General features: G+C 44.5%; 4 protein-coding genes across 7 annotated transcripts in view; 3 read left to right on the top strand and 1 right to left on the bottom strand.

Annotated features, from left to right (window-relative positions):
- Nucleotides 1-9156: 9156 nt before the first annotated feature.
- Nucleotides 9157-104067, bottom strand: LOC306968205 (glutamate receptor ionotropic, NMDA 1-like). Of its 4 annotated transcripts, XM_079563527.1 has the most exons (22): nt 103572-104067; nt 93990-94246; nt 87517-87651; nt 86777-86953; nt 72618-72680; nt 70459-70556; nt 69015-69136; nt 61452-61626; nt 59453-59600; nt 58651-58737; nt 57276-57411; nt 56322-56449; nt 41656-41820; nt 41459-41577; nt 40141-40253; nt 38949-39097; nt 36194-36351; nt 34878-35039; nt 34235-34344; nt 32539-32684; nt 18491-18598; nt 9157-9652 (listed from the first exon to the last, which is right to left on the bottom strand). In XM_079563527.1, coding segments are annotated over exons 1-22 (2823 nt in total). In that variant the 5' UTR covers nt 103573-104067; the 3' UTR covers nt 9157-9586. The 4 variants fall into 4 exon arrangements, with proteins under 4 accessions (XP_079419653.1, XP_079419655.1, XP_079419654.1 ...); XM_079563529.1 differs by lacking the exon at nt 18491-18598; XM_079563528.1 differs by lacking the exon at nt 72618-72680.
- Nucleotides 50631-51728, top strand: LOC306972996 (hydroxycarboxylic acid receptor 2-like; the record flags this gene model as incomplete). Its single annotated transcript, XM_079569774.1, has 1 exon — nt 50631-51728. Exon 1 carries the CDS (start codon nt 50700-50702, stop codon nt 51726-51728), a length of 1029 nt encoding a protein of 342 aa, XP_079425900.1. The 5' UTR covers nt 50631-50699.
- On the top strand, nt 52168-53484 carry LOC306969562 (hydroxycarboxylic acid receptor 2-like). The gene has a single exon (XM_079565218.1). It carries the CDS (start codon nt 52237-52239, stop codon nt 53263-53265), a length of 1029 nt encoding a protein of 342 aa, XP_079421344.1. The 5' UTR covers nt 52168-52236; the 3' UTR covers nt 53266-53484.
- A 2979-nt stretch (nt 104068-107046) lies between the features above and the next one.
- Nucleotides 107047-127808, top strand: part of LOC306968779 (docking protein 2-like) — a gene marked incomplete at its 3' end in the record, with an annotated part of 43422 nt that continues 22660 nt past the window's right edge. Inside the window, exons 1-4 of the mRNA XM_079564267.1 lie at nt 107047-107207; nt 112909-113028; nt 114570-114737; nt 117044-117176. Of these exons, the coding sequence (XP_079420393.1) occupies nt 107148-107207; nt 112909-113028; nt 114570-114737; nt 117044-117176 (481 nt within the window). The 5' untranslated portion in view covers nt 107047-107147. The remainder of the gene's footprint in view (nt 107208-112908; nt 113029-114569; nt 114738-117043; nt 117177-127808) is intronic.

Here is a 127808-nt window from a genome sequence, read left to right as displayed (position 1 = left end):
AAAAGGGAAAGGTTTCTCCTCCCCTGCGCTTCATACAGCCTTGAAACAAACTGTTTTTCGCCTTTAGCTCAGCATTCAACACTATAATCCCACAGCAGCGAATACACAAACTGCTCCACCTGGGGGTCAACACATCACTGTGCAACTGGCTGCTGGACCTTCTGACGGGGAGACCACAGGCTGTACGTGTCGGCGGAAAGTCCTCCAGAACCATCACACTGAACACAGGCCCCCTCTTGTTCACTCTTTTAAGGAGACTTTTAATCTCAATGAGTTTTATCCTGGACAAATAAAGGACAAATAATAAAACAAAACAAAAAATAATCTTTTAATTGTTTTGACTCTTCTGTTTTGAGTTGTTGGGTCTCAATATTTAGTGCTCACCATATCATTTATACAAAATATGTTTTACTTATTTGTGTGTCACTGATTTGGCAAAATTAGTGTAATAATCCCCTGTATACGATTCTATCTATCTTGTATACAGGCTTATATAAAAGTCTTTACAAAGTTGTTAGCAGCAAATCAGAAATAACAAAGTGTATTTTAAATAGACAAATACTTCTTTAGCTCAAGTGTAAAAGTTGAATACTGTACAACGTTGACATTAGCAATCGGTCTGTACTTTCATTAATGACTCTGACCTCACCTAAAAGTGGTGAATGGTGAAAACATGTGGATCGTTTATAATTGGGGATGTTTCATACCTAAATGCTAACAGCTATAGGAAAAATACATTGTGCAAAACGAACCCATATTGTTGGATAAAAAAGACAGAGACAAAGCTAGATTTGACCAAAAAATACACAGAATATTTATTAAACTCTGGTTATGGTTTTTACAGTTTGAAGTTCACACGACGTTAGCTGCTAACAGCAGAAGCTACATGTGTTTCCACCAAAATCAACAAAAATCCACTGCTTTTTTTCTCAGTTTCAAACAAATGACATTTAAAAAAAGCTACATACAGCGTCGTTTACCAGAAAATACAGGAATCTACAGCAGAGAATAGCTCTTATATTTATGTACAACAGTAAATACACTGAATGACATCAACAGAGCGGAGGAGAGAGCTGCACCGCGCGACACGCAACCAAACTCCATCACATCAACTCAAAACCCACGGAAACCATCTGTGGATCGTACAAGAAAATGACTGCTACTTTTAGAAACGTATTACAAACATACATCGTGGAGAGTGAGGTAAATGGAGCTAACGTAGACTAAAGCTAGCGTTAGCCTTCAGTGCTCAATGTGATCTGTCGACGATATAGTTACTGACAAAGAAAGCTGAGTGGATGCAATGTTAGTGCAACTGTTTTCATGTTGTACAATAAATGGAATAAAAGGTTTAAGTTTGGATCATTAATACAGAACTGTACAATGTTTTCATAGTCATTTTTAAATACTTCTTTATATCATATGATAACATTATCCATAGAAAACGAGCTGGACTTTGAAAAGAAGCTCATAGCAAGATAAATAGAAACTTGGTTGTTAAATTAAACTTCAAAAATATAGATTTTATGATGTATTTGGCAATATATAGGCTATTGCAGATTAGTGGCTCATGTGGTTTCGGTTTGGCACATTGATAAAGCAACCTCGATAAATAATGTTTGGTTAGCATTAGCAATATCTTATAGGCCTATGCTCTGTCATTGTGCATGTTTGTGACTGGTATTTATTAATTGTGCATTATTGAATACGAGGCTAATGTGCGTTTGACAAAAAAGCTATTCTTGGCTGTCTTAGAGCAAAGATCTCCAACCAGTGGCTCTCCAGTCCATTCTCGGTCGCTCGTCAAATACGCAAAACACAAACTGCAAACATTTGGATCAATACAGTCAGATACAAGGACAGAACCCGAGTCACTTTCTGTAATAAATCATCTAGTTAAACGAGTATCTTGAGTAGCAGAATGAGTAGCTCTCTGGCGTTTTGTTGCGTAAAAGTAGCTTGCCGGATGGATTTGTCTATGTTTGTGAATTGTGCATTATTGCGCCTAGTTTTGTGTCAACATAAGCCTACATATAATATATGTAGCAAAATGAAATGATCAGTTAGGCCCTTTTTAGCATAATGCATTCAGGTTTTGGGTCTAGAAATATAGTCCTCAGCATATTATTTATACAAAATATGTTTTACGGTCACTGATTTGGCACAAATAGAGTAATATTTACCTGCAAATGGTTCTATATTGTAGTAAAAGTCATTACAAAGCTGTTAGCAGCAAATCAGAAATAAACAATATAATAATATAGACAATGCTTTATCTCAAGGATTAATCCCAGAAATACATGAATAAAATACAGTTCCATTAAAAATAATCAAGTGCTTTCACACAGAATGAAATGTAAAAGTTGAATACTGTACAACGTTAGCATGTGTTTCAGTGAAACGGGATCCACTGCAGACATCAATGTGACGTTATTTGTACAGTTTTATACAGTATCAGGATAATGCTCGCAGATGCAGCTCTCAATGAAAATGTTTGTAAAGTGATTGTGAAGTGAAAAAGATATAAAGGCGAGCGTCGCTGAGAACAACTCTGTCCGTGTGACCAGAACGGCTTTAAAGGCTGAGAGGCTAAAGGTGCTACGAGCTAACAGCGACGAAACCGGCTCGGAATTCTACATGAACTTTTCCTCAAGTGGATTGATTGGACATACATTTGGACATATATTTCTCATATATTTTGTGTCAGGCACATTGAGTTGCCTTGTGTACGAAATGCGCGGTATAAATAAACATGCCTTGCATTGCCTGTTTCTTTCGCAAAAGGGCGTTGGCGCAAGAGTTTTTCCTGCCAAAATATTCAGAAAAAAATGTTCCTTCTACAAAATGACCACGACTAGTTTATTCAGGAACTTGCCGACTGTGCTAAGAACAATATCTAATCCTATAATTGTGCGTTACATTTATGGCTAAAGGATATCTAAAAAGCAGACATCTTTTGGCGACCTTTTTTGTCGCTAATGTCTGCAGCGTTGATGCTAACTCTGGCAGTTTTAAAGCTCCACAGTGACATCACTCAAAACAGGCGAAGAAAATTACAATAATAGATATATGTTGTAAAAAATAGCTCAGAATTCAGTCATGCTTCGAAGACACAATGGTTAAAAGCTCACTATTGCTATAAAATACTTCACAGATTGGCAGTTTTTAAATATTGGTGAAAACGTGACATTTACGCGGTGCCGCTGACGAAGAAAGTTGTGCCATAGACCGATGTGCAAACTGACGCCAAAGTATTGATACTTTACAGGTAATAATAGGTGTACCAATATAAAAGTATTAGCACTTTGGTAAAAAACAAAGAAGGGAAAGGTATGTTTCCAGGGCTCCAGATGAACATTTTGGGTTTGTTTCGTTTAGGTGAAGGATATGCCCAACATAGAGTTCAATGTCAATACCTCAACAAAACACTCACCATCTATTCTGCAATTTCAATTCATGTTCACTTATAACCTACATGACACATATCTTACATCTTTCCACATTGTGACGGGAACTAAATAGCAACTTTTCCCGTATGTTAAAAAGTAAAATGGTGATAGTCTAATGCAGTGGTTCCCAAAGTGGGGTCCGGGCCCTCCAAAGCTTATCTGCTAATCAAGTACGTTTAAAAAAAACACTGATTTTGAAAGGAAATGTACATTTATTTGCTAAAATGTACTTTTAATCAGTGTTTAGCTACAATCATTGTAGATAATGTTTTTTTTAATGTAATTTTAGCAGTAAAATAAATACAAATTCCTTTGAATAATAGAGTACATTATAATAATTGAGGGGCCCCAGGAGAGTTTTGTATAACACTGGGACAAATAAGATATCGGACAGAGTCAGTGGTCACCTAAACTTAGCAAACATATAAATATTTTCAGACTGTTACGCTCTCATTGATATTAAAAGACTATTATGATAACTAGACTTAGCTCTGGACAGTGTATTTGACCACCATCTGACCGCTCGCTTCGGTGCAACCAAGGTCAATATTTCGTCCACATTTGCTACATTTGGCGGTGTCAAAAGACCTAAGTGGTCTCTCTCTGGAGTCCTGCAAGACATGATTAAATGAAGTAATAAGAAAAAACAAGCAACATAATCTAAATGAATACATGTGAGCCAAAAATACAAAAGGAGAACTTAAAGAACTTGGTTTTGCACATCGTTCGTCCATGGAGCATCAACCCATTCCCTTTCACCGGCTCCAAATAAATGTTGGCATCTACGGCAGCAGTCAGCGTTCTGGTACATCGGGCTTCAGTCTGGCTGCTGTTGGATTAATGTAGCACTTGGACTAGCTTGGGCTGCTGTTTTACTGATTCAGACTGGTTTGTCCGTAGCTACGTTTTGGCTGCTGGTACATTGACCTACAGCAGGACTAGGCTCAAAGCTCGGCTAACTTCGCTTCGGCTTCAGGCAGTTTTCAGTCATGGCAAGCTCCGGCGTTTTGACTTTCAAGAAGCTAACACGATGGAATGATAAGCTGCGATTAGCATTTGCAACAATACACACTTGCAGCAAAGGTCTGGCGTAAGATTTCACAGTTTGAAACGGCTAAATGATTCCGAAACTGAAAAAGACGTTTTGTTCTCAGTGAGGCTTGCGTTAGCTACGGTTCCGCGCCCGTTCGGCACAAGCCCCACCCCCTTCCTTTAGATGAACATCGACAGTGCGGGGGGGGCGGGATTGTGGTGCCGAACGTCGCCATGTGATTCGCTCGCGGAGGTAGACAGAGAATGACATCATCACGCAGATCTTACGACATCATCAGCTGGGGACACATTGAACGTGAACCAGTAACGTAATGTTTTTATCCCAAAAAGATGTTCTTTTTTTTCTATTTTCCCGTCGTCGTCTTCTTTTGGGCCAAAAACGGAAAAGGGGCGGAGTCTCTGGGGGTGACGTAAAGTCATTTGTACAGGCTTAGGAGGATGTTTGGAAAAAATATAAGGGAAATAAAATGGATGAATGGAAAAATAAAGGGTAAATACACTTGAAAATTACGTAAAAAATAAATAAATAATAAAACACAAAAATAATAATATAAAAAAACTAAATTGAAAAAAAAAAAAAATCCATCTAAAGCCTGTTCAAATCCTTACGTCGTTGAAAATTCCTAAAAACAGAACCAGAAGCGTCTCTGAGCGTTGAACCGCACCGGGATTCGTCGCTCACTGCGACTTTCCGGTGTGAAATTCAACGAGGGACAAACTTCTGCTTCTGCATTTAGCCCCGGAGGCTCCTCCCCTTTTTCCTCTATCAGCCAATCAGCTTTCAGATCAATACGCCGACGCCGTATTGATGGTGGGTCGGTAAGCAGGCTCAGTGTTTCCTGGAGTTTCTTCTCTCAGTCGAGGCGTTTTGGGGTCGAGGAGTGTGACTTTGGGGAAATGCAATGAACCGGCCCTTTCAGCGGACGACGCTCTGAACTCAACAGGAACAGGAAAATGCCTTCAGAAAATAATCTCAATTGTTTCTACAAGGACATTTGGATCACTTTTTGGCAGTTAATTGCCGTGAGAAATGGCATGAAGCATATATTTTTGCAACTACTGCGGCAAACAACAAGTCAACTCTGTGCCAGTCCCAAGCCTGGGTAAATGTAGAGCAAAGCATGAGGAAGGGGAAGCAATCAGTGTGGATGGAAAAGGGGGAAAAAAGATGTTTAGTTTTAACTTGTGATTTGCAAAGGGACAATTGTATCTGGGTATAACATAGTAAAACTGAAGATTGTTGGAGTCAAGCTGGTAAAAACAGGTTCATTGCTACCTTATTCTACAGATACTTTCTTAGGTTTTATTCGCAATCATTTAGTCATGTTGTGAAAAAGGGCTGGCATTATTTGGGTAATGTCCTCTGCAAACAGGAAAATATCCGGTCTCCATGTGTTACGTGTAAAATCTCCACAAACACGTCCTGAAATGCAAATAATTCTGGTATTTTGAAACTGTGCTGCATATAGTTGTAAACACGTCGCAGATAAACAGATTCCTTCTCTCCTCCGCGCTCGTATTTAAACGCCCAAACCGAGTGGCGTGCAAACGGGTGACGCGGCCGGAGAGCGAGGCTGCGTGGGCGCCGGGCGGTTGCGTCAAAGCTCTGATATCTCTGCGGCGTGTGAGCGAAACAAACAGCAGATGGTTCCGAGTCTCACTGTGATCCATATGTCCCCTCGGTTCTGTCATTCTGCTGGGGGGGGAGCAAAGCCAAATAACGGCTTTGCTCGTCAGAGAAGTGCAAGTAGAAAGCAGTGACAGTAAAAGTAATTGTAGTAGTAGTAGATGTGGCAGCAGAGGCGTACATGTACTGCAGTAAGCATGCATCCAAGAGTACTTTTATCATAATGTACTTTACTAAGACTTTGTAGAGAAAACAGAGTTACTTGTTCCGTTGTGAGTAAATCCTGAAGTGGCGAAAGCTTCATGTGACATAGAATAGATGTCACATTTTTATTAGGGATGGGCCGAGACGAGACTTTGACATGATTTGTAACATTAATTGGTGGGTAACTATTAACTGAATACTGCTTTAAGCCGTCCACAATGAGTATATTGGATGCAGCGCAGTAAAATTGAAGGAACATTTTCATATATTCACGGGTATATATCTCACGAGATCCCAGCCCATGGATAACTTTTATTTTTAAAGGCATTTACTTTGATTTCATGTTTTGTTTCTTGCAAATAATGCAACCACTGAAACATAAATCAAACTTTTACACTAAATAGTGCTTTTTAGCTATTCAGTGATTATATTGTTTACCGTATTTTCCGGACTATAAGTCGCACTTTTTTCTTCTTCATTACGCATTTTTTGGCTGGTGCGTCTTATACTCCGGAGCGACTTATAGTCGACGGTACTACTTTTTCCGTCTACTTGAGTAAAATTCTATCAAAGTGACGTTACTTGTATGCGAGAATAGAGCCACTGACAGGGGGACAAACGGATCAGACACCACAGACCCGAGGACCAGGGGCGCCCCATGAAAGAGCCCATTTTCTAAAAAAAAAAAAAAATAGAAATAGGGGCCCATGTGAACCCTTCTTGCCCCGGGCTCCAGAAAGTCTGTCGCCGACCCTGCTCCAATAAACATTCTGGCTACTCTCCCCAGAATTTACACTAATTGAAGCTATTGTGTGGTAGAACCAATGGCCGCTGGCTGCCCTGCTTTTTGACCACAAACGTGGGGGCCGCCATTGCTCCGCCGTTGCTGTAGTACCTCCATATCGCCGCTAGGCCCCCATTGAAAAGCATTGGACTTTAGACACGTTAAAAACTACTTTAAAGCCTGGTTTCAATTGTTTCAACACTAGACTAGGCTAGATATTCCTCCTGAGATAACGCTGGGTTAATCACAATATATGAAACCAGGCTGGTTTTCGTAATATGAATTTTTGAAATCTCGTACTTAATGAGGGTCGGACTGTTAGCATTGGAGCAGCGCGAGCTACACGTCACGCAAGGGCCGAGTCTACAGTGAAAATCCCGCCCGTATGTCCTTTTTAGGAACATGCTTCGTCAGAGCTGGGGAGGGGGAGTCTGTAAATCCGCCATCAATTCCCCCACGGCCGTGGTCATTCTGGTAAACGGGGAGGAGTGAGCAGAAGACGTCCATTTTTGCTACAGTCTATGGGTAGAACTGATAGCAATAGAAGTATAGCCATAATAGTAGTTTTAGTAAAATAGTATTAGTATAATTGTGTAAGAGTACTCGTATAATAGTAGAACACTTTTTTTGGACAGTCATCTGGGTGTATTTCATTCCCACACCTGTATTTAGGCTCGGAACCAGCTGTGGTGCTCAAAAACGCGACATTGGCGATTGACAAACAGACCATGTGCCTGTTGTGTGTCTGAATATGGCGGATTTTCCTCCAGAGGCTAAATTAGCACAGCGTTAGCATCGGCGGACCCGTCTCGTTCACGTCTCAATGCCGTCTCAAATTAGCTGAAGTGAACAATCGGGATGTGCAGGAGGGTCTGCGAGAGCTAGAAACGAGTTCAGGCGACAGCGGAGAGATTTTTACTAAACTACCTCTGACTTTCACGGTTTGACAACGAAGTAATTCACGTACTGCTGCTTTAATTCCAGCTCTGTCTCACAGTCAAATGTCAGTTTTTGTGGTGTTAAACTTGCAGTAAAGAGTACCATTCTGGCAATAAGTGTCAATTCAGAGAAGATTGAAGGGGGTTCATAACTGGTCTGATTGAGCTGGCCTCGTCATAGGCCTCGTCATAGCACTTATTGTAGTAGTAATATTCGCAGCAGCACTAGCTGTGAAAGCATTTTTCTTCACTTCTACTTCAACAGTTGTAGTAGTCATAGTGGCAGTACTACAAGCCATAGTAAATAAGGTTTGTAACACAGATACAGCAGTAGTAGCAAAAATAACAGTGAAATCTGCAGTAGAAGTAGTGTTTGCCATTGTAGTAGTCGTGTTAAATCATGTTGCTGTAGTAGTAATGCATGAATATAACTTTCTAAACTTCTGTTCTTTACTTAAATCTAATTTGGCTTCTCAATACAGGAAAACTCCAGTTGGTGGCGCTACAGAGGACCATGTTAGGTAAAGAAAAGGAGTTTGATAGATGTCTAAAACAGAGCTTTATAAACGTTTGGTCCATAATGTAATGATGGATGGATTTTCTGTCTGTTTTTAAGCTTTGTGTACCGCATTCCCATTGGTTCAGAGGGTCGTCACTCAAACGCTTGCCCATACTAGCTCCTCCCATTTTTTTTATTTTTTTTTCAATCTCCGTCATGTCGCGTTTTCGGTTACTTCCTGATTTGCGTTCATCTTGAGATACTTTCTCTTGGACAAACAACATCGAAAACGCTACTACACGGATGATATTCTTGTTTCTTGGGTCGCCGTAAGTGGCAAATTGTCTGGCAAATCTTTAACGTTGGACGAAAAACCTAAGAGCAGCAAAAACATGAACTCAGCGCTTTAAATGCTATTTCCAAAAACTAGTTTAGCAATAAATATAGCTTAGCAGAAATGTCCGCAGAGTTGCAACATCAAATGAGTTGGTTTGGCTTACTTTAGTTGAATTAAAATCAGCTTGCAACTATTCTTAAGTTGTTTGTCCAAGTAGAAATTGCCTTATCCAAGATGGCTGACATTAGCAACATAAAAATGGTCAGTTGAGAAAACGCTGGGCTAAGATTGGCCAATTGGCCATGTTTTCGCTGACGGAGAGGTTTTGATCGGTCGGCGAAATCGGTGGTTCGAATGGAGGTCTTTAATTGGTCGATTTAGATGTAGTTGGAGGGCTGCGATTGGCTAGTTTGTGAAAAGGGAGGGTTTCTTAGGTAAAAGGCGGTGATTGGTCTGTTCGTTCAAAGGGAGGGCTTTCATTGGCCGGTTCATATGCCGATGGAGGGTTGTGAGTGGCCAGTCCAGGATCTCGATGAAGGGCTGCGATTGGTTGGTTTGTATGCAGACGCAGGGTTGAAATTAGCTACGATGGGCCACTTCTCGATGATTGGTCTGCTCAAATGGACTGGCCGTTTCGCTAGTCAGTCCATGGTCTCGATGGAGGGCTACTACGACGGAGTGTTGCAGTCGTCGCCTTAGACCACGGTGCTGACGGAGGGATCGGAGAGGTTGAGCTGCCCGGTGATGTCGGTTGGATACGGCTGTAAAAGACACAAATGAGCAGCAAACGTCAAAGCAGAAACGAAAAGAAACCCATCAACATCGCCATACCTTTACTTTCTGGTATTAATGCTTAAAAACGGCGTAGTATACTTGTAAATCTAAGAGCTAAAACTATAACGCATCAACAACTGTAAAAATGAATGTGAATGTGAAACTGCCTGCTGTGAAACTTTCCAGGTCATTTAGAATGTCTTTGAAAAGTGCAATATCCTTTCAGCTCTTTATGTATTTTGTCATTAGACGTTGTGTTTTTCACCGGTTTTATTTTTTATGCCATGCCCTTCGCTGATATTGTCCGACTAAACCTCTTTTTTACCCGGAGAGCGACTTTTACATGTAACTAACTGACGAGCAGCCAAGATGATTCTTGACTTGATAATGACTTGTTCTTTGGAAAGGGCAGCTGCTTTCAGCCAATCCCCAACGCTAAGTTTTGTATCGATCCAATCACAAACTTGTAACGCGTCTCTCGAGTTTGATAACTTCCCTCACCTGTAATTAAAATAGTTCAGTAGTTTGCCTGTTGATTTGGCAATATTTCATGTTCAATTTTAAGGTTGGACCGACCATGTGTTTCTCTGATTGGCTAATCCATTTGTCAATCATGGCCTTCAGAACTCACAAAGATAATGCACAATCACAGACTACACGTCTTTGTAAAGAATTGGAAAAGCCTGTCGTCTGACTGGCCAGGCTACGGCAGCGTGTAGGTACTTTTGTGTATTTAGCACATTTTTGACACTTTTTACTTTACTTTGGATTAAGTGTGTTTGATGTAATGTGTGTGTGCTCTCTACTGTACAACCGAGACATTTAAAACTAAAGAAATAAATATAATGGCAAAACATGTTGCCATGTTTTTAGCGAATTAGTATATTTCATGCCTGTTTTTAACATGTCTTTAGCTTGTTTTTAGCGTATCACCATATTTACAGCCTATTGCTATAAATATTATTAGCACTTTAGCATATTTCCAGCATAGTATTATCTTGTTCTTATTTTTAGCATATTATCATATTTCCAGCCTATTGTTGGCTTGTTTTGCCATGTTTTAGCATATTAGCCTATTTCTACCATATTGTTAGCATGTTTTTAGCTTGTTTTAGCGCATTTGCATATTTTGAGCTTAAATTTGTTTTGTTTTGCAGTGATTTAAGTACATGAACATATTTCTAGCATAGTATGATCTTGTTTTGACATGTTTCTAACATATTAACATATTGATAGCTTGTTTGACCATGTTTTTAGCATATTAGCATATTTCTATCTTATTCTTTATCACATTAACATATTTCAAACATAATATTATCTTGTTTTGCCATGTTTCAAGCACATAAGCATATTTCCAGCATATTGTTATCTTGTCTTGTCATATCATTAGCATGTTTTGCTGTGTTTTTAAGCACATATTTTAACATATTTGTAGCATAGTATGATCTTGTTTTGAAATGCTTTTAGCATGTTGGCATATTTCTAGCCTATTCTAAGTGTGTTTTTAGCACATTAGCATAATCCTAGCATATTCGTAGCATGTTTTGCTGTATTTCAAACACAGTATGATCTTGTTTGGAAATGTTTTTTTTAGCATATTAGCATATTTCTAGCCTATTCTAAGTGTGTTTTTAGCACATTAGCATAATCCTAGCATATTCGAAGCATGTTTTGCTGTATTTCAAACATAGTATGATCTTGTTTGGAAATGTTTTTTTTAGCATATTAGCATATTTCTAGCCTATTCTAAGTGTGTTTTTAGCACATTAGCATAATCCTAGCATATTCGAAGCATGTTTTGCTGTATTTCAAACATAGTATGATCTTGTTTCGAAATGTTTTTAGCATGTTAGCATATTTCTAGCCCATTGTTATCCTGTTTTTAGCTGGTTTTCAGCGTGTTAGCAAGTGCTCTGGTGAACCCGGTCGTTCTTGCAGGAGGACAGAGGCAGTGTGTGTATGGGACACCATTCAAATCCACTGAAACACTGATAGAGAAAGTGCAGAAAGAGAGAGAGATGGGCACAAAGAAACATGGTTAGGCCCCTCCCACGCCGCTGGGGGGGCCGGCTTGCTCCGTGGCGCCCGTGACTTTTCAAAACAGATTTTCAGACCAGTCTTTAATGAGGAGGTGGGGATCCTCATTAAAACGGATGGCACAGAAGCACTTCCCTGAGATTCAGCGGGTCCGACAGAAAAACCCGCTTTGGCACAAGGTACACCAGAGAAATTACAGCACAGTTACAAGAAAAGAAAACAGTGTCACAAGATTTCACCAAAACAAAAGTAAAACATGTTCAGAAAGTGACATCATAGACTCATAAAAGCATTATACCAGTGAGACAAAAGCAAATGTTAAGCCTAAAAAGTATGTTCATGTTGAAGTGTCAAATGTGTCAAGTATGAACCTTTTTTAAATGTTTGAGCAGTTTAAACATGTAATACCATTAAATAGTGTAAGCATTTGAACTTTTTACTGATATCTTGCTTTTATGACGTTTCAAACACCTTTGAGCCAACGTTACCGAGGTCAGTGATCCAACAAAGACTGAAAAGCAAGTCCAAGTTACAGCCGTAGTAAAAACCTGTAATAAACGTCCGGTTAAGATGGTTTCTTTCTTCTCCCTGCAAAGGATCATGGGTCTTTGGATGCCGCAGAAGGATGATGGGAGTTTGTGGCATCAGGAGGGAAAATGGACGTAAAGAGACAGGAAGAGACAGGCTGCCTTCAAACCGAGACCAGCGCAAAACCAGGAAATAATATGTTAAGCTACATATATAAGCTACACGATACTGCCCTGAACGCACTAGTGGTCGTTCACGGTATTGCAGCAGGTAATATATATTTCTTTATATTATATACGTAGTTTATATTGTCAATACTTTTGAAACTTTCTAGATTCCAATACTCGACATTTGGTGCTGAAATTGATGATTAAGTTAAAAGAAACTGTGCGTCCTTGTATCTTTGGGCAAGACACCTCCCTCGTCATTCAACTCCCCGACTTTGAGAATGGTGTGTTGGAGGGACGGGATGTGATACCAGGAAACACATCGGAACGATAGTGTTTTTGATATCGATCTGATGCCGTTATCGATGCATTTTACATTAAAATGCAAATGTCGATATCTAGGCATGAGGATCGATACTTTCAAAACTAGCTCTAGTATCGGAATATCGATATTTTGGTATCGATCCACTCTTCCTGAGTTGGGCGTGGTGTTGATGGCACAGTTTGGAGCACAGAGTAGTTTAAAGTGATAGTCCGTAAGTCTAAATGTGTTCCAGATTTAATAGAATCCAGACAATTATAGGCATCCTGCAATTTTATGTCTCGTAAGTAACATTAAATAATTATATTTTTTCTAATCTCAGCAACTAATCCTTGTGCACAAAGAACGAGGAGGGGCTAAAATGTATCTCTCCTCATTTTTTTTCAATCTTGCAGACTTCTACTTATATGAATGCATTAGTCTAATACAGTTGTTAGATGCTCAAAGTCTGGTTATAATTTAGGCATTATTCATACACTCCATACTCATAGGTCTATCACAGTACTGGATGATCTAACATTGTGAGAAGCCACAATTTATCAAAACATCACTGAAGGCTTCCTTCCGACTGAGATTTTTATTTATTTATTTTTTTCAAATTTGAAAGCAACTTGAAATGTTCAAAAGTTTAGTTTTAATCATAATTGTCCTAATTAGTGAAGTTTTAGCCTGGTGTTGTTTCTGATGAAGTGTTTTTGACCCAGTTGGCTGAAAATCAAATTACGTCCAATGTGTGTTTGAAACTGAATCCGTTGAAACAGTTTTGTAAATATCGCAGTAATATATGATCGTTATATTGCAAGTTTGATCAACATCGTGCGTGAACCTTTACCTTCAATAAAAATCTAAGTAACAAACGGTAAACATTTCTTTATCGCACATAATATTTATATTATTATAATATGTTTATAATATATATGATATAATATATATTATAATTATTATTGTAACATGTGTTTTTCATTGTATGGAAATGTTTTTTTGCCATCATCTGTCCTGGGTTGTTTTTTTGCATTGAGGGCCGTGTTGTTTTTCATCCAAAGGTCTATTTAACAGATTGTTTCTAGTTGAGCGCAGGACAGATTTAAGTCATAATGATAATATGATTGTTTCTATTGTGGAAACATATTGCAATTTTATGATCATTCCGAATGATCAAAATTAAAGTGATAGTCTGTAAGTTTAGATGTTTTACAAATGTAATAGATTGTGTATAATTGGCGCCTGGGTCTGATATTTTACGTAACATAAATAGTATTTAATAAAAATGTTTTTTCTAAAGACCCTCCCTTTGCTGATTTCATACACTAACTCGAATCCCCGGGCTGTCACTTTGACCAATGAGGCAAGCTTTCCTGTTAACCCGCCTGTAAGGTCCAACAGCGGTTCATGTTGACATCCTGGAGGTGCCGGCGGTTTGAAGGCAGAGACACAGACAGAGACAAACCACACAGGCTGAACCTCGACCCTTTGCAAGAGGACGACTCCCCCTGACCCTGGACTCAAACCCAGACTCGGACCGGGCTTTAACCTGGACTCAACCGGGACTCCGGCCCGGGACCAGACCTGAGCTGCACCGTGGTGTTTCGGCAGCGCGTCGACCCGGGGGGATTCTCGTGGCGGCCATGATGCTCAGCAAACACATGGCTGTGAGGGAATGAAGATGAGGTTACACCGTAAAGACTCCAAGCTCGTTGTGTTGACCGCTTTATGACATTCACATAATCCTGATGTCCAGCCGGTATGTCAGGCCGGTCTGTCAGACAGGTCTGTCAGACAGGTCAGCAGACAGGTCTGTCAGACAGGTCAGCAGACAGGTCAGCAGACAGGTCAGCAGACAGGTCTGTCAGACAGGTCAGCAGACAGGTCTGTCAGACAGGTCAGCAGACAGGTCTGTCAGACAGGTCTGTCAGACAGGTCAGCAGACAGGTCAGCAGACAGGTCAGCAGACAGGTCTGCAGACAGGTCAGCAGACAGGTCAGCAGACAGGTCAGCAGACAGGTCTCTCAGACAGGTCAGCAGACAGGTCTGTCAGACAGGTCAGCAGACAGGTCTGCAGACAGGTCAGCAGACAGGTCAGCAGACAGGTCTGCAGACAGGTCAGCAGACAGGTCAGCAGACAGGTCTCTCAGACAGGTCAGCAGACAGGTCTGTCAGACAGGTCTGTCAGACAGGTCAGCAGACAGGTCAGCAGACAGGTCAGCAGACAGGTCTGTCAGACAGGTCTGTCAGACAGGTCAGCAGACAGGTTTGTCAGACAGGTCAGCAGACAGGTCAGCAGACAGGTCAGCAGACAGGTCAGCAGACAGGTCTGTCAGACAGGTCTGTCAGACAGGTCAGCAGACAGGTCAGCAGACAGGTCTGTCAGACAGGTCAGCAGACATTAAAGGCACTGTACCGGATTTCTTCCCCTGTGCGGTATTCGTGGTCACAAAGGGTTTCCACGGGGCATTCAAAATGACTAAATGAATAAAGCTAATCTGGGGGAAAATAATGACCTTTTGCAAATACTTTTACTGCATAAGTTTTGGCTATTTTTTTGGTCAAAGCTTCACCTTGTGTCCATTTTCCCCTTATTCCTCTACTCCCCTGGGGTCCTCAGAGGTACTACAGGGGACCCTCTGGGGGTCCTCAGAGGTACTACAGGGGACCCTCTGGGGGTCCTCAGAGGTACTACAGGGGACCCTCTGGGGGTCCTCAGAGGTACTACAGGGGACCCTCTGGGGGTCCTCAGAGGTACTACAGGGGACCCTTTGGTGGTCCTCAGTGGTACTACAGGGGACCCTCTGGGGGTCCTCAGAGGTACTACAGGGGACCCTCTGGGGGTCCTCAGAGGTACTACAGGGGACCCTCTGGGGGTCCTCAGAGGTACTACAGGGGACCCTTTGGTGGTCCTCAGAGGTACTACAGGGGACCCTCTGGGGGTCCTCAGAGGTACTACAGGGGACCCTTTGGTGGTCCTCAGAGGTACTACAGGGGACCCTCTGGGGGTCCTCAGAGGTACTACAGAACTTGAAACAAATAGATGTTGAATATAAATGTACATTTACTAAAATGTCTTACTTTAAATCAGTATTTAGCTGCAGCCGTTGCTACATGTTGTCTTGTAATTTTAGCTGTAATAAAAGCAAATGTGGCTGGAGTAAATGATTATTATTGGGGCCGTGAGACAGTTTTGGATGGATGTTCTAAACTTTGGGAATGGCAGTTCTCTTTGAGGTAAAGTTTGTATATTTTAAGGTGCATTATGTACCTCTAAGGGGTCAAATATGAACTAATATCACGCTGTTTTTTAGCATTCAAAGTTACATAATCACCACTATTATTGTTTATTTATTTTATTATTTGGGCATGAAAATGGCATGAAAAAGCTTGAATTTTGACATTTGTCAGTAACAAAGTCAATTTACTTGAGTGCTTTACTGAAGAGTTTTGGAGGATCTGCACTTTACATTAAAAATGCTTTAGGAAAGTTGGGAACGAGTTTGGACGAGACATTTATGCTTAATGTTTTGAAAAAAAGGAAGATTCTGGTACTGGGCCTTTGTCATCAAATATCACCAATGATATTTTTTGCCTGAACTTCCAGACACTGACTTTGGTTCGGATAGTTCTGTGTAATCGTTTCTTATCCAAGACGTTTTACTTGGTCAACAAACGTGAAAAGCATGGGCTTGGGTTTTACGGCGTATACACAGGTAAAAATGGCGGACAGGTGTTAAAACCAGGTGAGGCGAGGGGGTGTGGCTTATGTCCTTGATGTGACGTACAGAGTGTGGACAGGAAAACAGACAGTTAAAACACTAAAGTAAAAACATTTATCAGACGGTGAGGACAGGTGAAGACAGGTGTGGACAGGAAGAGGGCGTGGCTTCACTGAGAGCGCTGTAAATCCACTTTCATTAGTAGAAACTGCTCGTTCATTTCTTTTTTTCTTATTTTAACATTAACAACAATTTGAAAGGCGTTCAATGGGGTTTGGCATCTTCTTCTTCATTCCTGTTTGGATTTCGCTTTTACACTTTTAAACTTAAAGCCACACTGCGTAACATTTCACCCAATAGAATTTGATTTCACACAGTACCTGCATTTGAATGAGCTTTTTAAATGTAAAGATACACATTTGAAACTTCTGTGGTAGATTACTGACATAAATATTAGGAAACATGGATTGCAAGTTTTTCCACATTTAATGGTTTTGTATTTAAAAAAAAGAAAGGTGTTTTATGCTCGAGTAGTATTTCTACTTTTACTCTGCTCCCTTTGAAAGATAAGTACGACACTTTCTGCTCCACTACATTTCTATAAAGGCTCCAAAGTCCATATATTTTATATTTTATTTTATATTTTTCCATATATTTTATATTTTATATATTTCCATATATTTCACAATATTTAGTGACACTAAATCGACCAAGACTTTTTCGATCGTATTTATTGTGACAGAGCAGCCTTTACTTTGAACAGTATATTTGAAGCGTAGTTTCTGTACTTTGATTTGAATACAGTATGTTAGGTCCTCATCACGTAGTTTCTGTACTTTGATTTGAATACAGTATGTTAGGTCCTCATCACGTAGTTTCTGTACTTTGATTTGAATACAGTATGTTAGGTCCTCATCACGTAGTTTCTGTACTTTGATTTGAATACAGTATGTTAGGTCCTCATCACGTAGTTTCTGTACTTTGATTTGAAAACAGTATGTTAGGTCCTCATCACGTAGTTTCTGTACTTTGATTTGAAAACAGTATGTTAGGTCCTCATCACGTGTCCATCTGCCCATGACACTTATCTGGACGACATTTGCTCGGACATTACACTGATTATGGTTTCATTGTTTTAATGTTTAAGGAAACTGACAGTACAAAACAACTTGATTGATTAATCATTGTAATAATAGTATTTTAGGAGCAGGTTTTGTCGCTGCAGAATCCAAAATGTTACGCTGTGTGTAAGTACATTTGCCCTTTTCTATTCTGACAAAAATCAGGGATGGGTACCATTAAACAATACAGTGTGGTATTGGGAAAACAAATACATGTATGGAAAGCAGGAACCGAAAAAAATATGTCCAGGGACAGCTTTAAAGGAAGTGACTTGTGTTGTTTCAGCTCAAATAAATGAAACTCATTTAAGGTGGGACACTGCAGGCAAAACTACACTTTGGGTGAAATTGGTCTCGAACATATAAACTTTCACCTGGAAACATAAAAATCCCTAATCTTCATAACATTATTAAATATTGCACTGATTCAATGTTTCTCCAGAGATTTATTTGGGAAAGAGTCATTTTTCTTCCACATTGTGTCTGTCGCTCCTACAGACTTCAAACTTTGCACACTTGGACATTTTGAAGTTTTTTGTTATTATCTAATTCATGATTTATTAACTTTTGAAAATCCACTTTTGAAATAGACTTTTCTACAGATGTTTACATAAACAGCTTATTTATTATATAAGATCCAAAATCCCTTTGAAAAATGGTTCTGGACGACCCATAGTAGAGGTTTTCATTATCATAAAAAACTGTAATGGTACCCAGCCCTAAACGTTGTGAATCCCGTTGAAGGATTTGTTGCTTGGGTGGATGGAGGAGGTTTTATTGGGGTTTTGCGGCGCCCCAGTGAAGGACAGACATAACACACACACAGACAGCGACTGCAGACACTTATATCACACGCAGACGCCACGGGAATGGGACGCACAGTGAAAGACAGGCGAGAGACAGGTAAAGCAGGTAAAGCAGGAAGTGGGCGTGGCTTCTGTCTTACCGTGGAGTCGCCGTCCGCCCTACGGTGTTTGAGGTCGCAGCTGCCCGTGATGGACCTAAAAGAGGGTTTCAGTTTGGGCTCGGGCTCTGCTCTACCACTTTTCCTATCCTAAAATAGATCATACGGAGGGGGCAACACAGCGTTAGCACAGCGCTAACCGGCTAACAACACCCCCCACAAGTCCCGCCCACTGACCACACCCGCATGTGCTTGATGTGAGTGATGATGTGGCGGCCCAAAGAGCCCTCCTTCAGTGTGGTGTAGTCTGTGTATGAGGTCTGAGTTTGATCCAAATCTACTGAGGAAGACTGAGGAAGACTGGAGGACTACAACAACGTCTAAAGCTTTTATCTCTGGGTAGGATTCTCTTTAGGGTGGACCAAGATCTCACAAGATCAAATACCACAAGAGTTTCTACAGTCAAATTCAGAGCCTAAAAATGTGGTGAATTTCAACCATCTCGTCTCATATTGTTCTTGTGGAATTTGTGACTCAGCCCACTCCTACAATCTATAGATGGGAGCAACATCTAGGGTGAGAACAGCTCCTCCTTCACTATGACAGTACTGACAAACTCTCGGATCAATAAAGTATTCTGCCCCAGTGTCAGAACCGTCTCACTCACCGACGGAAACAATGGGCCTCATTCAGGAAACGCTCTTACGTACAGATTTGTTCTTAAGGCCATCTCACGTCATTTTTGGCCATCACAAACTTTGCTGAAAGTGTTCTTCTGGAAGAATAAATCCTAAGGACAGTCATGAGGACCCTTAGACACAAAAGGTCTGCGGTTTTAGATTATTATCACGGTCTAAATGGGCCCAAAAATCCCTTTACAAAGGTCATTATTGGGGAACAGCTCCCCCTGGTGGCCGTGTTTCAGCCCTTTGTGATTTCTTGAATTGGAGCCGCTTGAACTGTTAATTACAACGTGTAAACTCGGAGATGATCAGAGTGCTTTCACTTCAGAAATCGACGAAGTCAGCAGTTTACATACAGGGGTGATTGTCCTTGTTAAAAACAGGGACAGAAATGGGAATTTGTGGGAGATCTAAATCGTGACCTTTTTCCTGATGGTGTTTGTAGAAGTCCCATGTAAAATAATAAACTGTTTCGCGTGGAGGTGATGGACACCTGGGACAGATTGCTAGAAACGATGGCTGCATGGTTTTGAATGAATAACAAAGTGAAGAGACAGAGTAAAAGCTGTAGTTGATTACGCCGCTATAAACCGACAAGCGGAATAGTTAGACAAACAAATGTGACGTAATGATCACAGTGGGATCAGCTCCGTTTGAAAGCCTTAACGTCCTCTGTGACTTATCTAAAGCAACAAATCTCTCTTCTTATAATTGACAAATGTTCAGGTTCTGTTTCAGCCACAGGGGGCGCTAACTTGCTCAGTTACTTAGAAGTTGCTCCCATCCATAGCTTCATCCTTGGGTTTTAAAGTACTCAGTCCAACTGCTGCAGAGAAACAAGAACCAGAGGCACGTCTACAGAACTAAATGTCCTGCTTGGAACTGGTGCGTGTGGAGGGTGAAGGTTTTGGACTGAAGTCTGAAGGTCTTGGACTGAAGCGTGAAGGTTTTGGACTGGCTTGTGAGTGGATGTGCGTGACTGTGTGCCGTCAGAGTGAAGAAACACATCCTGGTCCCCTACATCCTTGAACATGGACTACACATGATCTAAAGAACCAGCAGAAACAGTCAGACACTTCAAGTACAACATCTCAGACTCTTCAGGCTGGAACGGCACAGAGCTCGGCTGTTTGCTCACGAAGGTCCTTACTACATCTGCTCTACATCTGCTCATGTGGGTTTCATGAAACTAACAAAGGCTAAAGCAGTTACCACAACACTCACATTAAACACTATTGTACTATCTCAAGTCTTTGACGCAGAGAACTGGACTCTTCCAGGGCTTTGCTTCAGTGAGAAGCTGCTGAGATGTTTATCCTGGTTTATTTGTGCACGGAATAGTCGGTTCTCCAAAAGAGCAGAACAGCTTATAGGAATAGGCCTAAATGCTAACGCCGTCTGCGCTGTGTTTACGTGATTCAAGGAGACCAGACAGGTCCTAAAGAACTCGTCAAAGCATACCTCAGTATGTAAAAACGGTGGCCTATTCCTTTAAGGAAATTTAAGGGTACTTTCAAAACAAATGCGTCTGAAGCGTCAGGTTTACAAACAAAGCATGTAGAGCAGAGGTCACTAAACGATGGACCTCCGTCCGGATCTGGACCCATGCACCAGCCTGTCCAGACCCGAACCTTGGAATCCTAACTTCGGACCCGACCCTGAATCCCTCAGACGAGCTCTCTCTCCCTCCCCTCCCTCTCTGACTGCAGAGCGATAACTACAGCCCAGATGAACAGCTGCTTTAGATACTATTATTTTTTGATACCAGTAGCACCTAAATCTTTTTTTTCAAATTCCATACTGGTATGGTTTAACGGTACCCGGCCCTAGTCAAGAGCCTCTTCCAAAACCATAGACTGTATATTGATGGACAGCTTCTGCTCACTCCTCCCCGTTTACCATAATGACCACGGTCGTGGGGGAATTCATGGAGGATTTACAGACTCCTCCTCCCCAGCTCTGACGAAGCATGTTCCTAAAAAGGGCATAAGGGCGGGATCTTCACTGTAGACTCGGCCCTTGCGTGACGTGTAGCTCACGCTGCTCCAATGCTAACAGTCCGACCCTCATTAAGTACGAGATTTCTAAAATTCTCCTCACAAAAACCAGCCTGGTTTCATAAATTGTGACTAACCCAGCGTTATCTCAGGAGGAAGATCTAGCCTAGTCTAGTGTTGAAAAAATAGAAACCAGGCGTTAAAGTTGTTTTTAAGGTGTCTAAACTCCAATGCTTTTCAATGGGGGACTAGCGGCGATATGGAGGTACTACAGCAATGGCGGCCCCCAGTGTCGTGGACATTAAGCAGAGCAGCCAGCGCCTTTTGTCCAAAACCCATCTCTGCCTCTGAAAGCACTTTGTGGATTCGCACAATGACAGCGATTCTGACACTTCAGACGTGTTCTGAATGTACCATGACATGAAATCAATGATATGTCCATTGTGTCCACTGAATCTGGTCTCCATCCAAAGTAGTTTAAGTGTAAAGCTTCAGAACGAACCCACCGTGATAATGTGAGCTGTGGATGTGACTGGACCTGAACCCAAGACACTGAAAGATTGTTCATGTCTCTCTGCAGCGCTAACCCTATAGTTCTTTATGAACCTTTCCCCTTCTTTGTCTCTCCTCGTGCCGTTCCAGCCTGGTCCTGGCCTCGCTCGTTTTCCAAGATGGAAATGGTTTGGTAAAAACGGAGCGCTCCGTTTTACCGCAGCGATCGGCGTCCACAAACACACCGCCGGAGCGTTAGCGTTTATAGCGTCAGCTCCGAGGGTTTGAAATGCGACACACACGAGGATGAGCCCAAGCAAAGCAGAGGGTCCGCACACTGGGGCCAGGGGGGAGGGAGGGGGCCAGGGTTAATGGATGAAGCCGTGTTTGTTGTCGTCCATTATAGCAGAGCTGCTATAATGCCGGTCCCTGCGGTGATGTGATGTCACTTCCTGCTGAAGGAAAAGGGGAGGAGCTGGAGTGAGGTTAGAGATAAAGGAATGGCAGCGGCGGATGGTCCAGCAGCACAGAGCCAGGTTTACACCGGAGTCTGTCTTCGCTTCTGAGTCAGGCCCAGAGACTTGAGCAGCAGAGGAACAGTATCAATGAACAAAACCTGATCGATCGAGACAGACGGACAACGGCTGACGTTTCCGTAGTGACCTATTCACTCCTGTAGAGCCTAAGATGGAGACTGTGCTCCCCAACTGTAGAGCTCAATTCATACACTAGGCAATAGGTTGTATTAATGTGACCCCACAACAGTATAAACAGCCTGTAGAATAAAGTCGGTGCAGCTCAGAATCTTATTGCGGTAACTATGGTAACAGGACTCATCTTATGGTTAATACCTTTGTAACGGCTGGACCTATCCACATGAAAGAAAAAGAAAAACTGTGCCAAAGTCCAACGTCTTCTCTCTCAGCACAGGTGAACTAAAGTCTCTTGGCTGTCTCATAAAGGCGTCCAAAAGAGGGGACGATATTGCATCAATGTAATCCTTCATCAATGAAGTTAAAAGCAAAGAGGGGTAGATAAAGTACTTTCGGAGTCATATTCAGCTGAAAGAACATGGTCAGAGTCACATCTTCAGGAAGTTTGTTCCAGATTTTAGCTTTAGCCTTGCCGTGTTTAGTCCTGACTCCATCGGCCCCTCCGACCACCTCCAACCACTCACTCACTCACTCACTACATTCACCAGGCATCCTGGTGTTCCCAAACGGTCTCCCAGCCAAGTCCTGACCAGGCCCTTCCTGCTTAGCATCCAAGGTCTGACGTGAGCACAGGTGGTATGGCCTTTGCTCATTCTTTAACGGTGAGAATCTCTAGTGGCTCCCTTTTTAAACTCTAACGCACCCTCAGTCCGTTTGTTCTGGATCTAACATGTCTGAGATGTGCTTTGGTGCAGGACCATGAAGAGACTTGTACCAAGCAGAGCTGTTCATTCATCATCATCATCTATTTTCAGACCGTTTTTGAATAAAATGTCTGAGATATACACTGCGTTCCAAATTATTATGCAAATTGGATTTTTGTGTCAAAAAGGTTAAAAAAAAAGCAATAATAATGAAACTCATGGATGGTATCGTGTCTTGGGGCTCTATGAATCACTGACATTAATCTCAGAGACCTGGGATTATTAGTTGTCAGGTTAAGCCCAGTTAAGGGAAAAACTACTGAAAAAGGGTGTTCCACTTTATTATGCAGATCATCATTTTCAAGCAATATGGTAAAGAAAAAGGATCTTTCTGCTGATGAAAAGCGTGAAATAGTTGAATGCCTTGGTCTAGGTATGAAAACCTTCGATATTTCATGAAAGATTAAGTGTAATCATCATACAGATAAGAGATTTGTGGATGATTCAGAGCACACTCCGTTTTGTGCCGATAAAGGCACAATATGGACGGTTTCTGACAGACAAACACATCAGATTATGGGAACAGATGCTACAAAGCAGCATACAGGTATTTGAAGCTGCTGGTGACTCTGGAGTCCCCCAAACATCAAGGTGTAGGACCCTCCGTCCAGAGGCTACAGTTGTGCATAAACCTTCTATCCGGCCTCCCTTAAACGGTTAATTGAATGCTGATGAACAGAAACGGCTGCAGGAGCTCAGAAATACACGAGGACTCATTTTCAAACAGTCTTGTTCAATGATGAGCACCGTGTAGCCCTGGATGGTTAACTCAATGGAGTGGTGGCTGGTTGGTGAATGACCACAATGTCCCAACAAGGCTGTGACGTCAGTAAAGAGGGGGCGGAGTCATGTTTTGGGCCAGAATCATGGTGAGAGAGCTGGTCGGCCCCTATAGGCCCTTTAAGGCTCCCTGAAGGTGTGAAAATGACAAAAATATGAAATAATATGTGGAGTTTCTGACTGACCACTGTCTTCTATGCTACAAAAAGAAGAGCCGTGCTTTCCTGAACAAAATCCTCTTCATGCATGACAACGCACCATGTCCTACTGCAAAGAATACCTCTACATCACTGGCTGCTATGGGCATAAAAGGAGAGAAACTCATGATGTGGACCCCCTCCTCCCCTGACCTCAACCCTACTGAGAACCTTTGGAGCCTCAACAAAAAAAACTTCTATGAGGGTGGGAGGCCGTTTTCATCAGAACAGCAGCTCTGGGAGGTTATTCTAACATCCTGCAAAGGAATCCAAGCAGAAACTGTCCAAAAACTTACAATTTTAATGGATTTAAGAATTTTGAAGCTGCTATCACACAAGGGCTCCTATGTTAAAATATGACTTGACCTGTTAATATTTTTTTGATTGAAATAGCTTTGGATTTCAGTAAATATGACCTCCTAATGCTACAAATACAACAAATGACCATTTTCAGTTAATTACAAGCTTTAAAATGTATTGAAACGATGAGTTGCATAATAACTTGGAACAGTGGATTTTGAGGTTTTTACTATATTTATTTTTGAAAAAAATACTGTTGTCACTAGGAAATTTTTTCCACCACATTTAAATGATCCTCTACCAGGTAAAGACTTAAAAATTATGCTGACTCTCATTTGAGTTGACAATTTAGAAAATCTTAGAAAAATGTCATTTGCATAATAATTTGGAACGCAGTGTATGAGCACAGATAACATACAGTGACTGTGCAAATGTAACCTTTGCCCAATTGCAACCCAACAGCATGAAGATCTCCGTGAATACTCGACCAATCGAAAGGAGACACAGGGCCAGATCTTGTGACTGGCGCAGTCCGTGCGCAACTCTAAACGCAACGTGGCACACGCGTGATCCTACATGTGGCGCTGGTTTTGCGCTCAAGGCTGCGGCACTAGGAGAGGGGGTTATTTAAGAAAAAGAGGCCGACTGAGGCGTGGTTCATTACAAGCAGATCTCGGAGCTGCTCTTCTGTGTTAACCTTCACATTATGTTCCTCTTTACATCGCGCTGCCTTGTCTTCTTCCTCGACGTCAAAACAAAAGCGAAATTGCCTTGAAAAGTCTGTTTGAGCGTGGGTTACGCACGGGCTTAGTTTGATACAGTAGATCAACGCGCACACCCCTAACACCAAAACAACAACAGTTTTACATAAATAAACCTCCTGATGATGCTCCTTGTATGGCCACAGCTCAGTCCAAAAGAAAGAAGCGCATTTTACAGGGCGCAGAGCAACTTTTTTTCTTTTTTTCTGCTGCTCCTGCTGTCCTGCCCACTTTTTGTGCCAGGTATGACACTGAAGATTGCAAGGAGCGCCATCTGTCTGCGCAGTCGTCTGCTCTACAGCCTGCGCTATGAACCACAAGATCTGGCCCACAAAGTGTTGTGGCACTGACCCTCCTAAAGTCTTAAAGGGACTATAAGGAGTTTAAAAATGGTAAAATTATCAAATTTCCTCCCCCTAAATGTGCCAACAATGTCCTAATGTGTAGAATGAGCTCAGACCTGTTCACCACAACTGCCTCTAAAATCCTGCACTGTCACTCAGAAAGGTGTCACTTCGGGTCGAATTGCCTTCATGCACGCGCTTGATATAGAAGGCGCAGTTACACGTATGACCTGAGGTGGCAGTAGTGAGTATAAAATGGTTAACTTGTATCAAGCCCCTTTAAGTCGGTGAAAGGAGAATATCGCACCAACTTTGGCAACTGGGGGAGTGATTTTGTAAATCGCGAAACACCGCCTGGTCTCTGCCAGGAAATGTACGTCTGTCTCGATCCCTCAGACTGTTTGAACAGCATCAGAGCGTTTGGAGAGGTTCCTCAAAGAACATCCAAAGTGTAGGAGGGTTTACCAGTTTTTACCAGTTTCATTTGATAGCTCAAACATAATGTCTCTTCTGTAATTAAAATAGTTTATAGCGGTTGTGTTTGGAGAATTATGGTCCTTGTTCAGGAACTTCTACCCGGCTCTCTCTCGCCCGCTCTGAAGGTTCAGATTTGGTGAAAGTTGTTCCAGACTCAAAGACAGAATGCCCTTTGTAAACATCACAGAAACTCCAGCTCCGAAAAGTTAAAGAAACGTACAACATTTGGAAGACTTGGATTTTCACATCAGAAAAGACAACGCAGACCTTTGGTGGTCAGACGTGGTACTGCAGATTCGTTTGTTGCATAAATCGCATTATTGTTTAAACAACGCAAATACTTTTAATGAATCCGTCGCACGGCGTGACTTCAGGATTAGTTCAGCCAGTTAAAAGGTCCAAAAGGAGATTTTTTGGTGGACATTTTAGAGCTTTTTACCATCTTACAATGTTGCTCTCTCATCAAAAACAGACCAGCCGCTGTGTTTGAGTGATCTCTGAATCTCCTTTCCTCACCTCTGTATAGCTGAGCTTCATCTTTTCACTGCGGAGTAAAAACACCCAGAAGGGGATCACTTGAATAACCATAGAAATAATAAGGAGAAGTGGCATACGATCCGAACGTTAGCAGACAGTTAGCAAGTCCGGGAAACGGATCAGCGTCCGCTAGCATTAGCCTGCTCAATGTATTTTTCCTATAGCCGTTAGCCTTTAGCCACCAAACATCGCGAATTATGAACGAGATGTTTTCAGCTGTCCACACTAATAAATCATTAATGAATGTAAAGACCTTTAGAGATTTGACTTTAGATACAAATGAGTGTATGAAAGTGTCCTCTGAGATAAACTCATGTTCAGTTTGTGCTTTTTGTGGGAAGGATTCACATCCAGTGGCCCCTAAACATCATCTTATGAGATATTAATGATAGAAAGAAACCACAGAAATGATATGAATGCCATGAAAAGGACAAAAAATACCTCCCCATACTTTAGTATTGCGCCTGGCTTCACTACTCATTTGTATGGGGATAGAACGCTCATTTTAAAGGTGTCCGGGATTTGACAGCTAACAACATGTGTGTGTTTGTTTGTCATTTCTATGATTTGTATGTGAATAACCACAAACTGAACAGTTTTAGATCAATATCACATTTACTAATGAACAAAGTGATAATGATAAAGATGTGTTTGAGATAGTCACCAAATACCTTGAAAGCAGAAAACCTGCTCTTTAAGTGCACATATGTGTAATATATAAGCATTCTTTGGCTTACTTGAGCATTTAAGAGTGAATACAAGCTTTCTCTTTTAGCTAACAGCCTGAAAACAAATCACTTTGGGGGTCATGGACATTCTGGACTTGACATTCTGGATTTCCGGCTTGAACGATCAAGCCGGAAATGCTGGCCAAAAGTAAGTAGTGATATTTTCCTGAATCTGCAGTACCAACACTTTGATTTGAACGCATTACGTCATCTTAGTCCAGCTCATTCTTTATACAAAACCACATTTAGTGCGAACTTCAAAGAGCGTATGACGGGTTCAGCACTGATCCTTTAACAGCCATGCTGTACCCACTGGTACAGCATGGCTGTACGGCACAAGCTTTGGCAATTCTATCTCTTTGTACGTCACGTCCAAAGATCCAAAAATAACATCACAAAAACGCCAAACCAGGGGAAAAGTTTTGAGCAAAATCCTAAACTGTGGAACCTGTCATACGCACTTGAACATTTTTCAGTCGATAAACAAATAACAGAAGAACATTCAGTGGAGTGAAGAACCCATTCTCCGGGTTGTGCACAAAGATCTCTCCTGCTTCTTTAACCCTCCAGGCGTGTTTTCATCGTACGAGCTTTTGTCTCATGAATATTTACCAAAGCATCAGAGAACGGCGAGGAGCGAGCGGCCAAACCCCCGGAGAGGCGGGCGATGTACAAGATCATGTCCAAATAGCTGAAAGGAATGGTGGACAAAATTGAGGGGAAAATTTGAAAAAAAAAAATTGAAAATTGGGGAAAAATTGTAAGTGACTAATGGAGGAAAGGGGAAATGAATGGGGGAAAATTGTAAAAGGTAGAACATTTGCTAAAAAAAAGTGTAAAATAATAATTGGGGGGAGAATGTGTAAAGTGTTTATTTGGCCCTTTTGTGGGCCGGTCTGGACTGAGAAAGTCCCACAAAAACACTGAGATATTCATTTTGGTGGATATCCCTGACGGGTCACGATCACAGCTGCGGGATTCACACGATGCTAATGAAGCGCTAGCTCCCTGTTAGCGGCTGGTGTTTGAAATGCTAACGAGGCTCTAGCGCGAGGCTAATACGGAGCAGCTGCTGCACATCTGGAGCGACGGGCTTTGAAGAGACCAGCTCCGGACACATCTGCAGAGGGAGAACCTCCTGCGCCTCAAGGAATGAATGATGACCCAACGCTAAACGCTCTGAGGCCAATAGGGAAAAAACACATATTTAGAAATATCAATTTGAAAACTTTTGCTGAACATTAGTGACATAAATATGAGGAACAAATGAATTGCAAGTTTCCTGCCATTTTATGTTTTTAAATATAAATAAGACATTTTACACATAAAACAAACTGTAAATAATGTGTGTTTTATTTTGTGACATACTGTATTAGTCCCAAAGATGGGGGGGTAAGAGGCCATGTGGACCTCTGACCCACATTTTGGTTTGACCCAAATCTAAAAGCTTTGCGGAGCTCACAGCCTATACGCCAGTGCAAAGCTTCATTTGAAAGCTAAGACCTACAAAACTGAAAGTAACTTTTTGGTTGCTTTGTCACTGCGATTTTGAAGCATTTTGTCATGTTTTCATACATTATTTTGGTTCACTTTTTTCAATTCACTTTTTTTCTTTGCTTTTCCATCGTGTTATTGTTGCTTTTCTCAGGTGGGGGTTAAGAAGTACATTTTTTAATAAAATAGTTATTAGTGAAAAAATGCCTAACAATTCACACTTGTTGTGTTTCTGGGTTCACACCTCAATAAATCAGTTAGGAATTAGATCTGTGTGAAACTCTTCCAAATACAAACATGGTGAAGAGCTTGTTCAAACGTTGAAGAGAAAAGTGGTGGCTCGGGCTGGTCTGGGGTCAGCGGAGGTGTCCCTGTCACTTTTCCCCACAGCTGAATGAATCTTTTACACAGACAGCGGACCGCCAGATTCCGCTCATGTATTTCACATGAGCCGCTCCACTCACACTCGCATGACTAATTCACATGCGGAGGTCGCGCTCGCTCTGAGGAGACGGCCTGCAGTGGCACAGACCCTCCACCAGGCGTCCCTTTACAACAGCTGTCCTCTGACGTTCTGAGACTCCAACATGGCCTTTCCCACGCGTATTCATTCACAAATACTGACATGTTTGGTATACATGTGTAGCACGAAAGGCTGTGACTGAGATTTCCTGTGTGGGAGACAGCAGCGGCTAAAGACGGGAGAAATACACACAGAAATACACACTAATAACCAGTTTAAAACTAAACAAGATCCAAAATCCCCCCTGTTGCTGCTGACATCATCAGATAGCATTCTCCGTTATTTATGTATTTATGGGCTGCTGAACCACTTTGCTCCTCTCCATGTCTTTGTATCTTTATTTAGTAGAAAATTATATTCATGATTCAGCATTTGTTAAAGTAGTTTTTGAACAATTGGAGAAAGTTTAGATTTTTCTCCAAATTGTTTTCCCCCTTAATTGTTTTCAAACATGACCATATATGGGCGACTCCAGAGATGCCGCCTGTATCAATGGAAATGGATAGAAAACCATCTTCCCGACTTCAGCTAAGCCCGGAGTGTTTACAAAAGGTTCTGTATGTCACAAATAAAAGGACATATTTAAACCTGGCTCTGTCCAATATTTTGATTTTGTCGCAGAAAACATCAGCAATTTTGGCCATTTTTATGCATAAAACGCCTTATCTTGGTATGAAAACATAACATGACAGAAAACTTGCAACACATATTGGTTCTCAGTCATCTCTACAACAACACTATTTTTTCCCTTTCCACCTGCAACGTCTCGCCTCAATAAAGGGAAACAAATCAGGAAACAATAGGGTTAATTTGGGAAAAAAGGGAAACAATGGGGAAATACATTTGGAAAAATTTGGAAAGAATTGCAAAATATGTGGGAAAAAATGTACTTTCTGCCCTTTAATAGTCTGTTCAGGACAATTATGTTTTGGAGCAACAAAGAGATGTAAATGCAGATGTTTACAGCACGTTTTTACATATTTCTGATGTATCATCACCATCGAGAAAGTTCCCACAAATCTGGAGATACTGATTCAGTCCTAGATCAGAACCACATCATAACGTGGTCAAAAGCTGTAAAAGGTGCTGCTGCGGTGAAGCACCAGAGGTTTCCTTTTGTTTACAGTCAGTTAAAGGCCTTGCCTGTGACTGAAATGCTCGTGCAGCTGCTTCTGTGTCCTGATTTTCTTTGTTCAAATGGAGAAAGACAAGCCAAGCCTGTGACGGCTTCGGCGCTCGTCGTTCGGAGCAGATTGTGTCCCGACTCGCCTCTTGAGCTAATGTACCACTTATGCATAAAACATAAAGCCTGTGTTTAAATAATGAGCAGATTCGCAGCAGACGAACCGCGAGTCCGACTCAACCAGGTCACAGCGCCGCTCGAACGGAGTTAACCGCCGTCTCCGAGTGTTTGGACGGACCTCGGGGCTCGCCGTTCTCTGTTTATCGTTATCAAACTTTAAACACACGACTGTGGTCACAAAAAAGCTCCGGTTAAACTGAATCTGAACCTCAACATCGGGGAGTCTGCCGCCCGCAAACCACACCAGCTTCTGAATCTTCACAAGTCTTCACAAGTCTTCACAAATCTTCACAAATCTTCACAAATCTTCACAAATCTTCAGCACTTTGTTTTGACAGCATTAACATAAACGAGTGAACAAACCAGGCTCCGAACACAACATTTAGAGTGTGTTTGAAAAGAAAAAGGTGACTGTGTTTGTGGAAAATAGTGTTTGATCAAGAACAATCTCACATTTTGCACATTTTTAAGGAAAAAATGTGCAAACGGCTATTATCATTTTTTTTTACATTCTAAGTTTTATAATTCTTTACTTTACTTTACTTTACTTTACTTTACTTTACTTTACTTAAGTTTACTTTACTTTACTTTACTTTACTTTACTTTACTTTACTTTACTTTACTTTACTTTACTTTACTTTGTCTCTCTTGGGAGAAATTTGATTCGGACAGGGTCCCGCTACAAATACATACAGTATAACAAAAGACTCCAGTGAGCAGTACATTTGCTTTGTACATTCTCCCCATTACTGTAATGGACAATAATGTCATAATTAAGTACAGTACCAATAGGTTCCATTCAATTGGTTTTGGTGTCAAGTTTATATCTTTGATTTGTACTTTATACTCTTCGCCTGTTGCTGCAGTTTGTACAAATAATAATGTCACACTTCTTTAAACTAGAACGTGGGACTGGACAAGGCTGCCCACTATCTCCTCTATTATTCTCTCTGGTGATTGAACGCCTGGCGGCCGCAGTACACAGTGGTGTTTGCATTAAAGGTGTATAAAGAGAACATGTTGAACATAACCTGTCCCTTTATGCAGATGAGACACTTCAAAGCCTTCCAAGGTTGCTTTACCTTCTGGATGATTTTGGGAAAATATCAGGCTATAAAGTAAACACGTGGAAGAGTGAGCTTATGCCCATACAAGCACGACAAAATATGTTGCGGTCACTCCCATTTAAATTGAGTAAAGATAAATTCAAATATCTCGATGTATGGATAACAAACAATGACAAACTCATGTATAAGACATGTTAGACTCAATAGGTTGCATTCACAACTCTCTAGAAAGTCATGTGACCTGTCATAACTTCAGTTGGAGCAACTCAGCGGGAAGAACACAGTTTTGGAAAGATTTCTACAAATGTCTCAGAGCTGGAGAGCAACATGCATCTTCTGCTGAAAGTCCTTTTGTCTCGACTTTTGGACGCCTATATAAGAACAGTCATGTGACCTTCGTTCATATGTGCAGAGAGAGAAGACGCTGAGCTTTGGGACAGTTTATGTTTCTTGTGGATAGGTCCAACTGAGACTGGAAACACCTTTCTAACACCTGCATCTAAGCCCGAGCAATATGATGACTCCATCACTATCGTTATCACAATGTAGCAAGAGGCCAGAACATTATCACAAATCACTGAAGTCTCCATCTGACTGAGATCTACACATTCTTTGCAAACTCCGCCTAAAATATAAACTCATAGGAATTTGGTAAAATGTGCAAATGTTCACTTGAAGTCATAATTTTACATTTTACATGTGAAACTAGTGTTGGTCCTAATTGTTTTGACATAATTTGATTAAAAACCTAATTTTGTTGAATCGGTAGTGACCCAGAAGCTGAAGAAGTTCCATATTCCATGTTCTCTTTTCTCTACTTTTTATCATGTTTTTAGAATCTTGGCTTGGCTTGATTGATTTACTTGAGCTTCTGCAGCTGGAGCCTGGTTTGTTTTGGACACAGTGGTAAACAACAGTAACGGTACATCTTCATGAACGATCTGACAGCAGGACGTTGTGAAAAAAAAGAAGGCGGTAAAAGCGCGTCACCTGTAGGTTCTTCCTCCACACGTTGACGGCGGCGAAGGCCAGCTGCATCTGTTTCCGCCGCGCGTCTTTGTGACGTTTGTAGGCGATTTCGATGAAAATGAGGAAGATCCCAGCGACGATCCCTCCGGCCACCAGCATGAAGACCCCTGAGGGAGAAAACGGGCTCAAACCAGGACTCAAGATACATTTCATTTTAAGATTAGCAAGCAATCAGGAGAATCTGTGGTAGAATGTACAGTTTCAGCCAAAACTGCAGTTGAATGGGCTTTAGGAGAATCGCCTTTTTTTTATATCACTGTTCTCACTCTGCAGCACTGTAGACATTTATGTACAACTGTAAAGTGCGTTACAAATAAAATGCGTTGTTATTATTATTATTATTAGATTATACTTTTCACAGAGTGCAGTAAAAATACAAAGGCAAAGTCATTATTTTCCAAGTAACCAAGATGTAATGCCAGTTTGAATCCAATTTAATACTTTTCATTTACATGTAAGGTCCTAATTCGGGAGTTCTGCTCTCCCAAAATTTCATCCACTGAGCGGCGCTGTGATCAAAAAATGACAATGTTGCGGGGAGCACTTCCTGTTGCTATTATACTTAAGACCGAACGCGATGGAGACTTTTCTGTTCTGTTTTATTGCCTTAATGGTTGGTGCAGCCCTGTGAGTCGACTCCTGTTGTGATATTGGGCTTCACAAAACCAGTGATTGATTTAGACGTCGGGGCGAGTGATATTTAATGTGTTCTGAAGCGTAGGAAGGAGCTCTTGACTGAAAAATAACTGCTGTTTTGGTTCTAACTAGTCCCTCTTTGTTACTGCCATGTTCTGTGGATCTTCAACTATAGCTACACACGATGTACACAAGGATCTCTCTAGTACTAAAGCACATATCCAGCCCATATGTCTGAATAAAGGACAATTATTTGTGCCAGTGGACAATAGTTATAGTTAGCTTGTTACAATCGCCTACAGCTTATTGTTGATCAGTGATCAGTGTGTGATCGTCTCAAAGGCAGCTTTATAAAGTTACAGCTTTATTGACGTTATTATTGCATAATACTTGTTTTCACCAGATCTATGCGCTGCTAATGAGCTAGTTAGCTCCGGGCGAGCGGTTAGCAGCTCGGCTACGGACTTATTTTTTGACATGGCTGATGTTCTCACGTTGAAAACACAGACTCGATAAAGTTGTATTGGACAGAGAGATAATCAGAGGCTGTCAGTGCTTATGAAATGCTTTTTACTATAGTCTCCCAGGGACAGCTCACAGACACCGGGGGCAACGGCTAGCTATCCCGAGCTTGGTGGGAGAGTGTACAGCGGGGCAGTGTGAAAGCAGGAGGGGAGGCGGCGAGGTACGAGCCCCAAATATAGGGAGTCGGAACAAAGTCTGCATCATAATCATATCATCATATGCTACAGAATTGTATTCCTTTTTTTGAAGATGAAGCAAGCAGAGCGAACGGAAACGCTACGGCAGACAGAACCGGAAGTTGCGAAGTCAAATGTTACTCATAATGCAACGCAAAATTCTGTGGCTCCCCTGCCCATTGGATGAAATTCTGGGAGAGCAGAACGCCGAATTCTGGCACAACTCATTAAAGACATTGAATGCTTTTAAAAAACAGATGTGAAGACCAAACCAGACGTGCACTGGGGGTCTGCACTGCACGTCGCGGGCGGAGACTGACCTGCCATGTTCTCGAAGGTGAGCGTGGCCGGGGCGTTGCTCCTCGAGTCACACTCCTGATACCGGACCCAGGTCTTGTCCAGGTCTTCCATGAAACCGTTCTCATGAGAGCTGTGGGGAGATCATCGCAGTCTTTAACTCATGAGGACCATTTGTCCTGAGCTAAAAGAGAAGGGAACTGTTGGTGTGAGGAGAGTTAATACCCTCATATGGACAAAGACGGGCTTCCTGATCTTAATTTGACCATCTGGCTGCACTCATTTATTTCACTCATTTAGATGCTCTGAGGTCTAGAGCTAGGTACTTTTCAGTTCTTTCTTCATATGCCAGTTTTTTTTTTGATACCATCATGGACTTGGTTAACAGAACCCAGCTTCACTCAGGGCACATGAAACTGTGGCTTGGGTGAGATGCATTAACGGCACAGTGAGGTCTATCAAAGGCTGCTCTTTCTTTCTGAGGCTCCTGGCATCGTCACCTTGGAATAAGGCCGCGATGGAATAACCGGGTCATTCTGGATGTGACCTGCCCGACTGCAGCAGCTCCAGATCAGAACAGTTAGTTACATCCAGGTAAAGGACACTTTTTTTTATGATGGGGCAGCGGAAAATAAAAATCTAATAATTATAGACTTTGTAACGAACCTGAGAATGGCCAGAGATACGTTCTGCTTCCAGGGGCTGTCCTTCCTCATCCCGATCCCGAATCCGGACCTGAAGAACAGCTCCCCCGTGGTCACAAGGTCGCATTTCTGAGACGCCTCGAACTCCAGCACGGCGCTGTCCCAGATGAACGCGTGGAGCTTACTGCGGAGACGGACAGATTCACGTCAGTATCACAGGTTCATCATCTCCCACACATCCTGATGGAGTGCTCCGCTTAAGCAGACAAACACGGTTTCTACAGGCAGCACAACGTCAAACTGAATGCTCTTTAATCCCATTTTAATGCCAAAACACCAGATTTTTAATACCACAAAGGCAAAAGTCTGTGCATATTTATTGTTTAAGGCGAGACATTGCAGGTGAAATGTTGAGATATCAAGATGCCGAACATTATTGATGTACAGTTGGTTGCATTAGCCTTTAACTTTTGGACATTTTGCCATAATATGAACCATAAAAATATCCATCCATCCATTTTCTTCCGTTTTATCCGAGGACGGGTCGCGGAGGCAGCAGTCTCAGACATAGTCCCACCAGCGTGTCCTCGGCCTTCCACGAGGCCTTGTTCCAATGGACATGCCTGGAACACTTCCCCAGGGAGGCGACCAGGAGGCATCTGAAACAGATGCCATTATAACCTAACCCAGCTTTATACTTCTCAGTAACTTGATCCCGGACCTGTCTGGTGTGTTCTTGGACTCTTGCTGTCTGCTCCACAATAGTCTCTTAACAGACTTCTGAGTGCTCACTGTACTGAGAAAAAAAAAGTACTGTGAATGTTTTGTCATTTTATGTGTTCATCTAAAAAATAAGGCATTTATGCATAAAAGTGCCAAAATTGCCCATGTTTTCTCAGACAAAATCTAATTATTGGACAGAGCCAGGTTTAAATGTATGTTTTATTTTGTGACATACCAGTTACAAAAACTGTAATTCACCCTATTTTTTTCAATAAATCTGTCTGGGATTAGACCTGTGGACTCTTATGGAGCGACCAAAGAGCAGATGTTGTTAAAGGTTAGTCTCTTTGTCTGCTCCCTATGTATATTTGTCCCGTCTTTAGCCCCTGCTGTCTCCCACAAAGGAAATGACCATATTTGGATTACAGCGTCATCTCAGTCACAGCCAAACATGTCAGTATTTGTAAATGAATAAGCGTGGGAAAGACCAGGGAGCGACACAGCCATGTTGGAGGCACTTCCTGGATAAATCTCAGACAAAGCGTCAGAGAATAAAGCTGGTAAAGAGAGAGTTTGCTCTGTGGTTGTTAAGGAAGAGAGTATGAACGCTCTTACTTGTCTCTCACGGCCTGGATAGCTTCAGCCGCGCTCTCGTAGTTGTGCTTCTCCATGTGTCGGTACATGGTGCTCAGCTCCACTTGGCGTCTGAAGTAAATGTCCACTGAGCTCTGCTTCACTGTGGCGTAGATGAACTTGTCTGAGGGGTTTCTCAGCTGTGGAGACAGAGGAGCCGGATCAGCCGTTTGGACAGAGCGGCTGGAGAAACCTCTAAACCTCTGCATATTTGTGTACACTTTCCACACCCACTGTCACGACAACAGACCCAAATCAGTGTCTCACAATGTTTCCAAAACCTCTTCCAGGCTTACATTTCAGGCTGGAGGGGCTCAGTGGGTCAAACATTGATTTCAAATGACAAAGTATTCCTGAAGTTTTTAATTTCTTTTTATGAGTTCATAGTTTCACAGTAAAGGTCTGTGTTTCTTACCCTGGGGTCCTTGTTTCACAGTAAAGGTCTGTGTTTCTTACCCTGGGGTCCTTGTTTCACAGTAAAGGTCTGTGTTTCTTACCCTGGGGTCGTAGTTTCACAGTAAAGGTCTGTGTTTCTTACCCTGGGGTCCTTGTTTCACAGTAAAGGTCTGTGTTTCTTACCCTGGGGTCCTTGTTTTACAGTAAAGGTCTGTGTTTCTTACCCTGGGGTCGTTTCAGAGTAAAGGTCTGTGTTTCTTACCCTGGGGTCCTTGTTTCACAGTAAAGGTCTGTGTTTCTTACCCTGGGGTCGTAGTTTCACAGTAAAGATCTCTGTTTCTTACCCTGGGGTCGTTGTTTCACAGTAAAGGTCTGTGTTTCTTACCCTGGGGTCCTTGTTTCACAGTAAAGGTCTGTGTTTCTTACTCTGGGGTCGTTGTTTCACAGTAAAGGTCTGTGTTTCTTACCCTGGGGTCCTTGTTTCACAGTAAAGGTCTGTGTTTCTTACTCTGGGGTCGTTGTTTCACAGTAAAGGTCTGTGTTTCTTACCCTAGGGTCGTTTCACAGTAAAGATCTCTGTTTCTTACCCTGGGGTCGTTGTTTCACAGTAAAGGTATGTGTTTCTTACTCTGGGGTCGTTGTTTCACAGTAAAGGTCTGTGTTTCTTACCCTCGGGTCGTTGTTTTACAGTAAAGGTCTGTGTTTCTTATCCTCGGGTCGTTGTTTTACAGTAAAGGTCTGTGTTTCTTACCCTGGGGTCGTTTCACAGTAAAGGTCTGTGTTTCTTACCCTGGGGTCGTTTCACAGTAAAGGTCTGTGTTTCTTACCCTGGGGTCGTTGTTTCACAGTAAAGGTCTGTGTTTCTTACCCTGGGGTCGTTGTTTCACAGTAAAGGTCTATGTTTCTTACCCTGGGGTCGTAGTTTCACAGTAAAGGTCTGTGTTTCTTACCCTGGGGTCGTAGTTTCACAGTAAAGGTCTGTGTTTCTTACCCTGGGGTCGTTGTTTCACAGTAAAGGTCTGTGTTTCTTACCCTGGGGTCGTTGTTTCACAGTAAAGGTCTGTGTTTCTTACCCTGGGGTCGTTGTTTCACAGTAAAGGTCTGTGTTTCTTACCCTGGGGTCATTTTTTCACAGTAGAGGTCTGTGTTTCTTACCCTGGGGTCGTTGTTTCACAGTAAAGGTCTGTGTTTCTTACCCTGGGGTCGTTGTTTCACAGTAAAGGTCTGTGTTTCTTACCCTGGGGTCGTTTTTTCACAGTAGAGGTCTGTGTTTCTTACCCTGGGGTCGTTGTTTCACAGTAAAGGTCTGTGTTTCTTACCCTGGGGTCCTTGTTTCACAGTAAAGGTCTGTGTTTCTTACCCTGGGGTCCTTGTTTCACAGTAAAGGTCTGTGTTTCTTACCCTGGGGTCGTTGTTTCACAGTAAAGGTCTGTGTTTCTTACCCTGGGGTCCTTGTTTCACAGTAAAGATCTGTGTTTCTTACCCTGGGGTCGTTGTTTCACAGTAAAGGTCTGTGTTTCTTACCCTGGGGTCCTTGTTTCACAGTAAAGATCTGTGTTTCTTACCCTGGGGTCCTTGTTTCACAGTAAAGATCTGTGTTTCTTACCCTGGGGTCGTTGTTTCACAGTAAAGGTCTGTGTTTCTTACCCTGGGGTCGTTGTTTCACAGTAAAGATCTGTGTTTCTTACCCTGGGGTCGTTGTTTCACAGTAAAGGTCTGTGTTTCTTACCCTGGGGTCCTTGTTTCACAGTAAAGATCTGTGTTTCTTACCCTGGGGTCCTTGTTTCACAGTAAAGATCTGTGTTTCTTACCCTGGGGTCATTGTTTCACAGTAAAGGTCTGTGTTTCTTACCCTGGGGTCGTAGTTTCACAGTAAAGGTCTGTGTTTCTTACCCTGGGGTCGTAGTTTCACAGTAAAGGTCTGTGTTTCTTACCCTGGGGTCGTAGTTTCACAGTAAAGGTCTGTGTTTCTTACCCTGGGGTCGTTGTTTCACAGTAAAGGTCTGTGTTTCTTACCCTGGGGTCGTTGTTTCACAGTAAAGGTCTGTGTTTCTTACCCTGGGGTCGTTGTTTCACAGTAAAGGTCTGTGTTTCTTACCCTGGGGTCGTTGTTTCACAGTAAAGGTCTGTGTTTCTTACCCTGGGGTCCTTGTTTCACAGTAAAGGTCTGTGTTTCTTACCCTGGGGTCGTTGTTTCACAGTAAAGGTCTGTGTTTCTTACCCTGGGGTCCTTGTTTCACAGTAAAGGTCTGTGTTTCTTACCCTGGGGTCGTTTCACAGAAAAGGTCTATGTTTCTTACCCTGGGGTCCTTGTTTCACAGTAAAGGCCTGTGTTTCTTACCCTGGGGTCGTTGATGCCAGTGATGCGCTCCTCAGGCCGGTCCAGCACCAGGAAGGCAGCGAGGTTAGCAGTGTATGAGGCAACGATGATCATAGCGAATCCTGCCCACACCATTCCCAGGATACGCGCCGAAAAGCTGCGCGGCGCTCCTGCACAACACAAATGAGGATCAAGTTTATTCCACGCTCTTAACAGGATATGTTTACATCATTTAAAAAGTCACATCAGGCAAAAATCGACTTTTTGAGCTTTTATTCACATCACAACGTTGTTCCTTCCTAATAAACATGTCTGCAGTAGAGCTGGGCAATGTATCGTCTACAAGATGATATGATTGGCTGCTTGGAAAACATGCAAATGTACAATATCTAGCACCAGTGTCGAGAATTTTTTTTAATGAGAGGTAAAAAGGGGTGTGGGGATTGGGAGAAAAATGAGGAAAAAGAGTGGAAAATTGAGGGAAAAGATGTAAATGAAAATGGGGAAAAAATATGGGAAACAGCAGGGGAAAACATCCCATAATCAGTCTGTTCAGGACACATTTTTGCAGATTTTTGATGGTTTGCCAAAAACACCAATTCATCATTGTTATCGACTTCGCCTCCCAAGTTAATGAGATACTATTTATTGCAGTATTTTTGCTTCAGTCCTGTATTTTTGAGTCATCTGTTCACTTTGGTCATTTCTGCTTCTAGAGCTGAAGTGCTGTGATTTGTATTTTCATGATTTCATGATAAAACTGAAGTTTCCTCCGCAGTTGTAAAGCCCTGGATCCATTCTGAGCAGTTCTGTACAGCACCACCGCTTTGTTAGTGTGCCGTTAGCTAAAAACGCCTTCTAAGTCAGGACTAAACCAGGAGCAGTGCATTATACAGTTTGATGCTAATGTTCGCAGACAGTTAGCAAGTCTGTTAGCCTGCTCTAGCATTAGCTTCAATCCAGATGTCTTCAGGTGCTGTCCACATTAGTTTTCTGTCAAAGCCTCGTGATAAATAAAAAAGAATACTACTCCACGCAGAGGCCGATCCAACTTAATCCCATCACATCGTCAACACGGTTAACAGTAATCGTTATTCTAAATTTGAAAGGGTAAACAAACAAAGCTGAAGCAGATTTCTAAGCCTCAAATGTGTCCGATATGCCCCATTATAGTGAGCGACTTTCATCTTTGAGGTCGTAGCGGGACACAGACCTTCTCCAATTCCGGAGTTCAGTAGAACTCCCCAGGAAAACCACATGGCTGAGGACAGGGTCAGAGCGTCCTCCTCTTCTTCCTCGCTGTTCACTTTGAACCTTCCGAACGGGCTGGAAAACAACAACACCACTTTACTACGTTTAATCAAAAACATGATAAGCCCAAACATATACTGAGGAATAACAGTGTAAAGACTGAGAGCACTTTGGAAACCTCTAACAGTACAACATTATATCTATATACTATTATACTATGAGAGGCATTTAACTGTTTGGACCAGACGCTGCAGGTCAATAGGGAAACCTTTTACATTTAAAGATATCAATTTGAAACTTTTGAAACTGTAGATCACTGGCATGTCAATTTAATGCCAGGTTTCCATAATTTCAGGTTTTCTTATTCACCTTATTCCGCCCCGCCCACTTTTGCCTCTTTTTGCGTTGTCTCGGCACTTCCGTTGTCCTGACACACCGGTCGAGCGCGAAGCCCGTTCATTTAAACGGAGAACGAGGGAAAATATTCTCCGCTCAAATCTGATGTTTAGTCGATTGATTTATGTAAAATGTTCGATGTTCATTTGCACCAACATGTCGACGCTGCAGCGTTTCTCAGCACGGCCGAAAAACGGCTTTGTTTTCGTGTAGTGACTGATTTTATGTGGACTTCTCCAGTCCCATGTTAACACATAGGAGAAAAGGGGCGGGCACAATTCATGGCGGCGCCCACGCGAGCCTCCGGAATAAGGTGAATCAGGCGATCTATGCATAATAATGGCCAGCATTGCCCGTGTTTTCGACAAACAAACGTAAATGGATAGAACCAGGTTCAAATTGAAACATGTGTTCTGAGGAATTATGGATCTTGTTTGGCTTTTGCATAAACTAGTTTTTAGTGGGGGAAAAAACTGTAATAATAATTCCCTTGTTTTTTGGGTTCAAAGTTCAATCAAATCAATCAATCAAAATTAGGCAGGAATTAGCGCCAAAATCTAAATAATAGACTCCAGGTTTAAATGAGTGGTTTAATTTTGTAACATATTAGTTACAGAGATTTGCTCAGAGGGATTTGGGATCTTGTTTAGTTTTTGAATAAACTAGTTATTAGTGAAAACATCTGTACAATTTGGATACCAAACATGTCAGCATTTGTGAATGAAGCGTGGGAAAGGCCATGTTGGAGTCACTTCCTGGATGAATCTCCGGCTCAAAGCGACAGAACGTCAGAGAATAAAGATGGTAAAGAGAGAGTCTGGCCTGTTTTTTACTGTGTGGAACCATATGCACCTGAATCGTTTGTAAAGCCGTGTGATGTTTACCTGAATCGGTCTAGTAGGTAAAGCATCACTGCCACCACATGAACCGAGAGCCCCACTAACAGCCACAGCGTGCTCTGGAACGGCTGCATGAACGAGTCCAGCGTGCTGCGGGGGATTTCCTGCAGCCAATCAGAGTCAGGGCGTGGGTTAGTCAGTGTTCAGGCCCCGCCCACGTCTGAGCAGAAGGCGTGTGTTACCTTCTTCACTAGGATGGTGAGTCCCTGGTATTTGAACGGTTTCGAGAACTCGATGTACTGCGCTCGCTCGTTGTTGATGGTCAAAGGCGCCACGATCATGTCCGCCAGTCCCCCCAGCAGCTCGCCCATCATGCCGTTCCACTCCTTCTTATTACTGTTGTTCACCTGCACACAACGAAACATACGGTCAGAAACATCAGCCCCTAAGCAGAAGTTGGTAAAGGAACATAAGATACCCCTATTTACTGTGATTCTCTCTGACTTTTACACTGTTCTTTAGAGCTGATGTAACAAGTGACATCAGCTTGATCTCACAATAAAGATAAGCCTTTATTGTGAGATCAGTAAAGGCTTATCTTATGTCCCCACAAAGTTCAACGACAAACCACCTCCCCCTCTAGAGTGACCTGATCGCAACTGCAAACGGGTCTGAGTCCACTTGTACACACGTCGAGCGTGTTGGGTGACCATACAACATGTGTGTTGGAGTCCAGCACAGTGTCCACTGCAGGGGCGTCCAACCCTTTTCCCTCAGGAGCCACTGAAGTGTATGTTGTGTGGAGGGCCACAGATCAGAGGTCGATGCAGTGAAACTTTCAACCACGTGCGTTAAAGCAGTACTAAGTAACTCATGCCCCTAGAGGCCATAAGCGCCACTGCAGGTGTCATAGCAGGTTGCGTTATTTTACTCATTAATTGTCCGTGAGAGTAAATAAAAATCAATAAAAGATCCCTTTGTCTTTTCTGTCAGTGTAGTATTTACTCTCACGGATGACAGGGATATTGTACACCCAATTACACAATGGAGATACTTTTTTCACTCAAACATGGCTGTAAATACTGTTTAAGTGGGGCTAGCCCGCCGTTAGCATGTTAGCTTCTTCTTCATGATTCCATTAGTGTGTATTGGGGCCTCTGACCAGGAGGCAGTGAAGTTGCAATTGTGGTTTTCTGACCTGAGACACCAGGGGGAGATGAAAGACCCCCCAATCATCCCATTAACACTTGTATTCAGTCCCTCCAGGATTTTTTGTGATTGTTGCGGGCGAAAATGCCTGAGTTCGCGGGCCATTTTTCCAAAAGTTGTGATGAAAAGTTGCCATTTTTTTACAATTTATTTTTACATTAAAAACTTACTTTTCTTTGTATTTTACATCCGTTTTAACCAAAGAGACTCTGGGGAATAACAAAATACTTAAAATATCAGTTCTTTTAGATAATTGTGTCATTTAAATAAAAACAGAATCATGGGCACCCCTCCCCTCTCGTCTCCTCCGCTCAGCTACAGAAAGTGGGCGGGGCTAAAAGGTACCTGCTTGTTTCTGTGAGCGCAGGGTCTGACTCCACTCAAATGTGGTAAGATAGAGCCATGAATGAGAATCCGAGGAGAACAGACCAAAGGACGAATGTCGACATTGAGCTTCAGCTCCGGTTCAACAGCACTGTGAGTCTTAAAGCTCACGCAGGAAAAGCACCAGCCCCTCACACTAAGCACCAGCCCCTCACGCACACGCCACCGCCTCACCGGGAAAGAAGCGTCTAAACGCACACGCAGCGTTTATCTGTCAGATAAAGCCGATATCGCCAAAGAAAGATCCAGCAGCAGAGAAGCAACTTGGACAGAGCGTGTTAGGATCACACAGCGGCTCAGGCTGTAAAGGCCCGAGTGAGAGGAGGCGGAGCTTCAGGCCCAGGCGAGTGAGAGGAGGCGGAGCTTCAGGCCCAGGCGAGTGAGAGGAGGTGGAGCTTCAGGCTGAGTGAGAGGAGGCGGAGCTTCAGGGCCAGGCGAGTGAGAGGTGGAGCTTCAGGCCCAGGCGAGTGAGAGGAGGCGGAGCTTCAGGCCCAGGCGAGTGAGAGGAGGTGGAGCTTCAGGCTGAGTGAGAGGAGGCGGAGCTTCAGGCCCAGGCGAGTGAGAGGAGGTGGAGCTTCAGGCTAAGTGAGAGGAGGCGGAGCTTCAGGCCCAGGCGAGTGAGAGGAGGTGGAGCTTCAGGCCCAGTCGAGTGAGAGGAGGCGGAGCTTCAGGCCCCAGGCGAGTGAGAGGAGGCGGAGCTTCAGGCCCAGGCGAGTGAGAGGAGGCACAGCAGATGTGAAAGTCCTTCAGTCTGAGGCGGAGGCATATACGTGAAAATATATAGTAAGTAAAATATATTTCCATGATCAGAAACTCACTTTAGCTGCGCATGAATTGCGGAGTTAAGGAAACGTTGCTAAGGAAATTGCGGATTATTGGAATAGTTGCAACTCCGCACTGATTTCGGGGAGTTCGATGTTGCGTTAATAGTTGCGATCGTAACATCGTGAAATCCTGGAGGGACTGTGTATCACCCCAGAGCGACTACGGACAGGATTTATTAAGGTAAACACGTTACTAAGTGCTGCTTTAAGTTTTAACCCGTGCCCCACACGTAGGCCTGGAACCTTAAAAACAGCTCTTTCTCACAATAAAAATGTTACTTTTTGAGTAAAATGGCGATGTGTGCCAAGAACTCTGAGGGCCACCAAAAATTGGTGGGCCTCATTTGCTCCCCGGCCCCATTCTGGGCACCCCAGTCTAAACAGTCTATTGATTTAAAAAAAAAAAGGGGTGCCCAAGACGCAGCCTCCACAAAAGTGGGACAAGACAAATCCTCCAGGACACTGGTCATGGACACACCAATGACAACAATATCCACGGAAGTGTAACTATTTATCAGAGACTAGTCACTGGACGTCAACCAGTGTGTGGGTATTTTACAATATCAGATATCGGCCGATATCACGCCGATTAAAGCCCGATATCTCCGGAACTGAAAGTGACAGAGACTTCATTTTCATTTGTTTTGCTTTGGAAAGAGCCAGGTTCATGAGCACTGCCCACTGACGGGTTCAAATCATCCACAATCCCAAACTCTAGCGTGTAAATCACCCACACTAGAAACTCGCCAGAATTGATTTGTTGTCATGACTTTGCTTGTGCATTTTTGATGCTTTTTTAGCTGAGTTTTCATCCTCACTCACGTCTGTTTTCTGTCACCTTTTTCATGAAGCTTTTAGTCTAACTGGAGAAAGTAAGGCGGGAGCTCAGAGACTGAAGAGATGGGGATCAGGTGCTGCTGAGGGTGCGAGGCCCGGAGGAGGCCGGGCTCAGAGGCACGAGGGCAGAGTGCGCACGTGGTGTGCACGTGTGGGGATTTGCATTTTTATCTGAGGAGCGCGGAGAGGCTTTGTTTGTTGAATCATGATGCTATTTTGAAACAAGCGTCAAGGTTAAACGGGCTGGTTTAGACCGGATTCAGAACATTTGCATAAAATGTGCTGGAAGAGGAACAAGGATTCAGTTCAGAACAATTTACCAACTGAAAAATGACCAAATAGAAAGAAAAAAAAAGGGGTTTCATTTGTAAAAGTGTATTTAGTGAAACGAATTTGGATCTTGTTTTGTTTTTGATAAAACATGATTTTATTTTCATTTTCGTCTTCTTCAAATCCAGCATTATCTGAAGCTCAGACAGATGAAGACTGGTGGAGCGACGGAGGGATGGAGCCGTCGTCAGGGAAACGGGCCTGGAGTCGGTCGCCGTGGAAACGTGCGGTGGGGGAGGGACGGGAGGAGGAGGAGATGGTGACGATGATGATGTGGTGAATCATTCTCAGATACGTGACACTGTACATGCTCAGGACTGTTTTATACTGGGTTTCTATGAACTCCTTTCTCCTCCTGTGTTTGTACAGGTGAAACTCAGAAAACTACAATATCGTGGAAAATATTTTTGTAATTTAACTTAAAATGTGAATAGATTTTTTGGCTTGCAGAGAAATGTGGGCCCACACTTAGTACTTGGTTGGGCCTGTTTCACTTGACTGACGGCCTTAATGCGGTTGCATGGCATGGATGCTCTCAGCCTGTGGCACTGCTGAGGTGTTATGAAGACCAGGAAACTTCAACCAGAGGAATATGACATCTGAAGACCATGTCCAGGATCCGTCTGTGTGTGGAGGCTCTTGACCCTGACTCCAGCCTCAGTCCTCTCCTTGTGAAGGTCCCCCACACTTTTGAATGGCCTTTTCCTGACAGTCCTCTCCAGACTGTGATCATCCCCACAATTTTCTCTTCCAATCAACTTTCTGCTTTGATACAGCACTTTGAGAACATCCAACTTCTTTTGCTATGACCTTTTGAGTCTTCCCCTCCTTATGGACGGTGTCAATGATGGTTTTCTGCACAACTGTCAGGTCAGCAGTCTTCCCCCTGATGGTGAATTCTCCTGAACCAGACTGAGAGACCATTTAAGGTCTCAGGGACCCTTTGCAGGTGTTTTGGATTCATTGGCTGATAAAAGGGTGACACTTTGAGCTACAATATAGTCCCTTTACACAATACTCTAATTTTCTGAGATTTTGAATTTGGGGTCTTTAAGATACGATAAGATAAGATAAGATAAGATAAGATAATCCTTTATTGATCTCACAAAGGAGATATTCACTTGTTACAGTCGGCGTTCAAGAAGATCACTCAGAGTTAATAAAGTGCAGCTGATACAGAGATTATTGCACATGTTACTTTACAGTCTTATTGTACAGTCTGACAGCAGTGGGGATGAAGGCTTTGCGGTAGCGCTCCGTCCTGCACTGAGGGTGTCTCACTCTGCCACTGAGAGAGCTGCTCAGCTCTACAAGCTGTAAGACACAATCATCATGCAAAGTGAGACATATCAAGCCTATATTTGTTATCATTTTGATAATTATGGCTCACAGCTTGTAAAAACCCCAAATAAAACATCTCTCTAAAAACCCTAACCGGCATAAACAAGGAGCAGCTTGTTGGGAAGTCGGTGTAAAACTGTTTAGGGACACGTCGCGTACCCCTTACTTTGACTGAAAACACTGGGAATATCACATGTAATATTATGTTTATTTCCTCCATTATTACAGTGAACTCAAGCAGGTTTTCCACATTCAATATTTTGAGTGAGGCTATTAAGTATATGTAAATGCAAATTCTTTTATGAAAATGCCAGTTTTTGATTATCAATATAGTGTTTTGCCAGGATTCTGCTACTTTTGTCACTCATTCTGAACATCAGACTCTGATTTGCGCTCTGGCCCCGCCCTCTCAGTCGTACAGTCAAACCACCGGAACAGACTCAAATGTGCTGGTTTAAGCTTTTGTTAAAGCGGAGATATACGCAGGACATAACCATCTATGCACGTGCCACCGTAGATCAGCTCATAAATGTAAATGTATGATCAGATACAAAGGGTTTAGCACAGGAGGGAACAGCCACAGACGCTTCTCCTGCTCCCCTCGCTCCTCGGATCAGAGGGAGAAGAAAACTCCAGTTGCAAATGGAAGTCACCATCAGGCTCCTCTCTCTCTATGACAGATATTACAGAAATTGCTACTTGATCAAACTTTGGTGCTGTTCACGTTAAAGGCGCTGCTGTTAGCGAGGGCTGACGCAGCCTCAGCCGTGATCCTGGTCTCCGCGGGCGCAGAGTTTTGAGCCAGTTCTGAAGCGGACACATTTAGGTCCAGAACAAGCTCATCCAGGTCTGAATTATAAGACTCTCTCGCCTGTATAAGCACGTTTCCTGTGTGATGGTTTTAACGGGTCAATATTAAACAGATTGTGATAAACTTTTTTTTTCTCTCCAAAATGTCTTTGCGTTCCGAGCCGGAACCTTTCTATTTGCGTGTTTCTGGTACGCCTGTTTATCTGACGCACATCCGCCCACTACAGCGATGGACAGAGACGCTTCACTCGGCCCATTGGGGACTCAGTTTAGTTTTAAAAAGGTCCAGATGGGAGGATAGACAGGTTGTGTTAAAAAGAGTTCTCCTTCCACCGTAGTTACTCAAGTCGAAAATACCACCTCAAGGGAAAACATGTTGGAGCAAACACCGAGACGTGCTCCATGCTAATGTTAGTGTTAGCCTCAAACACAGAGACGTGCTCCATGCTAATGTTAGCGTTAGCCTCAAACACAGAGACGTCCTGGATGCTAATGTTAGCGTTAGCCTCAAACACAGAGACGTCCTGGATGCTAATGTTAGCGCTAGCCTCAAACACAGAGACGTCCTGGATGCTAATGTTAGCGTTAGCCTCAAACACAGAGACGTGCTCCATGCTAATGTTAGCCTCAAACACAGAGACGTCCTGGATGCTAATGTTAGCGCTAGCCTCAAACACAGAGATGTCCTGGATGCTAATGTTAGCGTTAGCCTCAAACACAGAGACGTCCTGGATGCTAATGTTAGCGTTAGCCTCAAACACAGAGACGTCCTCGATGCTAATGTTAGCGTTAGCCAAGTCACTTGAATAACTGTACAGATTAACAATAATAAATACATTTGTTGTTGAACTCATGTTTCTGTCAATTATTGAATAATTCAGGTGCAAAAAGTAGTTGTTTTGGGGGTTTTGATTAAAATGCAATTAATTGTGCTTAATTGATTACAGACCTGTAATTAACTCGATTAAAACATTTAATTGAGCCCCATCACTACTTATTAAATGTTTAAAAGCATATAACTAGAACACCATAATTTAGATAATAGTAGGACAAACAGCTTATTAATATGTTCATACGTGCATATAAGCAGATTATAAGCATGTTACTAATTGTTGTTAATATCTTATTAACACTTAAGCACACCTCCGTGTAAAGCGATACAATCACTTTTCTGTTTTTTTTTGCTGTGTTTCATCATATTTTTGTAACTTTTCCTTTTTTTGTCACATTTTTGTTTAATCGAGTCCCACCACTAGCAATGATTAACAATTGTTGTAAACACAGTGATAATTTTACATACAAAACATATTAATGTGTTAGAATGGCCCAGTCAAAGTCCTGACCTAAATCCTATTGAAAATCTGTGGAAAGACCTGAAAACTGCTGTTCACAAACGCTCTCCTTCTAATGTGACAGAGCTTGAGTTGTTTTGTAAAGAGGAATGGGCTAAAATGTCAGTCTCTACATGTGCTAATCTTGTAGAGTCAGACCCCAAAAGACTTGTGCTGTTATTGCAGTAAAAGGGGGTTCCACAAAGTATTAGTTCATGCTGTATGAATACTTATGCACGCCCCACTTTTCACTTTTCTATTTTTTGAAAAATAACAGAATAATGTATCATTTTGCTTTCATTTCACAGTTGTCTGTTACTTGTGTGTGAACGTTCAGTAAAAAAATCTAAATAAAATCGTTCTGTTTATGGTTGTGAACATGACAAAATGTGCAAAAGTTCAAGGTGTATTAGTACTTTCGAGAGACACTATAAAAGCATTGGGACTGGAGTTTGCAGCTATAGGCCACTGTGACGCCTCATTTGAAAGCTAAGACCAACAAAAAAACTGATGACTTTGTCACATTTTGTCGTGTTTTTGTCACTTTTTTGTCAGTTTCTTGTTGCTTTTTCATCCCTCTTTAGTCATGTGTTTTTGTCACTTTTTTAATGCGTTACTGTTGCTTTTCCTGCGCATTTTCATCGCTCTTTTGCCACTTTTTTGCTTTTAACAGGAGAAAATACACTGGGTTAAGGTGGGGCTTCCTCACGTATTGTCCATGTTTTTCCTGTAAAGACCCGCACCATTTCTGTGTTATTGAATGCATCACTGCTGAAGTTGGGAAATGCCAACTCTCACTCCAGTCTCTCTCTGAAGCCCAGAGGCAGAGCTCCGTCAGGACAGTTCTCTGGAAGAAACTCGAGTTTGAACAGGTCGAGTGGGAAAGCCTGGAGATGATTTAAGGCTGAGATTTTCTGATAGAGAGAAACACAAACCCGGAGGAGCGTCTGGAGCAGTGACACCGTGATACAGGTGAGTGCTTTACTTTACTTTACTTGTCTGACCTCACTCAGCAGAGCTCAGGGTTAGCGTGAGGCGCCACCTCAAGACTCTGCCCTCACTTGATTCACGGCAAACAAAGTCGCAAGTTCAAGGAAAAATACACAAAGAACTCCATTTGTTTATGGAATACAGAAGGGCGACAGTAGATCTGCAAATTTACAATATCTCCAAAGTTAAGAAGCAAACAGGAAAACTGCTAGATCTGCTGCGATAATAGGAATGAAAGACACTTGGTGAAGTGAAGGGGACTGTGGGTTTTTTCTGTCCTTTTTTAGCGATTGCCGTGACTGATTTTTTGAGTCTCAGCACCAGTTGTTTGGCTTGGGTTCATTTCTTGAAAAAAAATCTGTTCTGAGATATTTTTATCCGTCATTAATTAATCGCATTATGAGCATTTTTTAAAGAAATGTATATACCCTATATATATATATACGCTGCATATTATTTATGTTTGGAAACAAGTGAGATTGCAGGATCAATGGATCTAATCTAAACATGATCTGAACAACGTTTTGGAACACGAATTTTGCAAGGGAAGGAGGAGGATGATTCATCAGAGCATCATCTGTTTATCAGTATTAAGGCTCATATCACACTAATACAAATGTAAATTGGAGCTTATTATTTGCATTTTTTAACGTAATGCTTAAGAAACGGTGGGTGAACGAGACAATATTTAGCACTTTGCCTCGCTGCTCTATGCGCCACCCGATCCACATGCTCTTAACGCCTGCCCTCTCTCGGTCCTTCGTATTTATCCACATCCATGCGCTCTCAGTTACAATGGGAGGAAAAAGTATATGAACGTTTTGGCATTTCTCCCATTTCAGGTCTCGAGTTTGTAGATTTCCAGATGACGATGAGCGGTGGATGTGTCCTTTATGGAGCCTTTGTGATGGTTTGACGAGGGGATTGTCATGTTCTTGTGCTTGATGGAACTAAGAACTATCTGTAAATATCTGTCAGTAGTTCTTAAATCATCTTGTGATTATAACTGTATCTATTGAAAAACTGCTCCCACCTTGGCCAGAGTCAAGTTTGAACATCTTCTGAGTGTAATCCAGCCCTGCCGACAGCCCACTTGGCAGAAAACCTTTGTCTTGTTTGTGCTGCTTTGAATCTTTAACTCTTTAAATGATTATTGCACTAATAAATTTATTTTTGCTTGATTTGCAGATTTATCTCTGCCCAAAGACTCCGGACTCCACTTGTCTAAAAATGTCCAACTCCTCCTTTGGCTCCTCTCCTCTTCTGCTCTTGTCCAACGCCTCCTTAGGCTCCTCCCCTCTGCTGCACTGCCCGTCCGCCCCTGACCCCCGCACCTCCCTTTTGTTCCTGCTGATGATCGCCGAGGTGGTGGTGGGACTTCCCGGGAACCTCCTGGCCTTGTGGATCTTCTGTTTCCGTATGAACTCCTGGAAGCCACATGCTGTTTTCCTTTTTAACCTGATGCTAGCCGACTTCCTGCTCTTGGTGTGCGTCCCCTTCCGCATCGACACGCACATCCGCGGCGACCACTGGGTTTACGGCGAGGCGTTCTGCAGGATCAACCTCTTCATGCTGTCCGTGAACCGCTCAGCCAGCATCGGCTTCATGACCGTGGTGGCGCTGAACCGTTACTTCAAAGTTGTGCACCCGTGGTGCCGCTTTAGCTTCATGTCCTCACGCCATGCCATCTGGCTGTCGCTCTTCATCTGGGCCGCCGTCGCCGTCCTTCGAATCCCGCTGCTCATCACTGACCTGCTGCACCGCCAGGACAGCCGCTACGTGTGCCGCAGCTTCAACGCGTACCGGAGCCCGCCGCCGGCCATCGCCGTGTACTACGCCGCCTACGTTGCTGAATTTCTGCTGCCGTGGGCGCTGCTGCTCTTCTGCTCGGCGCGGATCATCTGGTCTCTGAAGCGACAGGAGGAGCTGGTGCTGCAGAGGAAGTTTAAGAAAGCCATCCGCGCCGTGACCGTGATCATCCTGGTGTTCACCATCTGCTTCCTGCCCGCCATCGTGACGGGGCTCGGTGCGCTGGCCTTGAAGAGGTTCGACCCGCTCAACTGCGCTGGCTTCAGGAGGATGACGCTGGCGTTTATGACGAGCATCGACCTCACATACCTCAACAGTGCGTTAGACCCTCTCATCTACACCTTCAACAGCTCCATGTTCAGGGCCGCGCTCAAACGGGTGTTCAGGAGCTCGCCAAACGTCCAAAAAGACGAGCTCAAAGGCGCGTTCAGGAGCTCGCCAAACGTTTAAAAAGACGAGCTCAAAGGCGCCTGCCCTCTCTCGGTCCTTCGTATTTATCCACATCCATGCGCTCTCAGTTACAATGGGAGGAAAAAGTATATGAACGTTTTGGCATTTCTCCCATTTCAGGTCTCGAGTTTGTAGATTTCCAGATGACGATGAGCGGTGGATGTGTCCTTTATGGAGCCTTTGTGATGGTTTGACGAGGGGATTGTCATGTTCTTGTGCTTGATGGAACTAAGAACTATCTGTAAATATCTGTCAGTAGTTCTTAAATCATCTTGTGATTATAACTGTATCTATTGAAAAACTGCTCCCACCTTGGCCAGAGTCAAGTTTGAACATCTTCTGAGTGTAATCCAGCCCTGCCGACAGCCCACTTGGCAGAAAACCTTTGTCTTGTTTGTGCTGCTTTGAATCTTTAACTCTTTAAATGATTATTGCACTAATAAATTTATTTTTGCTTGATTTGCAGATTTATCTCTGCCCAAAGACTCCGGACTCCACTTGTCTAAAAATGTCCAACTCCTCCTTTGGCTCCTCTCCTCTTCTGCTCTTGTCCAACGCCTCCTTAGGCTCCTCCCCTCTGCTGCACTGCCCGTCCGCCCCTGACCCCCGCACCTCCCTTTTGTTCCTGCTGATGATCGCCGAGGTGGTGGTGGGACTTCCCGGGAACCTCCTGGCCTTGTGGATCTTCTGTTTCCGTATGAACTCCTGGAAGCCACATGCTGTTTTCCTTTTTAACCTGATGCTAGCCGACTTCCTGCTCTTGGTGTGCGTCCCCTTCCGCATCGACACGCACATCCGCGGCGACCACTGGGTTTACGGCGAGGCGTTCTGCAGGATCAACCTCTTCATGCTGTCCGTGAACCGCTCAGCCAGCATCGGCTTCATGACCGTGGTGGCGCTGAACCGTTACTTCAAAGTTGTGCACCCGTGGTGCCGCTTTAGCTTCATGTCCTCACGCCATGCCATCTGGCTGTCGCTCTTCATCTGGGCCGCCGTCGCCGTCCTTCGAATCCCGCTGCTCATCACTGACCTGCTGCACCGCCAGGACAGCCGCTACGTGTGCCGCAGCTTCAACGCGTACCGGAGCCCGCCGCCGGCCATCGCCGTGTACTACGCCGCCTACGTTGCTGAATTTCTGCTGCCGTGGGCGCTGCTGCTCTTCTGCTCGGCGCGGATCATCTGGTCTCTGAAGCGACAGGAGGAGCTGGTGCTGCAGAGGAAGTTTAAGAAAGCCATCCGCGCCGTGACCGTGATCATCCTGGTGTTCACCATCTGCTTCCTGCCCGCCATCGTGACGGGGCTCGGTGCGCTGGCCTTGAAGAGGTTCGACCCGCTCAACTGCGCTGGCTTCAGGAGGATGACGCTGGCGTTTATGACGAGCATCGACCTCACATACCTCAACAGTGCGTTAGACCCTCTCATCTACACCTTCAACAGCTCCATGTTCAGGGCCGCGCTCAAACGGGTGTTCAGGAGCTCGCCAAACGTCCAAAAAGACGAGCTCAAAGGCGCGTTCAGGAGCTCGCCAAACGTTTAAAAAGACGAGCTCAAAGGCGCGTTCAGGAGCTCGCCAAACGTCCAAAAAGACGAGCTCAAAGGCGTGTTCAGGAGCTCGCCAAACGTCCAAAAAGACGAGCTCAAAGGCGCGTTCAGGAGCTCGCCAAACGTCCAAAAAGACGAGCTCAAAGGCGCGTTCAGGAGCTCGCCAAACGTCCAAAAAGACGAGCTCAAAGGCGTGTTCAGGAGCTCGCCAAATGTCCAAAAAGACGAGCTCAAAGGCGTGTTCAGGAGCTCGCCAAATGTAAAAAAAGACGAGCTCAAAGGCGCGTTCAGGAGCTCGCCAAACGTCCAAAAAGACGAGCTCAAAGGCGCGTTCAGGAGCTCGCCAAACGTCCAGTTGACATTAAAATCTCCACGTACAGTATTATTTGCTTCGTATCATTTGCCCTCTCAAATCTTTCGGTTATTCTTTCATGAACAATTCCACACAAGACTCCGGTGGTTTATAAACAGCTCTTATTTCCACAGTTCTATTACATTATTTTCTATCGTAGTCATGTCATTAACCATCACACATTTCAGATTTGGATTTATGTACAATGCAACTCCACCTCCTCTCTCATTCTTTCTGTTTAATGAATAGAGGTCATTTCCTTCCGTCTGAACCTCACTCCTCAGATCATCTTTTAGACATGTTTCTGTAACACTGAAGAGACTGAATTTCTTTTTTAACTCATGTAGATAGTCTTTTACTTTAGAAAATGTACTGAACATGCTGTGACTATTGAAATGGATAATGGATAGCATATCTTCTGCGTTTTTCTCATTGGATGCTTCTTCATTGTAATGTATTTTCATCTACTCCTGTATCAATGTCATGTATTTTGTCTTCCTGTTTCATGTTTTCTTTTCAAGATCCATTTCTGTAATTTAATTGTTTATGTGACTTTTTGCCTCTGAATAAACAAGTACATTCTGTTTGTTATGTTATCTGATGGTCTATATTTTGTGAGATCATTTGTGTTAAGTGCTCGAGCGCAAGTCGCGTTTACCTCTACAGGCGGTGCCGATCTCATAGATATTTGTCCAAATCTTCCATGCTTAGGACTACTTGCACTGTAGCATCGGGTCCTCTGTTTAGTTTGATGAACACTCTGCAGTCCACAGTCCACGTTGACTGGATTTTCCCTTGCTTTCTCAGGCCGCGCGCCTTTTTGGCAATGCCCACATTTTTGTCACTTAGAAGCAGCTGTTATGTAAGGCTGCTTCTAAGACTCGATTCCAGTTCCAGGTTTTCCTTCCTGCCCTTGAACCTGGAGTCTTCGTAAATCTGCCTTGGCTCCTCCCTCTTCCTCTCTCCTCTGGCCGGCAGCAGTGGCTCTCCACCTCGTCCTCTTATTATTTGGTTTGTGCTCCTTTATGTGCACTCACTGAGCCAGGGAGTCACTGTAAGGTGTTCATTTATGCACCCATTGGATCCTCCTATGGTATTGCTGATTAAGCTGCAATGTAATAACTGAGCACCGTAATGTTTAATCTTAGAAGTTTATCTGCAGCTCAAGTGCATGAAAAGTAATACATGTACACTACTGTTCCAAAATGTGGAGTCACCCAGGCCAGTTCTGTAGCTTCTCTAATCAGCTCAGCAGTATTCAGTAGTGCTAGCATAATTCCACAAGGATTTTCTAATCATCAATGAGCCTCTAACACGATTAGTGAACACAAAGTACCATTAGAACCTCTGCACACCAATGTAGGTATTCTATTAAAAATCACCTGTCTACAGTTACAGGAGGCACTCACAAATTTGGGGGGTCGCCAGATCATGTAGATAATATATACATACTTTTTTTAGCGTATATTATAATATTTTACTGTTGCATGTGTGTGCTATTTTACCAGAGTGCCAGTATATGTTCGTAGTTTGATGAATTTTGTTTTAGCCATTTGTTTTTTTCTTTGTTTTTTTAAGAATTATGTCAGCTAATGTTCCAATTTCTCACGGTTGAGAACCACTGACACTGTATTTATGATTCATTTCATGTTTTCCAGTGATTTTTAAAGGACCCCCAAACCCTTTAGTTTTTTCTTAATTGTGAGGGACTTGAGACCACAGTGGAGCTGCTTTTTAATTTCATTGGGCATTGTACTTTGACAATAAAGGGATTATGATTCTTATGAGCGGTCGTGTATATAGGCTATACATATATTAAAATCGAAATGTATGGAGATTTCATTGTCTCAAAAACATTTGTCTGTATGTTAATACTGATTTGTGTTGTAAAAAAGGATCAACGGAAAATGTCCAAATCCTACGCAAAAGTCTGTCTTTTATACACAACTCTTTTGACACAGTCCTGCCTTGTCGAAGTCACAAGTGTAACCTCGGCTGAGTGTGTGTGTAATCTGACATGTGTGTGTGTGTAATCTGACATGTGTGTGTGTGTAATCTGATATGTGTGTGTGTAATATGACATGTGTGTGTGTAATCTGACATGTGTGTGTGTAATCTGACGTGTGTGTGTGTAATATGACATGTGTGTGTGTGTAATCTGACATGTGTGTGTGTAATATGACATGTGTCTGTGTAATCTGACATGTGTGTGTGTGTAATCTGACATGTGTGTGTGTAATATGACATGTGTCTGTGTAATCTGACATGTGTGTGTGTGTAATCTGACAAGTGTGTGTGTGTAATCTGACATGTGTGTGTGTAATCTGACATGTGTGTGTGTAATCTGACATGTGTGTGTGTAATCTGACATGTGTGTGTGTAATCTGACGTGTGTGTGTGTAATCTGACAAGTGTGTGTGTGTAATATGACGTGTGTGTGTGTGTGTAATCTGACGTGTGTGTGTGTAATCTGACATGTGTGTGTGTGTAATCTGACATGTGTGTGTGTGTGTAATCTGACAAGTGTGTGTGTGTAATCTGATGTGTGTGTGTAGTCTGACGTGTGTGTGTGTGCGTGTAATCTGATGTGTGCGTGTGTAAAAAGATGTGCGCGTTTGTAATCAGATATGTGTATGGAGCAAATATAAAACTGTGTGGAAACCCTGCTTTGAAATTATTTTGATTTTGTGGGTACGTACTCGCTCCTGTGTCCCGAACTTGCCGTCGGCCACCAGGTGAACCTCATAGGTGAAGTTCATGCTCATGGCCAGCTTTATCAGCAGATCGATGCAGAAGCCGTAACAGCACTGCGGCACGATCGGCTGGCCTGGAAACACAAAGACGCAAACATTAACGTGAACTAATCCACCTGGAAACACAAAGACGCAAACATTATCATGAACTAATCCACCTGGAAACACAAAGACGCAAACATTATCATGAACTAATCCACCTGGAAACACAAAGACGCAAACATTATCATGAACTAATCCACCTGGAAACTAAAAAACGCTAACAGCTAACATGAACTAATCCACCTGGAAACACACAAACGCTAACATTAACATGAACTAATCCACCCGGAAACACAAACGCTAACATTAACATTAACTAATCCACCCGGAAACACAAACGCTAACATTAACATGAACTAATCCACCTGGAAACACACAAACGCTAACATTAACATGAACTAATCCACCAGGAAACACACAAACACTAACAGCTGACATGAACTAATCCACCTGGAAACACAAACGCTAACATTAACATGAACTAATCCACCTGGAAACACAAACGCTAACAGCTAACATGAACTAATCCACCTGGAAACACAAACGCTAACAGCTAACATGAACTAATCCACCTGGAAACACAAACGCTAACAGCTAACATGAACTAATCCACCTGGAAACACAAAGACGCTAACAGCTAACATGAACTAATCCACCTGGAAACACAAAGACGCTAACAGCTAACATGAACTAATCCACCTGGAAACACAAAGACGCTAACAGCTAACATGAACTAATCCACCTGGAAACACAAAGACGCAAACATTAACATGAACTAATCCACCTGGAAACACAAACACAAACGCTAACATTAAATATAACTGAAGGGGTATGTTCGTCCTGAGTCCTGGCACTGACCTGGGATGGTCCCGTTGGGGCCGGTGCAGATGACTTTTTTGATGAGGACTCCGTTGACGGTGTACTCCTCTTTGCACGTGCCATCGGTCTTCGTGGGTTTGACGTAAACAAACGGCTCCTGATGAATCGTCACAATCTGTGGGAAAAGAAAACAGATTTACTGCAGAGATCAAACCATTGATTTTGATGATGTGGAAACTGGTACAGTTTCAGTACAGACTCTTTAAACAGACTCAGACTTAAGGGTTCTTAGACTGAGCCGCTGTGAGCTCTGCTCCGAGTGCTTTCAGGAAGGGTCGTTCTAATACTGATCGGATTTCATACCAATACAGACATTTCTGGTATTGGTATTGTGAGTATGTGTGTGTGAGTGTTGGTATGTGTGATGATTGTAGTAAAGGTGGATATTTGGGCATCATTGCTTTAATGTTTGGTGCAGCCATGTGAGGCCCTCATGTTATATTGGGATATATAAAAGAATTGATTGATTGATTTTAAATGAGCTCCATCTTAGAACCGACTAAACATGAATAAATCAGCCTGCTGTCCCTAACAAAGCGCCCCCTGCTGTCTCACTGACAAATTTTACAGTTTAGACCAGGGGTTTCAAACATACCGGCCTGATCTGGCCCGCAAGATGATTTAATCCGGCCCCTGCTCTGTAGAGTATAAATTACAGAGTATGTAAAACAAAAGAGTAAGTCTCCCATTCCTGTGCAGAGTTATGGATTTTTAAAGAATAACCAGAATGCTCATTCCAGCCACTAGGGGGCATTAAATTAAAAGAAAGGAAAGAGTTCCACACGTGTCCAGCAGAGGGCACTGACATAATAAGAGCTCAGGATATGAACAACACATTACATAGCCTCGTGGTAAATGGACAGTCTGCCCCAGGGCGGCTGTAACTTCACAGCTTACCACCACTGAGTGTGGAGTGAATGAATAATGACCATGTAGTACTTTGAGGAGCTTGTGACACAGGCTTGTAAAGTGCAATACAAGTGTAACCCATTGTTATTAATGAAGCTACAGTCAAGTTGGGGCTTTGACCAAATCACAGCTTATTATTATTCATTTATTGGAAACATTTTCTCTATTATATGCGGCCCGCGACCCGCCGTGGGAGCTGAATTTCGGCCCGCGACCCAAAATGAGCTTGACACCCCTGGTTTAGACGCTTCGCTGCTGCTCCATGTTGAACGGTAAGAGACTGTTGTACATCACCGTTTTTAGAAAATTGAAGGAAGCACAAAATGATATAAGAAAACATGTCCACTACTGCAGTCACCATATCCATTTGAATTATTGTCATATATTTAACATAATATTTCCATAACAGGCTTATCTTGATCACTGATCAAGACTGCAGTGGTACCTTGAGTCGGGTCGACATCTGGTATCCCAGTGGTTTCTCCGTCTCTCCTCCGGGCCAAATAATCTTCCTCTGAGGGTTCATCACCACCTGAGACCAGACATGGTTTAGTCCTTTAGTCCAGTGGTTCCTGACCTTTTCTCGCATGCCGCTTGAGCCCTTCATTTTCATTCCACTCTGCTATTTTTACAAAGTGATCAACTAAACGCAGCTTTATATCTTGCTCTTTTGTTTAAACCAGACTTTTTAAATTTCTCCATTTGCTCTTTTCAAAATGCTCTATTCTGTGTCAGACTTAGTTATGATTAAAATGTTACTTTTGGAAACTGTGATTTGTCATTGACTTCATTCAGGGTACTGCAGTTCGTTATAATGACAAATCATAATACTTTGTGCATTAGAATATGAAGCTAAAATACACATTAAAATCTTTTAGGTCAGGTCTGAGGAGAGCTGAGCCGCTCAAAGCAAAAGCACATGTTTGTTAATAACATTTTACGCGGTGTGGCTTTAACTCAGAGGACACTTTTATTCGCTCATTTGTATCTAAAGTAAAATCCAGTCCTGTTTTAGTCCCGGTCCAGTCCTGTTTTAGTCCCGGTCCAGTCCTGTTTTAGTCCCGGTCCAGTCCTGTTTTAGTCCCGGTCCAGTCCTGTTTTAGTCCCGGTCCAGTACTGTTTTAGTCCCGGTCCTGTCCTGTTTTAGTCCCGGTCCTGTCCTGTTTTAGTCCCGGTCCTGTCCTGTTTTAGTCCCGGTCCAGTCCTGTTTTAGTCCCGGTCCAGTCCTGCAGTCCTTGAGTCCAGACCTGCGTCCCGTTGAAGACGCCCACGGGCACCAGTCGGCCGGGTTTCTGGTAGTTGAGGATGCTGTAGGTTGCGAAGCGTCTGTCTCCGTCGTCGTTGAACTCGATTCGTCCCGTCAAACCGTCCGGGTATTTGGACGACATCAGCACCCTGCCGGCCAATCACAGAGCAGCGTTAGGATGAAGCAGCCAATCACGGAGCAGCGTTCATTTGCATTTCAATTTCAAAGGAAAGAAATGGAGAAAATGAAAAAGTCCCCGGTCCAGTCGTCTGCTGGGCGTGTGTCATGTTGAATGAAAGTCCCAGGCCTGAGTTCTGACCTGACGACTCGGCGGCTCGTGATCCTCGTGTGGAGACGGAGCAAACGGAGCGTGAAGCTTTAGACCCGTGTCACTGACCACGCTCCGGGAGAGACGTGACCGCAGGAAACACGGAAACCAGAAAGACCACAGTCATGCGCTCTATTCTTGAATGATCTGCTCTTTATTCTACTTCTTACTTTTATTGAACGATAAATTCAACACTTTCTGCTCCACTACATTTCTGTGAAGGCTCTGAAGTCTAAAAGCCCAAGCGTGTGCAGATGTACTGTCAAACAGAGAATTCAAAGTTATTTTCCCAGTTATTTATTGAATACTGGATTGATATCTGTTCTTTTACACAAGTAATGAAACCAAGTACTCTGACCAGCTCTGCTTTTAAGGGGCGACAGTAACATGGTTTAAACAGGCTGCAGCCAGTAGTAGTAGTAGTAGTAGCAGTAGTAGCAGTAGTAGCAGTAGTAGTAGTAGTAGTAATATTGTTGTAATAGTAGTAGTAGACACAATAAGCCAACATCAACATCCTTATTATTTGTGACCAACGGGTTCAGGCTGAAGTGAAACTCATTTTGCCAAACCCTCAGCACGGTTCAAACAAAGCTTCCGCAACTAGAGACAAAAGTGCTTCCAAAATACAACATAAGACTGAAATATTTCACACCTGACGACAGTATCAGTAATAACATGTCGATACAGACGAGGCGGTTCCTGACTGGTCGACTGAACCTAAACTGTCCTTTGACTTAGAAAACCTGTTCATCTCATCATTCCTGAGCTTGGTATTTTTCAAAGATTGTACATGGCTTTTCAATGTTTTGGATTCTTTTATTTTATCATCCAGGTCATTCCCTAAACTAAGGGTGCATCCATGATAAGAAGCGTCCAAATAGTGCTGTCACTGAGGAAGGTCAGGAAGGGAGGCTCCTTTAGCATAGGGACCTCTGGAGGTTCCTCGCCAGCTTGTATTTGCGATCTTGTCTTTTCGGTCATTTACCAAATCTCATGACCATAGGTGAGGGCGGGAACGTAGATCGATCGGTAAATCGAGAGCTTTGCCCCGACTCAGCTCCCTCTTCACCACGACAGACCGATACAGCGACCGCATCACTGCTGACGCCGCACCGATCCGTCTGTCCATCTCACGCTCCATCCGCCCCTCACTCGTGAACAAGACCCCGAGATACTTGAACTCCTCCACTTGAGGCATGGACTCCCCACCAACCTGCAAACCACCCCAGAGCAGCTGAAGTTCCTGATTTGATGAAGCCAGCAGAACAACATCGACCCTGAGGTACCCAGACCGGACACCCTCCGGTCCCTGGTTGCGCCTAGAAACCATAAAGGCAGGCGGAGACAACACGCACTGAGAACAAGCTCCCGCTGCGGTCATACAGGGAACGGACAGCCCTGGACCCCATACTCCCAGAGCTCTTCTCATGCAGAAGATGGTGCCTAGTTCGCCTATGCCCGGGGCCTGTCCTGCTCGGTTTAAGTCGGGTCCAGTGAAGGCTGTACAGGACTGGCCACACGACAGATCACATGACGTGAGGCGCCGCCGAGCTGACAGCAGGAAGTAGGTCAGTCAGTCGTGAGCGGCCGGACGGTCACTCAGGAGACGCTTACATCACAGCAGTACATGTACTCGAGTAAATGTGCAGTATGTGAAGTCATGAAGTAGTACCTCTTGAAGAGCGGCCCCGTCCTCCAGATGTTGGTGTTCCCCACGCAGCCTCTGGGGGGCTCGGTGATGTTCTCCTTCTCGAACAGCTCCTGCAGCGACTGCGCCACCACCCCCACGGCGTCCGCGATGTGCGCCGACTCGTTCTTGCCGTTGATGAGCTGCAGCCCCAGGAGGCCTGAGAGAGAGGCGGCGTCAGAGCGGGACTCACACCAGGCTGACTCAACTCGGACTGAAAACTACTCTGCCCACAATGCACCTCTGCAGGAGTGACAGCGCTTTGAATTCAGACACTTTGACTGCAAAGACCTGGGCTTTCAACTCACTTCAGGCTGGCTTCAACATCTCAGCTGATTTCACGAAAAGAGGATCTGCCAGTGCAATGGAACATTAATCAAAGCTGGGTAATCTTTAAAAAGCGGCCGTGTTGATTCTGTCGAGGTAAATATTTGGTCATAGTTTTAGTCAAAGTAACTTTTTTTTGCTGACTAAAATAAGGCTAAAACTAAAATTCAGATATTTCCATTAAAACAATTCAAACAAAAATAAAAATGGATTAAAAACCTAAGAAGATCTTGAAATAAGTGAATTTGACTAATTTCATGAAATCTGCCCATTTTAAGTGCAGTGATTTATTTTATCTTCATTTAGGTGTAAATATGGACACATTTTCTGAAAATTTCACTCACTTCAAGCTCACCTTAAGCAGTGAAAGAGCTGCAAATCTACCATTCATTTGTGTTCACGGCCAAAGGAACAGGTCTGTGCTTTATCCATGTGGGAAAACCAACATGATGATATGATGATATGATTGAATACAATAATATACATGTGTCATAATGACTCATGTGATCTCGAGTAACAGGTAAATAAACCTAATTCCACTGGCGGGTCATTTTTCCTTGAAGTGAGAAAAAAAGATGTTAAAACGAGTCAAAAAGTGAATTGAAGAAACACTTTTCAAAATAAAAGCGATGTTAAACAGGTCGACTGATGTGGGCCTGTGGTTAGAACATTCTTCACATTTATGTCTTGATGTTCCATCCTTTTACAAACATGCACATTCAGACAGATCCCAAAAAGAGCTGCTCTTTTGTGCACAGTGGTACCGATCCTCCCTGGCCCTATAGTGCCGAGTGCGCCCTTCTCTCCATCCTTGTAACCCCATGTGCTTGTGCTTCACTCTCCGCGTGGTCAGGGTCCGCGCTGGATCCCGATGTGTCGGTCTCGTAATTGCAGTAAATACCACTTGTGGAGTAGAAATTCGGGATAACATTAGACCTTTCAACACGAGAGTGCAGCGAGAATATGCCTTTTTAAATGCCTTTCATCTGATTGTTGCAAGGCCTACACTATTTATTTAGCTACACAATTCTAATTCCATCTCTTTTCCCACTCATCCATCCATTTTCTTGCGCTTTATCCGGGGCCGGGTCATGGGGGCAGCAGTCTCAGCAGAGATGACCACACTTCCCGATCCACGCACACCTCCAGCTGTTCTGGGGGGACCCCGAGGCCACACCAGGCCAGCTCGGAGACATGGTCCCACCAGCGTGCCCTGGGCCTTCCACGAGGTCTTGTCCCACTAGAACATGCCTGGAACACCTCCCAAGGGAGGCGACCAGGAGGCATCTGGAGCATATGTCCTGGCCACCTCAGCTACTGAGCCACTGAGTGTAATGTAAAAAAGAAGCTGCTTTGATACGTTCTCCTGATCAGAGCAGAGCTGTAGGTCTGTGGTCTGTTGACGACTTTCTTGCATGGATTTTATTCTGCTCACTCCGTCTCTAAAGATGCACCCGCCCCCCTTGTGAAGGAAACCTATTTCAGCCGCTTATATCCACGATCTTGTCCTCTCGGTCATTCCCCAGATCCTGACCATAGGTGAGAGGAGGAACAGAGATGACCGCAGCTCCAGCGTTTATCACTGTATAAAGCGACCTAACTGAACCTGAACTCCGCTTCAGGCAAGGACCTTTTGTCCAGTGGAGAACCATGTCCACAGATTTGGACACTCTGTCACAAACAGCCCCCGTGCAGCTGAAGGTCCTGATTTGATGAATATTCTCGTTTGTGAAGAACTTTGCTCATTAGTTTAGTTAGTTTTGAGCTGCTCCTCGTCTGTTCATATGTAAAACACAGAAGTATCATCGTGGCTACAACATAAGCAGGAGAACGGTCATCAGATAAACCATGTGCACTGTTTGTAAAAGGAAAGACATTCAGTACCATAGACCCTACACAGAGTCCCTGAACTCCAAACCAAAGAGAGAGATTCTGAATTCAAAGCGTTTCAACTCCAGCAGAGGGTTCCGGGTCACTCCGCACAGTGAGCGTCCGTGTGGAGTGACCCACGCTCGGTTCCTGTTTCTTTAGCGCTCAGTCAAAGTTCTTAATCCTTTCTTTTCATCAGATCATTTTAGAGGCAGCTGAACTCTGACCTTCAGACAGCCTTAGCCTTCATCTGATCACTTTAAAACTTACATTTAAAGGAGCAGTACCCATTTTTTAAACTATGCTGAAGTGGAATCCATTCTTACCTACCTCTGCAAAACAAAACTACAAACTTACAAACTACTTTAAGCAATGGTAAAGGCAGAAGTAGAACTCTTCACTCTGCTGTTGTAATTGTTCCTGAAACAAACTTGTCCCTGCCGAGTTACAAATGACTTTTCCTGCATAGAACATTTCAAACTTCTCTTTCTTCCTTTGTCACACTTCGAAAATGGTCAAAATTGGGTAAAGCCCCTTTAAACCAAACCTACATTTGAAATGTGTTTAGACTAGTTTAGATCGTTTTCAGCCTGGACATGTTTAAAGATATTGAAATGAACTCACTTTTAGATTCCTTTCTGGACTAATTCATATATTTTTAAACATGTCAAATAAACTGTAACACATCGAAACTAATATTATGATTAATATTTCAGCCCAGGTCATTTTAAGTCTTTCTTTTTCTCGGCCTGTCTCTGTCTGTCCTGGTTTAAAGGCGTCTTAATTAATACTAAACCTGACTTAATTAAAAAATCAATCCAGTTCAGTGAGAGTCTTTGGGGATGTGCTCAGAGCGGTGCATGCTGGGAGATCCTCAGCTGTTAGTCTGCTCGGGTCTGAACAGCAGCAGGAAGAGCCTCTGCCGTCCTCCGTTCACTCAACACCACTGTTAGCACTGTTAGCATCGCTAGCTTCCTGCGACAGCTAAACATGCACAATAGGCACTCCTGCGGACCGTGACCGTGACTGATAAAGACATTTGGGAGGAAATGTGTCCCGCGTCTGGATGGCATGCAACAAATAAGTGTCAAAGAAAGTGGGCGGAGCTTCTCGGACACGGCTCCTGACAGGTTCTATGGAAGCCGTGGTGGTCCAAGATTAAAGGTCTGTGGTCAAAGGTCTTAAATATAACTCGAGATAGGACATGGCCATAGTGACGCATTTGAACGAGTGGCAGTTCTAATTCTGTTTTAAGATCTTCATTAACAATTGAATATTTCCCCTCCCTCTGAAATGAAAAGTCTCCAAATTGGTAAAAAAATAAAAAATCCATTATAAGATTCACATATTTATCATTTCTGCTCTTACTAAAATGAAAGTACACTTTAAACCATGAATGATATATACCCTTGTAAAGATTTGTTAAGAATTAGATATTTCAAGATAACATATGTAAAAGTTGTCAAATTGATTTTGAATCTCAAAAATATTTATTTTATCAATGCAGTGATGTGAAGATGTTTTGGGTTTATTTATATAATTGATTGAAGGTAAAAAACAATTATAAGTGTCAAATTCGGTGTATTTATGAAAGATAAAAAATAGAACATGTGTATTTTAATTTGATTATTTTAAGTACATTTTATTCACATAATATAGATTTCTGAATGTAAACCCCAATTTTGTTCCTTTTAAAAATGCATTGATGTCCTTCTATAAGTCTTTTCAAATTCTAGAATGTTTAGGTGCCTTAAAATGATTTTTTTCCCCCTTTACAGCAGTCATTTGTAATTCAGACTCGTTACAATAAAAGAAAGGTTCTGGCGGCCATCTTGTGCCTGGCCCTTCTAACCCAGTGCAAATGTAATCAAATATGTTGATCTATTGTGAGTCATTTCAGGACTCTTTGCTAATTGTGACGGACTTTATAAACCTCCAAAGCGTCTCTGACATGTTATTGTAGATATATATAAAGCATATACACAGTAAAAGTCACTCATGTTTTAATGCTATCTGTTCTCCACAGCGCTAACGATGGAGCTACATTAGCCTTCACGATGAAGCGAGAGATGCTAACAGCGCTAACGAGTGGTGTTCAGTGAATCCGAGCCACACCAGAGACTTTTCCTCTGCAGGTCAAAGGTCACAGAGATGCAGCGGTGGCCGAGGAACGGTTTCAGAATAAACACAGTATTTAGCATCGCGGCTAATTAGGAACCTGCTAAAGCCAAACCTACAACTCAAACAAAGTGCACAACAGTAATAGGTGCAGTTTACGTTCTGTTACAGATCATGAAAATGATAAAGAAAAAATGATGAACAAAAATTTAAATCAATAAAAATGAATAAAAAATACATTTACAAGTTAAACAAAAATAAATAAAATTAAATAAAATTAATTATAATTAATGAATATAGAAACAAATAAAAGCTAAAAAAATGTATTAATTAAAAAGATGGAAATAAATTTGAACCAAAAAAAACACATTTTACTGAGGCTAAAACAGACTTTATTCTGAAACTGTTCCTGAGCCCGTCTTCAGACTGAACAGCTGAGCGTCACCGCATAGAAATAATCAGCCATTTTTAACAAACTTAAAGAACAATCTAAAGGGTTTAAAAATGACGTATTATTTAGATCAGTGACGTTTTCTTTGGTGGTGATGCGAAGACAGCGGGGCACACAGCCAGAGACGCGGGAAACAGAGTGAGCAGTGATATTTAGGAGCTTTTTGAAATGCAGAGAGGGATGATTCAGATTCAGGGGCCAGAACTTTCCCAAAACACTGTCAAATCCAATCAACTTGGCAGGAGTTACAGTTACAGGTCTCTGGCTGAGTGAACCCCGCTGGCCCCACTGTGGGCGGGGCTCCTTCTGACCAATGGGACACAGCGTCAGGCAGGAAAACAGTAAACAGGAAGCAGGAAGCAGCGGCGGCGTCTTACCAGATTCGCTCAGACACACGTCACGTTTAGCGGCGACTACGGCTACACCCCAAAACCAAGACCCGCCCCAAACCCCGCCCCAAACCCGCCAAGACCCCGCCCCAAACCCCATAAACCACACCCAGCTACACCCTCTGACGTTCATGGCTCCTGGTCAAAGAAATGTTTCATTTGGGCTGAGAGTCTCCACATGAACAGGGCCAGAAGTCAGGGCCAGAGGTCAGGGCCCAATGTCAGGGCCAGAGGTCAGGGCCCAATGTCAGGGCCAGAGGTCAGGGCCAGAGGTCAGGGCCTCTCCATTGACCAAACCTTATCCATTGTGCTATGATGTGAAAGTGTTGTTTTTAAGGTTCTGCTCCACATCAAAGAGCTCAGTGAATTAGCACAAAAACATCCCATGTCCACCACATGTTCCTCGAAGATGACGCCGCAGTTTTGGGTGGATCCCGGAACATGGAGACCATGTTCAAACATCACTGCTCTGCTCCTGTCGAGTTATTACATCCTCACGTACAAAGACTGTCTCATGGCGCTCTGCTTTTATCTAATGGAAGATTACGAAGAATTGGTTTGTCAATGCAGTTTGCCTCCAAAGCTGTTAGGAAGGTTTGTAAAGCTTTAACTGTGGGACAGTTCATACAGCTGCAAAAGGTCAAAGTGCAGACACTTGTGGAGAGATTTGGACAACAAGTACTGTGTCTCACATCTATGTGTGTGGTGTTTTGTTTTTCTAGACAGAGGGTGGTTATAGAAATACCTTGTGGACAAGGCCTTGTTTATTTAAATATAAAATACTGACTCATGAACACAGACAAGACCGAGTTTATATAAACTAGCGCTGTCAAACAATGAATCAAATCTGATTAATTACACATTTGAATCACCATTCAAGATGATCAATACTAGGCCGATGGAAACATTCACATTTCAAGCATTTAGGCACCATTTATGAATACAATAATTCACAATTAGGACTAAAAATGACATGTGCAAGAAATTGTGTTCAACTCCTCGGGGAGTTGTTTCACATAGAATATACTAATGCTAATGCTAGTGCTAATTTGCTGCTTTTGGAGTCAGTCCCTGTTCATGTGGAGAAACAATTCCAATATATTTATTTCAATCTCTCCCGTTATCCCACGAACCACACCCACAAGCCCCTCCCCCCGCCTCTAAGCCCCTCCCCCTGAGCACAGCGGCGGAGGACACACACTAAAATGAAACAAACAAAAAGATGTTAGACACAAAGTTAAGCCACAGTTAACACCGAGCAGAAGAAGAAGAAGAAAAAGAAACGGTGTGAACCTTTAAACGCTCGCCAGCGCCACCTCCAGGGTTTAAACGTTCAACCGCACAACAGTTAAAAACCAGAGAAGAAGAAACAAGAGAGCACACGGGGACGCTAACCACAAGCTAACCAGAAGCTAACGGCTAACCAGGATTAGCTTCTCATGAGTTCGATGAACGCAGCGCTGTTTCCATCCAGCTTCGTTAGTGTCGGTTTGTGGACAAACCTCCAGGGTCAACAATTTGGCTTGATTTTAAAACTACTTTTGCAGATTTCTCGACCAGAGGAAGGTCGACCTCAGATGTTGTGCTGAAAGTAAAAAGAGGCTTCGTCATCGTCATGTTGAGGTTGTTTCAGGCGGCCATGTCTAGATGGTGCGGCCAAAACCGATTTGTGGAATTTGTTTCATATTATATTTCATATATATTGACCAGAGCAGGTCAGTCTTTATGACTAGCTTACCCGTTTTATCGAACAGCTGAAACTAAATATTCCGTTGTTTCACTCTCTGATTTTCAAGCAATCTCACGGTAAGATACCTATTCTCAAATATTTGTACTCAATTTCAATTTCTATTCAATTTGTATCATTTATTTGAGCTGAAACAATAAGTCACTTCCTGTAATGCTGTCCCTGGACCAACAGCATCAGAACTTGGATCTAAAGAGAGACAATGGTTTTTCAGTTCCTGCTTTCGATACTTTTATTTTCCAATACCAGAAGAACCTAAACCTTTTTCGAAGCCATACTGGCATTGTCATAATTATATTCATGAGTGACATGGCCATTGTGCGAATTGAACAAATTGTCTTGAGTTTACATTATGTAAAATCCTATATGAATATACACTATTGACTGTATATAATGTATACTATTTTCTATCGTTAAATAATGATTTTGACGTCGATAACAGCTCACAACAAATGTCATTGATTACATTACATGAAGTCTATTTTCAAGTTCATTTAAACCGTCATCATCTGAGACTATCCATTTTGTTTTTTCCAGCTGCGTTTGTTTTTTGGAGATGTTTATGCTGGATGGGAACAGGCCGCACACACACTGGTTTACACTGGTCCAAACCGGCTGGGACTGGTTGGGCCCGGCTCCGTTCTCACCGTCTGGCGCCTCCTGCAGGGCCTTCCCGGTCATCTCCCGCTCCCCCACCAGCCACACGTATCCCGCGCCCGTCATGTTCAGGTGCCGCGCCGCCTTGTACACCGCGGCCGCCTCGTCCTCGCTGCCCACGGAGACACACGGGAGTTAGAACCATAGGGAACCATACCACTCTTCGGCTTTACCCAAATCCAAAAGCTTTGTCGAAAAAGCAAAGAAACTGAAGATGAAAACTCAGGACTTAGCTTCCAAATGACGCATCACACTGTTGCTCTCCAGTCAAGAAGCTTTCAGATTTGGGTAAAGCCGAGCTTGGTTAAAGACATGTCCACATGTTTTCCCTGATCATTATGTGGAAGTGAAACCTGACACAATCTGAATATTGTTTATGAGACAGTCATGTGACCTGTGGACGCTGGACTTTGTTTCATGTGGATAGGCCCAGCCCTTAACGCCGTGTGTCGCTAATTTACGACATACCTCTTCCTGCAAGAATTTAGCATCAGCTTGAAAGCAAAAACACGTCCAATCTGTGAGTGAGAGGTGGGATATGTCCACACTGCTGACCCTCCAGAACATCCTGAAGGACAGTTCCTCTGCCCTGCACACCTTCAGAACTCAGACCCAGCTCAGGCACCGAAGACCATGCAGCCAAGAAGAGCCACACAATAAAAACATGAAATATCTTTGATCCCATAAAGGGGCTAGATGCAAGTTGGCCATTTTATACTCACTACTGCCACCTCAGGTCATACGTGTAACTGCAGCTTCTATATTTACCTCGTGCATGACGGCACTTCAGACCCAAAGTAACACCTTTGTGAGTGACGGTGCAGGATTTTAGAGGCAGTTGTGGTGAACAGGTCTGAGCTCATTCTACACATTAGGACATGGAGGAACATGTAGGGGGAGGAAAATACTTAATTTCAACATCTTTAAACTCTGTATAGTCCCTTTAACGTTGTTTTATAAATCTGTTTTCAAAGTTATTTTGATTTTTCTTGTTTGTTTTTATTCTATTATAATTGACACATTTCAGGTTGAAAATGATTTTCTTTCCTGCTATGTCAATGGATGATGAAACTAAACCAAAAAACGCTGATAATATGTTTTTTATATAATTGGAAATAAATATAATTATTCATTTTTTTTTTGTATTAAAAACGGTTCCAAAATTATCCAACTTTTTCCAACTTTCCCAAATTTTCCAACATTGTCCAACTTTTCAAACCCTTTCCAAAAACTGTCTCCCACAAAGGAAATGACCATATTTGGATTACAGCGTCCTCTCGGCTACAGCCTTTCGTGCTACACGTGTATGCCAAACATGTCAGTATTTGTGAATGAATAAGCGTGGGAAAGACCATGTTGGAGTCACCTCCTGGATACATCTCTGGCTCAAAGTGACAGAGAATGAACATTGTAAGGACAGAAAGGCCTCATTACCTGGCCGACAGGATGATGACCCGCGCCTCCAGGTCCTTGGCCTCCAGCAGCAGCGACGTCAGGTTGGTGTCTTGGCTGAACAGCAGCACCTTCTCAGCCTGCCCCACAGCACATCAATACAACACGACAGTCATAGAACAGGCTCCGTTAGCGTTAGCGTCGTCAGCACCGCCAGGCCACGCCCACACTCCCCTCCCCCCCTTGGGCCCCCCCCCACCCCAGCGTCAGCCGCGGACCATGCTGCCTCCCGCCGCAGGAGAGGGCCAAAAAACACGCCGCTCAAATCAAAGAAAACAAAGCCCCAAAAGAGGAAGAGGTGGCAACATGCAGCGGGCGCCGTCAATCAAACCAACGACCAATCAGGGACGTGCATTAGGGCAGGGGGGAGGGGCCTAGGGCAGTGTCCGCAGATCCAATCCGCTCTCGGTAACATGCAGCGCCATAGACAGAAGTCCCGCCTCCGTCAGAGTGGCGCTGAGGGCGGAGGAGCGCCCGGGAGCAGCCTCAGCGGAGAGAAGACGTGCGGCTCCACAAGCACACTCCAGAACAGCAGGTGGCGCTGTATCCACAGAAGGTTTGTCCCTGTTGTGTTGCCATGAGTAAGTTCTATGTTTTGAACACTTTTTTATTTGTACTTTGAATACTTAAGTCAAAGATCTTTAATACAACTTTAGATCATCATGTTGACGTGACAAAAGTGGCGGCCATCTTGTGATCGGTCGGTGAGGCTAACGCCCACTGACCGTTTGCCTCACCAGGCTAATGGTCTCACCGGCTAGCAAGGCGTATAACAGCCTGTCAATCCTTTAGTAAAGTATTGTTTGGGAAGGGGCAAAGTCAATCTGCCATTTGTGACTTAGAGGAACAGGCCACGGTTTTTACACACTGAGATATGTTCTTACCTTAGACGAGTTCATGTGTACCTATCTGGTCTTCACGCGTGCCCTCAGTCACGTAAACACAGCACTCCTCTCCTGAAGATAGAAGCTACCAAGCTCTTCCACGTTTTCCCTATTTAAATATGGTTACACTACAAAAGGATAATGACTCAAAATGAAACAAGCGGATAAAAAGGGGAACTATATTGTAAGGCGTAGTAACACCAGGAGTACTTCGGCGTCCACACAGTAAAGTGAAGATATTACTAAACGTGGATATCATTAAACGTGGAAGAGCTTGGTAGCTTCTATCGTGACCTGGTTTGGAGCTATAGTGGAGAGGAGGAGAGGCTAAATGCTAACACCGTCTGCGCTGTGTTTACGTGACTGAGGACACGCGTGAAGACCAGACAGGTACAGATGAACTCGTCTAAGCTCAGGTAAGAACATATCTCAGTCACTGTGGCCTATTCCTTTAAGAACAGATTTGTGTAACAAAATGCATATATATGGTGTAAATATACAGTCCTGTAATACAGAGTTTAAGAAGATGAAACAAATGGAATTATAATAATGGAATTATACATGTTAAACGAGGGAAATCTTTGTTATATAAGATTTTTTTGTTGTTGAAATGTTCTTTCTACAGTCGACATAAGCTCAGTCAGTATTTTAAAGGATGCATAAATGAGTGATGTTTCCTATTGTTTACATCACAAAAGGACCTTTCGTTCCAATGTGAATTACTACGTCCTAGCTCGAGCCTTTTTTAAAGATATTTAACTTTACTGCAAATACTTTAGTACTTCCACTTTAGTCCCTAAACACACAGTAGGGCTTAACCTTTTCGTGTACCCCTAATGCTGAATTTAGTCAAACTGAGATTGGTCCCGTACGATCTACTTCACTTTTCTTTGGTAAAAAGACTGACAGTATAAATGTGAAACACTGACCTTTGTTACACTGACTCTATGAGGAAATAACATAATCCTATTATAAAACATTGGTTTGTTTTGTAGTTCCGACTGTGGGGCCGCACGTCTCTCTGCGTCTCTTCTCCCGGTCGCGTCGCCGCCGCAAACCGCTGGCACCGCCTCCAAAAGGGGCGGGGCTTTCCTCTCTATGTAACAGGAAGTAGGAAGTATAGGGAGGGGATCGGGAAATGGCTCCAAAGCATAAAAAGGAGGGATGTGTCCGTCATGTGTCCGGTGGGCGGGGCTAACGCGGCGTCTGCGCTACGATTGGGCGACGTGCAGCTCATGGAGCATGCAGAGGCAATACCTTGGGCGTCCGCCGGAAGTCAAAGTGCTGTAGGTCCATTTGCTCAAAGTTCCTGTTTTTAGTCTGATGTGTGTGGCACAGAGAAAATACGACAGAGATATGACAAGAGTCAGAACACACACATGAACTGGGCACGCTCAGGGGTCAGACGGGGGTCACAGGGGTCAGACAGAGGTCAGACAGAGACAATGACACAGACTCAGCTCAGACCGGACACCTCCGAACTAAACATCTCTTGTATATCACTTATCTACTGGTGGACAGAAGCTCAGGTTGTACACATGGGTTCTGTTGATGACAGCGGACCTTTAATGTTCTGACAAAACACTTTGTGCATGTTCTCTACAAGGAAATGCTGACTCGTCCAGGGCGATATGGACAAACAGAAATATCAATATTTGTTCCCCAATTTGTAATGTTAAAGTTTTCTCTCCTTTTCTAACTATTTTCCCACCATTTTCGGGTCTGGACAATTTCTTCCATTTTTCCCAAAACATTTCCCATGTTTTTAATAACTCTTTCTCTCTTGCTCTATATGTGTTCGATTCGAGGTTCCATTTCTACTTCAGCCCAGTTCGCATTGGGATTAGAATGACCCAGAGACCTCGAGTAAAAAGTGAAAATGACTGATGTTCCCATGTCACTGATTAGGAAGGTCAAAATTCACTCCATATTGACCTTTAGGGTCACCCGAGAATAATAATAATAATGTCTGTGTCGATAGAATCATTTTTGGAATATAACGGACCTGCATCACATGAATGATCGCATTTTGAGGGACTATTTTCTAGCAGATCACTCCGCCGCCGCGTAGCTTTTACAAATACGAAGCTGATGCTGCTCAAATATTAGTTATTTTAAATGCAAAATGGTTAAAATGCCTCTATGGACACAGACATTGATATGGTTAGTCTGGTGTTATAAGTGATTTGCCTCAGGTGCTCTGTGGAGCGGGTCACACTGTTTTTAATGCAGGCTAGCTGATACCATAGAAATGCGCTAGCCTTGCACTAGCCTAGCGCCACGAAACTCTTCAAATATAAGAACTGCATGAATTACAAAAAAAAATATCTCTCGTCCTGCATGTAGGCGGAGGAGGCTGGATCAGAGCGCACGGCTTAAAGGAAAAAGGAAATGTCCCTGACCCCTCATTCACTATAGTAGTCTATGGTCACTGACTCTGTTGGCTATTGGGACATGCTGCCCACTGTGTGCGACATGCGGAGTGTCTGAAACTCCAGTAGAATGAGCGACTAAAACGACCGGGCCATAGGCTCAACTTCTGTCCACTGATCAAGGAACTTCAACAATATATTTACAATAAAATCATTAGTGCAGTCTGAAAACAAAAGTTGAAGACGTAAACAATCATAAACATGGCGGCTCTCATGAGCGGGAGATGTACCTCTTGATCCGAGAAAACGCAAGAAAATGATGATTAAAAGTGCATGCAACACATCGTATCTGCAAACATATCTGTATCTGTATCTGTTGTTTCTGCAAATGGATAGAGATCGACGGGATTGACTGTGACGTCGTATGTGAACAACACTTCAGTTTTGTAGAGTCATTCCACTTCCACCCTGGCTTGTTCATAGAGAGAAACGAACGTGGCTTTCATCCTACATGTTATAGACGTTTCACTGACAAGAAACAGAGCTCGCAGGTAAACAGACAGTGATGGTGCCTCTGACCACGAGTCCACCTGAGGCTACCACTACTATCGACTATATATATATCTACTGCTCCCACATGGTGAGGATCCACAACAAATCATCAACAAAGTCTACATCAAGTCTGGAAACGGCCTTCCTGCTGTGTGGATGATCCAGAGAGGCCCCCAAGACAAAGGGCAGCTGGTGAGGATCTGATGTTAGCTTTGATTTGTGACAATATTTGTAAAATGATGGCTTTTGATTGGCCAAGGTTTGAAATGAGTCTTTCATTTTTGGGAGCTAGTTACATTTAGGAGACTCCGAGGTAAAAATATATATCGAGTGCATGACTTTATTCTCTCTGCACATTCGGACACCGATACAAAATGGCGTGACCATGATGAAGTTCACTGTAGAGAATAGTGAGGACAGAGCCGTTCAGAAAAGTACAAATGAGTGAATTGCTGACCCTGTGAAAATGCCCATATACATAATGACCGACATCCCCAGACCATTCTAATCTATATCTACAAAGACAGGTCTACTTTTAAGTTCTAATTCACTAATAGGGATGGGCACTGTTGCATTGTTGGTACTGGTACTTTAACGATATTTGGTTTACGATACTTATACATGAACAATACTTTTTCCGATTCCTATCATAAACTATTTGTCCTCTAGATTAGGTCCATTGTTCAGGGAGTCCTGGCCCCGAACGGTGAACTGAATATGGCCTCTTTTGACCTAGATATATACTGTATTTAACAAACCTGAATGGAGACAAATGGAAAGTTTCCCGACTATAAGAACCCCAGCTTTAACACGTATGTTTGTGAAACGCACTTTTGTTCGCGGAAAGACCACGTGCTCCTAACATGTTTTTTGTCCGAGGGATGTCTCACACAAATACAACCTCTTTCTTCTATGATAATCTTTTCTAAATCCAGCGCCGACTCAAATAGAATCAGAGACGGGCTAAAAATAACAAAAATCTGTCAAAGCGGCGTCTGATCAAACTGAGGAGAGGGAAATAAACTCACAGTGCCCGACACCCGCGACGGGGACTCTTCAGGTGATCTATAAAGCTGTCCTGTTAGACATTACACCAGCAATATACATCCAACTCGCTCGGAAACAGCATCACACCTGTTCAGGCTTTGGAGATTTACTAAACAAATGTGCCTTGGGGCCTTGTTTTTGTGTGTTCAAAATAAGGCATTTCCTCACAAATTCTGTTGATTCAAACATTGATTATTAAAGGTCCTATATCATGCAAAATCAACTTTTTAGAGCTTTTAGAGCTTTTTAGAGGTATTATTATGCAAAATGTACTTTTTCAAGCTTTACATTATGTTATTATGTCATTCCCTCATTAAAAACATGGCTGAAGTGTTGCCTTGGCACATTCACATATTTTTGAGTAATCTGTAAAAACTCTGATGGCGGCCATTTTAGGGATAGGTTTGCCTGAGTCCTCCTAGGAACGCCCCCACCTCCTGGAGACGCCTCCGAGCTTTCGTCACCAGCCGAGTAACCAACCACTGCTCCTCAGCAGAACCCCCTCCCCACTGATGCCACAGACAGCGTGTGGAGGGGGCGTGTCTAAAGGCTCAGAGGTTCTTAAAGAGACAGAGGCCTATTTCAAGACATTCACTACAGCCATTTTGAGAGAGACATTTTATACAAGGCAGTTATTCTAATTTACTGCATTTACAGACCAACAGAAGGTTTGTCATCATTGTAGTGTGATATAGACTGGTGCTATGGGACTGAAAAAAGCAGAATACCCCCTCTTTGCTATTTCCTCATCAAAAACACCCCCAGAGTGGTTTCTGGCTTCATTCACGCAGTTCTGAACAATCCTCCTGAATCCTGCTCTCTGAGGCTAACCTAACGATAATGTCACGGAGAAAAAGAAGCGCGTTTGGCTACGAGGACTGAGTCTATTCAACCTTCCTAAAGAAGAGGCCACTCACAAAAGCTGAAGCTGACGTATGTATGAGCATGCAAAATGTGCTTTCATCCATTATTTAGGACTAACCCGGGTCTACACCAGGCCTCTCTGGTGTGTTGGACTAACCTGGGTCTACACCAGGCCACTCTGGTGTGTTGGACTAACCCGGGTCTACACCAGGCCTCTCTGGTGTGTTGGACTCACCCGGGTCTACACCAGGCCTCTCTGGTACGTTGGACTAACCCGGGTCTACACCAGGCCTCTCTGGTGTGTTGGACTAACCCGGGTCTTCACCAGGCCTCTCTGGTACATTGGACTAACCCGGGTCTACACCAGGCCTCTCTGGTATGTTGGACTCACCCGGGTCTACACCAGGCCTCTCTGGTACGTTGGACTCACCTGGGTCTACACCAGGCCTCTCTGGTACATTGGACTAACCCGGGTCTACACCAGGCCTCTCTGGTGTGTTGGACTCACCTGGGTCTACACCAGGCTTCTCTGGTACGTTGGACTCACCCGGGTCTACACCAGGCCTCTCTGGTACATTGGACTAACCCGGGTCTACACCAGGCCTCTCTGGTGTGTTGGACTAACCCAGGTCTACACCAGGCTTCTCTGGTACGTTGGACTCACCCGGGTCTACACCAGGCCTCTCTGGTGTGTTGGACTCAGCCGGGTCTACACCAGGCCTCTCTGGTGTGTTGGACAAACCCGGGTCTACACCAGGCCTCTCTGGTGTGTTGGACTCACCCGGGTCTACACCAGGCCTCTCTGGTGTGTTGGACTCACCCGGGTCTACACCAGGCCTCTCTGGTGTGTTGGACTCACCCGGGTCTACACCAGGCCTCTCTGGTGTGTTGGACTCACCTGGGTCTACACCAGGCTTCTCTGGTACGTTGGACTCACCCGGGTCTACACCAGGCCTCTCTGGTACATTGGACTAACCCGGGTCTACACCAGGCCTCTCTGGTGTGTTGGACTAACCCAGGTCTACACCAGGCTTCTCTGGTACGTTGGACTCACCCGGGTCTACACCAGGCCTCTCTGGTACATTGGACTAACCCGGGTCTACACCAGGCCTCTCTGGTGTGTTGGACTAACCCGGGTCTACACCAGGCCTCTCTGGTGTGTTGGACTCACCCGGGTCTACACCAGGCCTCTCTGGTGTGTTGGACTCACCCGGGTCTACACCAGGCCTCTCTGGTGTGTTGGACTAACCCGGGTCTAGGGCAGGCCTCTCTGGTACACAGTGAGGCTGACCCGGGTCTAGGGCAGGCCTCTCTGGTCCACAGTGAGGCTGACCCGGGTCTAGGGCAGGCCTCTCTGGTACACAGTGAGGCTGACCCGGGTCTAGGGCAGGCCTCTCTGGTCCACAGTGAGGCTGAGTGCTGCTGACAGATCTGTGCCCTGTTTGCTCTTCATTAAACATACATGTGTCACGGAGCTGATCCTAACATGATCTGAGCCGCTCTACGTTTCTGTCTAAACACGGGAAGAACACGGACACATTTACAAAACGCTGCTGTGTTTCAGTGCATCTCCTTTCCCTCCGTCTGCTGCTGCACTCACTACATCCTGGTCCTGGTTCTTCTGAGCTCAAACACACAAATGCATATTCATGTATTCGTATTTTACTTGTACTTTGCTTTAGGCCCTATCAGAGTTTATTTTTTGATTCCAAACACTGAAAGAGGAAGACACTAAATGAAAATATGTCCAAAGTCATTCTGAAGTTTCCTAACATGGGACCTTTGGGTTAGGGTTCTTCTGTTCCCTCAGGATCTCTTCACAGAGGTCCTGCTTATGCAGCTCAACGAGTGAGAAGGTTTGTCCCTGTTGTGTTGCCGTAGAGAGGGAGGTTCAGGCACATGTTAGCCCAACACTTGTCTCAGGTTGATCCTGTTAAACTTCGCTGTTTATTCTGCAGCGTCAGCAAATAATTCTGTTTGTCCTGGAAACAAATGTGTCATTGTTAAAACCCCAAACTGTCGATAATCCAACATTATGTTGGCTCAAAGTTTATCAAAACAAGCTGGAGCGGAAAAACACACTGCAAATCCAAACTAAAATGTATTATTCCTACAGCTGCCAGCAGAGGGAGCTCCAGGTAAAGTCTAGACATATAGTTTTGAATGATAAAATGAAAAAAAACACCAAAGAAGCTTCATATTCATGTTCCGGAGACGTCCACTTTAACTGATTTGTACTTCCTACTTCCAAATCATTTGAGTAACTTTTGTCTAAAGGCTAAAGTGCTCTTCCATTCTGACGTCACAGCGGTGTGTAGCCTCAGTGTAACACGCTGATGGCCTGACTGTATGTGTGGCCCTATGCTCTTTTCCATCAGATGCCCTCCCTGATCCGCCTGTGTGCCTGAGCCGGATTAGGCCGGTCCGAGCTGAGTCCAAACCATTCTTTTCGTCGTGATGGAAACGTGAAGAGACAGAGACAGAGGAGCGGAACAGCGGAGCAGATTCAAACGCGCTCCCGACCAATCAGAGGCCAGCAGAGCCCGGCCGCAGCTGCTCATTGGCCAGGGCGCTCTTAAAGGCACAGTGACGGCAAAAAAGAAACAGAGCCGTGGAGGAAGCAGCGCGAGGAACAGAAAAGAGCCAAAATGGATGACGTCCGAATGTTCGCCGCAAGAAAGAGCGTCTACGTTTGTCCACATGACTTGGATTTACAAAGTTCTGGGGTCGAATCCAATCCTTATTTGTCCTCAATGTCTTATTGAAGTATCTGTGACTAAATCTAAAGTTCAATATATAACGCAAATGACAGTGCATTTCTGTTCGGAAAGTACTTCATCCTAAAATGACCCACACTGAACAACAAATACAATGAGACACAACTTACTTTGGATAAAAAATAAAGTATTAGGAAAAATGGGGTAAAAATGCAAATATATGTTGAGCCCAAATATTTCTTGTTTTCCTGTTTATTTTTTGTTTATTTAATTTGCCCTATGCATATTTCCACTTTAATGCTTTTTAATGTCATTTTAATGCCAAAGCACCATGTTTTTAATGGCAAAAATGCAAAAACAAACATAAATCTGTGCATCTTAACACATTGAGGCTGCGCTGTTTTGGGGATTTAGCTGTAGAGTGCCAACAATCCAGACTGTTTTTCATGATATTTGTAGCACCACAGCATATTCTATGTTATAGCTATGGACACATGCTATGGCTCGTTTGAAAGACAAGACTCTCAGCTCTCCGTAGGTGAAAACAGTTTACTTCTACGTGCCTCGGTTCCTGAGAAATCTAAGCTAAACAGAGGCTTGTTTGGATCAAAATCACAATTTTTTTCTAGAAACTGAGATATTGCGTGTTTTATGAAACGCTCTCCTTTCTGGACTCTCAGACTAACACCACGCCCCCTCAGACTAACACCACGCCCCCTCAGACTAACACCACCCCCCCTCAGACTAACACCACGCCCCCTCAGACTAACACCACGCCCCCTCAGACTAACACCATGCCCCCTCAGACTAACACCACCCCCCCTCAGACTAACACCACGCCCCCTCAGACTAACACCACGCCCCCTCAGACTAACACCACGCCCCCTCAGACTAACACCACGCCCCCTCAGACTAACACCACGCCCCCTCAGACTAACACCACGCTCCCTCAGACTAACACCACGCCCCCTCAGACTAACACCACGCCCCCTCAGACTAACACCACGCCCCCTCAGACTAACACCACCCCCCTCAGACTAACACCACCCCCCTCAGACTAACACCACGCTCCCTCAAACTAACACTACGCCCCCTCAGACTAACACCACGCACCCTCAGACTAACACCGCGCCCCCTCGGACTAACACCACGCTCCCTCAGACTAACACCACGCCCCCTCAGACTAACACCACGCTCCCTCAGACTAACACCACGCCCCCTCAGACTAACACCACGCCCCCTCAGACTAACACCACGCCCCCTCAGACTAACACCACGCTCCCTCAGACTAACACCACGCCCCCTCAGACTAACACCACGCCCCCTCAGACTAACACCACGCCCCCTACGACTAACACCACGCCCCCTCAGACTAACACCACGCTCCCTCGGACTAACACCACGCCCCCTCAGACTAACACCACGCCCCCTCAGACAAAGAAAAGGAAAAAAATGCAATAACATATATGAAATGTCCAGATCGTGACTTTTCACAAGTTTTTGACGGTCATTTGTTTCACTTCTGTCCATCACAGAGCTCCCAACATCACACATAAGGTGTATTAGAGTGTCTAGTTTCGTAGTTTTTCCGTTTTTGGCACTCAATGTGTTAAGACACGCAAACATTCCATCAAACAGAGGAACGAGGGACATTTCAATATTCAAAAGGATTTGGGCAAAACGGGAAACTTTTAAGCAAAGGATTGTTACAATTTCAGCCAAAAACTGCAGCTGTTTGTGTTTTGGAGCATCATATTTGTATTTGTAAAAATAGTTGAGCAATGTTGAGCAAAGATGGTTGCATGCTGTAGCTCATTTGTGCAGTAATTAATAATGTAGTAATTATGAAGGATTATGGGCAAAATAAAGTGTTCTGTTCAAATGAAACGTTAAAAAGTAGGACTAAAACATGTCTTAAATGGAAGTAAACCTTGACCAAAGCTGAACTTGACTCATGTAAATCGTTGTCAGAGGGCAGATTTTCGATGGTGGCTTCTGTGTCCTGAATAATGCTGTGATAAGGATAATTTAGCGGCACATTGTGCAGCCCTAAATGAGATGGTTTTCCAAAAGCGAGCAGCTCTTTTAGAAGTCGTATTTAATGCTTCCCAACGGCCTGCGGGAACACAGTGATATTATAAATCCAAGTCATTATACTCCAGTAGATTTGGCTGTTCTTTTTCTTGCGGCGTTGACTTCAAAACCTGCACAGCGAGAGCGCGCCGGGGCAGAGAGCGTTACTGAGGCGGAGAGACAGAGCGGAGAGAGAGGCCCCTGAGAGCGGCCAGAGGGGCCCGGGGCCAAACGCCACCACCGTCCACTGCACCGTCCCCTGCACTGCCGCGTTACGTACGGGCCACTGAGCGCTGTGTCTCTGCGCTCCAGCCACCGAAGCACGAGGCCAGACCAGGTCCCCGGGGTTCAGTCCGGCTTTAAATCCATTTCTGTTCAGACGAGACGCTGCAGGTGGAAAACACAACTCTCATATGTCACTTTGAAGCTTGTGCCGTAGTTTACTGACCGAAAAATACGGCGTTTTACCTTCAATTGGACAAAAGTGCTCGCATTTTCAATAGGGCCAGGTTTAAATGTTGGGCTGTATTTCGTTGATATATCGTACCCCTAGAAGTATAAGGTTCTATCTGACATTTCTGACATAGAAATAAATATATATATTTTGCTATTGTAAACTTTTGTCTCTTTTTCCTTCTGTACTGAACACTCGACACTTTCTTAGTTTTTGTAAAGTGTCTTTGAGTGTCCAGAAAAGCGCTATATAAAACCAATGCATTATTATTATTACTATGTGATGAAAGCTCTCCTTTTTCTCCAATTAAATGTTCTGCATTTTCAGCTGCGACATTCTATATTCAGATTTTATATAGTTTAAATTCACCTCCAATAGAAACTCTTCATAGACTGTATTTGTCCCATGAGCGTCAGGTTAAACACTGTCTGTGTCGCCTTCATGAACAGATATATCCATGAGTCCAGGACAGACAGGAAACATGTGACTGTACAGTGGCTTTGATTTTGTTGCACATTTTAAGAGAAAAACGGCTTCAAATCCAACGCTAACTGATACAGGTACACGGACAGGAGTAAATCCAGAGAAATTTAGCTGGAGTTTAAGTTTACGGTGCAGGGACTGCTCCGAGATTAACTAAACAGGGACCCAAGGAAAAGACACAAAGTATCAATACCTGCTCACATGAATATCTGGCTTCGATACTTTTTTTTATTATCGATTTGGTTTCGAAGAATCACATTTTTTTAACAACTCTATAGCAGATAGAACCTTATAATTTACGGGGACAATAGGAGTTACAAGAGAGGATTTTGGATCTGGTGAAATGTTCGGAAAAGCTAGATATTAGTAAAAAAGAGGGAGTTCAAAACTCAATAGATCAGGCTAAGAATTAGATATTGAAAAATCCCTCTGAATAAGCCTATTGTTCAGTCCAGGACCGGAAGTTTGGAGTCTGTATGAGCTACTTAAGTGGAGAACTAATCTAGATTAAACGGGTTCTTGATGCATTATACAGACTTTGGCGGTTGGTGTCTTCCACACAGGAAATGGCCATATTTGTATGACATATCCTTGTTCAGGAAGCTAAGAGCTTTACAGTTGACATTAAAACTAAGAAGTTAAGAGAGAAAACCCTGAAAAATCATTGTCTTCCCCTGCTGTGTCTCGCCTTAATACCCGTCAATGTTTTAGACCCGTGTGGACCTGTCTGAGGTCTGGTTCGAACCAAGCCTCGTGCAGGTTTTGAAGCACTTCGATGATCGTGATGAAGCCCACTCGGTGCCAAGTGCAGAATATATTAATGTGTTCAAGTAAAAGTTTGACTGAAAAATGCTCTGTGTAAACCAGCCTCCATGAATTGATTGAGAACTTGCTTTTCTTGAGTGGAAAACAGAGCGGGAGTTGTGTGTTTTGGAGCGCTCAGACATGTTTGAGGGATGTTCTCTTGTTATTAAATATGTGAAGCCGATGGTGAGGGATCCAGGACTGTTTTAAAATCGCAGAATGAAGTTGCATTTCCACAGGAGCGGTACGGTATGGCGCGGCTCAGGTTGTGATTGCAAGCGCTTTATAGAATTCGTGAAAATCCACCGTTAGAGATCTGCCATGTTTGTGGGTGTTAGTTAACATTTTCCATATACTAACATTAGCTTAAAACATAGCTTAAAACAGTATAAAAAGTGTTTTAATGTGAACAATAACTTTTACCTTTGAAAATCTCCATTGGTTTATTATTGAACTCTTAAAGATGTGCGAGGCAGTGCGTAATATACATACATATACATATAATATGAATGTAAGAGAGCAAAGAGGAAGCAGCAAATACCTGCATTTGATACTTTTATTTTTGCGATAACAAAATGTAGTACTGGGAAAAAAATATATATATATATATTTATGATGCTTAGATTTGAATGACTGCGGAGCGGGTTAGACGTGGTGGAGGCAGCCTGAAAAAACTTGTGTATCACCATACCATACTGCTCCTGTAGAGAAACGGCTTCTAAGACGATAAATAATGTGTTCACTTTACTGGTACATTTTATAACCTGTTCCAGCTGTTCCGTGGGTGTGTGTGATGTTGGTGTGGTCGTCCCGGCTGTTCCCTGGGTGTGTGTGATGTTGTCGTCCCGGCTGTTCCCTGGGTGTGTGTGATGTTGGTGTGGTCGTCCCGGCTGTTCCGTGGGGGTGTGTGATGTTGGTGCGGTCGTCCCGGCTGTTCCCTGGGTGTGTGTGATGTTGGTGCGGTCATCCCGGCTGTTCCCTGTGTGTGTGTGATGTTGGTGTGGTCGTCCCGGCTGTTCCCTGTGTGTGTGTGATGTTGGTGAGGTCGTCCCGGCTGTTCCCTGGGTGTGTGTGATGTTGGTGCGGTCGTCCCGGCTGTTCCGTGGGTGTGTGTGACGTTGGTGTGGTCGTCCCGGCTGTTCCGTGGGTGTGTGTGATGTTGGTGTGGTCGTCCCGGCTGTTCCCTGGGTGTGTGTGATGTTGGTGTGGTCGTCCCGGCTGTTCCCTGTGTGTGTGTGATGTTGGTGAGGTCGTCCCGGCTGTTCCCTGGGTGTGTGTGATGTTGGTGTGGTCGTCCCGGCTGTTCCGTGGGTGTGTGTGACGTTGGTGTGGTCGTCCCGGCTGTTCCGTGGGTGTGTGTGATGTTGGTGTGGTCGTCCCGGCTGTGCCCTGGGTGTGTGTGATGTTGGTGTGGTCGTCCCGGCTGTTCCCTGGGTGTGTGTGATGTTGGTGTGGTCGTCCCGGCTGTTCCCTGGGTGTGTGTGATGTTGGTGTGGTCGTCCCGGCTGTTCCCTGTGTGTGTGTGATGTTGGTGAGGTCATCCCGGCTGTTCCCTGTGTGTGTGTGATGTTGGTGTGGTCGTCCCGGCTGTTCCGTGGGTGTGTGTGATGTTGGTGTGGTCGTCCCGGCTGTTCCCTGGGTGTGTGTGATGTTGGTGAGGTCGTCCCGGCTGTTCCCTGGGTGTGTGTGATGTTGGTGAGGTCGTCCCGGCTGTTCCGTGGGTGAGTGTGATGTTGGTGAGGTCGTCCCGGCTGTTCCCTGGGTGTGTGTGATGTTGGTGCGGTCGTCCCGGCTGTTCCCTGGGTGTGTGTGTGATGTTGGTGCGGTCGTCCCGGCTGTTCCCTGGGTGTGTGTGTGATGTTGGTGTGGTCGTCCCGGCTGTTCCCTGGGTGTGTGTGATGTTGGTGTGGTCGTCCCGGCTGTTCCCTGGGTGTGTGTGATGTTGGTGAGGTCGTCCCGGCTGTTCCGTGGGTGAGTGTGATGTTGGTGTGGTCGTCCCGGCTGTTCCCTGGGTGTGTGTGATGTTGGTGAGGTCGTCCCGGCTGTTCCGTGGGTGAGTGTGATGTTGGTGTGGTCGTCCCGGCTGTTCCCTGGGTGTGTGTGATGTTGGTGCGGTCGTCCCGGCTGTTCCGTGGGTGAGTGTGATGTTGGTGAGGTCGTCCCGGCTGTTCCCTGGGTGTGTGTGATGTTGGTGTGGTCGTCCCGGCTGTTCCCTGGGTGTGTGTGATGTTGGTGAGGTCGTCCCGGCTGTTCCCTGGCTGTGTGTGTGATGTTGGTGTGGTCGTCCCGGCTGTTCCCTGGGTGTGTGTGATGTTGGTGTGGTCGTCCCGGCTGTTCCCTGGGTGTGTGTGATGTTGGTGTGGTCGTCCCGGCTGTTCCGTGGGTGTGTGTGATGTTGGTGTGGTCGTCCCGGCTGTTCCCTGGGTGTGTGTGATGTTGGTGAGGTCATCCCGGCTGTTCCGTGGGTGAGTGTGATGTTGGTGAGGTCGTCCCGGCTGTTCCCTGGGTGTGTGTGATGTTGGTGTGGTCGTCCCGGCTGTTCCGTGGGTGTGTGTGATGTTGGTGTGGTCGTCCCGGCTGTTCCCTGGGTGTGTGTGATGTTGGTGAGGTCGTCCCGGCTGTTCCGTGGGTGAGTGTGATGTTGGTGAGGTCGTCCCGGCTGTTCCCTGGGTGTGTGTGATGTTGGTGCGGTCGTCCCGGCTGTTCCCTGGGTGTGTGTGTGATGTTGGTGCGGTCGTCCCGGCTGTTCCCTGGGTGTGTGTGTGATGTTGGTGTGGTCGTCCCGGCTGTTCCCTGGGTGTGTGTGATGTTGGTGTGGTCGTCCCGGCTGTTCCCTGGGTGAGTGTGATGTTGGTGTGGTCGTCCCGGTTGTTCCCTGGGTGTGTGTGATGTTGGTGAGGTCGTCCCGGCTGTTCCGTGGGTGAGTGTGATGTTGGTGTGGTCGTCCCGGCTGTTCCCTGGGTGTGTGTGATGTTGGTGCGGTCGTCCCGGCTGTTCCGTGGGTGAGTGTGATGTTGGTGTGGTCGTCCCGGCTGTTCCCTGGGTGTGTGTGATGTTGGTGTGGTCGTCCCGGCTGTTCCCTGGGAGTGTGTGATGTTGGTGAGGTCGTCCCGGCTGTTCCCTGGCTGTGTGTGTGATGTTGGTGTGGTCGTCCCGGCTGTTCCCTGGGTGTGTGTGATGTTGGTGTGGTCGTCCCGGCTGTTCCCTGGGTGTGTGTGATGTTGGTGAGGTCGTCCCGGCTGTTCCCTGGGTGTGTGTGATGTTGGTGTGGTCGTCCCGGCTGTTCCCTGGGTGTGTGTGATGTTGGTCAGGTCGTCCCAGCTGTTCCCTGGGTGTGTGTGTGATGTTGGTGTGGTCGTCCCGGCTGTTCCCTGGGTGTGTGTGATGTTGGTCAGGTCGTCCCAGCTGTTCCGTGGGGGTGTGTGATGTTGGTGTGGTCGTCCCGGCTGTTCCCTGGGTGTGTGTGATGTTGTCGTCCCGGCTGTTCTGTGGGTGAGTGTGATGTTGGTGTGGTCGTCCCGGCTGTTCCCTGGGTGTGTGTGATGTTGGTCAGGTCGTCCCAGCTGTTCCCTGGGTGTGTGTGTGATGTTGGTGTGGTCGTCCCGGCTGTTCCCTGGGTGTGTGTGATGTTGGTCAGGTCGTCCCAGCTGTTCCGTGGGGGTGTGTGATGTTGGTGTGGTCGTCCCGGCTGTTCCCTGGGTGTGTGTGATGTTGTCGTCCCGGCTGTTCCGTGGGTGTGTGTGATGTTGTCGTCCCGGCTGTTCCGTGGGTGTGTGTGTGATGTGGTCGTCCCGGCTGTTCCCTGGGTGTGTGTGATGTTGTCGTCCCGGCTGTTCCCTGGGTGTGTGTGATGTTGTCGTCCCGGCTGTTCCCTGGGTGTGTGTGATGTTGTCGTCCCGGCTGTTCCGTGGGTGTGTGTGTGATGTGGTCGTCCCGGCTGTTCCGTGGGTGTGTGTGATGTTGTCGTCCCGGCTGTTCCCTGGGTGTGTGTGATGTTGTCGTCCCGGCTGTTCCGTGGTAGTTCCATGGGTTTTCGTGCTATAGCCGTACCTTGGTCTCGCGCTCCTCCAGCAGCGTCTCCAGTCGTTTCTGCGCCGCGCGGCCCTCGTGGTCGTCGCTCACGATCAGAATGATGTGGTTCCACCGAAACTCACGCATCAAATCGAACCAAACCAGCGCCTGGTGGGAGAACGGTGGCACGGTGCGCAGGAAGGACAGGTGGATGCTCTGCGGAGAGACAGACCGGGGTTACCGTCCCACATGTCACAGGCGTGTTCCATTCAAACTAACTCCAAACGTCACTCAGCGGCGGAACATCTTCAAAGCAAAGAGTTGGGAATCACTGATCTAAAGCAGAGGTGGGCAAACTGTGGCGCGTGGGCCGGATCCGGTCCCCCAAGCAATTTTGTTTGCCCCTCGACTCTTTCCATAACCATGTAATTCTTCATATGTCTCTTTCAATAGTGACATTAACATACAGTATTACAATAAAATTGCTAAGTCAATGCAGTTTGAAAAGGAGCAGAGAGGAGAGCGTTTTATGTAAACCCCTTGTAAACATGAATTTAACCCAATGAATGATATCGGTCACTGCTGGAGCAGCCAAGTGTTTGTCTTTTAGTTGATGAACTGCTGTTAAAGAATAACTGATCTAACATATTTGTGATGATCAGATCACTTTACATACAGTGGGCCTTTTGAAAGTTACACTGTAACTTTGTGATAGAAAGTCGGCGAACAAAGTGTTAAAAGTCCAGGTCAAACTGCAAACTGTCCCGGTGAGTTTGTACCTTGTCCGAGTAGATGGACATGCGCGTGGTCAGCCCCACCACTGGGATGCGGTAAAACCCGGCAGTGTAGGAGACCGGAGTGGGAGTCAGGTGGTCACTGGACTGAGGCGGGTGGCTCACGAGGATCGCGTACACCTGAAACAGACAGGAAACACGGGAGGTACACGGTTTGATCACCACAACTACATACATGTACATACAAGTATAACTACACACAGATTTGTCCACATCATTATTGTGTGTTAATCTCTCCCTCTCTCTCTATGCAGTTGTGTGTTGATACTTATGGCTTGCAAGTTTTTTATTCCACACTTTACCGTTTTTACTGTACATCATTAATGTTAAAGTCAAAACCTCTGTGTGTCTGGAAAATCAGGGACAATTGCTTCGTTTTATTATTGCTTAAGAACGTTTTCTGTGTTTTGGTGGGACAACAGTGTTGCACCCGCCAATACCTGGTGCAAAACAGCACACTTTCAGTGCCCGTCTCTCTTCTGGACATATTCAGCCGATATGAGCGAGCTAAACCCGGGGCTGTCTTGGTGAAGCGTTTATTTTATTTTATTGTTCAAGTCGTTCCATAAATGAAACCCTTGTACAGAAACATAGCTACGCTTGTATTTGTTTTTTTGTTTCTGTAACCCAGTGACCCTAAGGCTATGTCAATTCTCTCTATGTTTGAACATCTTCTGAATAGAAATGAAGGTGGAAGATTATGATTTGGTGCTTTATACAGCACCGCTAATGTGTTAACGTCCACAATATACAGTGAGAAGAAAAAGTAAGTAAACTGTTTGGAAATGCTCTCATTTCTGCAGTGTCTGCTTAAACTAAAGCCACCCAAACATTTACATTTGATCATATTCATATTTTTATTGGCCATAACATCACTGCTCACAAAAACTTAGGGCACACTCAAAAAACACAATGTAACTCAGTCAAATTTCTGGGATATCAGACTGTCCAGTGAGGAAGCCACGCTTATTGTGAATCAATTTCACTTGGTGTTGTGGAAATGAAACAGACAACAGGTGGAAATGAGAGGCAATTAGCAAGATCACTCCAAAAGAGAAATGGTTTTGCAGGTGGTGACCACAGACCATTTCCCTGTCTTCATCCTTTGTACCGTATTTTTGGAACACTTTTGCATTTGTCCAGTGTTCTCACCACTAGAGGTATCATGAGGAGCATCTACAACCCACAGAAGCTGCTCAGGGAGTGATGCTCATCCAAAATGGCACGTCCATTCGTGCTGTGGCAAGAAGGTTTGCTGTGTCTCCCAGCGCAGTGTCCAGAGCATGGAGGAGATACCAGGAGACAGGCCAGTACACCAGGAGACCTGGGGGGGGCCGACCGAGGTCAACAACCCAGCAGCAGGACCGCTATCTGCTCATTTGTGCACGGAGAAACAGGAGAAGCACTGCCCGAGCCCTACAAAATGACCTCCAGAGGGCCACAAATGTGCATGTTGGTCCTCAAACGGTCAAAAACCGACTCCATGAGGGTGGTATGAGGGTGGTATGAGGGTGGTATGAGGGGGGTATGAGGGTGGTATGAGGGGGGCATGAGGGGGGTATGAGGGCGTTGGGCCGGTGCTTACTGCCCAACACCGTGCAGCCCGATTGGCATTTGCCCCGAGAACACAGCGATTGGCAGATTGGCCAATGGTGCCCTGTGCTCTTCACGGATGAGAGCAGGTTCACCCTGAGCACATGTGACAGACGTGACAGAGTCTGGAGACGCCCTGGAGAACGTTCTGCTGCTGCAACATCATCCAGCATGACCGGTTTGGTGGTGGGTCAGTGATGGTCTGGGGAGGCATTTCATTGGAGGGCCGCACAGCCCTCCATGTGCGAGCCAGAGGTTCCCTGACTGGCATTGGGGACCGGGATGAGATCCTCAGACCTATTGTAAGACCATGTGCTGGTGCTGTGGGCCCTGGGTTCCTTCTGATGCCTGATAATGCCAGGCCACATGTGGCAAGAGTGTGTCAGCAGGTCCTGCATGATGAAGGTATTGATGTTCTGGACTGGCCTGCCCGTTCTCCAGACTTAAATCCAATAGAGCACATCTGGGACATCACGTCTCGGTCCATCCATCAACGCCACGTCGCACCACAGACTGTCCAGGAGCTGACTGATGCTCTAATCCAGGCCTGGGAGGAGATCCCTCAGGAGGACATCCGTGGTCTCATCAGGAGCTGCCCAGGCGTTGTAGGGAGTGCATTCAGGCACGTGGAGGCCACACACACGACTGAGGATGATACAGACTCGTTTGGAGGAATTTCTACAGAATTTGGACAAACCTGATTTGTCACTTTGATTTTGACTATAATTTTGGATCCAGACCTCCAGGGGCTGAGAATTTGATTTCCATTTATCATTCTTATGTTATTTTGTTCTCAACACTTTGCCCTACACTATGAATAAAGATTTTCATCCGAAAAATCGAATTGATTGACATCTAGGATGTGTTTTTTTGAGTGTGCCCTAAGTTTTTGTGAGCAGTGTATAAACCTTCACACGAGAGGGAGGAATAAGTAAGTACACCCCCTGAATCTGACTGAACTGCAACAGTTTTGTAAAGAGGAATGATCCCAGATTGGAAAAGGAAAGCAGTTATTGCTGCAAAAGAAGAGTCATCAGATGTTTAATACAGGGGTTCACTTACTTATTCCATGCATGTTGTGAATGTCTCAGGTTTTTTTTTCCTTTTTTTTTCTATTGATGGTTACAAAACAGCCCGCACCATGACTCTCCTGCTCCAGACTTCACATTGAGGAGAGGGTTTGGATGTTGGTGCTGTTCCATTTTTCTTCCACACATGACGTTGTGTGTTCCTCCCAAAATATTCAACTTTGGTTTGTGAAAGAGCTCTTGGATGCTCCACAGCACTACTCGAACTGGGGACCGACTGGACCCAAAGTTGAACAGTCTGATGTGGCTGATGTTGTGTGTGTGTGAACATGGACTGAACTAACGTTGGAGGAAATGCAGTTGGATCTACGGCGGTCTCGGGGTGACCTACAAGTGCTAAATTAGCTCTGACTGAATTAAATTAAAACATCGCACAATGATGTCCTGCCTTTGAGCCGCAGGTGACTGAGGCCCCGCCCACTGGAGTCCCGCCCCCTGGAGCTCCGTGAAGCACAGACCCACATTACAAATATAATGACATCAATATCAGGCTGCAAATAATAAAACTGCCACACGTCTGTTTGAAACTTCTCTTCCACATGATTGTGTTGGTGCTTCAGTCGTGTTTATGAGAAGTCGCGATACTAAAGCTGTCCACAAGAGGTCAGTGTTCAGACAGAATGAAACAGCTCTGAAACTTCGAAGCGCACAACACTTTTTTGCAGGAAAGCTTCAAAGTATTACAAGGCTTCACTTGCCCATCACGACCGCTTGTGCTTCACAGCTAGAAGGTCCTGGGTTCGATTCCCACCTGGACGTGGCCTTTCTGTTCTCCCTGTGTCTGCGTTTCAGAAAATTTCAGTCCAAACTGCAGCTGCACATGTTTTAGAATCTCCATTGTTGAGCAATGTCATACATTTAGATTTAATGCCATGTTTGTATCTAATTTAATTATTTTTAATGACATTTAAGGCCTTGATTTTGGCACAATTCATTTACTGACTTCAATGTTTCTGTTTTAAATCCCAGTCTCACTATGCGACGTACGACCTGCGATTCTCAGCTACGACTGAACACACGTAGATTTCATAACTCGAAGCCTCTGTAGCCGAGAGCGAGGGGATTAGAGTTAATCTGTGTGTTTTGATGGATGGCGCTGGATTACAGATTTCAGGACACTCGTAATCTCTGCCTCACAATCACATTTCTTTATTCTGCAGAGGCGCTGGGCTGTGGCCTGCGGATGGGCTCAGAGGACGAGGCGGCGGCAAGTGTCTGTCCCGCCTAAGGTCAGGAATAACACATCGCAGAATAACCCACATGTTAGAGGAGACCCTGCAGCAGGTTTTGGACAATACAGCGTTTCATCATTGCCCTGATTCAACGTTTCTACATAGATTTATCGGGGAATTGTAACTTCAAGGGACATTTTCCTCAAATCTGTAATTTTGTTGCAAAAAATATAGGTAATTTTAGCCATAAAAGTGTAATGACCCTGGGGAGCAGACAGGGGGCAGTACTGTAAGTGTAATGACCCTGGCAGTAGACAGGGGGCAGTACTGTAAGTGTAATGACCCTGGCAGTAGACAGGGGGCAGTGCTGTAAGTGTAATGACCCTGGCAGTAGACAGGGGGCAGTGCTGTAAGTGTAATGACCCTGGGGAGTAGACAGGGGGCGGTGCTGTAAGTGTATTGACCCTGTGGAGCAGACAGGGGGCAGTACTGTAAGTGTAATGACCCTGGCAGTAGACAGGGGGCAGTACTGTAAGTGTAATGACCCTGTGGAGCAGACAGGGGGCAGTACTGTAAGTGTAATGACCCTGGCAGTAGACAGGGGGCGGTGCTGTAAGTGTAATGACCCTGGGGAGCAGACAGGGGGCAGTACTGTAAGTGTAATGACCCTGGGGAGCAGACAGGGGGCGGTGCTGTAAGTGTAATGACCCTGGGGAGCAGACAGGGGGCAGTACTGTAAGTGTAATGACCCTGGGGAGCAGACAGGGGGCAGTACTGTAAGTGTAATGACCCTGGCAGTAGACAGGGGGCAGTGCTGTAAGTGTAATGACCCTGGGGAGCAGACAGGGGGCAGTACTGTAAGTGTAATGACCCTGGGGAGCAGACAGGGGGCAGTGCTGTAAGTGTAATGACCCTGGCAGTAGACAGGGGGCAGTGCTGTAAGTGTAATGACCCTGGCAGTAGACAGGGGGCAGTGCTGTAAGTGTAATGACCCTGGCAGTACACAGGGGGCAGTGCTGTAAGTGCAATGACCCTGGGGAGCAGACAGGGGGCAGTGCTGTAAGTGTATTGACCCTGGGGAGCAGACAGGGGGCAGTACTGTAAGTGTAATGACCCTGGGGAGCAGACAGGGGGCAGTGCTGTAAGTGTAATGACCCTGGCAGTAGACAGGGGGCAGTGCTGTAAGTGTAATGACCCTGGGGAGCAGACAGGGGGCAGTGCTGTAAGTGCAATGACCCTGGGGAGCAGACAGGGGGCAGTGCTGTAAGTGTATTGACCCTGGCAGTAGACAGGGGGCAGTGCTGTAAGTGCAATGACCCTGGGGAGCAGACAGGGGGCAGTGCTGTAAGTGTATTGACCCTGGGGAGCAGACAGGGGGCAGTGCTGTAAGTGTAATGACCCTGGGGAGCAGACAGGGGGCAGTGCTGTAAGTGTAATGACCCTGGGGAGCAGACAGGGGGCAGTGCTGTAAGTGTAATGACCCTGGGGAGCAGACAGGGGGCAGTGCTGTAAGTGTAATGACCCTGGGGAGCAGACAGGGGGCAGTGCTGTAAGTGTAATGACCCTGGGGAGCAGACAGGGGGCAGTACTGTAAGTGTAATGACCCTGTGGAGCAGACAGGGGGCAGTGCTGTAAGTGTAATGATCCTGGGGAGCAGACAGGGGGCAGTGCTGTAAGTGTAATGACCCTGGCAGTACACAGGGGGTGGTGCTGTAAGTGTAATGACCCTGGCAGTACACAGGGGGCGGTGCTGTAAGTGTAATGACCCTGGGGAGCAGACAGGGGGCAGTGCTGTAAGTGCAATGACCCTGGGGAGCAGACAGGGGGCAGTGCTGTAAGTGCAATGACCCTGGGGAGCAGACAGGGGGCAGTGCTGTAAGTGTATTGACCCTGGCAGTAGACAGGGGGCAGTGCTGTAAGTGTAATGACCCTGGCAGTAGACAGGGGGCAGTGCTGTAAGTGTAATGACCCTGGGGAGCAGACAGGGGGCAGTGCTGTAAGTGCAATGACCCTGGGGAGCAGACAGGGGGCAGTGCTGTAAGTGTATTGACCCTGGGGAGCAGACAGGGGGCAGTGCTGTAAGTGTAATGACCCTGGGGAGCAGACAGGGGGCAGTGCTGTAAGTGTATTGACCCTGGGGAGCAGACAGGGGGCAGTGCTGTAAGTGTAATGACCCTGGGGAGCAGACAGGGGGCAGTGGTGTAAGTGTAATGACCCTGTGGAGCAGACAGGGGGCAGTGCTGTAAGTGTATTGACCCTGTGGAGCAGACAGGGGGCAGTGCTGTAAGTGTAATGACCCTGGGGAGCAGACAGGGGGCAGTGCTGTAAGTGTAATGACCCTGGCAGTACACAGGGGGCGGTGCTGTAAGTGTAATGACCCTGGCAGTACACAGGGGGCGGTGCTGTAAGTGTAATGACCCTGGCAGTAGACAGGGGGCAGTGCTGTAAGTGTAATGACCCTGGCAGTAGACAGGGGGCAGTACTGTAAGTGTAATGACCCTGGGGAGCAGATAGGGGGCAGTGCTGTAAGTGTAATGACCCTGGCAGTAGACAGGGGGCAGTACTGTAAGTGTAATGACCCTGGGGAGCAGACAGGGTTCAGTACCTGGTTGGAAATGAGGTCCTCGCACACCGACAGGGCCATCTGGATGGCGTTGGCCTTGTGTGTGACCGAGATGGCGTTCATCTTAAACTTCTCTTTGCCGTAGACCGTGTTGGCCTGGGTCACGGCCTCCTTAAACACCTGCTCGTAGCGTTTCTGACTCAGGACAGCGCCGATGTTCACGATCCGGGGCTCGCAGCCGCACAACGCCAGGGCGCAGAAGTGCAGCATCACCACCAGGGGGAACCAGCGCAACGTCACTGCAGAAAAGAGGAGCAGATCGAGCAGGTCAGACATTTAAAGTGGACTTTCTGGTGAACACACTGAGCACAGAACAGAGTCAGCGATGGATTATGGGCTTGTAGAGCTTTAACATCACTCAGCACTCCATAGATCAGGAGTACGAGGACCCCAGGGGGTACACAACGACTTAGCAGGGGGGTACTTTGAATTATTTCACATCTAAAAAGAAGGTGAAAATGAATAGCACTGAAATATTGTTTTAAAAGAAAAGTTATTTTAAAGGATGTTTTGCTGTAAAAGGTTTGGGTTTCAGAGTGTTTAAGCTTCATTTTGAACACAATACACAACTAAATACCAATAATTCTGAGTTTAGCAGATCATTTTTTAAATATTTGGCAGCACCTTCGAATTAAGGGGTACTTTGAGTAGAAATGAAAGACTCAAGGGGTATGTGAGACAAAGAAGATTGGGAACCACTGTCATAGATCAGTGGTTTCCAACCCTTTTTCCTTGAAGCCCCCGCACGTGCTGTAGTCAGGCCTGGATCTAAACATAAAGATAATGGCCTATACGCCTTTATGCCAAACAAATAAACTGAAATTTGAACGTTTTACGCAGCTGTACTTCCTTGTACCTCATATATTTTGCTCAAATAATTTCACTTATGACCTGTCCCCCTGACCAGGCAAAGGGATAGTGTTAAAATACAGATGCTGTGACGTGGTTCTGCAAATATTGCAACAGAATGAATATTGTTGTCACTAATATGATATGGATAACACAATAATAATAATAATGGCTTACACCAAATATCTCAAAGCTCCATCAGCCCCTCCTACCACTACCAACCACTCACTCACATTCTACATTCATCCTGGCCTATTGTGCATGTTTTTAGTGGGAGGGTGAACATAAACTCCACAGAAAGGCCCCCTCCAGCCAGGGATCGAACCACACAAGACCTAACCACTGTGCCACCGTGCTGCTGCCATTAAGGCAATCTACTGCCTGCATTATTCATATATTCTAGTTCTGTTGTATTTATTGGGGACAGTGCACTTGGCCTACGGCTGGGCACCTTCCAATGTGATCAGTTACCAGTAGTTAAACGGTGAATGGTGTTAACAATACTTGAAAGTTAATGTTTGTTTTTAACTTTCTTTGAAAAATGGTCATAAATATCAAAAATTCTGCCATGATACGTCAACTTTTGCGCAAAACTGTGATTTCTGAAGTTTCTCCATCATAAAGGGCGGCACAGCAGCACAGCGGTTCGCGCTCGTGCTTCACAGCTAGAAGGTCCGAGTTCGACTACCACTATGAACATGTACAATGACTGCAGCTCGTCTGCGGCGCAGTCACATGACTCCAGGTCTGCACTCCCTACACTGGCTCCAGTACAGGTGAGGGTAAACTTTAAACTCTTAATGTTTGTTTTTAATCAGTTCAGGGACTTGCATCTTCCTGTTTGTGTGAACTGTACATCAGCCCTTAGAGGCTGCGTCTGCAGGACAGACCTGGAGGTCTAGGACCAAAAGTAAGCAGTGGGTGATGGTTCCTCTTCAGTGGCTGGTCCTTGGCTCTGGTCCTCTCTGGTCATCCCTGACCTGACACTGTTTAAAGCGAGGTTGAAAACATACCTGTTTAGATCTGCTTTGACGGCTAACTGCACATGTGAAATGTATGATTTTTATATTCTGTGTTGAAACTGTTTTTATCACATTGCACTTATGGAAAGCACTTTGGTTCAGCGTGTGCTGTTGTAAAGCACTGAATCACGTGCGTGGGACGCTCAAAGTGCACGTGGAGAGTAGTTTACATGCGTGTCAATGAAACAGAACAGCTCGTATGTATACAGATTTCTTGCATGTGTGGCATAACTCTAACATCATATGTTTGAAGCTAAATGCTAGCGGACGTAGGAAAACGTTTACCAAAATACACAATTGTCAAAGTTTCCCAGAGTACCCGCTATTGAGCCCATTTATATTAGAGCTCCCACTTTAACCAAGCACATTATCTCCAGTTCAGCTTTATCCAAATCTAGGTCTTAGCTTTCAAATGAGGCGATACACTTCTCCAGTCGCAGTGGGGGTTCAGAGGTCAATCAGCTGCTTTTGAACCGGTTTGCCGTTAAAGCGAGCGCCCGCCTAACGAGGCGGCAGCGAGAGCGAGAGCGAGTGCATTATTTACCGGTGCGTACATGCGAGCGCGGACTCGTATGAACATGTACAGTGTAAACAGATGAGGCCCTTGGCATGATTTATGCATCATCCACACGGATATACTGTACATATACTGTACATATACTGTACATGACACCAGCTCCAGCTCGGCTTCTTCAGACTCATGTTTCCTCTGGGACGTGTGAGACAAACATCTGCATTTACATCGCTTTGCCGCTCAAAAAGAGAATGGTCCCGAACAGACAACTAAAGGGAAGATTTGTTAGTTTTACCTGATTATTTTAGCCCCACTTTTACCTAAATTTTATTTACTTTTTTTTTTGTCCACCAATTCCCTCTTTTTTTCCCTCATTCCCTCACCAGGGCAGGATCGAGATCAGCTCAGGCCTAATCTGGCTCTAAAGTCGACCTAAATGAGACGGTCTCATCTGGGTGCAAACCCTGTTTAAAGCAGAGGAAACACCTTCACTTCAGTGCAGAACAAAAGCATCAGTGAAATCACTGAAACAACATCGTCAAGTGTTAAAATGACTTTGATTCATCAGCTTGTTTCCATCATGATGTATTTACAATAATGGACGATCTTTTTTAAATCACCACTCTCCTAAAGGTTAGGATTGGGGTGAGTTTGGACTAGTTTCAGCGTTGTCCTGCTGAGGTGATGTTTCCTGTGGAAGTGGAGCTCCACTGATCACGTGCCCCGCCTCCATCAGCTGTGTTCAGACCCTTCTCGCTCCAGCCTGGCTCCATGCAGCCATCTTAAGACTGATAGTGTCTATCACAGTAGCTAAAAGTAGATGACCGCAAAGCATCATGGGATGTAAAGCCAGTCGAACTAGTGCTCATTTTGCACGGGGGTCTTTGGCCTGAGTCACTTCGAGAGTCAGGCTTTGAAAGTTTTTTCCTACAAAACCTGTTCAAACTCTAAGGAACTAAGCACAACATTTATTTATTTATTGGTTTATTTGGTCGGGACAGTGCATGTTAATGAACATACATGGGTCTCATGCATGTAAACAAGCCACACTGGATTGTAGCCTTGGGCTAATTTCCATCCGTCGTCCCCCATGTGCACTCACAAACACTCACATTCAAGACATACGACATACCTACACGTGCACGTGTAGAACTTCTTCTTTTTCTTAAGTTTAAAGAACTAAGAAGGAGCTCAGTTCTCCTGATGGACTTGTGCAAATCAGATTCTAGATATCCAGACCGGTTTCCAGAGGCTGGTAAGATCGGTGACAACGTGACACAACCGGAAAGAGAATGGGCCGAACAAGAAACAGACAAGACAAAGCGGAGGCCATATTTATGTGGATGAGCGAGTTTCAGTGTGTGGGGCAGATAAAGAGTAACAGGTACATTTGATTTCTGCATTTTGTCGGTCAGAAAGGCCCTACAAGTCCAACACTCTCAGATGTGGAGTTATGTAGGAAACAGCAGCGCTGTGAGTGAAAGGCCTCAGCTGAACATAACAGCATGCTCACCCAAACAACAGATCGAAGCTCTTCAATACAAGATCCTGCAGATGGTATGTTAGCATGTTACCTGAATATACACGCACACACATGTGCTGTCTGTTTGTCTAACTGTGTGACCTTAACTCTAAAGTTGGCTATAGTTATCCCTGTAATTAAACTGCCTCTTCACCGCCCTCATGGTGCCTTCCTGGATCGTCCTGTCTCTTCATAGAGCCGAGCGTGACAAGCCTTTCATTAATGTGCTGAGAGAGGAGATGCTGGACTTTGGGACAGTTTCTGTTTCATGTAGACAGGTCCAGCCGTTACAAACACCTTAACCAGAAACGTTTAACTATTTGAGGAAGCCCAGATGATGATGTCATGACCGTGGAAGCTTGAACAAGTCTGCTTCATGCTTGGGTGTAACTTCAAGACACTTGAAGGTTCAGGTTCATTTCATACAAAGTGTCTTGGATAGCAAGGGTTAGAGCTGAAAAGGCATAGGCACACAAGGCGTGTCTCAGTTACACCAGTTCTGTTTGGAGGAAAGGACCAAAACTCCTCCAAATATTGTAAGAAGCTTGTGGAAGGAAATCCAAAACGTTTGACCCAAAATATTCAGTTTAAAGGCAATTCTAACAAATATTAATGAAATTGTGTAGAAAATTCTACCTCTCATTGTTCTGGTATTTAGCAATCATCGATTAGCGTCATCCTGGTTCTGGAGAACGTCCCACAAACGTTGAGCTCTTCATTTCCAGCCGTTTGTGCAGAGGTTGTGTGAGCTGCTGGGGTTGTGAATAAATCATGCCTCTGCGTGGTTCATTAAGCCTCTCGGTGCATTTTTAATTGAGACGTTACATTAATGTCTCTGTAACGAGCTGCGTGTTCGCTTCTGCATCAACCGTGGATTTATTCATGAACATGTGAAAGGGGAGCGAGCGAAGGTGCACTTTCATTTATAAAAGAGGAGGAATGTGTGCAGGAGATGTATGGAGAAACAGATACAAAGTTTAAGGTTCCATATCTTAAAGCAAATATCTGGAGAAACAAGATTATGGACGACCCAAAGCTTGAAAATGACAGTAAGCCTTTATCCTAACACGATGTCCCACAGAGTCACTTTGACATGAAGCTTAAACACTTAGCTTCAAGTCCACGTCTCTTCCTTTTTTATTTCTTATTGCATTAAAGAGTTATTAAGCGACACCGTTATCGTCCGTTATTTAGGCTGTTTATGGGGCTAACGTGAAAAACAACAGTATCTGCCTGTAAAAGTTGAAATTGTGTATTACTGTACGAAATACAGCTAAACAGAGGCTTGTTTGGATCAACATCACAGATTTTTTTCTGGATTCTGAGATATTGAGTGTTTTATGAAACACTCTCCTTTCTGATTAACTCCTCTCTCCAACTCTCTCCAACTCTCTCCTCTCTGGACAGACACTAACGTTATGGGAAGATGCAAATACCTGAATATCTCAGTTTCAAGTACATTTTCAACGACAACATTGATAACACTGCATGTTATCGATCACTGCTGCATTTAAACAACCTGACAACCAGACTAACACCACGCCCCCTCAGACTAACACCACGCCCCCTCAGACTAACACCACGCCCCCTCAGACTAACACCACGCTCCCTCAGACTAACACCACGCCCCCTCAGACTAACACCACGCCCCCTCAGACTAACACCACGCCCCCTCAGACTAACACCACGCCCCCTCAGACAAACACCACGCCCCCTCAGACTAACACCACGCCCCCTCAGACTAACACCACGCCCCCTCAGACTAACACCACGCCCCCTCAGACTAACACCACGCCCCCTCAGACAAACACCACGCCCCCTCAGACTAACACCACGCCCCCTCAGACTAAAAAAAAAAAGAAAAGAAAAGAATGGCAAAAATACCTATAAAATATCCAGATGTGACTCTTCACAAGTTTTCAATCGTCTTTTATTCACTTCTGTGAATAACACAGGGCTCCCAAAACCACACATAAGGTGTATTAGAGTGAAAGCCCCACCCCCACACCTGTGGCACTCAGTGTGTTAAGTGCTCCATTCACAAACACTGCAACGCCTTAACGGAGCCCCCTTTCTCCAGTTTGGCTTTACCCAAATCTAAAAGCTTCAACAGAATAAAAAGAATAAAAATAAAATATAGACGGAAATGCAACAAAAATGTAACATAACAAAACAAAAATGTAACATAACACAACAAAAATGTAACATAACACAACAAAAATGTAACGATAACACAACAAAAATGTAACAATAACACAACAAAAACATGCGAGAAAAGCAACTGCGCCCAAAACCTTGCGACAACGTGATAAAAAAGTGACTTTTGTAGGTCTTAGCTTTCAAATGAGGCATTACACTGCTGCTCTCCAGTTGAGAAGGTTTTAGATTTGGGTAGAGCCGAACTAGAGAAAAGTCGGGGGTAAGGGGAGGAGATGGCTTTGCTGCTGGAGGCTGGAGGCTGAGCTGGGGCTGGTCGTCACACGAGTGGAGATGACGGATGTTTCTATCACTTTATGAGTCAATCATTGAACCTGTCGTCATTTATTCTGACGGAGAAGACGTTTACCTTTGTGCCACTTTTGTGTCATGTGGATAGCTCCATGACTTACAGAGATAGTAACCATAAACCGAGCCCAAAACATCAGTTACCATAGTTACCGGCATGGCATTCTGGGCTGCCTCCATTTTACACTAACCCGTGAAGGAGCTGATAAGGAGAGAGTGGGGAAGTGTTATTGTGGAAAATCAGTAGAATATAAATACAACGTTTGACTATTTACATGTTATCTTCAAAAATCCTCTTAACCCAGTGCATTTTCTACAGTTGAGCTTTACAGTGTAACTCCTCATTTGAAAGCTAAGACCTACATAACCAATCAAAGCTTACGATTGTCATGTTTTCATCCTGTCCTGGCTTGTTCACAGTTACGTCACACAAAACACAACGCGACACAAAAAGTAAACAGAACACAATTAAAACGTGACAATACTGTGGCAAACATGCGACTACAAAGCACTGAAAACATGATCAAAATGCAGAAGGACTCAATCATGAGAAGAAGAAAGAAGAAGCTCAGATCAGGTTTGTAAGCCTTACATCTGCGTTGAGGTGTTTTACTGGTCTAAGCTCCAGCTGAGAAGCTCTGGAGAAAAAGTGCTTGGCTAAAGGGACTGTACAGAGTTTAAAAATGTTAAAATGAAGTGTTTCCCTCCCCCTACATGTTCCTCCATGTCCTCATGTGTAGAATGAGCTCAGACCTGTTCACCACAACTGCCTCTGAAATCCTGCACTGTCACTCACAAAGGTGTTCCTTTGGGTCTGAAGTGCCATCATGCACGAGCTTAATGTAGAAGCTGCAGTTTCACATATGACCTGAGATGGCAGTAGTGAGTATAAAATCACAAACTTGCATCTAACCCCTTTAAATAGTTGTTAACTGACAAAGAGGAAAATCCATGGTGACGTATTGGTATTAATGGTGTATTTTCAATAAAAGCAGGGGAGGGTGGGGTAAATTGAACCACCTAATAAAACATTTTTATTTTGATGCAAGATTATCGATTTGATCTTTACGTGATTTGACCGGACCAGACGGGCCATCCTGCCTCAGCTCTGCCCGATCCCATCAGACCTGGGAAGCTCTGCAGGGAAGGGCCTGGTCAGTACTGGGACGGAAGCCTGGCGAATGTAGTGTGTGAGTGGCTGGTGGTGGTCGGAGGGGCCGATGGCACAGACTGGTTGCCTCACAGGGCAGCTGTGGCTAGAATAGTAGCTTACCATCACCAAGTATGGAGTGAATGAATAATGCAATGGAAAGCGTCTTTGTCCAGAAAAGCGCTGGAGTATTATTATTATTGATTGACTGCAGAATTTTTCCGCAGTCAATTATTGGTTTTCATGTTCTTTATTATTATTCCTCTTCCATCTTTTTCCCGATTTTCTCCAGCTTTCAGCACTTTCATGCTTTGTGCAATTTATGCAAGTTATGCATCAAAATGTTCCGCATGTTGAGGAGAAGGTGCTATTACTTTTGGGACTTCTGCAACTTACGTTTTTTCCGCAATCGGCCAAAATGTCGGAGATTTTTCCCATTGACTTATAATGGGGCTGCCGCAAATCCATGCTTTTCTGCACCTTTTTCTGCATTTTATGCAATTTCTGCACTTTGTGCATGTTCAGCTTCTGCAACTTGTGGGTTTTGAGAAAAAAATGTCCGTCTGCCGTTTTCCAGTTTTTTTATACGAGAGTTTGAAATTTTTGCATTGGTGTGTATGGGGGGAATCCAGCCAATGGGGAAACTCCGCCTTTCAGCCATTTGTGCAGCTTCTGCCAATCAAGCACTGAGGCCATTTCAACAGTTTGACCAGTTTATGGAATATAAAAAGTCTGTGCAATATTAATAATTTATGCAAATTAACCACTTTATGGGATTTAACCAGTTAATGCATTTTAAAGCGTTTATGCAACTTAAGAGTTTATGCCATTTAGGATTTATGAATTTTAAAGAGTTTATGCAATTTACATAATTTACGAATTATCCCATTCATGCATTTTACCACTTTATGCAGTTTATACAGTTTATGCAAAATGACATTTGATGCATTTTACCAGTTTATGCAAATTTGATTATGCAATTGGAAAAGTTTATGCAATTTATGCATTCGCTTCCCGCATTTCCGCAGTCAATCGCAATGGCGATTATTATTATTATCATTTTTATTTTTATTTTTATTTTTATTATCATTATTATTATTATTATTATTATTATTATTATTATTATTATTATTATTATTATTATTATTATTAAAACGGGAAAAGTTTGCCATAAAACTGCACTTTTTATGAATAAAAAAACAAAAAACGCTATTTAATGAGTGCGTTTTTGGTCTAACACAAAAACACAAATATGCAGGTCATTAGTTTCGTATAAAAGCACATTAATAGTTGAAGCAGTTTCCCTCTGAAGCTTCGTTTGATGCAAAGGTGGCCCTTACAGGACGTTGTTGATGAGCTGTGGTGAAACATCATATGTTTTATGTTTTATGTTTAGTATATTACACTAAACGTGACACCCAGCCCGGCTCTGCCTGATAAGACAGGAGCTAAACCTGAAGGATACGGAGGTTTAGTCTGAGGACCAGGTTTCAGCATCAACAGTTGCACAAAAACAACTTTGCTTCACGCTTTTCCAGACACGTCCCACATTCGCCTTCACGCTTTGAAATGCAGACGTGCACGGCGTAAATAAATCAGCCACAACTCCCGCTCTTTTCTCTGCCCAAACACAAACATCTGAAGCGCTACCTTCGCGTGCACGTGACGCACGGACGGATCTGATAATGACACGATCCCTCGGGGTCCGTGTGAGATTCTGCTCGAGTCCGGACTGAACCGGGTCTGTGTGTTTACCTCATCCAGAACCCCGTGTCGAGCCGCGCGCGCGCTGTGGGAGCACGAGTGTGTGAGTGCGTGCGCGCCGAGTCAATGTCAAATCAGAGAAACGCCAAAAGGACGCGCGGCGGAGGGACATTTGGGTCGAAAAACAGACGTGAAATGGCGATGGGTGGATGAAGCGGGGGGGGGGGGGGGGGGGGGGGGGGGGGTTAGTGCGGGGCGTGGGAATCAGAAATAAATCACCAAATGCGGCTGGACTCACTGGTTTGTGCCGCGGACGCGTCTCGCGCGGAGGATCCTGTTGAATTTAACCTTGAGTCCTGCGTAGAGCCGCGGGGTCTGGTCCGAGTCCCCTGGTCCCCGCTCGGGTTCGGGGCAGGTTCGAAACGCGGGTCCGGCGCTCAGTTGGACGCGTTTGATGAATGAACCATGAGGCGGAGGCGCGCGCTCGTGCGGATCCGGCGCGTCTCTTCGCGTTCCCAGTGGAACTCCGTTTAATCCTGGTCTAGTCCGGGTCTTGGGTCTCTGGGCTTCGGTCCCCTGCGCGTGTGAGAGTGAGATCCTCAGGTGCGTGCGTCCTGTTGCGCGCTCCTCGTCTCTCTCCGGAGCCGTGTCGCACGCGCTCTTCCGCAGCGGCTCTTCTCGGTTTTTCGGACGCGTTCCGTCTCGGTTCGGACTCGTGTGTTTGACCTGATGCGCGCGGGCTCGTCCTTGTGGTGGAGGAGGATGATGATGATGCTGAGTGAGGCGCGGTCACGAGGCAGCCAGGCGCGCGGCCGAGGAGTGCGGGCGGGGGCGCGCTGCGCGCCTCTCTCCGTCAGTGAGTTTAGGCGGATTTAATGAGAGGTTTGATGTTTCTCCTGCGTCAGAAGAAAGGAAGAACAAAAGGCACCGGTCAGGAAGAGGTCCGGTTTAGACCAGGGGGATTATGGGTAAATATTTCACACTTTTAGATCTTTGTCCTACCTTTTTACATAATGTCTCACTGTTTCAATAAAGTTCTAGTGTAAGGTCAGGTCATTTTCATTTGTGACTGTGCTCGTGCACCAGAGGGAGTCTCTGTGTTAGTGTGACGACCCTGTGGGGCCTGATCGGCAGAAGAGGATTTATTATTGTCAGCTTCACAATAGGAATGTTCCTTTGTGCAAACATGAAACATAAACTTTGTAGATAATGAACTATAAGGGCATGCATGACAATACACATCATATAGTCAGACAGAATTGGACACAGAAGAACGGTGTGAATGGATTGACTCACATGAGCGTGCACATACAGTACCAGAGCAGTGCAAACAAAGCCAGCGCTCCGGAGCTTACGGCTCTTCCTGAAGCAGCCTGTTTGTAAATCATTAGTGATATTTGACCGTATTCATGTGGTGAAAGTGTCTGCGCTGCTGTGAGTCTTTTGCTTGTGAAGCACATGTGACTGAGGCCCCGCCCACTGGAGCTCCATGAAGCACAGACCAGGTTACAGAGAAAATAACTCTTGTTTATCGGCCCATGATTGATTTGATCAGTCAAACATCTGTATCAGGCTGCAAATAATAAAACCACCAAACTTCTCTTCCACATGATTGTGTTGGTGCTTCAGTCGCAGTAATAACGTTTGTCCACAAGAGGTCAGTGTTCGAACAGAATGAAACAGCTCAGAGACTTCGAACCTGACCAGACTTTTTTAGCAGGAAAGCCTTGAAGTGTCACTCTGCATTAGTGAAGGGATTTACGGCTCTTTTCTGGGAGCCGAGTCTATTTAAAGTCAGATTTGAAAAACGCCAGCCAGATAACTCACGATAAGACACACACACAGAAAACACCGTTTTGATTTAAAGCATCTAAAATGACATGACATTCATGCACTTTGAGCTCTTTGCACAGTTTTTTCCAACGTGGTTTTTCAAACTGCAAATGGCCAATAAAATGAATCTGAATCTGCATTTCTGCAATGTGCAATATTGTGTCCTAACTTCTAACATTCTTTTGGCCCTTACATAAGTATGTGAGTAGTCATTTGTGCCTGGATAAGCCTGGAGCGTGACGTTTGCAGTGTATTATGATTTGTTGATGAACCTGGAAACCAAAGTAAACTCCCTAATCTTCACAATAACATGTTTAAACATCGCACTGATTCATTGTTTCTTCACAGATTCATTTCAATGTTCTTCATCTATAACTCATGACAGATTTACTGAGCTTTCAACCCAAAAAAACAAGGAGACATTTCCACTAATAAATACTGTAAGATCCAAACTCCCCCTGAAAAAGTCTTATTGAGTATATGATACAATTATCCCTCATATTTATATCAGTATTCTGCTGCAAAGTTTCAAATATTATCTCTGTATTGAATAAGGCCTAAAGAAATGAAATGCAGTATTTTGCATTTGTAGCAATAAAAGTATAGTATTTGGGCATTAATCTGCATTATTCTGAACTTGCTCCTACATGTCTAAACTCTCTCCAAACCTGACGCTCCAAGTGCATCTTTGTTTTTTCAATGAAATCTATTGAAAATCTCGTGACCTGTACATCTGGCCTTCTTATATAAAGCACTATTTTACACCTAATTACCAGGTTCACCATTAATCAACGTGTATCATACATCAATGAAATATCAGGGAGTTAAAGTCTTCTTCATCCACAACATGAATAAAAGCAAACTAAAACAGCATTTGCACTGACTACACTGCAAAAAGTCCTCTTGAGAAAGGCCTATGTAAATATGTCAAGAGATCAGTCTATGGGGCCAGATATTTACACCTGCATGAAGATAATACAACTACAACGCCATCTTGTTTTGAGTGTGGGGATTTCCTCTTCCCCTCCTGGAACCTTAACGTGGTGGAGGGGTTTGAGCACCTGAAGGATCCTGGAGCTCTGTTGTCGGGGGGTTCGGGCCCCTGGTAGGGTCTCCCATGGCAAACAGGTCCTACACGGTGACGGGTCAGACACAGAGCGGTTCAGAAGCCTCTTATGAGAGACCAACAGGCCCGGGTAGAACCATGAGACCGGCCCTCTGTGGACCCACCACCTGCAGGGGGCGCCGTAGGCGGCAAGCGCAATGTGAATTGGGCAGCTCCAACAGACCAGGCAACGGACAACTGGAAGAAGATGGATGGGTGGATGATTTCTTCTTATTTGAAGTGTAATATCATGCCCCAAGGACAAAAGTATGTATTTCAAGGAAATGTCACTTATTTGAAGCTGACTTTGTGCAGTGAGAAGTTCAGGGGCTCACGTTCACTGTGTTTGCTCTTTCATTTCTTGGGTGTGGTGTTGTTAGAAGCTTCTCCCTCTCCTGTGCACATGCTGTTGTTCTTGTATGTTCATACACTGAATGGATGTTTTTAATGTTCTTATCTCCCTCTGGTTTTATTTCAGTGACTAAACAAATACGTAAATGTATAAAACTGACTGCTCACCTTCACAATGACTGCTACTATTACTACACAACTACCTTTCGCTCCTCCATCTTTTCCTCATTGCACAAGAGGCTGTCACTTCCCCATGTGCCAGGCCAAGACACTCGCTGGTGTTCAGTGACGTCAAAAACAGGAAATGTCTTTTAACGCCTCTCGGCCGCAAACTCTGCACTTCTGCAACGCGCGAGCAGCTTCTCGTGCCCGACGTCTAGGACCGGGACAGCGGAGAGCAGCGAGCCAGACGACCAGGAGGACGGTCTGTGCTGGATCTGAGCTGGATCTGAACAGGCTTAGACTGAGACAAAGTTCAGTGTTCCACGAGGCTCAGGAGTCATCTTGAAGCTGTCTGGACGGATTTAGAGAAGTGTGGAGTGGTAGAAGTTGAAATGTTGTGAGAAAAATAGAAGAGAATACGAAATGGAGGACGACGTGAGGAAGAAAGGATCTCTGTTTCTTCAGCAACACAGATTTGGAAAGGTACCACATCTATTTCTACTACAGCGTGTTTATAATAACCACGTCTTTGAACCATTCACAGTGTGAAACTCCAAACGGTGTGAAACTGAAAGGCCGTCAGATTGTAGCGTCCCAGGTGATGGCAGTGTTTGTAATGAGAGAAACAAAGCAGGTCCAGGGTTATTGTGTGTTTTCTTTCTGTCACGCAAAATGGGAAGGAAAAGACTCTGCACGGTCCAAAAGTGTTGAAAGCTTGACAGATGGTGCAGCGCTTGAAATTTCAAAGCTAGCCAGAAGAAAAAAAGCACAACGCAACGGTCACAGCCTGAAGGAATCCTTTATCTGTGAGCGCTGTCATTTCCAGCAGCCGAAGGGTCCAGAAGTACAAGGTTTCAGAGCTCCGAGACAACAACAACTGCTGATCAAGACACCTGAGCTGAAACGTCCACACTGGGCCTGGGATGATCCACAGAAACGTGAGCGCCACAATTGAAATGCGAGACAGAGCTGCCATTATTGTTCCAAGCTGAATTAAAAGTGTTTACCGCGTTTCCACCCATCATTATTTGTATGGACATAATTTGTGGGCGCAGCCAGGGCCCATAGGGAGTCCCTCATCTCTGCTGTTGTTCTGCTGGACCTTCAGCTACTCTGGGGCGGTTTACAGCCAGATGAGGATCAGCACCTCCAAATCCGAGGCCATGGTTCTCCACTGGAAAGAGGTGGCTTCCCCTCTTCTGGTCGGTGGGGAGTCCTTGAGAGTTCAAGTATCTCGGGTTCTTGTTCTTAGTGCGGGATGGCTGGAGCGTGAGATGGACAGACGGATCAGAGGCGGTCATCGTATCGGACAGTTGTGCTGAAGAGCTGAGTCCATCTATGCCCCCACCCTCACCAATGGTCATGATCTGGGTAATGACCGTGAGGACAAGATCTCGGACACAAAGAAGCGGCACAAAGAGACGCTTTTAAGGACTGATGAGACGACAGTGACTCTGGGACACTTCAATCCAACAGCCTTTCAGTTTTACACAGTCTGGAGTGGGAAAATGTGAAGTCAAATATGGTAAAAAAAAAAAAAAAGAACTATGGTGTAGGGCTGTGGGATAATACAATATTTATCACTATACAGAGAGCTCATTACAATGTTTTGCAATACATGATATTTATGATTTCTCATTATACTGAACTGCAAGACTTTGCTCTGAGTGAGCAGAATAAGAAAGAACAAGTTACAAATGAAAAAGAAATCAGTCTGACAAATACAGATGGCAGTGGCATTTCAAAAGTCAACCGAGTAGCTCCAAAACATGTTGAAATCAGGCCAACTTAAAGCCCTTGCCATTTTTAAAGCTCCAAGTTTATGGAAGATGTTTTGTCTCATCAAAATGTGAATTTTAAATGTCTGAGAAATTTATGCTTTGAATCTTTTTAACATTGAAATAACAATAATGACTTTTTTTTTCAGTCACTGAATTTTCACTGCTCATTTTTGAAGGGTTTTCATTCACTTCATCAGTCTACATTCAGAGTGTAAAATTGGCAATAAAAATTAAAATACATAAATTCACCCATAAAATATTAATTGTAAAAAACAAAAATTAGGTAGAAAAAAAAATCAAATGGAAAAATTCACCCTTAAAATATTCAATATTTAAATAATTCAATTACAGCTAATTTTTCACTCTGAATTTGAAATATTTAAAAACAATACAGTGTATATTTTCAATGTGAATTTTTCATTTTGAATTTGAAACACTTTGAATTATATGTTGAATATTCAGTGTCTGAAATTCAAGGGCAAAAAGTATTCAAACATGTTATTTCAGTGTAAAAAAAATAAAATCAGAAATTTTAAATTCACATTCTGATGACACAAAAAATCTTCCATACAAGCTGGGTTGAAAGTATAACGTTACATGTTTTCCAATACAATATGTGTCACAACAAACCGGAACCGGACCGGAACTTTCCAGATCCGCTCAATCCATTTATTGACAACGGAGGCCAGTATTTCAAATATCGTCTTCGGAAAACTGTCAAATTCAATCTACAATGTTTGTGACAGGCATAAAACAAGAATAAAGAGTTTTGTAATGTGGACAGTTATTTTGTTTAGTTCTCTAAAAAGGAAGTTCCCACGACCCACCCTGTACTACTGCAGCCACAATTTCCAATACTACTATTCAGGATTCTACCAGTACTTCTCCTTCATATACAAATACCTCGGTGAGTGGGCGACTTCTGGGTGAGCGGGCGACCTCTGGGTGAGCGGGCGACCTCTGGGTGAGCGGGCGACCTCTGGGTGAGCGGGCGGTGAGTGGGCGACCTCTCGGTGAGCGGGTGACGTCTCGGTGAGCGGGCGACCTCTCGGTGAGCGGGCGACCTCTCGCTGAGCGGGCGACCTCTCGGTGAGCGGGCGACGTCTCGGTGAGCGGGCGACGTCTCGGTGAGCGGGCGACCTCTCGGTGAGCGGGCGACCTCTGGGTGAGCGGGCGGTGAGTGGGCGACCTCTCGGTGAGCGGGCGACGTCTCGGTGAGCGGGCGACCTCTCGGTGAGCGGGCGACCTCTCGGTGAGCGGGCGACCTCTGGGTGAGCGGGCGGTGAGTGGGCGACCTCTCGGTGAGCGGGCGACCTCTGGGTGAGCGGGCGGTGAGTGGGCGACCTCTGGGTGAGCGGGCGACGTCTCGGTGAGCGGGCGACCTCTCGGTGAGCGGGCGACCTCTCGGTGAGCGGGCGACCTCTGGGTGAGCGGGCGGTGAGTGGGCGACCTCTCGGTGAGCGGGCGACGTCTCGGTGAGCGGGCGACCTCTCGGTGAGCGGGCGACCTCTGGGTGAGCGGGCGGTGAGTGGGCGACCTCTCGGTGAGCGGGCGACCTCTGGGTGAGCGGGCGGTGAGTGGGCGACCTCTGGGTGAGCGGGCGACGTCTCGGTGAGCGGGCGACCTCTCGGTGAGTGGGCGACCTCTCGGTGAGCGGGCGACCTCTGGGTGAGCGGGCGGTGAGTGGGCGACCTCTCGGTGAGCGGGCGACCTCTCGGTGAGCGGGCGACCTCTCGGTGAGCAGGCGACCTCTCGGTGAGCGGGCGACCTCTCGGAGGGGCGGGCGACCTCTCGGTGAGCGGGCGACCTCTTGGAGGGGCGGGCGACCTCTCGGTGAGCGGGTGACGTCTCGGTGAGCGGGCGACCTCTCGGAGGGGCGGGCGACCTCTCGGTGAGCGGGTGACCTCTCGGTGAGCGGGCGACCTCTCGGTGAGCGGGCGACCTCTCGGTGAGCGGGCGACCTCTCGGTGAGCGGGCGACCTCTGGGTGAGCGGGCGGTGAGTGGGCGACCTCTCGGTGAGCGGGCGACGTCTCGGTGAGCGGGCGACCTCTCGGTGAGCGGGCGACCTCTCGGTGAGCGGGCGACCTCTCGGTGAGCGGGCGACCTCTCGGTGAGCGGGCGGTGAGTGGGCGACCTCTCGGTGAGCGGGCGACCTCTCGGTGAGCGGGCGACCTCTCGGTGAGCGGGTGACGTCTCGGTAAGCGGGCGACCTCTCGGAGGGGCGGGCGACCTCTCGGTGAGCGGGTGACCTCTCGGTGAGCGGGCGACCTCTCGGTGAGCGGGCGACCTCTCGGTGAGCGGGCGACCTCTCGGTGAGCGGGCGACCTCTGGGTGAGCGGGCGGTGAGTGGGCGACCTCTCGGTGAGCGGGCGACGTCTCGGTGAGCGGGCGACCTCTCGGTGAGCGGGCGACCTCTCGGTGAGCGGGCGGTGAGTGGGCGACCTCTCGGTGAGCGGGCGACGTCTCGGTGAGCGGGCGACCTCTCGGTGAGCGGGCGACCTCTCGGTGAGCGGGCGGTGAGTGGGCGACCTCTCGGTGAGCGGGCGACCTCTCGGTGAGCGGGCGACCTCTCGGTGAGCGGGCGACCTCTCGGTGAGCGGGCGACCTCTCGGTGAGCGGGCGACCTCTCGGTGAGCGGGCGGTGAGTGGGCGACCTCTCGGTGAGCGGGCGACCTCTCGGAGGGGCGGGCGACCTCTCGGTGAGCGGGTGACGTCTCGGTGAGCGGGCGACCTCTCGGAGGGGCGGGCGACCTCTCGGAGGGGCGGGCGACCTCTCGGAGGGGCGGGCGACCTCTCGGTGAGCGGGCGACCTCTCGGTGAGCGGGCGACCTCTCGGTGAGCGGGCGACCTCTCGGAGGGGCGGGCGACCTCTCGGTGAGCGGGCGACCTCTCGGTGAGCGGGCGACCTCTCGGAGGGGCGACCTCTCGGAGGGGCGGGCGACCTCTCGGAGGGGCGGGTGACCTCTCGGTGAGCGGGCGACCTCTGGGTGAGCGGGCGACCTCTCGGTGAGCGGGCGACCTCTCGGTGAGCGGGCGACCTCTCGGTGAGCGGGCGACCTCTCGGAGGGGCGGGCGACCTCTCGGTGAGCGGGTGACGTCTCGGTGAGCGGGCGACCTCTCGGAGGGGCGGGCGACCTCTCGGAGGGGCGGGCGACCTCTCGGTGAGCGGGCGACCTCTCGGTGAGCGGGCGACCTCTCGGTGAGCGGGCGACCTCTCGGTGAGCGGGCGACCTCTCGGTGAGCGGGCGACCTCTCGGAGGGGCGGGCGACCTCTCGGTGAGCGGGCGACCTCTCGGTGAGCGGGCGACCTCTCGGAGGGGCGACCTCTCGGAGGGGCGGGCGACCTCTCGGAGGGGCGGGTGACCTCTCGGTGAGCGGGCGACCTCTGGGTGAGCGGGCGACCTCTGGGTGAGCGGGCGACCTCTGGGTGAGCGGGCGACCTCTGGGTGAGCGGGCGACCTCTCGGTGAGCGGGCGACCTCTGGGTGAGCGGGCGGTGAGTGGGCGACCTCTCGGTGAGCGGGCGACCTCTCTGTGAGCGGGCGACCTCTCGGTGAGCGGGCGACCTCTCGGTGAGCGGGCGACCTCTCGGTGAGCGGGCAACCTCTGGGTGAGCGGGCGGTGAGTGGGCGACCTCTCGGTGAGCGGGCGACCTCTCGGTGAGCGGGCGACCTCTCGGTGAGCGGGCGACCTCTCGGAGGGGCGGGCGACCTCTCGGTGAGCGGGTGACGTCTCGGTGAGCGGGCGACCTCTCGGAGGGGCGGCCGACCTCTCGGTGAGCGGGCGACCTCTCGGTGAGCGGGCGACCTCTCGGTGAGCGGGCGACCTCTCGGTGAGCGGGTGACCTCTGGGTGAGCGGGCGACCTCTCGGTGAGCGGGCGACCTCTCGGTGAGTGGGCGACCTCTGGTTGAGTGGGCGACCTCTCGGTGAGCGGGTGACCTCTGGGTGAGCGGGTGACCTCTGGGTGAGCGGGTGACCTCTCGGTGAGCGGGCGACCTCTGGGTGAGCGGGCGACCTCTGGGTGAGCGGGCGGTGAGTGGGCGACCTCTCGGTGAGCGGGCGACCTCTCGGTGAGCGGGCGACCTCTCGGTGAGCGGGCGACCTCTCGGAGGGGCGGGCGACCTCTCGGTGAGCGGGCGACCTCTCGGTGAGCGGGCGACCTCTCGGTGAGCGGGCGACCTCTCGGTGAGCGGGTGACCTCTGGGTGAGCGGGCGACCTCTCGGTGAGCGGGCGACCTCTCGGTGAGCGGGTGACCTCTGGGTGAGCGGGCGACCTCTCGTGAGCGGGTGACCTCTGGGTGAGCGGGCGACCTCTCGGTGAGCGGGCGACCTCTGGTTGAGCGGGTGACCTCTCGGTGGCGAGCGCTCGAACCCTGAGCCACTCGTGTGCTCTGTGTTCCAGAGATGGAGGAAGGTCTGGTGCGTGTTGTTCCGGGAGAGTCACTGCTCCGTGTCCCGGCTGGAGATCTACGACTGGAACGAGCGCGGTGACCGGAGTACACGCAGGCAGCAGGACAAGAAGGTACTACTACTACTACTACTACTACTACTACTACTACTACTACTGCTGCTCTGACCGGAGTACACGCAGGCAGCAGGACAAGAAGGTACAACTACTACTACTGCTACTACTACTACTACTGTGACCGGAGTACACGCAGGCAGCAGGACAAGAAGGTACTACTACTACTACTACTACTACTACTACTACTACTACTACTACTGCTGTGACCGGAGTACACGCAGGCAGCAGGACAAGAAGGTACAACTACTACTACTGCTACTACTACTGCTACTACTGTGACCGGAGTACACGCAGGCAGCAGGACAAGAAGGTACTACTACTACTACTACTACTACTACTACTACTACTACTGTGACCGGAGTACACGCAGGCAGCAGGACAAGAAGGTACAACTACTACTACTGCTACTACTACTACTACTGTGACCGGAGTACACGCAGGCAGCAGGACAAGAAGGTACTACTACTATTACTACTACTACTACTACTGTGACTGGAGTACACGCAGGCAGCAGGACAAGAAGGTACTACTACTATTACTACTACTACTACTACTATTACTACTACTACTACTGTGACCGGAGCGCCACATGCCAAAACAGCAAACTTCTCATGGTTTTCTTACAAAAATGCCACTCTGCCATAAGGGCACATTTGTTCAGTGTACGGCTAATAGTAGTTCTGTGGACAGTTTCCCCCACCTGAGCTGTAGCTCTCTGCAGTTCATCCAGGGTCATCATAGGCTTCTTCTCAATAACTTGATCCCGGACCTGTCTGCTGTGTTGTTGGACTTCATGATGCTTCTGCTCCACAATAGTCTCTAACAGACCTGAGACCATCACAGAGCAGCTGTATTTGAACTGACATTAGATTACACACAGGTAGACTCTGTTTAGTCATCAGGTCAACATGTGATCATTCAGAAATCATCAGGAAACTTCTGAAGGCAACTGGCTGCACTAAAGGAACATCACACTTTTCAGTTTATTTATAAAGAAAAATCTAAATCATGTATGAATTTCATTTCACTTCACGATTGTGTGTCATTTAGTGTATGTCTTTCACATCAAATTTCTATTGAACATATTTATGTTTATGGTCCATAGTATGGCAAAATGTCAAAAAGTTAAAGGGGCCCCATACTTATGCATACCACTGTACCACTATTACCACCACTACTACTACAGTTATTACTACATTTACTGCTGCTGCTACTCGATGAGATAAGCCTTTATTGATCTCATAATGGAGAAGTTCACTTGACACATCAGCTCTGTGCAGGGAGTGGTCCAATGGCTCATTTAACAAGTCATCAGGGCATAGGCAACCTCGGCGGCCGCCAAGGGCACCATCTGCTTTAGCGGCACCGAAATACGATTAGATTTTTTCTTATTTCACCATTTGGGTTAAGAAATGTTAGAACCCAATCGTGCCAAGGCCACCACCAGCCCTGCCAGTCATGAACCAAAATCTCTGCTCAATTTGTCCGACAGTGGCCTAGTGGTTAGTGTGATCAGTGTTTGACCTGTTGGTCCTCAGGTGATCCGGCTGTCCTCCTGTATCCGTGTCACTCCAGTGGACGTGGAGGCCGCTCCCAAAGACACCTCTTCGTTTCTGATCGAGACGACGGAGAAGATCTTTGTGTTCGCCGCAGACAGAGCGCAGGCCGACGAGTGGACACAGCGGCTCTGTGAGATCGCCTTCCCCGTGAGTCGCACCTTTATGTTTGCTGAATGTCTCTCCCTGTTCTTCACTCATTCAGACACAGACTCAAACTACACACTACGCCATGCTGAACAAACACTGTCATGCTTACTCTTTTTTCATATTTATTTATTAATCCACTTCAGTTCTGCACAAAACCACTAAATATATATATAAAACATATATATATATATATATACACTACTACTGCTCAAACGTTTGGGTCTCTTAAAATGTCCTTATTTTAGAAAGAAAAGCACTGTGCAACATGAAATGAATCATCCAGTCTGGACGTTGTTAATGTTGTGAATGCCTCCTGTCACTGTAAACCGGTGAGTTTTTGATCGGTGTGCAGAGGTTCTAATGGTACTTTGTGTTCACTAATGGTGCTAGAGGCTCATTGATGATTAGAAAACCCTCATACAGCACTACTGAAAACTGTTGAGTTGATTGGAGAAGCTACACAACTGGCCTGGGTCACCCTAAACCTTTGACCAGTATTGTAAATATATTTACAGGTAACCGTTTAATAGCCAATAAAAAATAGCTCAGAAATAAAAAATAAGGGAGTCTGGGCTGAAATTGTTTTTATTTTCTATATCACCCCTGAGTGGTGAAAAAGTGAGTTTATGATGGAAGTCAAAGGGGCATGGAATGCCACTTAACATGAAAACACGACTTTACGTAAAAACGAAATTACAATCAATGTTATTACTGATCTTTGACTTACCCAAGAGTTTTTAAAATGGAAAAACTATTTCAGCCCAAAGTCATTTAATACAGTCCATAAATATTGGGACATCAACAATTGTTATGTTTTTGCCTCCATAAACCACCACAATGGATTTCAAATGAAACAACCTTTCATTTGAGAGTATTTACATCCAAATCAGATGAACGGTGCAGGAATTACAACTGTTTGTTCTTGAGCCTCTTTTCAAGGGACCATAAGTAATGGGACAAGTGCCTGCTCAGGTGTTGTCGACAAAAGCAGCAGGATGAACTCTCAGTGTTTGGGACAATATTATGAGCTCATATTCAGCCAAATGCTTAGACGCTGCTTCACAGTGCAGATGGACAATGACCCAAAGATGATGATCTTTAAGGCCCTAAATCAGATTTATTTATTAATTTAATGGAAGCCATTAAATTAATATATTAGTTGTGGTCCAAACTCATTCCTAACTTTTCTAAAATATTTGTAATACTGTATCCCGATTCCTCACTGGGACAAGTTTATAGGCACATTTCAAAACTTGTAGGGTCACTTTTCAGGAACATTGTCACAGACATGCTAGAAAACTAGAGTTCATGAAATTGATGCAAATGCTTTGTAATTAGATGGACTGTTTTTACCACAAATGTCTGAAAATGTCTGAGTACAATATACTAAAGGAGGACCAAAAATGGTACAGTGCCTTTAAGGACGATGAATAAAATTACATAAATGTACTTGAATTAAGAGGTTTAATAAAAATGTGAGTAGGTTTGGTCTAGTCTTCGATAAAATAAAATGTCTCATCACCAAAAGAACAAGCACATTATTTCTTAATTCAAATTACATTGTATAATTTCAAGTGAAAAATAACATCTTTTAAATGTAAAAGTTCATTTATCTTGATCAGAGCTGTCTCTGTGCTGAAGTGGGGCCTAAACCCTGACTGGAAAGTATTAAACACATTGTTAGACAGGAGAAAGTAAGTGAGCTGCTGATATACTACTTTCTCTAGGACTTTTCATAAGAATGGCAGGTTTGATATGGGCCGGTAGTTGTTCATTACCTTGGCATCAAGGCTGCTCTTCTTTAGAAGAGGCTTAATGACTGCAGTTTTCAAGGCCTTTGGAAATGAGATGTTAACTAATTGAGCAAGTTGTGGCAACAAGCTGGTCAGCAATTATGGCATTTGTATAATGCCTTGGACTTTGTCATCAAAAAACAACTGCAAACTCATAATCAAGTGCATTCTAGCCGGAAACAATCGCCCCATTCATTAAGTTACCTCTAAAACAGGAAAGGTTATGGACAAATGAAAAGTAGACATGGGAAAAAGTGTCATGAAACACAACTCGATTTAAAGTAGATTTAGTTGAAAAATGTACCTCGTTTCCCCTGACATCAAAAGGATTTTACGTACTTACTGTGTCATGTCTCTTTTGATTAAAAATGTACCTTAAACAAAATCTGTTATTATTATTAACAAAATCTCCCGGGTTCCGCCACATCAGTCCTGTTCTCTCCACCCTTCACTGATCACTAATAATGAAGTGGAGATCACAGACCAGATCTGACTGTTCTTCCTTGTGTTCAGATGAACTGGTCCGACTCCGCGCTGCAAAGGGCCAGTTCTCTGAGAAACACCAGGTCAGAGCCACATGTGAGCCAGAGCCCCGGCGCCGCAGCCTGTATGGAGGACAACCAGCTGTACAGCCAGCGCGAGCCAGGTGAGTCCGAGCCACGGCCAGACGGGTCAGCACTCCTATCATTCTCATCGTAATAGTCCAAACACACAACTGTAGTTTACCATCTGTGGGCTCCTGAACAGCCACAGAATCCACAAGACCGAGACGGAGCAACAACTATCAAACATTTTTCACAAATGTCTGCTTTTACAGAGTACTGAAGGAAATATTCCAGAGTAAAAAAATCAGGTACAGGGTCTTCAAGACAAAGTTTATTTGTCGAGCACAATTCATGTTCAAGGTAATCCTCCCTTCCACTTTGGCAAAGTAGAGTTGCACAAGAGAGAGAGACAGCTAGTGGGGAAATAGTATTATATAGTAGAAAAGTATTTCCCAGCATTGAAACACCACAGCAGAATATAACCCTCACTGTGACACATGCGATTTCACTCCTATTGACGTATAAAGGATTTCCCAGTTTGATTTGATTCCTCTGAATGGCTGAGTAGCACACGGAGCACATGGCTACTTAATATGCGTAAACAAAAGGAAGTAGTTTAGCTCCGATTACAGCTTGATTCTGCCAGAGTCTGGACTCTGCACTAAAGGAGACATGCTTGCACTGCAAAGGTAAGTCTTTCCGAACAATGATGATGTTCCAGCGGGTGCAGACCCTCGTCAGTGAGAGGATTTATAAGCTGCTGTGGATGTTAGCACGAGCCACATTAGAATTAGCACATGTGGCGCGATAATCACATTTATTTATTATGGAATCTAATACAGTGATGATAAGCCTTACAGCATCAGCCAATATGATGAATTGAGATGCTTTCAGACTGTGACTCACGCAAATATTTCTACAGTTCTGGCTCTTTTACACTGATGGTTGATATACGTCTGTCCAGTGTCACGCCGAAAACTGCATGACTTCCGCTATTAAGGGACTGAAGACCAGTTGGAAACTCGAGTTACCGCTGGTTACGGTGAAAACGAACAGATTCAATATCAGCGGTGTCTCTGCATGGTCTCAGAGAGTGTTGTCCTCAACCTGTGAGATGTTTCTGCGACGTCCCTGCAATGTCCCCGAGACCTGTCGGACACATTTCCTGCAAAGCTGCTTGAGACCACAGAAACCACATATTTTTCAAAGGTCTTTTTCACACCTTCAGGGATCCTAAAGGGGCCGACCAGCTCTCTCCCCATGATTCTGGCCCAAAACATGACTCCGCCCCCTCCTTACTGACGTCACAGCCTTGTTGGGACATGGTGACCATTCACCAACCATCCACTACTCCATTGATTTGACCATCCAGGGTCACACGGCCTCATCAGTGAACAAGACTGTTTGAAAATGAGTCCTCATGTATTTCTGAGCCACTGCAGCCGTTTCTGTTCATCAGCTTCAATGAACAGTTTAGGGGAGGCAGGATAGAAGGTTTATGCACAACTGCAGCCTCTGGAGGGTCCTGCACCTTCATGTTCGGGAGACTCCAGAGGCACCTAACAGTTTCAAATACCTGCATGCTGCTTTGTAGCATCTGTTCTCTTAATCTGATGTATTTGTCTGGCAGAAACCGTCCATATTGTGCCTTTATCTGCACAAACCCGAGTGTGTCTGAATCATCCACAAATCTCTTATCAGTACGATGATTACACTTAATCTTTCATGAAATATCAAAGGTTTTCATACCTAGACTAAGGCATTCAACTATTTCACGCTTCTCATCAGCAGAGAGATCCTTTTTCTTTTCCATATTGCTTGAAAATGATGATCTGCTTAATAATGTGGAACATCCTTTTTCAGTAGTTTTTCCCTGAAAACTAATCATCCCAGGTCTCTGAGGTTAATGTCAGTGATTCAAAGAGCCCTGAGACACAAAACCATCCATGAGTTTCATTGAAAACCCTTTTTTTTTTACCTTTTTGACACTGAAATACAATTTTCCTAATAATTTGAAACGCGGTGTAAAGTTACAAGAATGCAGATCCAATCAATGCATAAAACATGTTTGTTTGTAGCCCATACATTTATGGACTTTGCGTGTCATTTTCTGTCTCTGACCTGCGTGATGGAAAGTCTTCTCTCAGTGTCAAAAACACATGAACTAATGTGTCTCACCAGTCGAGACATGTGAACGACTCAGTGGAAACAGCTGGGTGTTACAGTCAACTTTACTGTCAATGTGGTCAATATCAGCACAACAGTTTGTAAAGGTTTCCTCATGACAGAGGCGATCTGTTCTTGACTTTTTCTATCGTAAACTTATTACTTTAACCTCTCTACATTACCTCTCTACAATTGCACCAAATAAAAGAAGAGTGGTGTTGCAAGTGAGGCTGTGTGTGCAATACCTTTTCCTGTTCTCCGTTTGGCCCTTGTGTGCCGTCTCTGACGCACCTGCTCCAAACCAGAGCTGTGCGACGTGACCCGGTTAACTCCCCTCCACTGGAAACACGAATCACACTCTATTACATTAAAAAGTAACAAGTCAATTTGTCCAAGTGTTCATTGGAAAAGCTGACACTATGAACAGCAGGTGGCGCTGTGCAGATGAACTGCCAATGCCACTGACACATGGTTTGTCCCCGTCGTGTTACCGTACGAGGGGAGTCCAGGCACGTTTTGTGTTTAAAAAGCAGCATTCTTCCAAACATGTACTTAAACTGCTTTGTACTTTGAGTATTTTCTAAAGCAAATATTTTTACTTCAGAAAAAGCAAGATTTACTTTTATTGGAGTAATATTTGACAAGTACACTTGTAATTATTTTGCATCATTAATATGTAACTTAATGACTTGGTTATCTAACAATGTAAATGTTAAATGAAAGACTAAAACAAAGTAAAAATGGATAACTTTAATGACGAACAAAACAAAACTTGCAGTTCCTGTCAAATGCTAACAGGGTTTCTACAGCAGCAGCGAGTAATGCTTTAAAGGCCTTTTCAATGCCTAAATACTACATTTTTAATGCCACAAAATATCTAAAAAATATATATATGTTTCATTTCAGTGTCAAACAGAGTTTTTGTGTTGAGTGATGTCATTGAGTGGGTTCTGCCTCTAAGGAACAATGATCTGCTGTAGTTTAAAACATCGGGGTGCCACAAGGATGCTGTCTTAGTCCCTTATTATATAGTCTGTATACTTATGACTGTGTAGCAAAACATCCCACAAACAGCATTTTAGCATTTGCAGACAACACCACGTTTTGATTTCTTACAACAATGAGCTGCACTACAGGGACGAAGTGAGCAACCTGATCACATGGTTCATAACAATCTGGCCCTGAATGTAGAACAACTAAAGAGCTCATCATAGACTTCAGGAAACCGAAATCTCCTCACACGCCTGTCCAAGTTCACAGCCCTCCTGTTGAAATTGTGAGGAAGTTTCTGGGCATTCATATTTGTGAAGCTCTCTCCTGGTCTCTTCACATCAGCTGTGCAATTAAAAAAGCTCAGCAGAGACTTTATTTTTTAAGGTGTCTCAAGAAATATGGATTGTCAAAAGAGACGCTCATCATTTTTTTACAGATGTTCCCTCAAAAGTGTTTTGACAGGAAGTTTGTTGGTGTGGTTTGGTCATGTCACATCACATGACCACACCCTTCTGAAAAGGACAGTTAAAACCACATGTCGGATTATTGGATCTCCTCTGCCTCAGATACAGGACTTGTACGCTTTGAGAAAAAGGCTCTCAGTATTGTGGAGGACCCGAGCCATCCCACTCGATCCCTCTTCTCCTCCCTACCTTCTGGGAGACGTCTGCGGAGCCTCAAAGCTCAGAAATCTGGTTTCACAGACAGTTTTTATCCTCAGGCGGTGAGGCTCATGAACTTCAGCCTTAAGCAGTGCTCAGGTTTTTGCGTTTTTTTGCTGGAATGTTTAGTTGTATTGTGTTGATGTTTTTATATGTAGATTAGTTTCCTGTTCAGTGGAGAGAGCGCCAGGGCAAAACTCTTTTCATTGCTTTAGGTACCTTGTACTTAACACACATGACAAATACACTTGAAACTTGAACTTAAGGAAAAATGATATATTCTAAGAAATGTACTGCCAGTTTGAATCAGATTCAATACTTTTTAATGACTTTTATGGCATTCATTTTGACATAATTAATTGACTAGTATTTAATGCTTTTGAAAGTAATCCTGGATAAGTCTCAGTCCAATCCTCTGGGTGTTCTTGTGCAGAACAATGAAGTAAATGGTCTTTTTGTGGCTGTAATTGCTGCCTTTTTGTTCACATTTGCTCATTGATTGACTGCGGAATTCTTCCGCAGTCAATTATTGGTTTTCATGTTCTTTATTATTATTCCTCTTCCATCTTTTTCCCGATTTTCTAGAGCTTTCAGCACTTTCATGCTTTGTGCAATTTATGCAAGTTATGCATCAAAATGTTCCGCATGTTGAGGAGAATCCTGCTATTACTTTTGGGACTTCTGCAACTTACGTTTTTTCCGCAATCGGCCGAAATGTCGGAGATTTTTCCCATTGACTTATAATGGGGCTGCCGCAAATCCATACTTTTCTGCACTTTTTTCTGCATTTTCTGCAATGTCTGCACTTTGTGCATGTTCAGCTTCTGCAACTTGTGGGTTTTGAGAAAAAATTGTCCTTCTGCAGTTTTCCAGTTTGTTTGACATTTTTGCATTGGTGTGTATGTGGACCTGTCCCATTAGTGTGTATGGGGGAATCCAGCCAATGGGGAGACTCCAGGACTTTCAGCCATTTGTGCAGCTTCTGCCAATCAAGCACTTTCAACAGTTTGACCAGTTTATGGAATATAAAAAGTGTATTTAATATTCATAATTTATGCAAATTAACCACTTTATGGGATTTAACCAGTTTATGCATTTTAAAGCGTTTATGCAACTTAAGAGTTTATGCCATTTAGGATTTATGAATTTTAAAGAGTTTATGCAATTTACATAATTTACGAATTATCCCATTCATGCATTTTACCACTTTATGCAGTTTATACAGTTTATGCAACATGACATTTGATGCATTTTACCAGTTTATGCCAATTTGATTATGCAATTTGAAGAGTTTATGCAATTTCTGCATTCACTTCCCGCATTTCCGCAGTCAATCGCAATGGCTCTATCAGAGCTCTAGTTAGTATTGATATTTTTTGCTCCGTATCAATACTTAAAACGTAGCCGCTTGGTATCAATATATCAATACTATGTTATGGATCAGCCCATCCCTGAAGCTTAGCCTCTGAGATCTGACCATGGGACACTCACAGACCTGATTGTTTCTAGGTCTTTGTTTTGACCTTGTTTTGACCTTGGTTTACTTCGTCCTGAGGGTCTTGGAACTCTTTTCAGAGGCTCGTGAGCTTTTCCCAGAAAAAAAACCTGGAAACGAATGTGTTTTTTTCCATACCTGACAATTTCCTCAGAGTCACATGATGTTACTGTGACGCGTCTTGCCGGCTGATTGACACAGGTTTTGGCACTGTTTCCTGACCGACAGTCTTCAGACAGTCTTCCTACTTCTTCAGTACGGCAGGTACCCAAATTGGTCAATTAAAAAAGGGAGATGTGGGAAATAAAACGAGAAAACAAAACAAAAAGGAAACAGAAGGGAAACAGAGGAGCACACCACGGTGGTTGCATTAGCATACATCAGGGTATTACATTACAGAGGGCGATGAGAAAACATAATATCAATACATCAGTCAGACCACAAAGAAAACTGAAGCAAATATTAGTCCATACCCAAAAGATAAAATAGAACCAGACCAGAAATGCAACGTAATACATGAAATCCCATCATGCAATAAAACAATGGCACCGTGTAAACAAGCAGCAACCTCCTTCTCTCTTGGTATCGCTTTTCCTGCAAACTGCAATGGTGGTTTCTGTGTTCCACATTGTTTTGCTGAATACTTTTGTACGTCTTTGCCATGTTTTTGTGGACGTTCAATGGATTTTTTTTTTACTGCAGAGAGTCCAACATGGCCCTGAAGAAGCAGCTTTTTAATAGTAAACAAACAGCTAGCTTAAGAGCTAACGGCATTTGAAACCTACACATTTCTTCTTCTGAAACACCGAAGAGGCACTAAGAGCCCCCCACACCTGCAGCACAGTGGAGGCGTCACAAGAGGAGCTACAGGAAACAAACAAGGGATAAACGAGGAGGTATCCGGGCAAGACTCACAGCTAAGCCACACATGCCTTCTATTGTTCTGGCTAATGGACATTCACTGGAGACTAAAACAGATCCACTGCGAAGATGGTGAAAGACTGTTGTGGAGTGAGCTGCGCAGGAGAAAGAGGAAGGAGGAGGCACTGACCAGTGCAGGACACCACGCTCTGACACAGGGACAAAGGAGGAGGTGCACTGTTTCAGAGGAGACTGAAGGCAGTGCTACGGTTTCCCCGCCCTCGTCATTGGCATGGTGGATCCTGATGCCATATCAGTTGGGAACCATTGCTGTAGATGTAGTTTAAGTATTGTCTATGCGGTTTAGCGTTTGTCTGAGAGCAGCATTATAGCTACAGCGTCGGTGCTAATCTGTCAGTTCAGCACTTTGTGTTTCCTCCGCAGCTCCATGGTTCCAGCGTGAGTCGGCACTTTTTACACTTATTTCTGTTCCACGGTGCCGTTTTGAGCCTGAACAACTAAATAAAGTTGGAGCGCAGAGGAACAGAATGAGTTCAGATGTGGTTAGCGTCGCGAGGCTATTTTTAGAAATGGCAGAAGAAGAAGTGAGCGAACAGGAAGTGTGGTCTGTGACAGGAAGTTCACTCACAATCCCATCACTCCTTTAAAACCGGGTTAAAATTAGGCGCTGTGTCAGTGTCTGCACGTCAGTTAAAAAAAGCCGAAGTCTGACCAAAATAACTCTTAAGAATGTGACAATTTCACATAAACGAGCATCGCCACTTTATTGTTCTTCTGTCATTGGTACACTTTCAAGTACCACCTCATGAAATAATATTAGACCTTTTCCAGCGCATTCAGGCCCAGATGAAGATCAATACAGGACCAAAAAGGGGTCTTTATGGTTCTTACGAACAAACCTGCCTTTTTCTGTCCACGTTTTTACTGATGCAGATGCTTCTCTGTAGTCTCCGCTTCATAACTCTATCATAGCTCTATCATAACTCTATCATAACTCTATCATAGCTCTGTCATAACTCTATCATAACTCTATCATAACTCTATCATAACTCTGTCATAGCTCTATCATAACTCTATCATAACTCTATCATAGCTCTATCATAGCTCTATCATAGCTCTATCATAGCTCTATCATAACTCTATCATAACTCTATCATAGCTCTATCATAACTCTATCATAACTCTATCATAACTCTATCATAACTCTATCATAGCTCTGTCATAACTCTATCATAACTCTATCATAGCTCTGTCATAACTCTATCATAACTCTATCATAGCTCTGTCATAACTCTATCATAACTCTATCATAACTCTATCATAACTCTATCATAACTCTATCATAACTCTATCATAACTCTATCATAGCTCTGTCATAACTCTATCATAACTCTATCATAGCTCTGTCATAACTCTATCATAACTCTATCATAGCTCTGTCATAACTCTATCATAACTCTATCATAGCTCTATCATAACTCTATCATAACTCTATCATAACTCTATCATAACTCTATCATAGCTCTGTCATAACTCTATCATAACTCTATCATAACTCTATCATAACTCTATCATAACTCTATCATAACTCTATCATAACTCTATCATAGCTCTGTCATAACTCTATCATAGCTCTGTCATAACTCTATCATAACTCTATCATAACTCTATCATAGCTCTATCATAACTCTATCATAACTCTATCATAACTCTATCATAGCTCTATCATAACTCTGTCATAACTCTATCATAACTCTATCATAACTCTATCATAACTCTATCATAGCTCTATCATAGCTCTATCATAGCTCTGTCATAGCTCTATCATAACTCTATCATAGCTCTGTCATAACTCTAATAGCTCTGTCATAACTCTATCATAACTCTAACATAACTCTATCATAACTCTATCATAACTCTGTCATAGCTCTATCATAACTCTATCATAACTCTATCATAGCTATATCATAACTCTATCATAGCTCTATCATAGCTCTATCATAACTCTATCATAACTCTATCATAACTCTATCATAACTCTGTCATAGCTCTATCATAACTCTATCATAACTCTATCATAGCTCTATCATAACTCTATCATAACTCTATCATAACTCTGTCATAGCTCTATCATAACTCTATCATAACTCTATCATAGCTCTATCATAACTCTATCAAAACTCTATCATAACTCTATCATAGCTCTATCATAACTCTATCATAACTCTATCATAACTCTATCAAAGCTCTATCATAACTCTATCATAGCTCTATCATAACTCTATAATAGCTCTGTCATAACTCTATCATAACTCTATCAAAACTCTATCATAACTCTATCATAGCTCTATCATAACTCTATCATAGCTCTATCATAACTCTATCATAACTCTATCATAGCTCTGTCATAACTCTATCATAACTCTGTCAAAGCTCTATCAAAACTCTATCATAGCTCTGTCATAACTCTATAATAGCTCTGTCATAACTCTATCATAACTCTATCAAAACTCTATCATAGCTCTATCATAGCTCTATCATAACTCTATCATAGCTCTATCATAACTCTATCATAACTCTATCATAGCTCTGTCATAACTCTATCATAACTCTATCATAACTCTATCATAACTCTATCATAACTCTATCATAGCTCTATCATAACTCTATCATAACTCTATCATAACTCTATCATAGCTCTGTCATAGCTCTATCATAACTCTATCATAGCTCTATCATAACTCTATCATAACTCTATCATAGCTCTATCATAACTCTATCATAGCTCTATCATAACTCTATCATAACTCTATCATAGCTCTATCATAACTCTATCATAACTCTATCATAGCTCTATCATAACTCTATCATAGCTCTATCATAACTCTATCATAGCTCTATCATAGCTCTATCATAACTCTATCATAGCTCTATCATAACTCTATCATAACTCTATCATAGCTCTATCATAACTTTATCATAACTCTATCATAATTCTGTCATAACTCTATCATAACTCTATCATAACTCTATCATAACTCTATCATAACTCTATCATAACTCTATCATAGCTCTATCATAGCTCTATCATAACTCTATCATAACTCTATCATAGCTCTATCATAACTCTATCATAGCTCTATCATAGCTCTATCATAACTCTATCATAACTCTATCATAACTCTATCATAGCTCTATCATAGCTCTATCATAACTCTATCATAACTCTATCATAGCTCTATCATAACTCTATCATAACTCTATCATAGCTCTATCATAACTCTATCATAACTCTATCATAGCTCTATCATAGCTCTATCATAGCTCTATCATAGCTCTATCATAACTCTATCATAGCTCTATCATAGCTCTATCATAACTCTATCATAACTCTATCATAGCTCTATCATAGCTCTATCATAACTCTATCATAACTCTATCATAGCTCTGTCATAACTCTATAATAGCTCTGTCATAACTCTATCATAGCTCTATCATAACTCTATCATAACTCTATCATAGCTCTGTCATAACTCTATCATAGCTCTATCATAGCTCTATCATAGCTCTATCATAACTCTATCATAACTCTATCAAAACTCTATCATAGCTCTATCATAACTCTATCATAACTCTATCATAACTCTATCATAACTCTATCAAAGCTCTATCATAACTCTATCATAACTCTATCATAACTCTATCATAGCTCTATCATAACTCTATCATAACTCTATCATAACTCTATCATAGCTCTATCATAGCTCTATCAAAACTCTATCATAGCTCTATCATAACTCTGTCATAGCTCTGTCATAGCTCTATCATAACTCTATCATAACTCTATCATAACTCTATCATAACTCTATCATAGCTCTATCATAGCTCTATCATAACTCTATCATAACTCTGTCATAGCTCTGTCATAACTCTATCATAACTCTGTCATAGCTCTATCATAACTCTATCATAACTCTATCATAACTCTAATAGCTCTGTCATAACTCTGTCATAGCTCTGTCATAACTCTATCATAGCTCTGTCATAACTCTAATAGCTCTGTCATAACTCTATCATAACTCTATCATAGCTCTATCATGACTCTATCATAACTCTATCATAACTCTATCATAGCTCTATCATAACTCTATCATAACTCTATCATAACTCTATCATAACTCTATCATAGCTCTATCATATCTCTGTCATAACTCTATAATAGCTCTATCATAACTCTATCATAACTCTATCATAACTCTATCATAGCTCTATCATAACTCTATCATAACTCTATCATAACTCTATCATAGCTCTGTCATAACTCTATAATAGCTCTATCATAACTCTATCATAACTCTATCATAACTCTATCATAGCTCTATCATAACTCTATCATAGCTCTATCATAACCCCATCATAACTCTATCATAACTCTATCATAGCTCTATCATAACCCCATCATAACTCTATCATAACTCTATCATAGCTCTATCATAACTCTATCATAGCTCTATCATAACCCCATCATAACTCTA

This window comes from Gobius niger (genome assembly GCF_951799975.1).
Source record: "Gobius niger genome assembly, chromosome: 1".
Taxonomy (NCBI): domain Eukaryota; kingdom Metazoa; phylum Chordata; class Actinopteri; order Gobiiformes; family Gobiidae; genus Gobius; species Gobius niger.
The sequence above is the reverse complement of the archived record's forward strand: the minus strand, read 5'-3'. Positions and strand labels throughout refer to the sequence as shown.

What these genes read in the sequence shown, in the direction of transcription:
- LOC306969562 (XM_079565218.1), top strand. Translation starts at nt 52,237, where the DNA reads ATGTCCAACTCCTCCTTTGGCTCCTCTCCTCTTCTGCTCTTGTCCAAC.
- LOC306968205 (XM_079563527.1), bottom strand. An exon ending in AGGACCTCATTTCCAACCAG is followed by an intron (nt 87,652 to 93,989) that starts GTACTGAACCCT and finishes TGTCTGTTTCAG; the next exon opens with GTGTACGCGATCCTCGTGAG. An exon ending in TGTGGAGGAAGAACCTACAG is followed by an intron (nt 18,599 to 32,538) that starts GTGACGCGCTTT and finishes GATCTATTTTAG; the next exon opens with GATAGGAAAAGTGGTAGAGC.